The 142,131-nt window shown below is 38.1% G+C and overlaps 1 protein-coding gene across 1 annotated transcript; it reads right to left on the bottom strand.

Annotated features, from left to right (window-relative positions):
• Positions 1 to 40,344: 40,344 nt before the first annotated feature.
• LOC114646085 (metaxin-1-like) lies at positions 40,345 to 108,916 on the bottom strand. The gene is made up of 8 exons (XM_028794074.2): positions 108,790 to 108,916; positions 80,669 to 80,738; positions 80,400 to 80,479; positions 60,456 to 60,548; positions 49,358 to 49,540; positions 48,606 to 48,682; positions 44,275 to 44,432; positions 40,345 to 41,500 (listed from the first exon to the last, which is right to left on the bottom strand). Exons 1-8 carry the CDS (start codon positions 108,868 to 108,870, stop codon positions 41,268 to 41,270), a joined length of 975 nt encoding a protein of 324 aa, XP_028649907.2. The 5' UTR covers positions 108,871 to 108,916; the 3' UTR covers positions 40,345 to 41,267.
• Between the last annotated feature and the right edge of the window lie 33,215 nt (positions 108,917 to 142,131).

Here is a 142,131-nt window from a genome sequence, read left to right as displayed (position 1 = left end):
TAAGACTCTGCCACACAGTTATACAACCTATAATGCTGCAAGTCTGGTCAGGCTGTATAAGTCATCTTTCATTTGAAAATTCATTTGTATGAGAATCACTCTCAGTTTTATTAATCATTTAAAACTAGTAAAGCTTTCTTCAGTTACTTCAGTAATTAACTGCTTCATTGATCTGGAACAGTGGATGAAGGATTATTATTTTTTAAGTTCACAAAAAACAGAAATTGTTTAGCAGGTGATATCTCTGTGGATAGTAATATTATACACAATATTCGTTCAGTTTTAGTTTGGCTGAATCCAGGTGAAAGATAGATTTTATTTTCAACATGAATTTACTCTTCATCATTCTCCAGCGTACATAAAAACATAACAACATCAGAAATGTGACAAACGAAAGGAGACCATTCAGTCCATCAAACTAGTTTGTTTAGCTAATAGCTAAGCTGTCCCAGTATCTCATCGAGACACTTCTTAAAGGTTGTTAAAGTTTCTTCTTCAACTTAATGTTGGATCCACATTACCACAACTCTTTGCATACAGAAGTGCTTTCTGGCTTTAACCCTAAATGGCCTTGCCCTTAATTTCCACTGGAGTCCTTCAGTATGTTATTCACTGTTTAGTTGAAAGAATTCTGCTCTGTCTGTTTTGTTGATGCCTTTGAGAATTTTGCAGACTTGTTAGGATATAGTGGGTTGGATAATGGATGGATGGATGGATTAATTCCCCATACAGTCTCCTCTGCTCGAGACTAAGCAGATTTTTTTCTGTGAGTCTGTCAGTGTAGAACATGTCCTTATCTCCTAGGATGCACCCGCTGTATTTGCTCTTCTATACATAGCTGCAAGTGCTGCCATGTCTGTTTTGTAGTGTGATGACCAGAACTGCACACAATAGTCCAGATGTCATCTCAATACTGCATTATATAGTCTTAGCATAGCATCCCTATATTTGTATTCAACATTTTTATGACATAATCTAGCTTTTTATTTGCCTTTTTAATTACTGTACTTCCGCACACTCCTTACATGGTGAAAATGTTGTGTCAACATAAAAACCTAAATCCTTTCCCTTAGGACGGTGTGGACCATCTTGTATTTATCACGGACATTCCTTTTCCCACATGTAGCACTTGGCACTTTTTTATGTTAAACTGCATTTTTCAAGTGTTCGCCCCAAACCTGAAACTTGTCCAAGTCTTTTTAAATTATTTTTACTGCCTCATCAGTATCTGCCATTCCTTCAGTTCCTCAAGTATACTAACAAAGCCGAAATCTATGTCATTAGAAAAATGTAACTGTCCCAGAAAAGACCACTGTGGAGCTTAGAAATATTGCAGGCTAGATTGGTGTAAATGTTCAGTACCCTCCAGAAATGTATTGTTTCTTCCTTGCATTTTAAATTAGCAAAGCATGTATTGTGCTGTTTATTATTGCCAGACTACACCAGTGAACATTTAATTTTCTGGGTATTCACAGCAATTTATCAATCACTTGACTTCTTTTGTATTAAAGTTACTGCTTTGAATTTCATAAATGGGCAGCTTCCAATACATTAATAAGGAATGCCTGCTTGGAAGGTTTTAAATAATAGAAACTTTGATTAATTATCTGATTGAGTGGAGCTTCTGACACACAGACAAAATTGTCTGCTTTAAATGTTAGAGAATTCATTATTTGCAAAGTGCTTATTTTAGTATAATATTATATGCAAGTCATATAAAGGCACATAACCCCATTATCATATCAGGATAGTTTTAAAACTGTTTAATACTACTACAGCATCCTGTATTCCCTGTAGGCCACTGCATCAAATGTGGCCAAAAGATTCCTAGTACTGAGTACTGCAAGTAAGTTGACTGTGACGTTTAGGGAGTTGAACTGTCACCAGGTTTTCTAAACTGGTAGGATTCTGGGCAGTGTGAGATGTGGGACCTCATCTACTTGGACCTATTGGAGCTGTAAAGGGAGACAGCAGTGGAGGGTAGAATGTCTCTATCACTGAGGGAAGAAATGTCCATGATCATTTAGAAACAGAAAGGGGAGAAAAGTGACATGACAAACCAGCATCTCATTTGTGTTTCAGATTTACCTTTCTAATGGTAACTGTTAGAGAGAAAAGAAACTGGTCCCAGCACTGATGATAAGACTTCAATGCTGTGATTTACATGGAGAGTTGCCTGAGAGCTATGGCTACATTCAATATTTGCTTCTCTTTTGTAAAGTATATGCTTGCACATTTGACATTTGTCTCAGTTGTGAATTGTTACCAAGACACATAGATTCATTATTACTATGTAGAGCCAATTTTTCTCCCTTTCCTCATCCTTTTGATTTTAATTTTGTTGGTGTATACATATAGATTCTTTAAGAATTGGGAATTCCAAATATGAAGACTGACTATTTCCCTTTAATTTTAGTTTTATTAATTGTGCCAACTGCTAAATGATGAGTCTTCTGGGGCTACTGTGGAAGGCCACTTTGTCTCAAAGCTCTTGTGCTTTATGCTATCTTAAATATTTATTTGTTGCTTAGTACATTTGGCACATTTTTAATATAAAATAATTTAATAAAAGTGTATAACAGGGCACATAGGCTTCATGATGCATTCATTTACAGTATCCGTTTTTTTTTTTTCTGGTAATTTCTTCAATCACAATTGCAATATTCCTTTTTGTGGAGTTATAGTGTAGTTGGTTTGATTTGTATAGCTCCTTCCTGTTTAACATCTGCCCAGTACATGTCCATATCTTATCTATAAATCGAAATGTGGAAAACATGCAAGTAGAAATTTTATTGTACTTTGTATACATGACCATAAATCTGAATATGAACTAAGTGATTTTGTACCTGGGTAATGTACGATTATTGGTGCCAGATGTGGTGTTTCCAGCATCTCTGAAACAGTTGCCTTCTTGTGTTGCAGTCTCCAGAGAGTGGTGTGATAAACAAATAAAATATCCAGTGAATATTAATTCTGTCGGTGAAAACATCTTTTTTAGTGAGAGGTCATAGGAAAATCACCAGACTCTTTCAAGTTAACAGAAAGGCCGCAAATACTCCAATAACAAAAATGGTGAGCACAACGGTTTCTCTCAACTCAGAATGTGTCAGGTCTTGAAACAGACAAGCTATAGTAGCACAAAGTCATGCTTGGTTCCAGTCCTTTAAGTGAAGTAGAAGAAGAGGAGAATGCAGTGGGCACATGATTACCAAAACTACTGAAGATTGGAATATTGTATAATCTGATGAATTTTGATTTCTTCTGCAAAATGCATATGGAAGAGTCAGAATTTGTAGTAAACATCTTGAATTCCATGGAGTTATTTGCTTTGTGTCAGCTAGTGGTAGAAATATAATTGCGTAGGGAATGTTCTCTTGGCACATCTTAGACAGACAGACAGACAGACAGACAGACAGACAGACAGACAGACAGACAGACAGACAGACAGACAGACAGACAGATAGATAGATAGATAGATAGATAGATAGATAGATAGATAGATAGATAGATAGATAGATAGATAGATAGATAGATAGATAGATAGATAGATAGATAATGTCATTTGAATGTTTCTAAAAATGACTTAATCCCCTATTCCTTTGAGATCACCAGAAGCATTTAAATAAGCAGGTGTCTAGTATATCTGAACCAAGTATGAGACCCCTCACATTCCCCATTTTTAGGTATGTAAGTAACAACAGGACAGAGGCTTCTGGAAAGGTACAGGAAGATTCCATACAAGAGCATCAACCATCATTGTGATCATATGGGTGACCCCAGCAAAAAAACAAATAAGAAGGCCTCTAATTCAACTAATTGTGGCATTTGCTTCTTGAAATTCTAATCATGTTTTACAGCCAGGTCCAGGGGTTATATATATATGCACCTGTACATTGTAAGCTGTAATGGGAGTAGCTAAAGTAAGTAAGAAAGTAAGTTGTCATATACAGTAAGTTTATTTAGATAAGCAGCAAGGTAATCAAAACAAATATAAAGCATACAGGGAGTCTGTGGAGCTGAGTCAATGTCAGGTTACAAAAAGTTATTGTCACAGTATAATTATATTGATTTATAATGGAACACCAGCCATATGTTGGCAGGGTGCACACAGTACTGTTTATTCATAAGACTTACAAGGAAAATCGTAAAACACAAAAAATATCAAACAATAAAGGAAACTGAGTAATAAGGTGGGAAATTTTAAATTTACAAGGCTTTTAAATTTTATTGATACTTCCTTCTTAATATCAAAATTCTGAGAGTAAACCTCCCCTTATGAATTTCCATTCCTATAACATGGGGTTGTATTTCAAAGACTTAATTGTACACTGAAAAGCCTAATATTTTCAGAAATGTGGTGTTTCTACATTAGACTCCAGACAACACGAGAAACTTTCTAAATAGTAGCTTCAACAGTACTTCATTTCTTCTGGTTAAAGTGCTCTCATGTATGGTAAATGTCGCAGTTCAGTGTGGCTAGATTAATATATAGATGATACAAATAAGGTTTGAAAGGCTTCAGTTTATTACTACTACTGAACTGCAGGAGTACACATTGGTAGACATTCATCTAAAAAGTCTCGGAGAGAAAAAAAACAAGTCATGGGTTAAGGACATCTATGGGAATACAGAAAGCATGCTATAGTGAAACATGGCTCAACTGGTGAGCATGTGATGGTGCAGTGGGAGCACCAACCTGCAGACAAAAGCAATGCCAGCTTATAAAGGTTCTGCTTTTGGTGTTCACTGCATGGTAAGTAGTGCAAGCTCTGTGGTTTGCACCCAGTGGTGTAGTAAAGGCATAGCTAGTGTTGATGCAATATTTACTCAGACTTTCATCTCCCTTCTGGTTTAACTTGGCAATATATATATATATTTTAAATTGGTTTCTGTATATTGATGAGTTGAGTCATGGGGAAAAAGACCAGTCCTCCTGTTGCATGCTTTTGCTGATGACATTGTGCTATGAAAAGAGGAAGTGGAGAGAAGTTGGAAGATAGAGGGTTGAAGATAAACAGGAAGAAGACAGAATATGTGAGGTTTAGTGATGATCAGAATTCAGAAGTTAGCCTGCAGGGAGAACAACTAAAAAGAGTGGGTACATTTAAATATCTAGGATTAATGGTAACCAAAGGTGGAAAACTAGATTCAGAGATACTATAACCAATGGAGTGCAGTGAGGATGGAACAACTGGAGAATTGTGAGAATTAAAGTGAAGGATACAGGTAAGGTTTATAAGACAGTGGTGAGGCAAATAATGATGTATGGAGGTAAGACATGGGCAATGAAGGGAGCTCAGGAGAAGAAGTTAGATGAGGTAGAAATGAGAATGTTAAGATGGATATGTGGAGTTACAAAAAAGGACAGAATAAGAAATCAGGCAATCAGAGGTACAACAAAATCTGATGAGGAGAGACAATGAATATGTGAGCAAAACAGTGAAGGAAATGGAAGTACAGAGGAAGAGAAAATCAAAGTAGAGGTAGGTGGATAAAGTAAAAGACGATATAAAGGAAAAGGGCTTGACTGGTGAGGAGGTGCAGAACTGAGCTATATGGTGAAGGTTGATTGTGCAAATCGAGCCCACATAGCAGTGGGAAGAGATGAAGAGGAAGAAGAAGGTTCCATATACAGTACTGTTTATTCACCTTTGTTTATATAAGAAAATGTTGTGAAATTTGTGTAATTTCTAGTAGTCATTACATTGCCACTCAACACATTGTAGAGTCCCTGTCAAAATTGTCTTTGTTATCCCTTCCACCAAGTCTTTGCTTTATCATTCAGGCAGGAAAAAAAGAAAAACCTGAGCAGGCAAAAATATCAGAGACTAGGGAGCCAGATCAGACACAGGTTTTTTCATTTACATAGCTGTCCTCCTCTGCAATATTCTTTCTTCAATTATTTCACTTGGAACAGTCAAAACTCTCATTTGGACTTATAACTACAGTGCATCCGGAAAGTATTCACAGTGCATCACTTTTTCCACATTTGTTATGTTACAGCCTTATTCCAAAATGGATTAAATTCATTTTTTTCCTCAGAATTCTACACACAACACCCCATAATGACAACATGAAAAAAAGTTTACTTGAGGTTTTTGCAAATTTATTAAAAATAAAAAAATTGAGAAAGCACATGTACATAAGTATTCACAGCCTTTGCCGTGAAGCTCGAAATTGAGCTCAGGTGCATCCCGTTTCCCCTGATCATCCTTGAGATGTTTCTGCAACTTAATTGGAGTCCACCTGTGGTAAATTCAGTTGACTGGACATGATTTGGAAAGGCACACACCTGTCTATATAAGGTCCCACAGTTAACAGTTCATGTCAGAGCACAAACCAAGCATGAAGTCAAAGGAATTGTCTGTAGACCTCCGAGACAGGATTGTCTCGAGGCACAAATCTGGGGAAGGTTACAGAAAAATTTCTGCTGCTTTGAAGGTCCCAATGAGCACAGTGGCCTCCATCATCCGTAAGTGGAAGAAGTTTGAAACCACCAGGACTCTTCCTAGAACTAGCCGGCCATCTAAACTGAGCTATCGGGGGAGAAGGGCCTTAGTCAGGGAGGTGACCAAGAACCCGATGGTCACTCTGTCAGAGCTCCAGAGGTCCTCTGTGGAGAGAGGAGAACCTTCCAGAAGGACAACCATCTCTGCAGCAATCTACCAATCAGGCCTGTATGGTAGAGTAGCCTGACAGAAGCCACTCCTTAGTAAAAGACACATGGCAGCCCGCCTGGAGTTTGCCAAAAGGCACCTGAAGGACTCTCAGACCATGAGAAAGAAAATTCTCTGGTCTGATGAGACAAAGATTGAACTCTTTGGTGTGAATGCCAGGGGTCACGTTTGGAGGAAAACTGGCACCATCCCTACAGTGAAGCATGGTGGTGGCAATCATGCTGTGGGGATGTTTTTCAGCGGCAGGAACTGGGAGACTAGTCAGCATAAAGGAAAAGATGACTGCAGCAATGTACAGAGACATCCTGGAATGAAAACCTGCTCCAGAGCGCTCTTGACCTCAGACTGGGGCGACAGTTCATCTTTCAGCAGGACAACGACCCTAAGCACACAGCCAAGATATCAAAGGAGTGGCTTCAGGACAACTCTGTGAATGTCCTTGAGTGGCCCAGCCATAGCCCAGACTTGAATCCGATTAAACATCTCTGGAGAGATCTTAAAATGGCTGTACACTGACGCTTCCCATCCAGCCTGATGGAGTTTGAGAGGTGCCGCAAAGAGGAATGGGCGAAACTGGCCAAGGATAGGTGTTGCCAAGCTTGTGGCATCATATTCAACAAGACTTGAGGCTGTAATTGCTGCCAAAGGTGCATCGGCAAAGTATTGAGCAAAGGCTGTGAATACTTATGTACATGTGATTTTCTCCGTTTTTTTATTTTTAATAAATTTGCAAAAACCTCAAGTAAACTTTTTTCACGTTGTCATTATGGGGTGTTGTATGTATAATTCTGAGGAAAAAAATGAATTTATTCCATTTTGGAATAAGGCTGTAAAATAACAAAAGGTGGAAAAAGTTTATCAAGTCAAAATTTATTAAAACCAAGTTACTCGCAATCCAATGTTCCACTGTATATAAAATCCAACGTCTGTCTGTCTGTATGTCTGTCTGCTTTTCACGAGAACTACTTAACGGATTTAGATTGAGTTTTTTCTATAATTTGCTTGAACATTCTGGTTGATTTTGCGACTTCTCTCATCTCGCTTAGTATCATAGTTCGCTTGTGGTACCGAGAGAGTGGCTGCAGGCCAAGGGGGGTGGGGGGGAGCATGGCCCTCGTCACTCACGCACTGGCCTCTGTTCGAGTCGGTTGACCAGTGGTATCATAGTTTGCTTGTGGTAAACAACTGATTTGTGTGAATCCGAGAGAGCAGCTGAGGGCCAAGGGGATGAGGACAGGGTCCTCCTCACTCACGCGCCTTCCTCTGTTTGAGTCGGTCTACCTCTCACCACATGTTGGAACGTACCTTGCCTCCACTTAGCTAGTGATACCTGTTTGTTCAACAGACATTATCATGTACAGATTGTTAAGGAGTAGCGTTTGACATTTTTGAGAGAGAGATCAGAGCTATGCTTGTTTTAGAGGGTAGCTGCTGATTGCCAGAGATATCATGGCCACGTGCTCTCCAGTCAGAGCTGAACATGATCAGATACAGTGCCAATGTCTGACGTTGGACCATACCTACCTTCCACTTGGCCAGAGATACATTGCCAACTTTTTACATTTTTGGGAAAGAGATCACAGCTACATTCTCACCCCTGATAGCAAAACCAAAAATATTGTTTATCAAGAGGCCCTCAGATATGAAAGCTAATCACTTGGCAAGAATTACATTTTTAATTTTTTTTTTATGTGGGCGGAACCGTGGAGGACAGCTAGTTTAAAATAGAATGGAGTGATGGACCAGTGGTCAGTGCAGCTGTTGCACAGAGGCAGAAGACTGGGGTTCAAACTCAGGCTTGGCAATTATCTATGTTGGGGTTTCCACATTCACCCTGGACTTCCCTCGCACATCCCAAAGAAAAGAAATATGGCTTAGAGCTTCTGAGAATTTTAAATATACCAAATGTGGATATATGCAAGAGTATGCTCAATGCTACCAAGATTTAGTTTGGCCCCTCTGATCATGAATTGGATTATTTTTATTAGAATGTATAATTGTCACACTTTTTATCCTAACCACCCTTAAGCATGACTTGTGATGATTGTTGAGTATGAATAACTGTGCAGTGGTACTTCTAGTCAATGAAGTGATGTCCATTCAGCTTCACTCAGGCCGTATGGCTCTAAGGTGACCAAGAGAGCAGATAAAATGGCCTAGCAACACAACTGCTTCAGGAGCTAATTATGGACTCATACTAGGGAACTTTTGAAATATTCTGCATGATACAAATGATAAATAATTGAGTTCTGTTCTTTATGTGAAAAGACATCACATTTTGATACCCCATCCATTTTTTCTGGGATCCAGTAGTACTTGTATTTGGTCTTATTGAAGCCTGAAATAGTACGCACTGGAAAGTTTTCCACATCTGAAGAGCACATTTGTTCTTTGTGCAGTATCCAGGCTGACATAAAAATATTCAAGCTGGTTTAATAAAACAGGGATTCCTTTTTTAGCGAGCTGTTGAGTCTGTCACTAGCTTCACTGAATGGTTTAGGCCAGATTTTTTCTAAGAGAGCTATGTCAATATGCAGTATCCAGTTTTTAATTCCTGCGTTTCAATGTCAGCAAGAGATGTTTTTATTAATCATGTACCTCCTTGGTACTCCAGCATGTCCAGAAATTAAACATGTTACAGTTGTTTTCTATTGACCCATAGGAAGATCTGCAAAATAGCTGAGAATGTAGATCTTTGTTGCCTTTTTTCATTTCACTTTATTTTCTGTCTACTTTTCCAGGTGGGGGTCATGGTGGTAACATGCTGACTTGGAGAAACCAGTTTACCTACCCACCATAACCACCTCCAGCTCCTCCAGTGAGATTCCAGGATGCTCCCAGGCCAATCCCTCTAGACCAGGGCTGTTCAATTCCGGTACTTGGGGTGGGGGAGGCTGCGCAGTGGCTACAGGTTTTTAATTCTAACCCCTTTTCCTAATCAGTGAGCAGTTTACACTGCTAATTAACTCCTTTTCCCATCATTTTAATAGCCCTGTTCTTAATGATTCAGTCCTCTGAATTAAATCATTTCTTCATTAAATGGCAGTCAACAGAAATGAGATGTGACAACGAGCCAACAGATGACCAGCTAAATTGGAACGTCAACTTCTAGCCAATTTCACTCCAACCAAGTTCCTTAATGAGAAGCCAATTCTTGCTGTTAATTAAAGCCGTTATTGAATATCATGACTTGTTGCTGCTCTCATTCTCCCACAGCAGACTGTTGATTTTCTGATTTTTTTAAGACCACCGTCAAGATGTTTTGGTGATCTGAGCAAACCAACATGACCGAGACCATTGCCTTTCTTTATTTTCAGATTAGCTGGTCATGTGGTGGCTTGTTTTGTGTCTCATTATTGTTTGGCTGCTCATTAAGGAAAAAGAAACCACTAAGGGGTCTGAGTCACATCAATGAAAACTAAGGCAAAACAAGTTATTCAGCAGCAGAAATGGCTCACAAATTAAGAAGAGGGTTAGAATGAAAACCTGTAGCCACTGCGGCCCACCAGGACTGGAGTTAGACACTGCTCTAGACTCCCCTGGGCCTGACCTGGTTCTTCTGTTTGGGAACTGTGTCTGCTTCTCCCCTTACTCATCCTGGAGATCCTTAAAAAAGAAAAGTTTGCTAATGTGTAGATGTGTTTTAAATGTAGAGTCTGTAATACGTCTGTGTACAGTCATGAAATTGCATCCTCAAAACTATCACACATGGGCTATTATGTAAACATGAACGCATTTACAGTTTCTAGTTTCTTAACCTGTTCATCTTAATTCCAGTTTGTAAGGACCAATGGACATCTAGTAGAGGTGCTTCTTTTGAATTTTGATCTGTGTCCCATCATATTTCTCATACTGTCTTGTACTTTCTGTTATACCAGCACATGTCAAAGAGGTGCACACAGATGATGGTAACTTCAGCTAATCTTCTAACAAAGATTTGTGGTGTCCTTTGGGTTTGCTCTCGTGGTACTTTTTGCTTGTTCTAATGACTTCATTTTTGGTAGTATTTTCCATTAATTGTTGCCTGCCTGACTACGCTGATTTAATCATTTTTGATTCTGATCCTTAACTGCATCAGGAACTATATACACTTGCTAATTTGTTTCCATTCTCATAAGTCCGGGGACAATTTGTGGATGGCCAAATATGACCCTAAGTCTTCTTAATGAGCACCATGACTTTCTGTATAAGTGGGAGGCAAACTATGCAGCTTTAAAAAGCATGGGAGACGTGTTCTTGTTTCCATTAAGAAAAAAAAGATGATTATACATTAATATCAGTTTTGATTTTTAGTTTAGCACAAATCAAGTGCCTTACATAACAAATTTAATCTAACATGTTAGATAGATAGATAGATAGATAGATAGATAGATAGATAGATAGATAGATAGATAGATAGATAGATAGATAGATAGATAGATAGATAGATAGATAGATAGATAGATAGATAGATAGATAGATAGATAGATTTGACCCTAGAGGGAAATTTGGCTTTTTACTGAAGCTCAATAAATAAATATTTTTTATATTACCTGTCATTTGAGTGAAGGTGTTCAAAAACACAGGTATTGATCTGCATAATATGTACTACAATGCTGAAAAGTATTCTGATCTATGTCTCATTTACAAATTCAATGAGACACATACCGTATAAATCTATCATGGAATGGAAACCAGTCAGTGTTATTTGCTTTCTTGCTATTTGACTGACATCTTTTTTTTTCTTTTTCCTAAGGTGACTTATAACATTTGGGAGACAACTGATTGCAGTTCTTTTGCGTTTCCAGTTACGCACAGGCAGGTGAAGTGACTTGCAGACAATCCCACAGTATCAGTAGTGGGATTTGAACCCACAACCTCGTAGTTTGAAGTCCTGCATCTTAAACACTACACAACAACTGGGCTTGTGTCTGATTGCATTTGGTTCAGGACAAACGTGGTGGTCTGTAAAGTGTCTGAATAAATGCTACAGTGATGACAGGCAGTTGCTTTTACATATCAATGCAGCTGGCACCACCTGTGAATGGTTATTGAGTGGAAGGGCAATGAGGGACCACCACTAATAGTGCAGAAGTCCCCCAAAGCAATAAATGGCCCAGGGAAGCTCATTATATATTTTTTGACACCCGTGACCCATGAGAAAGGACATTTGACTTGTAGTCTACCTGGTAGAATTGGGTCCACGTTACAAGAGTACCCGAGGCCACTAGGGGGAGCTGTAGGGGTCCCTCCCTGGGAGTTTCCAAGGCCATGCTGACTTTGGAATTGATTCACTTGGCTTTCCGTTGAAGAGTTCTATCAGCATGCATGCCATTGGAGATATTGGAGTAAATTAATATATATATAAAAAACATAGAAATCAAACCTTCACATTATCCAGATAAAAAGTGTGCTATTCGTATTGTTATTACTACAATTATTGTCCATCTGTCCAATTTCTTAACCTGATTTCTCATTGCATGGAGACATAAAATGAAGCAGATCCCAACATTATCAGGTATAATGTAGGAATCACAGGATGATGATGATGATGAATGTAGAAACACCTTTAATGCTGGTAATGGTGATGTCTGTACTGTATTATGGCTGTGAAATCCTGATAGCTTCGCTGTTTCCATTTTAGTTCTTTTTTTTTTGCTGGCATCCTAAGCCTTTTGGCAGTAGAGCACAACATTTGCTGCTGCTGATGATGTAGAATTAAATAATCCATCTTGCTCACAGATAACGGCCAAGCTGACGAAAAGAAAAAAATACCCTTTAGTTTTTAAACATTTCAGATCCAGGCTGGTCCAAGAAACATGGGGGCACCACATGCAGCAGATTTAAGCCACTGTTGTTAACCTGTCAGCTCTTAATATTGTCCATAGAAGGTTACAATTGTTGATGTAGATGAAATTCATTTTTCTTTTATTTACATATGCCTAATTTTTATGACATATCTGTTTGTTGTTTGGGTGAAGTTTGCATTTTGAGTTAACTGACAACTCTAAATTGGCTTCAGTATGTACAAGAGTAGGGTTGGGGTGGTGTTCATGAGTGGGCCCTAAAACAGACTGTTGCCTTGTCCAGAATTGTTTCTTACCTTGTGCAGGCTTTGAAACTTGTGACCTTAAACTGGATCAAGCAGGTTTAGGAACGTATTGTATACTGCGTATCGTGTTTTGATGGTACGGTGGTGCATTGCTGCCTCATTGGGATTAATAAAGTATCTATCTATCTATCTATCTATCTATCTATCTATCTATCTATCTATCTATCTATCTATCTATCTATCTATCTATCTATCTATCTATCTATCTATCTATCTATCTATCTATCTATCTATCTATCTATCTATCTATCTATCTATCTATCTATCTATCTATCCCATCCTGGTCACTGTCTGTCTGTGTTGTCTGCATGCTGTCCAAGTTCACATATACAGTATGTTGCCCTTCCTTGCATGTTAGCTTATTTGATAAGTAGAAATTGGCCCCAGTGTGTAAGTGTGAGCCCAGTGATGGACTAGTGCTCTCTCTGGAATTGTTTCCTGCTTTGTGTCCAGTGCTGCCAGGGTAGCCTCCAGCTCTCCTCCAATTAGAACTGGATTAAGCAGATTTGGAAATGTATGTGTAATGTGTATGGTTTAGTATTTTGATGGTGAGGTGGTACACTGCTGCCTGACAGTCCCATCCTCAGTCCCCTCACTCCATAGACGTTTTGTGATGGACTTGCACCTTTTTCAAGGTTTGCTGACCTTGGAACCAGCACTTCCGAGATAATCTCAGATTCCCTTTGCCACGATAATTGGGACAAGTGAGTTCAGAAAATGGAACTGTTTACCATATTTTATTTCTTCTAGATTCACTAGATTTATGATTTATCATCTAGTGGTGACGGTTTAGAAAGAGATAAAACTGTATGTCCAATGTTTTCTGTATTAATTTCAAATTTTCTTTGTATCCAGAGTGATTGGGATTTGAGATAGCATATTTGGGAAGGGAGAATGTTTTTGCATTGTTTCCTGTATTTATTTTTTCTTTTTCCATATCAGGGAATGCCATTTAAGAACATAATAAAATATAAAAATCATTGTGTGTTTTTTTTACCCTGTTAAGAGGTCATACCTTTGCTCACACCACCCACCACGTAAGGTCTCTATCTCAGTCCATGTCTACCAGTAGCAGTTGCACTTCCGTCATCATTCTGTCATTGAGTCTTCTGTGTCTTTCTCGTGTTTGAAATTTCATGTTTATGACCTTTGTTGATGACTTCTGACAATCTTTTGCTTTGTATTGTGCCTGTGTTTTCACCCATTTGGTTTTTTGTCTGACTGCTTACTCACCTGTCAATATCAATCAGTTTTACCAATCAGCTGCCGGCCCCTTTCACTTGGACTGTTGCTCTTCATTTTCTATCTGTCAGTCCAGTTAAGATACACTGTAAATCAATTTCTTACCAATACTTCAAGCTGCTTATGTCACCTCTTGAATGAGGTTAGAAGTTACTACCTAATGTTCCATCTTGGATCCATCCAGTCTTAGCATGCAGTGATCACACAGTCATGGTCAACTTGTCTCTTGCAACTTATTCCATCCTCCTTCTTCTTTGCCAGAATTTTCTGTAAACTTCTTCATCTTACTACCAGCATTTGGTGTAAGGCAGTATGCAACCAGGAATACTGTAGCGGACCACTGCAGGGCCTACTCACGTGCACCACCACACAGAGCCAGATTGAGATTGCCAGTTAAACTCACACTTGTGTATTATGGGATGTAATAAGAGGGATGTTCAAAATGTTTCAGCACTTTTATATTTTCATTGGAAACGGTGAAGGTGGGAGGAGTAGTAATTGAGCATTAAAAAGCTGGTACAACGCTGGGAGAATTGCATCGCAAACTAAGGTTTGTATTTGAAATTCTTAATAAATGGAGTTAAAAAAAGTTTGGAAACTTTCTGAATGTCTCTCATAGTAGTATCATTCTGATTATTGTTATTATTAGTAGTAGTGGCATAAAAATAATAATAATATTACTAGTGGTAATAGTAGTGGTGGTGGTAACAAAAATAATAATTAGTAGTAGAAGCAGTGGTATAATAATAATTAATATTGTTAGTAGTAGTAGTACAAGGAGGAGGAATGGGATTATTATTATTAGTGGTAGTAATAGTAATAGAAGTAGTAGAATTATTATTAGTAGTTAAAGGATTATTATTTTTTATTAGTGGTACTAAGAGTAGAAGAATTGGTATCATTATTATTTTTGTTAGTACTAGCAGTTAAAGGAGTATTATTATTGGTAGTAATACTAATAGTATAAATATTATTAGTAGTAATGGTATTATTATTGTTATTATTTTTATTAGTAATAATAGTAGTAGTAGTTAAAGGATTATTATTATTATTAGTGGTACTAATAGTGGTAGAAGTGGTAAAATTATTAGTAGTAGTAGAAGTGGTATTATTATTTTTATTATTAGTGGTGGTAGTAGAAGTAGCAATGGTATAATTATTAGTAGTATCATTATTATTATTATTATTATTAGTAGTAGTAGTAATAGTAGTAGTAGTAGTGGTAGTAGTAGTAGTTAAAATATTATTATTATTATTATTAGTGGTAGTAGTAGTGGTATAATTATTATTATTAGTATTAGTAGTATAGGTGGTATCATTTTTATTAGTAGTAGTTAAAGTATTATTATTATTAGTAGTAGTAGTAGTATTAGTAGTAGTAATGGTAGTAGTATAGTTGTTGTTTAAGGAAAAAGAGTTGTATTATTATTTTTATTTTTATTATTGGTGGTAGTAATAGTAATTGTAGTAGGAATAGTATTTTCATTGTTATTATTACTACTAGCAGAAGCAGTAGTCACACTATTATGTTTACAGAATGCAGTGAAATTCTTCTTATATGTCCAACCAACATGCCAGGATGTGGGAGGAGAACTCAAGTCAAGCCCATGTACCAGCTCTGCACAGACAATGCCTGGATGTGGGATTCTAATTCTGACTGTTGGTCCCATGTGACAGCAGTGCTAAGTACTGTGCCACTCTAACTCAGCCATGTCTTTTACTTTTGTGAAGTGGTGCCCATCTCATGTGACAAACATTTCATTCATTCTCTTTTCTGGAGAACGCTCAGTTAATGGAGCTCTTTAAATAAATCAGGCACTACTTCAGAATTTCAAAGGAGCCTTTTGTGTGCGTAGTTGTGCATGCAGTTTACCAAAAAAAAATCAGTTTGACAACTTTGATTTATCTCCTCTAATGGAATTTCAAGAAAACACCCTCCATGTCTGCGTAATTATAGTCAAATCAGATGGGCTTGGCTGCAGCAGGCCCGCTTAGGCAGACATTACTCCTGAGTGGAATTATTTGAATAATGCTTAGTCCTAATGTTTCCATTGCAGTTACTATGTTTAGGCTTCATTATCCTGGAAATGGTTATCTCCAGCTTGCCATTTCTTTCCCCAGAATTCAATGATTAAAGAGTGCAGGTTGTGGCGAGAAATTGCCTTCAGCAGAATAATTGATGTCACTGAATGCGTGGAATTGTAGCACAGATATACTGTACATTTGTAAAGCTAAAAAGAAGGAAAAATGATTCAATATGCCTGATTTTATTTGAGCTATAACATAAAGGTGAAGACACTGGTCCTGAACTCTACTTGTTGTGTGTAGTACAGATGTAAATGCCGATGCCATCACCACACCATTACTTATTTGGGTTTGTGTGTCGACTGTCCTTTTCCCAGCCACAGAGGAGCCTGGATTCTAGATATCTTAACCTATTGACTGATATTATAATTGTGTCTTATAATAAATGATAAGAGTACAACAGAGCTTTAAAGTATCAGTTTATAATGAGCAATTCAATTCAGTCGCCTCTTGTCCCACCATGCCTCAGACTTAAATAAATGTTCTCTATCTCTGTTAGTCTGGTGAGGTGCCTTGATCATGTCTCTAGCTCAAACGCAGTGCTTCAGTTACTAAATACACGCCTGGTATCTTCTTCACTCTTGGCAATTCTCAGCCCGTCTGTCTTTTGTGAAATACCCGTTCCACATAACCACTCACTGCTATTCTAGCAGTCTGAGGGAATCACTAAACTTTCTGCCAGTCTCACTTGATTGGGTTGTCCCTCTCTTTCTCATTTCATTAAATAAATGGGGCATGCCACCCCCTAGTGGTGGCATTGCTGAAGATAGATTCCTTTTATAGTCCCACCCATTATCACAGGATGTTCCTGGTGCATCTTGCAGTCCCTCTGCAGCCTGAAATTTGTATTGAGCGAAGGTGCTTTTGGGGATCCTGTGGAAAGAAGAGTCACAATTACAAAGAAATGGGAATCACGAGGTGTCCTTGCTAGAAGGCACAAATTGCCTTGACAGGTGCAGCGATCTGATCTGATGTACAGTAATGATGCTGTAAAAATTAAACACAAAACACCAAGGAACATATACAGTATTGGTGTCCATTACAGGGTTTAGTCCTGTTTTTTGTGACCATTCACTTCGAATAAGTGATTTAGAATATGGGTGGACAGGCATAGTGTAGGAGCATTGACCAGCTAGTAAGTGGTTGCCAGGGGCATAGATAACACCTGGGTGTCAAAAGACAGAAATAAGGTCTGTAATGGGCCAATACAGAACTGCTCAGCAAACCAGCATGGCTAAGCAGACTTAACAAGGATGTGTTATGTCTGGCCATTGTGAGAGGTGGTTACCAGAGCTAGACAGAGAGCGGAAGACCTCTGACTACAAAGCAGGGTTGTGGCATGGCCTAAACGTCAATTCACAAGGATTATAAGTCAGCCCATTCAGCCTGGGGTCAGAGAGGCAGTCGAGGCAAATGTAGAGAAGAGGTCCATGGTTTGAGGGGGGAGACAGGAGCATGCTCTGTAGTACTTGGGATGTGAGAAAGTGGGCAATCAACCCAAAATGTGTAGGGGGCAACAGGTTTGCTCAATGTGGATAGTGGATATTCCCATTGTGCAATTCCACTGTGTGTAAAATGGACAGGATATCTATCTATCTATCTATAATATATATATTACATAGTTTTACTGTCAAATAATGCAAAGAGTACACGACACGTGTTTTGCCCTTATTTGGGCTCATCAGGCGTACACACTCACTGCGCCCCTCTTGGGGATTGAACCGCGGACGTCAGCGTCAGAAGCGAAGCCTCTTTACACTGTGTCACGGCGTGTGGTTCGTTTATTTGACAGCCTGGAGATCGGAGTAATTACATTCATAGCATTCGTAGTCTGGATCTCGATCTGATTGTATGGGTGGTTACCTACCAGGTAACTCATGTGGTTGGTCTGCCAGTCTGCATATATACTGTGTATATATATATATATATATATTTTATATATATATATATATATATAGTATATATAGTATATATATATATATATATATATACACTATACAATATATATATATAATATATTGCCCAAAAAAATTAAAGGAACACTTTTTAATCAGAATATAGCATCAAGTCAATGAAACTTCTGAGATATTGATCTGGTCAGTTAAGTATCAGATGGGGTTGTTAATCAGTTTCAGCTGCTTTGGTGTTAATGAAATTAACAACAGGTGAACTAGAGGGACAACAATGAGACGACCCCCAAAACAGGAATGAATGGTTTAACAGGTGGAGGCCACTGACATTTTTCCCTCCTCATCTTTTCTGACTGTTTTTTCATTAGTTTTGCATTTGGCTGCGGTCAATGTCACTACTGGTAGTATGAGGCGATATGTGGATCCTGCAGAGGTTGCACAGGTAGTCCAACTTCTCCAGGATGGCACATCAATATGTACCATTGCCAGAAGGTTTGTTGACTCTCCAAGCACAGTCTCAGGGGCATTGGAGAGATTCCAGGAGACAGGCAGTTACTCGAGGAGAGCTGGACAGGGCTGCAGGAGGACCTTAACCCATCAGCAAGACCGGCATCTGCTTCTTTGAGGAAGTACTGTAGGGACAGGATGAGCATTGCCAAAGCCCTACAAAATGACCTCCAGCAGGCCACTGGTGTGAATGTCTCTGACCAAACAATCAGAAACAGACTTCACAAGGGTGACCTGAGGGCCCGATGTCCTCTAGTGAGCCCTGTGCTCACTGCCTGGCACCATGAAGCTCGATTGACTTTGCAATAGAATACCAGAATTGGCAGGTCCACCACTGGCACCCTGTGCTTTTCACAGAGAGAGCATGTTCACACTGAGCACATGTGACAGACGTGAAAGGGTCTGGAGAAGCCATGAAGAATGTTATGCTGCCTGTAACATCGTTCAGCATGACTGGTTTGGTGGTGGGTAAGTGATGGTCTGGGGAGGCATATCCATGGAGGGACACACAGACCTCTACAGGCTAGACAATGGCACCTTGACTGCCATTAGGTATCGGGATGAAATCCTTGGACCCATTGTCAGACTCTATGCTGGTGCATGACAATGGCCAGCCTCATGTGGCGAGAGTATGTAGGCAGTTCCTGGAGGATAAAGGAATTGATACCATTGACTGGCCCCCACTCTCACCTGAACTAAATCCAATAGAACACCTCTGAGACATTATGTTTCGGTCCATCCGACGACGCCAGGTTGCACCTCAGACTGTCCAGGATCTCAGTGATGCCCTGGTCCAGATCTGGGAGGAGATCCTTCAGCACACCATCCGCAGTCTCATTAGGACCATCCCCTGACGTTGTCAGACATGCATACAAGCGCGTAGGGGCAATACAAACTACTTAGTACAATTTTGAGTTGCTGCAATGAAATTTCGGCAAAATGGACTAGCCTGCTGCATCATTTTTTCACTTTGATTTTCAGGGTGTCTTTAAATTCAGCCCTCTGTAGGTTGATTATTTTCATTTCCAACAAATGATATGGCATCCTTTCATTCCTAACACATTACCTAGTGCATGTCAGTATAGATATTCAGATATTTTACACTGATTTCATATATGAAATAGAAATTAAGCTAGCAAGTCAGGTTTTTGAAATACACATCATTGACGTTTTCAACACGATATCTGGAGTTTGGACTATGTCACACCACAATTGTTTTAATGTGTTTATTCTGAAAACAAACCAGAAGACGATACCAGAGACACGTTAAAGCATATTTATGTCAATTTACCTCAATATAAAAGTGAGGTCAGCGTGCCCAAAAATGTTGGAGGCACTCGCTTTTGCACTTGTACTGCACATCCGTCTCTCTTTGCAAGAACGAACAGTAGTCACCCATCAAGCTCACAGTGAATTTTTCCTGATATCAGTTTTCCATCACCTTTATATCTTGATGAAATTTTTCCCCCTGCTCATCTCTGACATTGTTTAGATTTGGTGGAAAAAAGTCGAGATTAGAATGTAAAAAATGTGTCTTCAGTGACATTCTGGCTCCCGTAAGCTGATATACTTTCAGCATATTCTCCACAAGCTCAGTATAATTCTCTGCTCTGTGACTGTCAAGAAAATTCTGGACAACCTGCACGAATGAGGGTGCTGATTCAGTTGGCTTCAGTTTCCTTTTGAACTCATCGTCAAGCATCAGTTCACAGATTTCAGGGCCAAGAAAATCACCTTCCTTAATTTTGACTTCACTTTTCTCGAGACCAAACTTATTTCTTTCATGCTGAAACACATCGCCTTTACTGTCCAGTCATCCTAGTTGTCCAAGACCTGGAACATCAAAACTAAAAAATGGGACGTGCTGGACGAAAATGGTTTTCAGATTTGGAGTCAGCAAGTGAAATTTGTTAAAGTACAGATGAAAGAATCCCAGTAACAAAATGCTTGTTGACCAGTGGTATCATAGTTTGCTTGTGGTAACAACTGATTTGTGTGAATCAGAGAGAGCAGCTGAGGGCCAAGGGGATGAGGACGGGGTCCTCCTCACTCACGCACCTTCCTCTGTTTGAGTCGGTCCACCTCTCACCACATGTTGGAACGTACCTTGCCTCCACTTAGCTAGAGATAACTGTTTGTTCAACAGACATTATCATCTACAGATTGTTAAGGAATAACGTTTGATGTTTTTGAGAGAGAGATCAGAGCTATGTGTGTTTTAGAGGGTAGCTGCTGATTGACAGAGATATCACAGCCACGTGCTTTTCTCTCCACACGGGGGATGCTGTCCCGTCAGAGCTAAACACGATCAGATACAGTGCCAACAGTTGATGTTTCACTTGGCCAGAATTACATTTTTTTATATGATTTTTTTTTTAAGAGCCGCGGAGGACAGCTAGTTTTTAATAACTTTAGTGTCTTTTTGGCACCATTAGCTATGCAGCCTTAAAAAGTGAGAAGAGTGGTGGCAAGTGTTTAGTCGTCCTACCATATCCTTCATGAGACTGTCACGTCTTTGACGTTTCTCTATGGCAGTGTGGGAGGTCACCATCTTTTCACTTTTTTGTGGTGGATCCTTGTGAAATGCCCATTCTAAGTACAGGTCATTAGCTGTAGTGTGCAGTGCTCTAAAGATTAATAACAGTGGATACTTTTAACAGCCTGTGTAAATGTATTTTGCTCAATTATATACAGATGCAATCTGTGAAATGAACGTTAAAGGGGGTCTTTGAGAAAACTGACAGTCATTACATGCTGTATGTAACATATTTTGGATACTGATGAAGACGTCTGCGTTAAAGAGACAAGTTTGATTCTCCTGCTATAGCTTGAGTATTTGAGAGTTTTGCTGCAATTGTATTATTATTTTCAGTCATTTTGTGTCCCTGCTGGGAATTTAATGAGGTTCCTTAATGGGCCGCAGCTCACTGGTTGAGAACCATTGCTATAGCAGATAAATTGGCAATAATACACATTTTATCTGTTCTGTTGGACAACTTATTCATGTCTGATTCATTTGTGCAGCTGCTGGAAACAGACAGTGTGATAGGGAGCTCCAAGGTGACATGCGTTTCTAAATAAATAAGTGAATGACTCGGAGCGTGCAGACTACAGGGCTGAGTGCTCATGCTGCTCCGGGGTTATTTGGGGTGCTTGGGGTGCGCGCATTTACATGCAAACATGAGTGGATCAGTCAAGTGCTTTATTCACACTTCAGAGTAGATAATTGCAGCACCCGCGGCCAAGAGCAGATTAAAAAGAGAGCCTGTGTGAGACAAGGGGGAAAACCATGAACCAATGAAACTGAAAGACAGAGGTTAAAGTGAAAAGAAGGAGGACAGAGACAGTGGGATCGTGAGGAGCCAGCATGCGGTACAGAGTGACCGATATTCAAAGGTGCTGAAGAGGGTCACTTGGGATGAGCATGTTCAAGTCGCTGGAGTGACCACTTGCTCAAGACAGCTCCCGTGTAAGGCTGAGGATTGGCAGCAAGGGGTCAGAGGGGTGAGGCTTGGTGCAATACCCTGTGGGGAGCCTTTGATGGCAGCAGGGATCCAAGCTTGGATTTTAAAGGTTGGCTGTGCCTGTCGGGAGGATGTCTTCTCTGGCTAGAGGATCCCATCTGAGGAAAGCAAAGAAAACGTCAGTTTTTCAGAAGAGTGCACCAGGGCTTGTGATTTTCACCCAGTTTTAATGGATTATTTGTTTATTGACCAACACTAATTTTATGCAATACTTATTTATCAAAGAACTTTGGGCACTGCACTTTTAACATTTTGGGTTTTTGAGCCCTGTGACCATTTGTTGTTTGTTTTTGTTGAAAATAAAAGCCGATGAACACTTTTCACTATCTCAGGTGGTACTAAAATCTGTTGCTTAGTTCTTCCTTGGTTACGTTCTGGGTTCAAGCCAACAAAAGACATGGAGCCAACCTGGATGGTCACAGACAACTGATCATCACTTAGCTTTTTAAATATGAAGGTCTTGTGGACATTGAAGTAGTTCATAAAAAAAGTCCTTGAAGTGTTGGACCTGGACCTGACAGGCCATACTCATGGCTTGTGTTAAGGGCAGCATCAGTTAACGCTGAGCCACCCACCCATATTTTCAATCAGACATTAAAGCAAGGGTCACTCTTAAGGTTTGGAAACTAACATACTGGATGTTATTTCCTAAAGATGTGTGGCATTTCTAGCGACTAAAATAATTATAGACCATTCCCTATGTTTTCTCACTTAGCTAAGCACTTTGGACAACTGATACATTTCTAACTCTGTTTGGTCTTTGAACATACTCAGCGTAGAAATATGGAAATAACAAAGAATAGTTGTTGAGCCTCAGTCCTTAGTGGATCAATTCAAAACATAAAGAGAGTAAGGTTGGAAACTGTTAGATTCATCTTTGTGATAACTGTCTTGACTGTTTCTGCTCCAGCACATGTATGATGTGCACGTTGAATTCACTGATGTTGCCAATAAAATGAAATTCATGTTCATTTCTTTCACCCACAATATCAAACATGAGAATGTGTAAGGTTCAGACCTTAAATGGAGACTTCACTAAGTAAGTAAATTATGATATGCAACTTAGTATTCGGATAGAAGGAATTAACAAAAATGCTACAAAGTAGGTGGGTTTGAGAATGTTATGTTAAGCTAAGACATAAGATGGCTTTCTCACTAGCAGCAGGTCATGCTTTACATTGCACGATAGAAGACCACTGTTCCTGTTGCTACAACAGTTTTATGAATGTTCCTTATACATCCCTGGAATCTTTTGATGCTGTTCATTGTGGTGCACTGCAACTTCTTACAGACGCTATCAACTTTGTATTAAAGGTGGACTGGCCTTATTAAACCAAAAAGAAGGCATTATTATCTGATATTTATGGTCCTGCCTTGATGTTTTCAGCAGGGTCTTCAGTCCTATATTGAAGACTGTATACGATGTAGGATTACTGTATATTTTACTTCATATGCCTTTAACTAGTACAAATTTAGAGAGAGAAAAGTATCGGGCACACAGCAATGTACAGTACACCAATCAGCCACAACATTAAAACCACCTGCCTAATATTATTTAGGACTTTTTTATGCCACCAAAATAGCTCTGATCCATCAAGATATGGCCTCCACAAGACCTCTAAAGGTTTACTATGGTATTGGACACTGATATTAGTAGCAGATCCTTTAAGTCCTGTAAGTTGCAAGGTAGGGCGTCTATGGATCAGACTTGTTTTTCCAACACATCTCACAGATGAGATCTGGGGAATTGGGAGGCCAAGTAAACCCCTTGAACTCTTTGTCATGTACCTCAAACCACTCCTGAACAATTTTTTCCTTGTGGAATGGCGCAGCATCCCTTTGAAAGAAGCCACTGCCATTAGCAAATACTGTTATCATGAAGGGGTGTATGTGGCCTCCAACAATCTTTAGGTAGATGGTACATGTCAAAGTAACATCCACATGAATACCAGGACCCAAGGTTTCTCAGCAGAACATTGCCAAGTGCATTACACTGCCTCCTTTTCATAATGCATCCTGCTGTCATCTCTTCCCCAGCCATCTACATGATCTAAAAGAAAACGTGATTCATCAGGCAAGGCCACCTTCTTCCATTGCTCCATGATCCACTTGCTAATCACCTGCCCATTGTAGGTGCTTTCGGTGGTGGACAGGGGTCAGGATGGGCCCTCTGACCAAGCTGCAATGCACTGTATGTTCCAGCACCTTTACTGTATGGCCAGTATTAAGCTTTTCAACTACTTGTGCTTTAGAAGCTCTTCTGTGGGACTGGACCAGACAGGCTAGCCTTCACTCCTTAGGTGCACCAATGAGCCTTGGGTGCCCATGACCCTGTTTGTTGGCTGACCAGTATTATTCCTTGGACCACTTTTGGTAGGTACTAACAACTGCATTCCAGGAATAATCCACAAGACCTGCGGTTCTGGAGATGCTCTGACCCAGTCGTCTAGACTTCACAACTTGGCCCTCAAAGTCGCTCACCACCTTCAGCAACCAGCTCTTCATTCTCTACATAACGTATCCCACCCCTTGACAGGTGCTGCTGTAATGAGATAATCAATGTTATTCACTTCACCTGTCAGGGGTTTTAATGCCCTGGCTGATTGGTGTAGAACTAATTTGAAAAGTCAACACTACACAAACTGACCACTTTACATTGTCAGCCTATTTTGAAGGGTCAAGTTGGATGATAATGGAGTTCATTATTGTTAATGTTTTAAGTTGGGGAATGAAGTAAATGAGACTGTGTTCTTAACAGATTTTAGTCCACAGTTCTCACCGAATATTTCGAAAAAGAATTTGACATGGAATTCAGCCAGAAACACGGGTTTGATTTCTGACCACAAATTCTTTGTTTTATTAAGAAACAAATGTATTTGACTGATTAGGAAAGCCAAAGGAAGCCAATACATACATTCTTGGGTTAAATGACATGGAAATTCTGGTGAGTTTTGGAAAAAATCAAATCATTATACCAAAAAATGCTGTCCCTCCTTGGCCTCGCATTCTGTTTGTGCTGACAAGAGGGACAAATTTATTTATACATGCGGACTAAATGAGGTTCCACTGCAACACTAGGATGTGGAGCTCAAGAATCTTGAAGAGCTTAGCTGTACCCCTGCGTGATTGAGGTGGTCTGAAATTTAGTGAGGGTGCCTTTTCCAACATGTTTTGATAAACAAAGGCCCAAAGGGGGCCAAAGAGGAAGACCCTGGAAACGGAGAGCAGGAGTCTGATCAGATGTGGTCAGCTTTTACAAATCCAGCCCACTGGGCAGATGGAAGGAAAACAAAAAATTCATGTAAAATATTTCTTTCTGAACTTCTTCATGTTATTAGATTCTTAATGCTTCTAATGCAAGTAATGTATATGATAGCCATTCAGTTGAAAACAATTAATGGGAAAGTAGGCTAAATTATATCAGTTTAACTTAAATAACATATATATGGAAACAGAGGAAATGAAAACAAGAGGACGGAAACAAATATGACCTAGGCCTATAACTAGCCATCCAGTCCCACCCAGCATGAGACTTCTATAATATGCTACAATACAGTGTCTTGTGTATGATGTTGGTGGAATCGTAATCATGATGACCTATTGCTAGGTCTGTCTACATTGATGCGATTACTTCTTGTCCACACTGATGGGCGATTTTGTCAGTGGACAAGAAATACCACAGTGCAACAGGAAGAAGAGACAGAGAATGTTTTAACATAAAGTAATGATGATTGCCATTCAGTAATGCAGAATGAACAGAAGTGGGCAAAGGCTATGTTTCCTACAAGTTGTCTTATTCATCCCTATGATTATAAAGCAGACTTCATCTTGTGAATATAGTGTGTGCTTTAGAATAAGAAAGGTAACTGAAAGGAGACAAAGTCGTCATAAACTTATAAGATGGAAGGAGGATACTGAAATTATCAATTGACTTGACTAGAACCTATTTTAGAGAACAAAGATCTTAATGTATTTGATTTTACTTCCTATCTCTGTTGTTGATCCTTGCCACAATGGTTTGTGTTACCTGTAAAGTAGTAGTAGAATGATTTGAACACCCTGAGAATAAAGCATTACAACATTCAAATTTGCTTGAAACAAATAAAGAAACTAGCATTATGAGATCCTTCATATTACTAAATTGCCTCAATTGCGTAATCATTTCAAGGTAGATAAAAAGCACATCTTAGATGGCATCACTAAAATGGTGCTAAATGGAACACCTAAATATTGGATGGATTTCACCAATCTAAAGGTTAAGGCCATAGAATTAGGGGCCACTAGGATTGCCCTATTGTTTATATGATTCACATCCACTACAAGAATTTAATATCCAAATTAGAGAATGAATAACATTAATTTCTCAAATTTTTCACATAGTGAAAGCAGTTGAACAACAACATAACTGAAAAAATGTCATCCAGTTTAATGAATCACAATCACAAATGAAAATTATTTCCAAATGACATTTCCTAGTGGCAAATTTTAAACAGAAAAAACAGCAGACCTACAGCAGACCTTGAGGGACATTACAGTGCATCCGGAAAGTATTCACGGCACATCACTTTTTCTACCTTTTGTTATGTTACAGCCTTATTCCAAAATGGATTAAATTCATTTTTTTCCTCAGAATTCTACACACAACACCCCATAATGACAACGTGAAAAAAATTTACTTGAGAAAGCACATGTACATAAGTATTCACAGCCTTTGCCATGAAGCACAAAATTGAGCTCAGGTGCATCCTGTTTCCCCTGATCATCCTTGAGATGTTTCTGCAGCTTAATTGGAGTCCACCTGTGGTAAATTCAGTTGATTGGACATGATTTGGAAAGGCACACACCTGTCTATATAAGGTCCCACAGTTGACAGTTCATGTCAGAGCACAAACCAAGCATGAAGTCAAAGGACTTGTCTGTAGACCTCCGAGACAGGATTGTCTCGAGGCACACATCTGGAGAAGGTTGCAGAAAAATTTCTGCTGCTTTGAAGGTCCCAATGAGCACAGTGGCCTCCATCATCCGTAAGTGGAAGAAGTTCAAAACCACCAGGACTCTTCCTAGAGCTGGCCGGCCATCTAAACTGAGTGATCGGGGGAGAAGGGCCTTAGTCAGGGAGGTGACCAAGAACCCGATGGTCACTCTGTCAGAGCTCCAGAGGTCCTCTGTGGAGAGAGGAGAACCTTCCAGAAGGACAACCACATCTCTGCAGCAATCCACCAATCGGGCCTGTATGGTAGAGTGGCCAGACGGAAGCCACTCCTTAGTAAAAGGCACATGGCAGCCCACCTGGAATTTGCCAAAAGGCACCTGAAGGACTCTAAGACCATGAGAAAGAAAATTCTCTGGTCTGATGAGACAAAGATCCTGCCTCCCCAGCTCCTCAGCCCACAGCCTATCTCTCGGATTCTTACAAATAAATTGGTGTTGCAAACCGAACTATGATTCTTAGCACGATGAGAGAAGTCGCAAAATCAACCAGAATGTTCAAGCAAATTATAGAAAAAAACTCGATCTAAATCCATGAAGTAGTTCTCTTGTGAAAAGCGGGCAGACAGATATTATATGTTGTATATATAGAGATATAGTTCCTAAAGCAAATATGACTGATACATACAGTGCATCCGGAAAGTATTCACAGCGCATCACTTTTTCCACATTTTGTTATGTTACAGCCTTATTCCAAAATGGATTAAATTCATTTTTTTCCTCAGAATTCTACACACAACACCCCATAATGACAACGTGAAAAAAGTTTACTTGAGATTTTTGCAAATTTATTAAAAATAAAAAAACTGAGAAAGCACATGTACATAAGTATTCACAGCCTTTGCCATGAAGCTCAAAATTGAGCTCAGGTGCATCCTGTTTCCCCTGATCATCCTACAGTCGATCAAAAGGCACATTCACTGTCACTCAGCCATCCATCCATTTTCTGTCCTGCTTTATCCTACATGGGATTGCAGGTGTCCAGAGCCTGTCCCAGTGACATTAAAAAGAAGGCCAGAATGGACCTGAGGCAGTCATACTGATTCAATTCATGTTTGTCTTTTGGACTTGTTTAATTTTCAACAAAGTTTATGCTTTTTATTTATAGTTATATACAGTGTACTATGATGCTCTTTATAAATATCACAATAAATAATGACTACAAACTGGAATTTAATGTCAGAATAGGAACTATTCGTAGAACCTGTGTGCGTATGTAGGGTTATTCTGCTGTATGTGTTACAGTCCACCGGAGATCCTGGAGTCTCTGGGTGTGTGCAGACCTTGTGGAATGTAAAGCACTTATAGATCTAGATAAATGGCCACCCAGACCATCTTGCGCAGCTGTCGAGTTTGCCATCAGGAATAGTTTGTAATGTTCTCTTACAGTATCTGCCGGTAGTGCTTAGGTTGTTATGATACACGTTTACCCCCAAAACAAGTGCCTTCTTAAGTTGCATAGGTGACAACCATCTACTTGTAAATAAATTTAAAAATGATGGGTTTTATAGCAGTAGTTCAGAATTTAAGGCATATATATATAATTAAACCAAACCAGGAATGGGGACAGTTAAAACGTTGTGAGATAATGAATAATTTTAAACATATAATTTAGAAAAATATACAGTATGAAGTTGCAATAAGAATGAGAATGCTAGAAGTGTCAGAAGATTAGAAACTAAGACGAAAGTGTAACACAGTACAAGATGTTCCTGTAAGCCACACTAATGTTTTTATAACATTGCCTTCATTGCAATCTTTACGGTCCAGATGTTCTTTAAAATAAGATTATGAATTTGGCTTTAAGACTGACAGCTAGTGTATGGAAAATAATGGACAACTTTCAAAAGACTGCAACCTCTTTGTTTCCTTTCTTAGTATGCCAAAGAACTCTGAGTTTTGTCTTCAAGGTGGGGAGACTAAGGTTGTGGAGAGGTCTTGTGGTTCGAGATGATTTGCTGCAGATGTTGCAGTCCAGTGAACTGTCAAAATCAAACATGATTTAAATATCATTCCATTACCTCACAGAGCATGAGCACAAGATCTTTGGTACCCCCGATGAAATAATCAAGGATTAGTTCAAAATGAAAGCCCATCAAAGCAGACACAGTGTTGAAGTGCTTGACATCGCAGTCAGAGCTCATCGGCTGTTTGTATGTATAATATTATGACATATTTTCTGAAGTTAATTTGTAGTATTTTCTTACAATTTATAGGTTTATGGCATACAGAGTAAAGTAGCATTGCTAATAAAAACATGAAGGCATCTAATAACAGTGATGTCTGCGCTTAGACATACAGTGCATCCGGAAAGTATTCACAGCGCATCACTTTTTCCACATTTTGTTATGTTACAGCCTTATTCCAAAATGGATTAAATTCATTTTTTTCCTCAGAATTCTACACACAACACCCCATAATGACAACGTGAAAAACGTTTACTTGAGGTTTTTACAAATTTATTAAAAATAAAAAAATTGAGAAAGCACATGTACATAAGTATTCACAGCCTTTGCCGTGAAGCTCGAAATTGAGCTCAGGTGCATCCTGTTTCCCCTGATCATCCTTGAGATGTTTCTGCAGCTTAATTGGAGTCCACCTGTGGTAAATTCAGTTGACTGGACATGATTTGGAAAGGCACACACCAGTCTATATAAGATCCCACAGTTGACAGTTCATGTCAGAGCACAAACCAAGCATGAAGTCAAAGGACTTGTCTGTAGACCTCCGAGACAGGATTGTCTCGAGGCACACATCTGGGGAAGGTTGCAGAAAAATTTCCCAATGAGCACAGTGGCCTCCATCATCCATAAGTGGAAGAAGTTCAAAACCACCAGGACTCTTCCTAGAGCTGGCCAGCCATCTAAACTGAGCGATCGGGGGAGAAGGGCCTTACTCAGGGAGGTGACAAAGAACCCGATGGTCACTCTGTCAGAGCTCCAGAGCTCCTCTGTGGAGAGAGGAGAACCTTCCAGAAGGACAACCATCTCTGCAGCAATACACCAATCGGGCCTGTATGGTAGAGTGGCCAGACGGAAGCCACTCCTTAGTAAAAGGCACATGGCAGCCCGCCTGGAGTTTGCCAAAAGGCACCTGAAGGACTCTCAGACCATGAGAAAGAAAATTCTCTGGTCTGATGAGACAAAGACTGAATTCTTTGGTGTGAATGCCAGGTTTCACGTTTGGAGGAAACCAGGCACTGCTCATCCCCATCCCTACCACCCAATACCATCCCTACAGTGAAGCATGGTGGTGGCAGCATCATGCTGTGGGGATGTTTTTCAGCGGCAGGAACTGGGAGACTAGTCAGGATAAAGGGAAACATGACTGCAGCAATGTACAGAGACATCCTGGATGAAAACCTGCTGCAGAGCGCTCTTGACCTCAGACTGGGACGACGGTTCATCTTTCAGTAGGACAACGACCTTAAGCACACAGCCAAGAAAGATATCAAAGGTGGCTTCAGGACAACTCTGTGAATGTCCTTGAGTGGCCCAGCCAGAACCCAGACTTGAATCCGATTGAACATCTCTGGAGAGATCTTAAAATGGCTGTGCACCGACGCTTCCCATCCAACCTGATGGAGCTTGAGAGGTGCTGCAAAGAGGAATGGGCGAAACTGGCCAAGGATAGGTGTGCCAAGCTTGTGGCATCATATTCAACAAGACTTGAGGCTGGAATTGCTGCCAAAGGTGCATCGACAATGTATTGAGCAAAGGCTGTGAATACTTATGTACATGTGATTTCTCAGTTTTTTTATTTTTAATAAATTTGCAAAAATCTCAAGTAAACTTTTTCATGTTGTCATTATGGGGTGTTGTGTGTAGAATTCTGAGGAAAAAAATGAATTTAATCCATTTTGGAATAAGGCTGTAACATAACAAAATGTGGAAAAAGTGAAGCTCTGTGAATACTTTCCGGATGCACTGTATGGATCAGTTATATTTGCTTTAGGAACTATCTATACTAATTAATAAAAGGCAAAGCCCTCACTGACTGACTGACTGACTGACTGACTCATCACTAATTCTCCAACTTCCCGTGTAGGTGGAAGGCTGAAATTTGGCAGGCTCATTCCTTACAGCTTACTTACAAAAGTTAGGCAGGTTTCATTTCGAAATTCTACGTGTAATGGTCATAACTGGAACCTGTTTTTTGTCCATATACTCTAATGGAGGAGGCGGAGTCACGTATCGCGTCATCACGCCTCCTACGTAAACACTTGAACTAAAAACAAGGAAGAGATTTACAGCACGAGTCAAACGCGGGAACGAAGGTAAATGACGTTAATTTTTGAGTGTCTTTTAATACTGTGTAAGCATACATATTAACACGTGCAATTAAACGTGTGCATTTACGGGGTGATTTCTCAGGCTTAAAAGCTCGCCTTTTATTAAAATGGTAAATGCTAACTGTTTTCATTCTGAAGGGCACAGACCACGTTGGATTTTGTAATGATAGTTGATTAGTAAGATCTATTAAGGGATACTTACAGAATGATTAGTAATGCCTGTGAATGCAGATGCAAGTAAGAGAATGGGCGTGAACTAAAGAACGATTAGTAACTTGTACAGTAAATGTCTCTAAAGTCTGTCTATTAAAAAGTTATTATATCTTTCAATCCTGTGTATTGATTAAACTACGAACCTAACAAGATCACTACATGGTGTCAGAAGTGGCAGATTGGAAGAGAAATCTGAAGAAGAGGTTCAGCTTTTGAACGAGTCTCGTGTCTGTGAGTAACACGAAAACGTGATCAGAAAGCGCTAAGACGTTCTAGCAAAAGAGAAAAAAAAATATGTTAGGATTACAGCCCCCACCAAATTTCCAGTTAAAGGGAAATGTAGCTGAAAATTAGAAAAGATTTAAACAGAGATTCGAGTTGTATCTTGCTGCGATTGAAGCAGGTAGGAAAAGTGAAAAAATGAAAGCGTCTATGCTTCTACATGTAATTGGCGAAAAGGCGCTAGAGGTGTATAACAATTTTCAGTTTGAAGAAGATGGAGACAATATGAAATTGAACAAAATAGTTGAAAAATTCGAAACATATTGCAACCCAAAGCGCAATGTGATGTTTGAGCGGCACAAGTTTTTTTATATGTTTCCAGAAAAGCGGAGAAACAATAGACCAGTATGTGACGGAATTTAGTAATAGGAGCTGTTCTAAGAAGAAACCGTCAAGACATCAAAGGACCAATGACCTCTAATCAGAACACTAACACCAGCGAAACAAATATTAACGAGAAAACAAGTATAAATCAGGAAAGAACATCTCAACTGCAAACACAATTAACCAGAATATCAAAATGTCAAGTAAAACCACCAGAACGACTCATTGAGACATGTTGAGGATTAAAGGAACATTTTCAATTAAGAAATGCTGAATTCCTTTAACAGTTGTGCTTTTTATACATAGTTTGAATGCTGGATGTATGCCTGAAATGTTCTGGATAGTTCAGTTGTTTGAAGTGATAAAGAATTAAACGTGTGCATTTACGGAGTGATTTCTCAGGCTTAAAAGCTCGCTTTTTATTAAAAAAGTAAATGCAAACTGTTTTCATTCTGAAGGGCACAAACCACGTTAGATTTCAGCCGTTAAATGCACAAAAATGTCGGTACACCAGATAAAAAAACCTAAAACAGCCAAATGGGGCTATGCATACGAACTTAAAAGGTTTAAATAAAACAGAAATATATACCTTTATTTTTACTTCCTTAACTTGTGGAGGGTGTATCCTGTAGCAAAGCCCGAAGTTTTTTCATGAAAGCCCCTTTCAGTCAATAAGCCTTAAAAAGAGGTGTAAAGCTAAACTTGCAGCACCGCTATTCAATTACACTTGCCTAACGCCTCTCCTAAGGGGACATACTGTGGGATCTGGGCATCCGTCAAAGCACTAATCACAGGCCCGATTAGAAAGCGGGAAGCTGTGATTTGTCGTCTCCCTCCCATGTAACAATCACAGCCCGTGTTACAACGCACTATGTATGTATGTATATATGTATTTGTGTGTGTTTATGTATGTGTGTATATGTATGTGTATATATATGTTGATATGTGTATATATATACTGTATATATATGTGGATGTGTATATGTAGATATGTATATGTAGATATGTGTATATGTAGATATGTATATATATGTATATATGTGTATGTATATATATATGTTTACATAACCTCTTTAACACACTACTTCTCCGCTGCGAAGCGCGGGTATTTTGCTAGTATCTCTATATATACAACATATATGTCTGCCCGCTTTTCACAAGAGAACTACTTCATGGATTTAGATCCGAGTTTTTTTCTATAATTTGGTTGAACATTCCGGTTGATTTTGCGACTTCTCTCATTATGCTAAGGATCATAGTTCGGTTTGCGACATCAATTTATTTGCGAGAATCGGAGAGACAGGCTGTGGGCTGAGGAGCTGGGGAGGCAGGACCATCCTTACTCACGTGCCAGCCTCCATTCGAGTCACTCTACCTCTCACCACATGTTGGAGTGTACCTTGCCTCCGCTTAGCTAGTGATACCTGTTTGTTCAGCAGACATTATCATCTGGAGATTGTTAAGGAGTAACATTTGACATTTTTGATAGAGAGATCAGAGCTACGTGTGTTTTAGAGGGTACCTGCTGGTTGCCAGAGATATCACGGCCACATGCTCTTCTCCCCACGTAAGGGATGCTCTCCCCTCAGAACACAATCAGATACAGTGCCAACATTTGATGTTGATGCATACCTACCTTCCACTTGGACGGAGATACCTTGCCAACTTTTTACATTTTTGGCAAAGAGGTCACAGCTACATTCTTGCCCCTGATAGCAAAACCAAAAATATTGTATATGAAGAGGCCCTCGGCTAGGAAAGCTATCAATATTAATTTTTCTCAATACAAATTATTAAATTTTTTTTGATTGGTTTTTAAAGTTTGTCCTGTTTCACTGCTATGTGTGCGGAGCCACGGGGGACAGCTAATCATTAATAAAATAAACTCCCCTTTAATTCATGTAATAGACAAGACTAATCAAATAAAGGCTTAAGGTCCAGGGTTGATTTTGATTTTGACATTGTTACAAGTTAGAAAGAGCTTCATGGGTCACCATTGTTAGGCTGAAATCAAGTACTCTGGCAAACTACAAAGTAGGCCTGTCTCCCCAGTTCTAACTGACAAGCTGATGTTTCTTGAACTATCGGAGTTACCCCGCTTCGACCGGCAAATTTCTTAAGACAATGACTGTGACCATCAGGAAATCACTTCACCTGCCTGCACTCCAACAAGGGGAAAAAAATGAGAGCGATTGTATCTGAAATGTTGTAAGTCACTTTAGATAAAGGCATCAGTCAAATAATAAAATTAGGAGCTGCTTACTCTTGAATATCCTCTGTAATATGGTAAATGATTATGACTTAAAGCGGACATAATAATTCTATAGGAATAGAAGTTTGTTGCCGAAATTGTCTGATGGGCAGGCTCTTTGGCCGAAGCATGTACTTGAGGAACAGAAACATTGTAGCCATCGTCGCCACAGCAAAACATCAACAGATATTGGAGGGGATCACACAACCTGCGTATCTCGCTAATATTTTTGCTTCCCATTAGGTGAAACACTTGACCTTGTACTTTAAAATTTGGCAGGAAATTGACTAACATTATTCTTTTTGAACTAAATGATGTCATTTGAAACACACTATTTTATTTTCTTATAGCACTAAGAAAATGTTCAGAGTCTGGATGTACACCAAATACTAAACTTTTAATAGGCGCTGGTAAGTTTTTAAAAGGTGATAATTTGATTTTGTTTCCACTTTTGCTGCACATTCCAGATGGCTCATCGGTCCATTTCAATGCACAACAATATAAACATTTAACATTCATGGGCCCACAAGAATTTCTTTATTAGATTTACAATCAATGTGTCAATTATAATTAAGCCCATCATTGGAATTTTTGAGCCAAGGAAAATAACTGATTTGGAATGCATGTCAAACAGGAATTTCTCTGTTCATGTTTTGAGGTTTATTTACTAATAGCAGCTCTTGTGAACTTTTGGAAGTTTATGTGTGTGTTTAACAACTGCAAGTCTGTTCACTTTAGGATCTTTTATTTCAGGCAAACAAGTCTGTTTGTTTGGGGACTTTGTTGTCATCATTTTTTCATCATCTAATTCTTCCAAATAATGCTTGAAAACCATGAGGACTGATTTAGATCATTTATGTTAGGTAGAATACCTAGTGGGGGGTTAGGTGGTCTCGTGTCCTCTGAACTCCTGCAGATTTTGTTTTTTCCCCAGCCCTCTGGAGTTTTGTTTTGTTTTTTTCTGTCCTTCTGGCCATCGGACCTTACCTTATTCTTTGTTACTTAGTATCGCCTAATCTTATTTTTATATTTTTCTTTTTTCTTTCTTCATCTTGTAAAGCACTTTGAGCTGCATCATTTGTATGAAAACATGCTATAAAAATAAATGTTCTTTTTCTTCTTTTTTAATTTTATTGTAATCATTCATACAAATCGATCAATTTTTACAAAAAAATAGGATTGAAAAGCAAGTCGACCCCCACTCCTGAGAGAGAGAGCATGGCCAACGGGGTAAAACTTAAATTGATGAGTTTAATAGGCCAGTAGAGATGAATGGAGAGGAAAAAGAAATGCGGAGGAGATGATTACTTCCTCGGTGCTTTAAGAGCTTATTCTAAAATTTTATTGATTATATCCTGCCAGGTTTTAAAAAAAATCTGTACAGATCCTCTAACAGAATATTTGATTTTTTCCAATTTCAAATAGTATAAAACATCGGTTACCCACTGACTTAAAAGAGGAGAGTTAGGATTCTTCCAGTTTATATATAAATAAATGTTGTTGTTGTTTTTGTGTATAAGTAGCAACCACAAGTCTGATATTGTCTGTGTAGCTAGTATGACGCTTATGTTTTGCTGTTTTATTAGAATAGTTTTGAGAAAATTAGGTCATATCAGATAAGCAAGAGAATGTACTTGATTATAATGTTTGGTGTAACCAATTTTGAGTTTCAGAAGATAAAGTAGTAATTGGTTCATAAACATCAAAGTGCCCGATGCATAAAGCTCCCATGTAGCACAATCTTTCAACTGTCTGATTGTTTACCCTAAATTTAACAAATAATACACCATTTCTATAAACTTTGAGTACACTTGTAAAAAAATTCAGATGCAGCTTACAGTTTACATAACTGGTATTGAGAAATTTTGTTTATCAGTTATATCCATTACATCATCATACCTGTCGCCACTTGTGTTATACTGTATGAGAAAACTCGGTATCGCTCCCACTGTCTCACTACAAATTGGACAATTTGATGCTTAATTTCCAAACCTAAAACATCCATACCGTATTCACACAAAGACAGACAGTAAAATGAACACATTTCCATGTGCCTGTACACCTATTATGCGATGTGGATTTGGTGTGTTATCAATCAAAAGGGATTGCAGGCGTTGAGCATCGACACCTTCCTCCTTCTGCCCACTGCACATTACGACACAAGAAAGGGTATACATAATAGATTTTTTTCACTGTGTTTTAAAAATGATGTCTTCACGGTAGTTGCCATCATTAGCGATACACTCTTCAAGATGCTTTCTGAATGCTTGCTTAACTCGTTCAACCATTCCAAGAAGAATAGCGGCGATTTCGTGGTGAATGGCATCCTTGAGGGCTTCACGATTTTGAGGTTGGTGTGTGTATACCTTCGATTTGAGATAGCCCCACAAGAAGAAATCACACAGAGTGAGATCAGGCAAACGTGAAGGTCACCCGACATCACCACGCAGGATATCAGCTTCTCTGGAAACATCTCCCGCAAAACTCTCCGTGTCGTATGAGCTGTTGCTCCATCCTGTTGAAACCAGGTATCCACCATATCCATTTCTTCCGGTTGGGGCTGCAAAAAGTTCTGTAGCATGTCAATGTAACAGTCTGAAGTGACGGTGATGTTGCTCTCCCCTCCTCAAAAAAAGTAAGGGCCTACAATGCCAAATTCTGCAACAGCACACCAAACTGTAACACGCTCACTGTGCAGGAGTCTCTGATGAAGTGCACAAGAAGAATGTTTGCGTGCTGAATGTCTAGGAGACTGCAAAAATTGACTCCCTTACAGGTTGGATGTTTTCAGGCATTTGTACACTCCGAGGATGGCCTGGATATTTTCTGTTCAATGTTGTACTCGTCTGTCTAAATTTAGCCACCCACTGAAGAATTGTTTTCCAATTTGGGACATCACTGTTAGGAGGAATGCTGAAGTGTGTTTAGAAGGCTCATTGCGTAGTGATGATGGATTTGTTGTTTTTGTAGAATGCTTTGACACCGAAAGCGCGGTGCGCACCAGACCAAGGCATATTGCAAACTGAAAACTACAAGGGATCACCTTGATATACTGTATATGAATGAATGAAAATGTAATTAGAATACTACATAAATCTACATAACAATAAACACAGTGGGGTCTTGTATTCTATAATAATCTATTTGAATCATCAAAAATAAAGTTTCTAGAGACTATATTCAACTGACCTGCTGACTTGCAGGTAAATACAGACAGAGGCTGTTTATCTGTTCTCATCCTCTTAGATCTGAGTGCCGCATTTTATATCATTGACCACAATATTCTTAGAAGTCACCTTAGTCAATGGGTGGGCTTCTCTGGCAGTGTCTTAAATTTGTTTGAGTCTTACTTGGCAGGTAGAAAATTCTTTGTTAGATGAAGTAATTATACTTCAAAGACACATGATATTCTATCCTGGGTCTGCTGCTCTTTTTGATTTACATGCTTCCATTAAGTCAGATTATCTCAGGGGATAACACAAACTACCACAGCTATGCTGATGACACACAACTGTATTTATCAGTAGCGCCTGATGACCCCGACTCTCTTGATTCACTGATACAATGTCTTGCTTGTGTTTCTGAATGGATGAGTAGTAATTTTCCCAAACTAAATAAGGAGAAAACAAATTTTAGTGATTGGCAAAAATCGATATAATGAAATAGAAATAAACTTGATGCATTAGGCTTAAAAGTCAAGACGGAGGTCAAGAATTTAGGGGTAACTATTGACTCTGACCGGAATTTTAAATCACATATTAATCAGATTACTAGGACAGCATTTTTCCACTTAAGAAATATAGCAAAAGTTAGACCCCTTATAACATTGCAAGATGCTGAGAAACTAATCCATGCCTTTGTTTTCAGTTGACTAGATTACTGTAACGCACTCCTCTCAGGACTACCAAAAAAAGACATCACTCGATTGCAACGAGTGCAGAATGCAGCTGCTAGAATCTTAACTAGAAAAAGAAAATCCGAGCACATCTCTCCAGTTTTGATGTCACTACATTGGTAATAATCTCGCTCCATCTTATATTTCAGAATGTCTTACACCTTACACTCCAAATCGTAACCTTAGATCATCAAATGAGTGTCTGCTTATAATTCCAAGAGCTAAACTTAAAAGAAGTGGCAAGGCGGCATTCTGCTGTTATGCACCTAAAATCTGGAATAGCTTGCCCAGAGGAATTTGCCAGGCTAATACAGTGGAGTACTTTAAAACACTGCTGAAAACTCATTACTTTAACATGGCTTTCTCTTAGCTTCATCTTAGTTTAATCCTGACGCTCTGTATATTCAATTAATTATCATTATTATTCATGGTGGCTCCAAAATCCGTACAAACCCCTACTCTCTCTTCTGTTCTTTTTCCGGTTTTCGGTGGTGGCAATCTGCACCACCACCACCTAATCAAAGCACCGTGATGTCCCTACATTGATGGATTAAATGCCAGAAGTCCACATGACCGTCATCATCAAATTCTTCCATGAGAACCCTGAAAACAATGAGGACTGATTGAGGTCATTTATGTTAGGAAGCATGCGTAGAGGGGGCTGGGTGATCTCGTGGCCTGGAACCCCTGCAGAGTTCATTTTTTTTCTACAGCCGTCTGGAGTTTTTTTGTTTTTTCTGTCCTCCTTGGCCATCGGACCTTACATTTGTTCTATGTTAGTGTTCCCTTATTTTAATTCTTATTTATGTTGTCTTTTTTCTCTTTCTTCATCATGTAAAGCACTTTGAGCTGCATTATTTGTATGAAAATGTGCTATATAAATAAATGTTGTTGTTTTTTCTGGCTCCAAAATGTCACAACAGTAGAATGTGTGCCAAAATGTATCAGTCTTACTATTTAAGATCTTTCTGGCCACAATTTAAGAAAATCCCAAAAAATGCATTATTCTCAAAGCCTAGGGCACTAAGATAATTACTAGCTCCCAATAAAGTGACATACCAGTACACTAAATTTTGATATACAGTGATCCCCTGCCTATCGTGGAAGTTACGTTCCAGACCCATCAGCGATAGGTGAAAATCTGCGATATAGAAAGACCATATAAACAAACATCTTTTTATAGTTTAAGCCTTAAAATACCCCTCCCACATGTTTTAAACTCATGTAAACTTGTAATAGCGAGCGACGTCCGCGTAACGCTTTTCTTCCCGAAGCATATCCAGGAGTTTTACCTTCTTCCTCTGGCGCTTAGGCTCACTACTGCCAGTAGGCTTAGAAGATGCAGGATGCTTGGGAGCCATCGTAGGGCTTAAAAGAAAATGAAAAGTTCACAAAAAGTTTGCTCACAACAATCGGACCACAAGCCAAGTATGCGATACGCAGAGAACTGAGATGCGTCGGGGATCCACGCTCGCTGTTCTTGCAACATTACACCACATTAGCAGTAGCCAATCATAGCCCAAGAGAATGAAAATCCCGCTCTGATTGGTTGAGTCTCCTCTTTCAGCCAATAACGGGCCTTGTAAGAAATCATCTGGGTACTGTAACACAAAACTCTGTCTACCGTAGTGACTGCTGAAAACCGTATGCTTTGTTATAAATTGGCTGCAAAGTACACTACAGGTAGGATGTACTTATTGAATTTTTCCGTGATATAGCAGGGGTACGATAGCTGAACCGCGATATAGCGGGGGAGCACTTTACGAATCCAGAAAAGTGCATCATTGACAGGTATAAGATGAACAGAAAATAATTGTTAAACATCCAGTATACACATTAAATAAATGACACTGGGATTTTTTTTTTTTTAAATGTTGTTATACGTGAATGGAAAGTAGGTGACAGACCAATGACTTGAGGATTTCTCTGTATACATTACCACAGAAATGTCATCAACACTATCGGCGGACACAACTTGTATTCTTATTTTTTTTAGATCCATCATTGTAATCTTTGCCTATCAGAATGCAGCTTCCAACTTGGGTAGACCACACACAGTAGAGTATACTGATTCTGGGTTTATTCATATCTCAACATAAGTATACAGGATGTATTTGCTCAATATTTATTGTTACAGTAACACGGCCATATACCAGTTTTATGATGATGAACATTTTAATGTCAGAACCTGCTGACAGCATGAAAAATCTGATTCCCATCACATTATCATTTTTTTTATATTTGTTTTGTAAAAGCACTTATTAAAGAAAAATTACAGCAAATTTGTAAGGGTGAAACATTTTATACAGATATTTTAAAGACACATTAACAAGGGTCCCTTTTTAATACATTTGGTAAAAAATTATGCCTTACAGTTTATACCTGTACCATACGAAGGAGTTCAGAGAAAATGGCATGGAATTGTTATTTCGGCAAAAGAAAGAAATTTATATTTAATGTTGCCACTAACAGACCAGCAGAGGAAGGCCTAGCTGAAGACCTCACCACCTAAACAGAACTGGAAGACCCCTTTTGCTCTTCATCAGATCACAGAAAGACATTATGCACATGTCAATGCACATATAAGAAAAAAACATTTACATACCCTTCTGAGGATTAATGAAAGCTCTTTGTGATCATGTAGTATCTTATTTTCGAACATATTGTATATAACAAGAACACTTATCATCGTTCTTCTTAGAATACAGGACACAGATAACTGCTTGTTCTTCTTCTTGTAGTATACAGATTCTGCTTCTTTACAAAACATGCATTGTTGTTGTTCCCTTCATGATTAAACTAGCATACAGTATTATGTGCATCTGTATTTCAAAAATAGCACCCTGTTCCTAAATCAGCCTTACAAAAATAAAGATGGCACATACATTGGTGTTACTTTGTATGAAAACAAACAGAGCTGTACTGACTCTCCAGTTTACAATGAACCCCTTATATATGATCTCCAAGTCAAGCCCCAGCACTTTCACTAATCCTCGCCATTTATTTCATCCTCCCCAATACGTACTGCTTCTGTTTTTTGCACGGCGTGGTGTGAATCTACTCGATGCACTGATACAATTCCAGTTAAAAAGGCATAGCTCAGCATGGCACCCAATGCCACGAACACAGAAAGGATTTGGTTACGACGTTTATGTGGTTCATTGTCAAATTCGGAGTTGTCACCACCGTGAGGGCTTGATGCTTTTCTTGATGGACCATCTGGATAAATGAAAAAGAAATTAATTTTAAATTCATTAGAGGACAATTGGTGAACAAGAAAAATATGTTCATATTGCCAGCATTTACTCTATTCATGACTACTGATTTTCTAAACCATGAAACAAAAAGAAATGCATTTCTAATTAAGTTTAAAAATCCCTTTTTAATGTTGAAACCAAAGCACAAACCTTGAAAACTTGGGCATCTCATCTTTCCTTTACATTTCTTTAGCCACAGCTCTGCATAGAACATTGTATTACATTTATACCTGGTGTAACTGAAAGTAGTCTTAATTTTTTTTAACAAAGCAGTTATTCACTAAAATACTATATATTGTTTAATGCAAACATTTCTTGCAATAAAAAAGGCAAAAACATTTAATTAATTTTCGACAGTGAGTGAACCTTTAAATTGAAATGTGAAATCACATTCTTTATTAGCTATAAACGCAATCACATCCTATTGCTGCTAATCACTTTCTCTTATCTGCTTTGAGAATGTTCCCCATTTTTTCCCCATACTGCTTGGATAGGTCAGACTTCTTTGGCAATGCAGCATTAACAGCCCACTCTAAGTCTGGCCAAGGGATTCCTATTAGTGTTTTTTTCAAATTTCATTTGGCCATTCCAGAACATTAAATTTCTTCTTTGTAATCAATCCATGGGTGGAGTTGCCTGGAATGATTAGGCTGATCTTCAAAATGAAAGATTACTTTTGGTTAAGCTTTACCTTCGAGACAGAGGGACTGACAGTGTCCTTCAGCAAATTAAACTGTGGAATGACTCTAAATTGAGGTTTTCCTCACTGATGAGTCATCCAAGTATATACTGTACTTAGACCCCAAAAATATGACGACACCACCACCACAATTCTCATTAATGTGGACAGTGTTATTTTGGTCATAGAAAGAGTTATATCAAATGTGACATTTTTTGTTGGATTCAGAAAGTTTCATTTTGGACTCATCCAACCAGACAACATTCTTCAGTAAATCCATACGATCATACAAATGTCCTTTTGCAAACTACCAATGATATGATGAGATCAAAAGATTTTACATTTATATCAAACCATGAATACCACTGCTATTCAGATTATATTGCACTGTTTATGAATGAACGTGGACATCTTGACAAATTATCTTAAAAAGCAGCAAGACGACTCATGGAAGATATAAAGACCTTTCTTCAGAGTTTGACATCCTCTATGCATCTTCATACTGCTTTGAAGTATCATTTTTAAGGATGTCCACAAGTAGTTACAGTCACTGTAGTTACTCATAAAGAGTCTCCTCAACTGAATCTGGGTGATGAACTTCTCAAACTTTTTAACCTGTTTCCTCATTTTTTTGCTCCAAGTTACCTTCTATGTTTGACTGAATTTGTAAACCTTGTGATTATATTACAAGATCTAATTCTAATGACACACAGTTAATTTCCTCTAAACAAAATAAAGAAAGTTGTGGATATAACCTCACTAGTACTGATTAAGAGTATCGGAAATTACCAATGTGACATTGAAAGGGGTCAAAAAACTTTCAAGCAGCGCGCTAAACAGATATTTGTACAGGTAATGTACATACTTTGAGATAATTGAATGGTGCCTTGTTACTTGTTAAAACTAGGGAATCCATTCCCGGAAGGGTTTATCCATTCCCGGGAATGACACAGTGCACGGGCATCTCACATGTGAACGGTTTTGGAACGAGCGACACTTATTTTTAATAAAACTACTGCAATATGTTGACACCAATAAAAGAATAACTTTAACTACAAGCAGTTCATGCTGTCATATAAGTACATGTATCTAGTTAGTAGCGGTAATAAGAGTGTAGAAAGCATTACGTGTCAAGCGTGCGGTCTTCCAGGCGAGAGCGCACCTTCATGCAGACTTGAACGCCAGCCGCTGAGAAACACGCTATGCCTCCACTGAAGTAGGTGGCACAGTCATCAGATACTGATACACTTGTTCTAAACAATACCCATGCTTGCCGTTGCTCTGAAACACCGCCGTTTCAGCTTTTACTGATGCATCCAGTTTTTTGTCATCATTCTGTGATGGCAAGTTTCTTAGCACAGATAATGCGGATGCAACCGACTGACGCATTGCAATTTCAAGTTGCTGTTCAAAGCTGTCAACAGCACAGACGTCAATGAACTCTGACCCGTCCCGGCATTCGTGTACTGCAGAATACAGACTCCTCCCAGTCCACTGTGCACAGTCAGCCGGAAGATTGACTGGCTGCTGGTCTGTTGTTGACTGAATTAATTGGCAACACACTACACCGTGGGCCAAAAAAACCGTGCCACTTAATTATTTTCAACTATAACTCTGTTACTTCTTAATCGATTTTTACACTTTTACACTCTATATATGCGAGCTTGGCCATTCCTGTTTTCACGGGAATTAAAGCAGTTTCATTCCCAGGAATGTGGGAATGAAAAATGTCCGGGAATCTGGGAGCCCGGGAATGGATTCCCTAGTTAAAACTACCAGTTTACATAGGTAACAGCAATTACATAATCCATGATTCACAAAATAAAGTATCTGCCATTTTTAACATGCTGCTTACATGTACATTTCTTCCTACTTCCAGCTTGCTAGGCTCCCTTAGTAATTCAAAGACCTGATTTTTGTTTAAAAAACACCTTATTTGTTTTTCTTATAAACATCTCTCCTTATTACTTACAGAAGAAAACTGAAATAACACTCTAATGATACATTTACTATCTATGCAAACATTCCTCTTACAATACTAAATGCTAAATTCCTACCAGCTCCTTCTGGTGGAAAGTATAGAGTGAGTATGTTGGTGCAAAAGTGGCACAAGTTGTCCAGAGACTTGAGATGCTGCTGCAGTTTATTGCTCGGAAGTTTCATCTTCAAGAGGGGAGCCAGAAGTCCAAACACATGTGCATCCAAAGAGGAAGGCCTATGACAAGAAATACCAGACAATTACAACAATTTAGAGGCTTGCTTTTCTAACCTGTTAACTCAGTTTTTTGATTAAAAAATCTAGCAGTTGTGGGGCTGATCTTATTAATTCTCTACATGCACTGTGATATTGCACTAAAATGTATTTTTGATTGTTTGTGACTATGTACTCCATGAAACATATGACATCAAACAGTCGTAATTCTTCCATCTGAGCTATTTCCATGTTTGGCAAACATCAACCATATTTTATTTTTCAGAATTCAAAGGGAGTTTAAAGTAAACCCAGTCTGTCATCTGTAATACTCGAAGTATTATTAAAGAAGCAAAAATGAATACAACTAATCCAGTAGAAATTGTAAGTATATTACTTTCAGTCATTTAATTTCTTGAAGCAACTCAAACTGGAAAAAGTAAGATACTATTAAAACTTAATTGAAACCATTTTTCAGTTTTTTTTTTTTTTTAATAATAACTGTATAAAGAATTATATAAGAGATAGAAGTAAAAATAAAAGTTGCCTTAAATGCTCCTTTAAAAGGACACTGAAGAATACCTCTGTGTGCATCTTTTACTAAAAAGGTACACTGCCTCCAAACTACTGCTTCATAAAATTCATGCATGAGCTGTGCAAGCCTTTTCAAAAATCAGACCCGTCCTTCATTTTAGGAAACTTTCAGCTAGCGGCAATTTCCCCTTTTTTAGGCATACAGGTGCAAGTAATCAAGAAACAGAACATTTAATACAGTAATCAGTTATATTAATTGACTTTATACTCAAACCTATTAAAAATGATGATTTTACAATAAACCTGGTCTGGTAAAGTGATATTTTTTAAAAAGTTCCCTTGTGTTTTGAACAATCTAGAAAAAGACCTTGTTACAATTTTCAACAACTTTTTTCTAATTAGTGACAAATTACACTACATTACACTACATTAATAAATTACACTACATTAATTACATTAATTTAAGAGTAAAGCTGTTTATTTTGGAGTAAAGTACTTTACGAAAATACGGAATGGCCAATAATAAGGCTATGTATTACTCCACAGCAACAATCGTATTCACAGTAATGTTTCGCTTTTCACTCATACACTTACTTTCTAAACCCATCTATTTCAACACTGGGTTCTAGGGTCTGGTATCGGGTGCAAAGCAGAATTCCATCCCAGCTAAGCTACTCATCTATCATACAGCCTGCTCAGTCACGCGCTCTCCTACACTCACTCAATATTAGAATCACCAGCCATAATTACCTGCAACACAACCAGAAAGTGGACTATGTGGGGAAACCCACAAAGATACAAGGAAAAGGAGTGTGCAGGCCAGGATTTGAACCCAGAATCCTGCAGCTATTAGACAACAGTGTGTTGCCAAATTGCTGAGCCCTCCCCCCTCATAAAATTAAAACAGGATCCTACTATTTTCTCCTGTAAACTTAGAAAATGATTTTTACTCCAATAGATATATGAGATATAACAACTGAAATTAGGGAAATTCTTTTAAACTGTATTTTTTGCTAGTTTTGCAAATAAAAATTGCAGAATCAGAACATTTTAATAGAGTTGACAAGATGTGCAAAAATATTTTTTCATGTACTCATCTCATAAAAGCGGGAAGCATTAACTAAAATAAAAATTCTATCAAAAATTTTGTATCTTTTCAGTGCCTTCCAATATATATATATATATATATATATTAACAAATCAACCTTTAAAAAATAACCTTGTTCATTTGGACAACAAAGAGCCCATAGATTAAAAAGATGAAATTTTTTTTTTTTTTTTTTTTTAAAGACATCTATGGCTGAGGGGGAGCAAGGCACTACCTGTCTCCTCCTTCATCTACGGGTAGAAGATATAAATATTATAAGATTGTGGAAGGAATCAAAAAGAAATGGATTTAACCAGATTGGTTGAGCATGGAGAGGACATCATTCCCTAATTTAACTCTGTATCTTTCACTCTGTGCACCAGGATTAACCAGGATTATCACCAACTAAACAGAAAATCAGTGCTTCAAAAAATCACTCCCAATATGTTATGAATGCACGAGGCACTTGAAAGCCAGGATGTCACCGTCAATCACGCCCTTACAAGACATTCATATATTTCAGCCATCTCAACACATACAGAGTATTAACATATGGAAAGTACTTGGCATTGGGACTTTTAGAGAACTGCATGTTTATAAAATATTTGCATCTTTCAAACAACAGTGCTTCAAATACAACCTTTCATCAAAACATTTCTTTTACTTCATGCAAGTTACAGACTTCCTTAGAAGAAACCTGACCTATTTTTAATCATTTTTCAATAATTGCTGCCAAAATTTTACTTTAACTATGATAAAGATGTGGGGATCATCTCCAGGGCTTCACCAATTCTTTCAAAAGGGTTCAACTCTATACCATCTGAGAAAGAGTTTCAAATGGGATCATTCAATTCTATTTTCAGATAACAATAAAATCAGCCACTTAAAAAAATACACTTTTCTTCACTCTGTGTGACACTCACAATTGTACATCACACAGTTCTTTCTCAACTCCAAGTATCCAAAATCTATTGTGATAACTTACACAACACACAAATGTATCTTCTATAAATGGAACATTCCTAACCCACCCACCATAATACAGTAGGAAGAGGGCATCCTATTTAAGTTGAAATTGGGTGTGGGAATCGGATTCACCTGATAAGCAACACGCCACATGATCTTAATGCTGTCCTCATTCCATTAAGTATCCAGTACTTCTGCTACCTTTTCAATATCTTTGAATATCTTTTTCTTTTCCGATGCTCTGAAGATGTGTAGGGCAGAGGGTATTCAATTTAATATGAGTAAGATGTATGCCTTACTAATCTGCAACTAGCTCAATCTAGCACAATCCTTAAAAATCAATAAAATAAAAGGAAACAAATGAAACGTACATTTTGTGTATCAAAGTGAGGTTGATAAGTTAGTTAAAATTATATATAAAAGAGACATACAAGAATAGAGCAAATTAATATGATAAAACAATCAAATTACAATAAGAAATAGCCAAAATATAAAATCCTGTTTAAATGTGGGTCTTTAAATAATTTTTCAAAATATCAATTGAGGCAGACACTCAAATGTTAATACATATAAAGTTCCATAACTGGGGTGCAGCAGAATTGTTTGATTACCCAGTGATTAATGTGAAAGACAATACACAATTCAACAGCAGAAGACCAGATTATGGAGGAATGAAGAATAAAGTAATATGTTAGAATGACAGATGGACCACTGTCATAAAGAATTTTATGTGTAAGCAAAAGAAGGTTCTAAGATATATAACAAGCAACCAGTGCAAAGACATAAGTGAGGAAGTTATATGCACCTGAGATTTTATGCAAGTTAAAATTCTAGGTGCAGACTTCTGAACCTGCTGTAACCTCTCATAACATCATATGGTATTATAAAGACAACATCATTATAAAGAATATCTTCTACATAATAAAAGAAAGTGTGTGTGTGTGTGTCTGGTCCCTTAGGCTAATCTGATTGATTAGTTTGGCTTTTGTGACGAGACTGAAAGGGTATGTAAGAGTGGGAAACACACAAGGAAGAGTAAAGATGTATGAGGTACACTAAGAGTTGCCTTCAAAGGTGAGAAGTATAAAACTGGACAGGACGCAAGAAAGGTGCCTCGAAATGATAAGTCTGAGAAGCAGGGATTATGGAATTGAGCTCAAGAGAGGAAGCTCCAGTCAAGAGAGATTTAGACACATGAGGACAGAAAGGAAAGGTGCTGAACCTACACATAGCACAAGAGATATCAATATATTTAAATTTATTCTGTTACCTGTTTTCGACAGGAAACAGGGCTAGTAACATTACAATACCTTTTAGGGGTTCATGCACATCAACTAAGACTTGTGAGTGACTTAAATGTCAATGGCACATATTTTCAAAAATAATACTGAATAAAAATATTCTCAGGACAATTTACTAAATCAATATAAAGCCCAAACTTTAATTATTTATGAATCACCAAAGCCATACATTTTCAGCGTGGGTTGGTTCCACCCTTGCACCCACAGCTACTGTAATAGGCTCTGGTCTTCTGTGGCTGTCACTTAGACTAAACAGGTTTGAGAATTTCACGTTACATTGACTGTTTCAAAATTTAAAGCAATACATACGACTGGCCGAAGAAGAAAGTCTGATTTCCCAGCCGTTGGGATAGAAGAGTCATACATTCCAAAGCATCTTTATAAAGCTGAAAAAGGAAAAAAAGAAGTGTGAAATTATTTGTAAAATGTTGAAAGTGACTTTTTAAAAACATTTTTATGCATTAACATTTCCGTAAATATGCCTCCTTTGACAGTTACACGCTTAACAATAGCATTTTTAAGTTTCAGTTCACTACAATTTTAACATATGTACCAAGTTGAATTACTGAAAATTCACTAATAGATTCCAAATCAAATGAAAAGTATTGTGTATAAAATATAAAGCCCTGTTTTTGATAATATTTGGGAACAGTTTTAAACAAGCAAAAAAACTAGCATTGTCAGAATCTTTCTAGCACTTCCATCTTCATCGGAGACGCAACACACTTCACTGAGCAGTAGGAGGCCATTGTAAGTACACCTAGCTTTCACTGGGTGAACAACAAATGATACAATTTCCCCCATTTGAACAAGTTACACGTTTTCAGTCTAGCATTCTAGATGTCTACAGAGAAATGGAATGGCTCAAAATGACTAGATGTCAGCCTTTACAAAATCTTATGATCACTGCTGCTGCACCTGCAATGGATCAGGACAGAACACCCAGTACATTTTTGCCTAAGCAAACCAATTACATCATCATGTCTTGCTGCTGATACAAAGCCATTTACAAGATATCTGCCGTTTACTTTTCACCGAAACCTTAAACACTGCTTTCTAACCTCTTTCTCTGCCTCTTCTCCAGGTTCAAGTCCATTATCCCCTTTGATCAGTCTTAGACGATCAAGGAAAGAGCTGTGCATACGGTTAGGCAAGAAGAAATTCAATGGAAACGGTATATTTTCTGCATACCAACGACGTGTCACATCCACATAGTTCTTTGAGTCTACCCATAATGTGTAAATCTAGAGGGAGAAAAAACACAACCAATTCAATTTTTTTTTTTTATAGTTTTATGCATCCCACAAGAGAATTGTGTAATACTGTACTGAATTAATGTCTACAAAAATGCAGATATTTTAAAACTAATTTAAACAAATAATTGTGACCTTCCTAGATTTATATATTTATAATGCAGTATAAGTTTTTTTTTTTTAAAAACTACCAATATTGAAACATTAAGACTCATAAGTAAGTGTGTTTCAAAGCATCATTTACAATAGTCTTCTGGAAAGAAAATTAGTTTTTTTTCAACAGAATAATGTTATAATGCTATTATGTGATTGCTTAATATTGAAAATATCTTGTATAACAGTTCACTTATGTTTACCAAACATTTTAATCATTTATGGTACTGTAATGCAAAAAACAATACAGACCGACTCAAGAGGTTCTTAAAGCAGTCAAAACACAGAATTATAAACAGTTTGTTTTTAATACCCAAATAGTATGCACATGTATTAAGCCATTTTCTGAAAAACATGGTCATTTCTGGCTTGCATTTAGGGGAATTCAGTTTATAAAACAGACCGAATTGATTCTTTACATAGCATAGATTTACTTTCTTCTCTAATGCACACATGACAATAATGAACCTATAAACCTGTACTACTCCTATGACCCTTAGCTGTTTTCATGGAACTACAGTCACATAAAATGTAGTCAATAATTCTTAGTATGTTTAATACAAAGTAAACTAAAAAAAACAACAACGATAATGAGCTATTTTGTAGGAATATACAGTTAAAACAAAACAAGTGCGTAAAACAGTTTAAAATACAAATCGCACATAAGGATGTCTTAATTTTTAAAGGAACATCTAACAAATTAAATTCTTTTTTTTTTTTTTTTTATATTTTTATTTTATTAATTTTCATTGTAATCATTCCATACAAACAGATCAATTTATAACCCAACAAATTTGAAGACAAATCAAACCCCACCCCTGAGAAGGAGAGCTTAGCTAAAGGAAAATTGCTTTAAGCTTTTTTAATAAGGCAACATTAGACAAAAGAAGGGGAGAAGTAAATATCTATATAAATAAGAGATGGAGAAGGGAGTTAAATGCAATAATAGTTAATTCTCTTATTCTGAAATAATATTGATTAAATCCTGCCATGTTTTGAAAAAATTTTGTACAGATCCTCTAACTGAAAATTTGATTTTTTTCCAATTTCAAATAATATAAAACATCGGTTTCCCACTGACTTATAAGAGGAGAATTAGGATTTTTCCAATTTAACAAAATAAGTCTGCGTGCCAAGAGTGTAGTGAATGCAATCACCGTTTGCTTGTCCTTCTCCAATTCCAGTCCATCTGGAAGGACACCAAACACAGCTGTTAGTGGGTTAGGAGGGATTGTGATACTAAGGCTGTCTGAGAGGCACTTAAAAATTTTTGTCCAAAATGATGTTAGTTTGGTGCAGGCCCAGAACATGTGACCCAATGAGGCAGGAGCTTGGTTGCAGCGCTCGCAGGTTGGATCCTGGCCTGGAAACATTTTGAACAGTTTTAAGCGAGACAGATGAGCTCGATATATAATTTTTAGTTGAATAATTCTATGCTTTGCGCATATAGAACTCGAGTGAATTCTCTGCTTTGCTACCTTCCACTCCTTTTCTGATATATTGATTAAGAGATCTTCTTCCCAATGTCCTCTTGGATCTTTGAAAGGTAGGGACTCTAATAAGATTTTATATATTGTGGAAATAGTGTTTGTTTCCTCGGAATTGAGCAGTATTTTTTCCAGCATTGTGGAGGGTGCAAGGTGGGGGAAATCGGGCAATTTCTGTTTAACAAAATTTCTAATTTGAAGATAGTAAAAGAAATGTGTAGCTGGGAGGTTAAATTTTGAACGTAATTGTTCAAAAGATGTAAATATGTTGTCTATATAAAGATCTCTGAGCATTTTAATCCCAAAACTTTTCCAGGTATTAAAAACTGGATATACTTGCGAAGGTTGAAAGAGGTGGTTCTCTTGCAGAGGTGCCACTGATAAAAGATTTTCCATCTTAAAATGCTTCCTAATTTGGTTCCATATTCTGAGTGAGTAAAGCACAATTGGGTTATTAGTATATTTGCGATAACTTTCATTTATTGGAGAGCAGAGCAGGGAATATAAAGAAGTACTACAGGATTTTACTTCTATTGCGGACCAAGCCTGTGTATGTTCATTTATTTGTGTCCAGGTTTTTATGGCTTGTATGTTTGCTGCCCAGTAATAAAACTGAAAATTAGGTAAAGCCATGCCACCTTCTGCCTGAGGTCTTTGTAGGGTCGCTCTTCGGACACGTGGGTGTTTTGAGTTCCAAATGAATGAGGTTATTATTGAATCTAACTGTTTAAAAAACGATTTATTGATATATATTGAGATGTTTTGAAATAAAAAGAGAAGTTTAGGAAGGATATTCATCTTAACAATGTTAATTCTTCCGGCTAGAGTGAGATGAAGAGTTGACCATCTATGCAAGTCTTGCTTAATTTTTTCCATACAGACGGCAAAATTTTGTTGATAAAGAGCTTTATGTTTACTTGTGATATTTACCCCTAGGTATTTAAACTGATCTGCTATGGTAAAAGGTAGGGTGTCTAATCTAATATTACAAATTAAATTCTAATGAGAAAATTCTGCCATTCCAATTTCATCAGGGCAGAAATGTCATACAAAAGTAATGGGATAACTCAGTCATTGTTCACAACAAGAAAAAGCAAAGACCTATAATAACAAAAAGGGACAAATGGTTTTTGATCATCGCAGATCAGGTAATTGATATCATACATAAATAGGAAAAGGCAACACTAGTTAGAAAAATAATAATAAAGTTAAAAAAAAATCATTAAACCAAAAGTTGAATTATCTGAATGAAGAACAGTGAGGAAGAGGGTAAGGATGTAATTTTTTCAACTTTCTAGTTATTAACCAAATACCATATTCGTGCTAGGGAAGCTATTTGGAACGTAGAAGAAAGTAATTACCTACAACATGAGGCAAACAAGAACTGACTGGGGGTTTTACAAATGCTATTAGTACTTTGATTGAAATTAGGTGCTGTTATCAGATGAGAAGAAAATTGGGAGTAATTTGTCGATTACACCTTCAGGATTGTTAGTGATAGGCGAGGGAAGAATACAAATATGTGAATTTGTACAAACTGTGAAACACATCAGCGAATGATTAATTTTGTCAGGCTGTTTTACTGCTCCCAGTGATTATAAAGCAGGTAAAGAGAGCTCTAGAAATAAGTGAATAGACAGATGCTACTTCTGTCTCTGTTGCCCTATATTAAGATCAATTATATCATGAACTCTACTAAGTACTCGCATACGTTTTCATGTTCTGATAGAGAATGTGGATCTCTCTGCCAGAAGGTTGCAGTTTGGCCAAAACTGAATATCTTAACATGATAATGAACCTTAACACAGGTTAAAATCAACAAGGAAATGGTTTACTGAAAACAGAATTAATAGCAATCTTTGTCTCTGCCTTTTGTAAACCTGTGGTCTCCATTGATGATGCCAGTTAATTACAGCAGATTTAAAGACATCATTGATATCAAAATGCATCCCGGAACAATCCAAAGTCAATCTCTTGTTGCATCCTAAAAATAAACATTTCTTGAGATTCATTTATTTGGAAAGCATGCTTTAAAATAATGTGGTCTAAATTTAAGTGAAACATTTATTGGCATAATTATATTTATGAGAACATCAGATGCATTTTCTGTAAGGTGCAAAAATATTGTAATTATTTGAACAATTAATATTTTCATATACAAAAAAAAATTCTCTTACATGTATACATTCATACATATATACGTACATGCATGCTGTCCATACACAGTATGTACATGTATGAGTTTTTGTGTACAGTATATCATGGGGGGGAAGAGCAGTGCAGATAATAGCATAACACATATGGTATTCTACTTCAGAGAGCTGTTGACCCAAAGTCTGAGGTGCTATCTTGCAAACCAAAAAAGGCACCACATCTCGATATACAGTATCTATTGTCACTTCACTATAATAAGTAACATAGTTGCACTACAAATCCTCTTGTGATTTTGCCCTGAGATCCCGAGATGTGATCCTGCTATCATCTTCATTAGCAACATCCCACAGTCACATCTATACGGCCCACTGATGCCACAGCAGTATGTTGGGATTATTAAGAGCAAACATTTTATCCTCCATCAACCTCACCCAATTGTTTGTGTACACCCAATAAACACATACTCAAGGTATTCTTGGTGGGCTGTAGCATCATAAGTGCATCCAGAGAAACATTTTCTAAAGTAAACAACAACAAAAACGGACATCATATATTGACATATGTTGTTCTTTTATAATAATCATTAATTTAAAAATTGAAACAACTGTAGAGGTATTCTTCATTCCATTGTTCTTTAATATAGGTTAAAATTTAACGGTATGTGCTAAGCTGATTTTTAAGTAAGAAACAAACCTAAAATACCTAAATGAATTATTCTTTAAAGTACTTAGTAAAGCTGACCTGAGATTTTAGTTTTCTTGCCAAGCAGCTGTGGTAGTTTTGTGCTCATAAAATAAATGGCACTCATTGTAGACAGTATACTGTACATACTGTTTAATTAGATACTCACAAAAGTACCTTGGGGTGACAAGCAGTGCAAAGCAACTCTGATGTTGTGAAGAATAAAGGAAAAACACACCAAAAAGAGTAAATTATTGTGAAGATGAAAAATGTATAAACCATACTGCAAAACAAAAACTCATGAAAATATAAATGCTAATTCCCAGCAAAATAAGCAGACTTATTGCTTGCAGAACCACAAAAACGCATGAAAATGTAAAAGGTAATTTCCAGCAAAAGAAGTTAACTTACAGCTTGCAGAACCACTTAAAACTGTCCGTTTCAGTCTGGATCAACTCATACACTCTTTCTCATATACTACATCATACTCTGTCAGTTTAAATATTTTTCATCCCTTTCTACAGTCCTGAAAAGGTAATCATGTTTCAGCAGCCTTTACCTAAATTCTGAAGAGACATGTATGTAAGACGATCCTGCTGTAATTTACAGAGTGAAGTCATAAACATTATAAAACCAAGTAACTACTTTTACTATTGAAAGAGAACAGTCATAGCTTCACAATCCTAAATGAAACAAACCTTCTGAAGTCATCGTTGTAGTCTTAACTATTTTATCATGTTAACCCCTTTTGCTTAAATATGTATGAAATGCCATAGGAGCATTTGACTTGAATTATTACATGTTTAGACTTTTAAAAAAATGTGGAATTCAGGTTTATGCAGTAAAATGTCTTTAATAATTTATTAGTATTAGTATAAACTATAATACTGTGCTCTTACAACCACCAACAAACATCCCCCACCCGCCAAAATGTAGCACCCCAGCTCCTTGTTTTTCCAGGCACTTAGCTAGTTCTTCGGTAAAAGAGCTTCACACTTACTAGACCACACAAATACTTCCTTATCCAGGGCTGCACAGCTTGTGGTCAAGGAATTAGCGTCATAAGGATACAAAAATTTTCACTATTAGAATGAGTCCTAAATTGTTCTTAGAACTGCATATAAATGTTTAATAGTGCCATGACATTCCACTTTTCAAAGAAAAGTAAATAGAGGTACAGTATTGAAGTTAAACAGCATTGAAAACTGCCTTTAGTGAGAAATGCAAGATTGTAATTACACTGTGATGATATTTCTGCTAGATGTTAAGAAACTGAATATAAATATTACTAGAAGGAAAAAATGTATTGTACATGTAATACATTTAAGATGATTTACTGCTGATTGTAAGACAGGGAACTTGTGTTCACTTTCTGGAGCACTGCAGTACATACAGTTTTCTTAATTAAACACCATGTGATCTAATGTAGTATTTAAAGGTTGCATGTTAGGTTAGTTGGCAACTCTAGTCTGGTCCAGTATGAATGAGTGTGGTGTTTAAATGAGGCCCAGGACTGGTTTCTACATCAGACACAGTGCTGATGGTACAGGCACAGAAGGCCTGGTTTGAACATAGTAGACGGGTTAGAAAATGGATGGCTAAAGTGGTTGCTCTTTCCTTCTTACTTTGCAAGACAAATGTTTAACTATGTGCATTTAATTTGCCTAAGAATATTATGGAGTGAGATGAAACAATAGCCCTCTTTCCCACAACTCTGTTTTATTTCATTTGTAAATGTTTTATTCATGTAGATAAGCACACAGGTGTAAATGAGATTTTGTTAGCTAGTCCTTTGTTATTTAGGTTTTTTTTGCACAATTTATCAGCAGGCCAATAAATAATCTTCTTCTTCTTCTGGCTGCTCCCATTAGGGGTTATCATCTTGTTCCATATATTCCTGTCCTCTGCATCTTGATCTGTTACACCCATCCCCTGCATGTCCTCTCTCATCACATCCATAAACCTCCTCTTGGGCCTTCCTCTGTTCCTCTTGCCTGGCAGCTATATGCTTAGCATCCTTTTCCCAATAAATCCAGCATCTCTCCTCTGCAAATGTCCAAACCAACGCAATCTCTTCTCTCTGACTTTGTCTCCAAACCGTCCAACTTGATCTGACCCCCTAATGTACTCATTTCTAATCCTGTCCATCCTCATCACACTCAATGCAAATCTTAACATCTTTAACTCTGCCACCTCCAGCTCTGTCTCCTGTTTTTTGGTCAATGCTCCAATAAAGAATAAAAATGTGAACGCTAAACTGCTGCATTAAGTGACATTTTCTATTAATAGCAAGAGCTGGCAGTTAATGAGCAAACATTTCCAGAAACAAAATTTAAAACTGATGCAAGTTACCAAGAATTGAGCTCTAGACCACTGCTTTGTAAGTTATGGCCCCAAACTTAAGTGTGACACATAGCATGGTGGGATTGATGTAAAGACTAACCTGGCATGTCTATAATGTAGTAATTTAATTGTGTTCTATTTTACATAGTATGACATAAACATTTCCAAGGAATTAGGAACATGTAAATCTACAATACCTTGCAAATTTTCACTGTAACCAAACTGTTAATGAGAAGCACATTCGCGGATAAGTTCTCCTGCGGATAAGTTGGGACTTGATTTTACCGTATAATTTCTGGTGGATAAGTTCTCCTGCGGATAAGTTGGGACTTGATTTTACCGTATAATTTCTGGTATTTTATAATGTCGATCATATAAGTCGAATGCGTAAAACTCACGCTATTGGTCCAAGAGATTATGATATGCTAACGCCCACCTGAGAGAGTAACCACGGACACATTGCCTTTTTTTTCTTCTATGTATCGTGCCTACGTGACCACACGGTAATAACCTGAACTACTCCGAAGCAACGTTTGCACTGATTTGTGTTTTTTGTATCTCACACCCTCATACCCCTTTATCGTAAGAGCATCCCTTATCTGCGATGGAGTATTCGATCAGAAGAAAATATGAAGTTGGTTTTAAATTAAATGTAGTTGAAGTAGCGAAAGAAATTGGTAACTGCGCTGCTGCAATAAAATTCGGTTTGTCTAAGAGACTGATGCGGGACTGGAGGAGGCAAGAAGATGTAAAAAAAAAATTAATAAAATAGAATTAAGTGTCACATTTTTGAAAGGGTGTATAAGTTGGAGTCTGATTTTATGATCGATTTTTCGGGTTTCAAGATCTGACTTCTACATGAGTATATATGGTACTTTGCAATCAAGATATAATTCCTTTAGTAGAGACTGCACTATGTGGTTTTTACATATTGCAAATTACCAATCAAGGGTCTGGATGCTGAACATTGTTTAGTGATGCATAACACCACAATAATATAAAATTATAACCCTTACTCTTACCTGAGGTTTGCAAACATGTATCCTACCTAGCTCAAAATTGTGATGGGTAACCTTAAATGTTGATTTTAATATTTACTTAGATGCCTACACACACATGTTTACCAAAGATTTTTTAAAATTGCTTAACACAGTACGACTCTGGCAAATTGTAATAGGTAGGCTCTCGCGGTCATATATTAATTACTCAATGCACTGGCATTCACACAATTATTTCAGCTCAAAAAGGAAAATGTTCACATCACTGCTACAAGACATTCGACATGCTTCTTTCTTTACCAATACAAGTATAGCATAAAAAACAAACCATTTAAAACTGTTCTGCAAAATTTCTTTTTTTTTTATTTATTTGTACATTCATTAATTTTGAGAATCCCAGAATAAGGATGTGCAGGGCTGTTTTATAGTAATATAAGAAAATTCACTGAAATTCAGATGAAGTTCATCCACATCCTTAAGACCAATAAAGATTCATTCACTCAATGCAAGTGCTTATATGTACCACCTTACTAATTTTGACTTTACAGCAGAGGAGGAAATTCTGTCATTGATTTATAAATTCAAACCAATCCCTTGCTCATTAGACTAAGTTACGCTCACATTTTACAAAGGCTCAATTTTCAGCAGCCATACTGATTATCATCATTTCTGGCACAATTTCCAAACCAGTATTGAAGAAATCTAAATGTACTGATAAATATAGATAATTTCACATCAAGATATACTTAAAAATTGACAGATAATAGCATTACTGTCAATTTTAAATCAGTGAAAAAATAACAGCCTTGCAAATTTTGAAAACACTCAAATTAAATCTGTGTGTTTTTCTCCATTTACAACACAGAAACAGTCTTGGCTCAAGCTATGACATTCTAATGTGTCCCAAAGTATATGACTGTCATTATGTTTTTAGATTTAAGTGCAACCTATGACACTATCAACTAAAGCAGGTCTGCCCTGACCGTGACCCACAGTTTACTGGGACCTTTCTTTTGACACCCAAGACATCATTTAATATTTAGACTTGTTGTATTTCTTCTTGGTGTTATACTGAAGTCACTGTGTCTGCAATACTCTTAATGTTCACTAAAGCCCTGTATTCATCATCTGCTCCTCCAAACTTATTTCTTATGAATGTCATAAATACAGAGCTGTAAATAATAAAAAGTGTGGATGAAAAAAAAAATGCTAGAGTAAACACATTTATACAAAGGTGAAAGGAAAGGAAGTGCATGTTATGTACAAATAAAGTGTGGTGGTCTTCAAAGAGTAAAACATTAGGAGGCACTTTGGCACATGACGTGGTATCTCACATCTTTCAGGTGATTTATGAAAGAAAAACACTAATGAACTAAAAGTTGGATAATCGTGAGTTCTGTGTACTAGCTCCAATTAAGGCATTCCAACTTATGTGACAGATGAAGATTTTTGAAGAATGTTTTAGACTTGAATCATTTCTCACTATAGAAAACTCTGTATTGTACATGTTTTTGTACAGACAGCCTTGCTAGCTGGACAGTGGTACAATTTATTAATCAATAATTGTCACAGTACTACTCAAAATAGACAAAGTATATAATCAGTTGATTTTCTGTGATTGGGAAACTCATGTCTAAGCCAACATGTTGACTATCTAGACAGCTTGCTATAGCACTTTGCACAAGATTGCTACAGGTTGAAATATCCAGGTTTTGTACAGATGAGGAAAAATAAAAGAATGCTCTCAAACTGAGGATGGGAGGAAATTACTGATGCCACTTACAGCTTAGCTGACTAAATTTAAGTTCAATTTTGTGGTTAGAGGTTGGTCTCTTTTTTGGTTTGATGTGCATAAAGTATTGTCTACTGTGTATTAACAACATATTAAATATAATTTGAGTGTCTGAGAAGGACTGTCTTCTAGTTCTTGGAGATGTTGCATTGACAAGCAGCAGTAATGTGGATGAAAGAACAATATAATAAATATGAAAAAGAAAGTATAAAAAAATGAAATTGCACATTAAAAGTCATAAAACCAGAGTAACCCTCCCCAGTTAAAAGATAATCTGAAAGTCACTAGTGTTTGATCTAGGCCGCACAACTGCCCCTTTTAAATTCCAAGATGTTTTACTAAACATGAACATGTGCATCCAATTGGCCTCTTGGGAAGCTGAAGCAAAAATATAAGGAATTATTCACACAATATTATTTTGAATTGCATATTATTATTACTAAAGAAAGGAAAATTTCTGACTAAGCCTACATGGCGTAATTAACAGCCAAGTGCAAAAAGTCTTACATGATTACTTGGTCGTTCAGCTCTTGTTGTACTGGGTAAAGTCATGCAACAATGACTTGCCTTGTCAGCTTGAAAAAATACTCCCCTCTGTAATACAGCTGTGTGATGCACCGATGACCTGGCACAAGACATTAAATGTCAGTTGACTGATCGAGTCTTGTAAAGTGAAAATTGATGCAAGTAGGTCTGCTCAGCTACTTGTATTTGTGAAATACCGAAATACCTTATTGTTACAAGCAGGTGCAGGAGAAAAGAAGTTTAAGAATGGCTGATCTATCTAGTCAATTTACAAAAATGAGTTATACTGTATTGCCATCTACAGCAAGTTGTTCATGTTTCTCCTCCTTTAAGTACTGTGACATATGTAAGTTTGTAAAGTGCAATATATTCTGTTCCATTTATGTTTGAGCTCAACAGTTTTGTTTTCTTTTGCAATATCACCATTATGAACTTATTTGTTTTTCATCCCATTATGTTATCGCTAAGTTTCAGTTTGTTTTACCAAACTAAGGTGGGGTGTAGGGAGCAAAGAAGGCCAGTGCTCAGGAGCACCTTATTGGGTTAATCCACCCTACGTGCAGAATGTTGATGTGGATAGAGTAAATTTAGATATCAGCAATAAAGCAGACCTACAGAAAGCAAGGACGTGAAATGTTTAGTGCAGGCACAGCAGGGACAGTGACAGCCAGAGAAGTGAGGTACATGGATGGATTTCCAGAAATCGCCCCCATTACCATTCATTCAGTGTCAGATATTCACTCTTTAATTCATAAATGTACTGCATTTCTTACCAGTGCAGGAAGGAACTTCTCCTCCATGAGACAAATGAAAGCCAGTGTATCAGCACCCTCTTTAGCAGAGAGATCATAATCGGCATTGTATTTCTGAAAAAAAAGTATCTTTCTTAGAAACAAACAAAAATCCTGAGAGAGGAAAAAATCTTATTATAACAATGAACGCAGTACAGTTAGTTCAGCCAACATCGGCAATAAGTTTTTTTGCAATGTAATAACAATTTAAGCAAAAGTCTAAAAATAAACACTTTGACAGTGAACAAGCAGCTTGAAAAAAAGACAAAAAATAAAATATTTAAAGTATAAAATCATTCATGTAAATGAAAATTTTTGCTTTTTTATTTTTATAAATGAAAAATGACTCTTACAATCAAATTTGGATTTCTTAATTAAAATAATCCTTAATTACTGAAAATCTGAAGTTTGTATTGTAATCTATATTATGCAAATTATTACATTTTCCTAAAAATGACAATATCTCAGACTTAGACATTAAGAACAGACTGTTTGGTTACTGCATCTATTTAAAATTGAAACTTATTATTTCTTTAACATCTATTAAATTATTAATATTTTTTTCTTATCCACCATGCATGTTGCTTTAATATGAAGCAGATATACACTCAACAGATTAAACGAGTTGAACATGAACAGTTAAAATCATCTGTTTATGTCTTCTGAAAAGCATAAAATGGTAGCAGAAGCTCTCAAAACACACTGAAGTAACAACACATTTTCTACTAAGATATCATTCCTCTGCACTGGAATTATAACTAGCATCCATCTGTAATGAGTTTCTTGGAGTGTTTTAAGTGAATAAAGTACAGTTAAAGTTCTGAATAAATTATAATAACAGGAAATAAAAGCCAGGCTTAAAGATGAGATAAATGTCTTGGGGGAAATTATCCTGCACCACATCACAGAGCTGAAATATATCATCAGGTTATGGGAATAAAATATCTGCTCTGGAAAACATATGCACCAAACTACCCAAACAAACAAAAACACTTCTGCAAAAACTGGCAGAACATGAGTGCCTGTGGACCTGTACTTGAGTGTGCTTTGACAGTGCTCACTACTGCCTGGATAGGTATCAGGTTTCCATAATCCTAAACTGAGCAATACATTTTAAAATGAAGATATTTTCACAGATGGAGCACAGACAGATTAAGTGAATTGTTCAGTATACTACGGTGAGTCATAGTCAGGAGCTGAACCAACAACTTTGAGGTTGAAAGTTCAGTGTCTTAGCCACTACATCACATCACCTACACACATAGATACATACATTTCTCAACCCCATTGTGCTCAACTTTATTTATTTTGTGTACTAATTATTTCTGTTATTTTAAACAATTTATAGTGTTTACACCTCCAATTGGTCCAAAAGGTATGATTTAACGATGACTGTCAATATATGTTACTTTGTTTATTAGATGGTAGGTAGGCAAATGCGCTTGGTGGTGCCAGTGCTGCAACTCTGAGAGTGTGAATGTGATTTGAATATAACATACATTTTAGAGGTCTGTAATATTAAAAGATGAAAATATTAAACGGACATCAGATGACAATGAAAAATGGGATGTGCAAAGCAGATCATGTCCCCGAGTTTTTACAGAAGTATTTATGGATATTTGCCACATTCTGACATCTTGGTGAGAAGCTATTCCTAATAAATGGCACAGTGTGGCTTACTTCAGCTTCCAACATATTTTATATTGGTATATCTATTTACAATACCTTTTAACATAGATGGGTACTTAGTGAACTGGTCTTTTCAAGCTTTTTTTAATATGGTGCTTTAAATACTGTGTAGGTGGTGTTACTGTTCTAATATTATTAATTCTATATTTACCATAACCATATAGTCCCATAATATCTCTATGGTCTTTCCAATTAACATTACTAGGATCCTGAAAAGACAGAAAGTAAAGTTTATGGTATTAAATGGGGTATTTTCATTATAAATTAAACAATGATGATCTCTAATCCCATTCCTGTTAAAATTAGGGAGGTCTGTAGCATAAAAACCAAATAGGTGTGGATTTTTTTTTTAAATATAAAGTGGGGTTTCACTGTAGTTTTGAGAATCACTCTACTTCAAACAAATCAATTCTCTTATGTTTTACCTCTGTTGCTTGCAGATTCTGGCAGCCACTATGTAACTGCAGTTTCTGAGGGTTCCTTGTTACACCACAAAGATGTGGATTTTAAGTGGAGAGCCTAAACTAGTCCAGCATGAATGATGATGCAATGTGATGGCGCTCTGTCCAGGGATGACTCCTAATATGTCCCCCAGCCAGTATAGGCATTGGGTTATCACAGCCTTGAACAAAATGAGCAGGTTACAAAATAGCTGGAATGATTATGCAACAATGTATGTGCCAGAAATTGTGAGTAATCAAACTTTAAAGTATGATTTTCATGAGGAACATAACATTCCAACGGTTGAAGAACTACTGAAAAACATCACATCAGGTCAAACACCAATGCAATCTCCAGAAACTTATCTGAATTTAATGAACAACTGTTTATCTAAATCACTAGTGCAATCAATGTTTCAGTAAGCACTGAAAAATTTGGCTTAATATGGATTCAAGGAAGAGAAAATACTTTCTTGAGAAACAATTTCTTTAAAAATTCAAGATAATAACTTCAAACTTAGTTGATACCTTCTGGTAAAAGTGAAAGATTTGCATATTTAGTGTACCAGTCCAGCCTATTCCCTATATCTGATTTTTCTAACTCTCTTTACTAAACCAACACTTCAGTACATCAGCCTACATTTTTCATGGCTTCTCAAAAATTCTACAAACATAATTAAGCATGGTAGAGACTAAAAGAAAAAAAAAATAACGTCTCTTCATCCTAACATGCTGAAATATGAAATTTTGCTGGATTTTATAATTTTAAAAGTCTGCTACACTTTTAATTCATTTAGAAGATGTCCTCATTACTTCCAATTTTTATTACTCACTTTTTATAACATTGAATAAAAATACGCAAAAGAGGAAAAAAATGCAAAAAACACATTTTTTAGCCATTCATTTACTTGCAATTGGAAAAATTTAACTAAGACTTCACCTACTAGCACAATGATTAACAACGCTTTGTAAGAACACAATAAAGTAGGGTTAGGCCAATATTCAATATTATGTAATCATTAGATGTTTTATTCTCATTTAGACGGTTTTGTTCTATATAAACTTAATTGGAACTTACATTTGAAACAACTGAACAATGACCATTAAAATGACTTAAATCAGATTAAAAATAAAATATGGTGTCCCGAGTCTGCAAGGAACCCTAAGAAACAATCTTGCATATACACAAAAAAATTGCAACATTGTAACCTGTTTGCCATTGCTTTACTTTTAAACCAAAAAAACACAGTATTGAGAAAAAGCAATGCCACAAATCTGTTAATGCATCTGAGGACTACACATCCTATCAGGTCAGGTCATGTTGGGGAGCATGCAGTGGTACAGCACACTGCCGACCCCACCACACAAAGAAACATCTATGGATCCCAGTTGGCAACCCCCTAGCCAGACACTTGGTCCAATCCCACCCTCTGGAAATGACCATCTATCTGCCACAACCAGGTGTTACGTAGGCATACCCTTGGCAATGAGGATCCTGTCAGCTGGATCAAGCCCGGGAAATTGCACTACACAGCCGCAGTGCTATAACCAATGCTTCCTCACAATGAAGGTAATGTGCCTCATTCGCGACTCCATGAGCAACTCTTCATTTGACACAAGGTCAAACCAGCAGAATACTAACCTGAACATCTAAGTAGTAAAGTTTTCCATGTAGAGGGGAACCTTCTACCTCGCAGGGTCTGCCAGATACAATTTTCATTTGCAGAAGTGGCAAAATATAAACGAGATCAGACGGAAGGGTTGCACTGATGCTATTACCCATTTTTGACCAAAGGTATGCCCCCTGTTTCACACATTAGAAAACCCTCATTCAAAGAGATGATCCATGCACTGAACCCCAGTATGAACTGCCTTTAGTAAAACAGCAGTCCCTGAAATGCACAGCAAAGTTAAGGGAGAGGTGCAGCTTTCCCTGCAGAGCTCAGCTTTTTATGCACTTAACCACAGTTATCACTATTTCAATTTGACTCTACTATTGGTTTGCCAATTCAATATTTACTTATTTGAAGTATATTTTAATAATCCAGTTACAATGTAAATCTCTAAAACTGAGCGTTTTATATTTAGATGTTTCATTAAATACCTTATACGCACTGTAATTATGGCCAGTTATTATTTAAAGATGGATGGCACTCTTGAGACCTGCTCTTTTGAAAAGCAGTTCATGCTCAAAAAATAAAAGACGAAAAGTGTATTTTGTGCCTTGAATAATTGCAGCCTATGTCACACGGTGTAAAAAAGATGAAAATGTATACAGCTTTCTCCCATGTCTGTGGGCTTATGCTCTATGGCTAAGCAACCATTATATAGAATGCAACCTATTCTCAACAAACTCTCCATGTTGAAAGCACAGAAAAAAAAATCAAACTACCTTTTGAAAATATTTCTTTTCCTATTTTAAAAATCTCTTACTGTACATGCCCAGGCTTTTTCTAACTATAAAAGAGCTTGCAGAGATGCACTAACCGCAGCCCAGAATACATACATACAGGACAATAACAGAGAATGGCCATGATAACCCGAGGGTTTTCATCTCTGTAGTTAATAAACTACTTTAATCACCTCCTCCTCTTAAGTCTGTGAAAAATTCCTTCATTTTTTGTAAACCTAAATAATTCAACTAGTACAAATCCATCCTCCTTTATATTTCTCTTCTGTCTTCCCACTCCATCCAGCTCCGTTTCCAAATTTTCACCAGTTTAATCTACATTTATTAATGGCCTGGTCTGTAAGATAAGTCCTACTACTTGTTTACAGGATCTTATCCCTACCATACTTCTCAAATCCTGCCTTCACACCATAATCCCAACTGTTACAACAATAACACTTGGTTAAGTGCCAGCTACTTTAAAAATTGCTGCTGTATACCCAACGTTAAAAAAGTCTGGTTTTGATGCAGACAATCTAGACAATTTTTGGTCCATGTTTCACTTTCCTTTTATGCCTAAAGTTTTTGAGTGTATTGTGTTCTCCAAACTCACCAGGTACTTACCTTGTAAAAAGCTGACAGAACCCTTTCATTCTAGTTTCATAAAACAGCACAGCAGTGAAATTGCTCCAATTTTTTTATGGCAGCAGACTAAAGACAAATCAGTACATTCATTCTCTTAAACCTTAGTGCAGAACTTTATACTGTCAAGCCTTATACTGTCCAGAATGGAGAACATTCAGGGTATCTCTGAACCTGCGCGCCAGTGACTGACTGATAGGCAAGAGCTTGTTTTTCTTGATAATGGCTGGTCCAGCTCAGCACCAGTCACTAAAAAAGTTCCACAAGACCATGTCCTTGGCCCTCTGCTCTTCTGTATCTACACGCTTTCCTTGGCCATATTATCGTAGCTTTGGACCTGGTTATCATTTATATACAGAGGATACTCAGATCTATTGCGGTCTTAAAAGTGAAAGTTCATTACAACTTTCAGTTCACAATTTGTATCAGTTAAATTAAAATCTGGATGGAATATAACTCTTTAAAATTAACCTATAACAAAACTGAAGTCATGCTAATTGGCACTAAAGCTCAGCTTAAGAACATGAGCTCCTTTTCAATCGTCCTTAATGATGATATCATCAGACCTTCTTCTGCTGGGAATTTTGGGGGTCATTTTTGATTTCTCCCTGTGTCTTATTGAATTGAAATTAAAATGCTACTAATAGCTTTAAATGGCCTTGTATCAGAAAAACATCAGTAAGCTCCTCCATCACTATGCTGTTATCCACCCACTTAGGTCCACTGTTTTGGCAATTTCATCGTGCCCCAAACTAACCTGCGCTCTATGGGTGATAGAGCCTTCAGCTTTATAACACCCAGACTTTGGAATGAACTCCCTAAATTAATGAGATCAGAGGACTCAATTCATTCTTTCAAAAAACAACTTAACCCCTTATGTACTAAGGAGTTTTTGGCATTATTGCGCCTAAATTACACACTCAAAAATAAATGTCTATCACCCTGATTATGCAATAAAGGAGCTGCAAATGTCTACGCAGTAGTGAGAACAGCACTCCAAATTTTTTTTAAAAAGTATTTCAATGAATAAAAACCTGTTTACACCAATTTAAACTAAATAAAAAACCAAAAAACTGGATTTTCTAATACAAAACAAAGACATTTTATGGTGTACAACCCTGGAATCCATTTTCTTTTGTGCCAAAATCTGTCAGTTATCAAGTTTAGATTTCATATCCCACAACACTGCAAAGTTATACTATTTGGCAACAAGTTGTTTCATTTTTAGGAAACACTGTTGGAAGCATGTAGTCTCTTGCACCTAAATAATTTCTCAAAACAAGTATTGCAGTTATTTATTTTTTAGGGAAAAAATATATATACTGTATTTACACACACATTATATATATATATATATATATATATATATATATATATATATATATCACTCTGAAGTAAACAATTTATAACTATGTATGTATAATTATGTACTCATCCAAACCTTTACTTTTAAAATTAATTTTACATGCCAGTCCTTAAAACATTTTCTGTTAACCACAAGGCATACTGAAACCTTGCATTTTGCACACTAGATGTTTAGTGTGTTTTCATTGATTTATTTAGTTTGTTATTGCCGCTTCTTTCTTGCATTTCACATCTGGAACAACCTAAGTACATAACATACATTTTTATACCAGCTTCTTTCCGTGCTGAATTCCGGGTATGGGGTCAATGCCTTTGTTGAATTCCCTGGGTGCAAGGCAGGAAACAAATGAAGACAGGACTCCAGAGCTAGTCACACATACCCCAAACATGCCTAAACCAGTATTTCTCAGGAACTTTTCGGTTGCAAGTGGCCATTATCAACAGCACGAGACTTGCTGACAGTAATGCCACCGATTCTAAATGTGGTTAAATTCTGCAAAAAGGGCACGCTTCAATTTTATTTCCTGTTTGTAACTGTGCTCATTTCTCCCTGGGGTGGGAGTTGAAGCAAACATGACAGAAATAGAAAAAAAAATCCCTTCGATGGATACAGATTATACCATGAAAAACATAGTAGCTGTTACCCCCCATGTGCTCATGACATAGTAATGTGAGTGGCTTTTTACAGTGACATTCAAAATAAGGGGGCAGCAGTGGGCAATTCCCCCCATATGAAACTGCGAGTGATTCAGTGACATTGCATTGAAGACAGGTTCCTCTTGAAAGTTTGTGCTATGTGATTCAGCGACATTCTTGGAGAGGTATCCACCAATGAAACTGCAAGGAGCAGCATGATGTGGTGCAATACAAATACATTGATTGAAGAGTGGTCCCGAGTTATGCGAAACTTCACATGGGTACACAAAGGAGCTGAATTTGGAAAAGCACTGCTCAGAAAACTGACATAGGGAGATTATGCAGCAGACAGTGTCTGGATATGGTAATTGAACTGTAAAAGTGCACACTGCAATACTTCAAAGTTATGAAGGCAATACTTACAAAACAAGCACAGCATCAAGTCCTTCAGCAATTGTGTTGTTTTTAAAAGAGTCAAAACAGTGACTCTAGGTATTCATATTCTGCATCACCTGCATTGTGCAACTTTTGTAGAACCTCCTCAACTGTATGTTTTCTTTTTTGAAGAACACATTTCCCTACTACAAACTTCAAGTCTTACTGCACATCAACCAAACAGTCTACATGCAGTTGCACAGAAGCTTGTGTGTAACAATACATACAGATTAGCTGTCACACAGGCAATATATTTCCTGTCTTTTACACATGGCTGTGACAAGTAGTACAAGTGACCAATCATAGACAACTATACATCATTGAAAAGGTATGAAACTCCACTATCCAATGGTATTGTATGTGGCTTGAAGTAGATGAAATTTGTGATAAAATCAGATTCACTCAGCTGTAATGTGCTGCTGCCTCATCATTCACTATCAGTCAAAAGTTCAGTTTTTCTTCATATTTAATCAGTTGAAATGCAATGTTTGACCAAAAATGGTGAAAAGGTAAGCAGTAAATTGCCAGAAGTTTAAATTTAATGTTTAGGTTAACAAAAACTGAAAAAAAAGGAAATCAGAAAATTACAAGTGGGTCTTCTTGAGGAAACAACCAATAGATTACAATCTACAAATGTTCTGCAGCAATTAAAGTAAATTAAGCCTTGCAAGTTCAAGTAAACAATTTGGACAGGTGTCCCAGCTTCTTTTTGATTACTTCAAAACGCTCGGTCTGGAGTTGGAACAGACACCCTCTGTAGTACTACTTGGATAACATTGCAGTGATAATGGCAAGAAAGCAGTAATTAACAAATTAAATGAAACAGAGCATTATTACCCTTAGAAGTGTAGGCCTTTCACTTAAAGAAATTGCAAAAAAAAAAAAAAAAAAAATCAAAGTGTCAGTGAGTACGGGTATCCTACACAATTCAAAGGCAACTGGAAACTAGAAGAAACTCTGCTAGGAAGAGATCTGGCAGACCCAAAGTCACAACCCAATCAGAAGACAAGTTTCTGAAGGTCACCAGCCTGCGTGATAGGCGCCTCACAGCACGACAGCTTCAAGCACAGCTTAACTCTGGTCAAAAAAAGCAAGTCTTAGTTTCTACTCTGAAGACGAGACTTTGTGCTGCAGGTTTAACAGGGCAAGTTGTAGTAAGGAAGCCATTCCTTAAAGGAGAAAACAGGACCTTGAAATGCTGGCTCTGGACTACTGCGAACTGGAAAAGGTCTTCCTATTGCTTTTGATTGAGTTGTGGGCTTATTGCAACATACACAAACAATATGGCACTGTCCTGCAGGCAGGACACCTCGTACATAAGTGGATACAACTCATTTGTTTAACTTACTGATTTTCTGACCTTTCTTTCAGTTTATCCTCTCTCTCCAGATGCCCAGGGAGATTTTTGTTTGTATCACAAATATTATTTGTTCAGGGTTTTCTTGTAGTATTTGTATTTTATTCCAGTTTATTTTCCCGAATTCTGTTTTAAAGTTTTGTATATCCTGTATTTATCTTTATTTAGTGTTTTATGCAGATACAGTGCATCCAGAAAATATTCACAGAGCATCACTTTTTCCACATTTTGTTATGTTACAGCCTTATTCCAAAATGGATTAAATTCATTTTTTTCCTCAGAATTCTGCACACAACACCCCATAATGACAATGTGAAAAAAGTTTACTTGAGGTTTTTGCAAATTTATTAAAAATAAAAAAACTGAGAAATCGCATGTACGTAAGTATTCATAGCCTTTGCTCAATACTTTGTCGATGCACCTTTGGCAGCAATTACAGCCTCAAGTCTTTTTAAATATGATGCCACAAGCTTGGCACACCTATCCTTGGCCAGTTTCGCCCATTCCTCTTTGCAGCACCTCTCAAGCTCCATCAGGTTGGATGAGAAGCGTCGGTGCACAGCCATTTTAAGATCTCTCCAGAGATGTTCAATCGGATTCAAGTCTGGGCCACTCACGGACATTCACAGAGTTGTCCTGAAGCCACTCCTTTGATATCTTGGCTGTGTGCTTAGCGTCGTTGTCCTGCTGAAAGATGAACCGTTGCCCCAGTCAGAGGTCAAGAGCGCTCTGGACCAGGTTTTCATCCAGGATGTCTCTGTACATTGCTGCAGTCATCTTTCCCTTTATCCTGACTAGTCTTCCAGTTCCTGCCGCTGAAAAACATCCCCACAGCATGATGCTGCCACCACCATGCTTCACTGTAGGGATGGTACCAGTGTAGGGATGGAGTGACTTCCATCTGGCCACTCTACCATACAGGCCTGATTGGTGGATTGCTGCAGAGATGGTTGTCCTTCTGGAAGGTTCTCCTCTCTCCACAGAGGACCTCAGGAGCTCTGACAGAGTGACCATCGGGTTCTTGGTCACCTCCCTGACTAAGGCCCTTCTCCCCTGATCGCTCAGTTTAGATGGCCGGCCAGCTCTAGGAAGAGTCCTGGTGGTTTCGAACTTCTTCCACTTACGGATGATGGAGGCCACTGTGCTCACTGGGACCTTCAAAGCAGCAGAAATTTTTCTGTAACCTTCCCCAGATTTGTGCCTCGAGACAATCCTGTCTCGGAGGTCTACAGACAATTCTTTTGACTTCATGCTTGGTTTGTGCTCTGACATGAACTGTCAACTGTGGGACCTTATATAGACAGGTGTGTGCCTTTCTAAATCATGTCCAATCAACTGAATTTACCACAGGTGGACTCCAATTAAGCTGCAGAAAAATCTCAAGGATGATCAGGGGAAACAGGATGCACCTGAGCTCAATTTTGAGCTTCACGGCAAAGGCTGTGAATACTTATGTACATGTGCTTTCTCAAGGTTTTTATTTTTAATAAATTTGCAAAAACCTCAAGTAACCTTTTTTCACATTGTCATTATGGGGTGTTGTGTGCAGAATTCTGAGGAAAAAAATGATTTTAATCCATTTTGGAATAAAGCTGTAAAATAACAAAATGTGGAAAAAGTGATGCGCTGTGAATACTTTCCGGATGCACTGTATTATTTGTATCCAATGATGTATACACAAAGTTGTTTTTTCTGTATTTCTGTGAAGCGTTTTGCGCATGGGAAAGGTGCTACATACAGTTGTCCCCAAAAGTTTGCACACCCTGGCTGAATTTGTGAAATACTGGCCATTGTTTGTTTAGTGTTTATTTATAGGTCCTGTAGAAGAATACGAAAATCAACCTCAGAATAGAAAAATGAAGTGGTCTGAAGAGAGACAGTTAAGCAGAGACTGGGCCATTTAGACAGAACAGAAAACAAGCAATGTCTGGAAGGTTTTTCATTACTAATGAACTGTTTTTTTTACTCTAACAGGTACAAGGCTTTGCAATCACGACATAAAACAGAACTCCATGGATCTAGTGTAGTTTTTATATATACAGTTTTAAATTAATCACATTTATTTATTGTTGGAGCAGTTGTCAAGAACTTGATGCATTTTTGTGGCTAATTTAAAAACCATTACTTTTGGCCAAACATCCATTTGTCTATTCTGACGACACATGAGAGTCAGGTCAGCAGTTCACAATGGTATTAGTCCTGCAGCAACAAAATAATTCACAAGATACTTTTGAGGTGAAGCACTGGCATGGGGAGGGAACTACTTGTTAGGACAGTACACTAACTGCTTTTGACTTGAAGCCAACAGAAAAGTAGGGTACTAAGGAAAGTGTATATTTTACAAATTAATTGCAATCTTTAAACTAGACATATTTAGGCAAATGTTTAAACATAAATGATTTAAAACTTCAAACGGTAATGCTGCCCAGGGTTATATATAAAAAAAATCACTAAAACACTTTATTAGAAGTATTATAAGAACACTTTGTTGATTATTTAGAAAAGTGGAACGTACTGAAATACAAAATATGGTTTTGCTTAAAAATGTAATTACACTCACTTACCAGGCTTCAAAGAAGCACATTTTTACATTGAGAAACCTAATACCTCTTTAAATGAAAATTTCAAATATTGTCTCTGTGAATTTCTATATGGGGGGATTGCTGTTTTTGCTTTAGAAATCTTCCTGAGACCACAGCAAATTTAAACAAAGAACCTGTCATTCTTCTTTTCTATAAAGCCTGAATTGACAATATACCAAAAACTACTGCACTACACAAGTGAAGTATAGTGTTACAACTAGACCAAAATGACTGGAAGATGTGTCCCTCAGAAACCACAAACTATGGAAAGATAATAATTACCTTTATCTAGTGGTTTTATGGTAAGCAAATCAAAATATACAGCAAACTTAAGTTAAACGATGAAAATTAAAAACTGCAGTTTTTTTTCTTCTTCGGTTTCTTGTTCCTCCACCCAGTTTCCATTCATGTTTCCTTGTCTCCAGTAACATGTTTTCCACGATAAAATACTTGTAAAAGTGGGTAGTACTTCTATTTTTTTAAATTACCCTATATTTAAAGATAAGGCATATAATTAGTCTTGTGTTGTCTAGTACATCTCAATCTTGCAAAGGAAAAGTGGCATACAGTAACCACAGGTCATAATGTTTTCAGGAGCCTATTGATTAACTCATTATTTGTGTTAACTAACCTATTAATGGATAAGTTCAGTATTTTTCAAGTTAAAGTTATTTCTTCACAATCTTGGTATATTTTAATTTCCCACATAAAACTGTCTTCTAAAGTGAAGCTTACTTTAGGGCTCTATGGAACCCCATGTCCACATTTGATAGAAAAGCCTCAAAACTTACCAAATACATTCTTTTTCAAGCCAAAAATGTTATTGAGTATTGATACACAACTTTATCATACACAAATATTTCAAAAAGTCATATCAATGCCATTTTTAGAAGGAAAAATGCAAAAAGCATGCCATTGTTATGGGATTCAGCTATTTTAAAAAGAGACCGGCTGTGAGCCTCATGTCTTTGCCAACTTTCCTGTTTGTCTTACTCCACTCTCCCCCTGCTCTGTAAACTGCTAGACAATAATGGCTGAATTCACACTTATGATGGGATAATATTCTTTCACTATAGGAAAGATACTGTCTGCTCCCACTTGATTGATAAAACGTGTGTGCTTCAATGAGAGAGAATGCTGAGATCGTGTACAGGCAATGAAGTATCAATAACTGATCAGATATTATATGCATACATCTGGTGTTTGAACAGGAGAAAGCTGGTGTGGCATATCAGTGCATACTGCCCCACTTCAAGCCCTACGCATATCCATCGACTCACAATAACCCGCTTATTCAGGACAGGGGTGTGGTCCACATAGAGCCTATCCCAGAAAGCATCAGATGCAAAGCTGGAACAATCCTCAGGAAGGGCACCAGGCCATTACAAAGCAACGCACATATGTGCACGCACACTATAGGCCCAGTTTTGTAACATCAATTCACTTAAATTTAATCAGGCTGAAGTTTATGTATACCAAGTACAATGAAACCACTTTGTGCTCGTCTCATTTCGCTTTCCATCAGCATGTATCTTGCTTCATGACCAATATAAAATAACTACACAGATTGTAAAAGGTGGTGGGGGTTGGCATTTTTTCATGATTTCACTAGCGGCCACCTCACCGAAACCCCTCTTAAAACGGTGATACAATAGGAAACAATTACATTATAATTTTTTTTTTTTTTAAACAGTAATACAACGGGAAACAAATACATTTTTTTTTAAATACAGTAATCCCTCCTCCATCGCGGGGGTTGCGTTCCAGAGCCACCCGCGAAATAAGAAAATCCGCGAAGTAGAAACCATATGTTTATATGGTTATTTTTATATTGTCATGCTTGGGTCACAGATTTGCGCAGAAACACAGGAGGTTGTAGAGAGACAGGAACGTTATTCAAACACTGCAAACAAACATTTGTCTCTTTTTCAAAAGTTTAAACTGTGCTCCATGACAAGACAGAGATGACAGTTCCGTCTCACAATTAAAAGAATGCAAAGATATCTTCCTCTTCAAAGGAGTGCGCGTCAGGAGCAGATGTCAGAGAGATAGAGAAAAGCAAACAAATCAATAGGGCTGTTTGGCTTTTAAGTATGCGAAGCACCGCGGCACAAAGCTGTTGAAGGCGGCAGCTCACACCCCCTCCGTCAGGAGCAGGGAGAGAGAGAGAGAGAGAGAGACAGAGAAAAACAAACTGAAAAATCAATACGTGCCCTTTGAGCTTTTAAGTATGCGAAGCACCGTGCAGCATGTCGCTTCACGAAGCAGCTGCACACAGAAGGTAGCAACGTGAAGATAATCTTTCAGCATTTTTAGACGAGCGTCCGTATCGTCTAGGTGTGCGAACAGCCCCCCTGCTCACACCCCCTACGTCAGGATCAGAGAAAGTCAGCGCAAGAGAGAGAGAGAGAGAAAAGTAAATTGGGTAGCTTCTCAGCCATCTGCCAATAGCGTCCCTTGTATGAAATCAACTGGGCAAACCAACTGAGGAAGCATGTACCAGAAATTAAAAGACCCATTGTCCGCAGAAATCCGCAAACCAGCAAAAAATCCACGATACATATTTAAATATGCTTACATATAAAATCCGCGATGGAGTGAAGCCGCGAAAGGCGAAGCGCGATATAGCGAGGGATTACTGTACAGTACTTCTTGCTCGAGCAGCTTTTGCCGTGCTGCTGCTGCCCTCACGCATGTTCTGCAATTCGTTTGCATTAACCCCCTTCCCCACACAGCAGCGGTAGGCACCGTTGTGAAGAAGGGGGGCGGGGCGCACCCCAAGGAGACGCGGCTTCTCCTCCGAAACCCCTCTTAAACAGTGATATATTGGGAAACAAGTAACAGGTATTTTTTTTCACCTCCTCTTTGCTCGAGAAGCTGTTGGCTTGCTGCTGCTGCTGCAGTGCCACTTGATCTGCATTTCGTGCAGAGCTGCAATTGTTTAAAAGCCTGTACAGCACCTGAATATCCAATCTCTTTGTCGCTGTTCCGTTATTTCCCCAAGTAATATTTTCAGATTGTTTGCGCTAATGCAATCTTTAGTCTCATTTTTGGAGACTTTTGAATTTTCCTACTTCCATTATCTCTAACCTGCTCAGCATGTGTATCACAAGACTTGCATCTGATGATTGTAATAATGACATGACTTGTCCGTCTCGTGGGAAGTGAAAGTGTCTCTGACACTGTCTCTCTTCAAAAGATCATGTCTCGTCCCTGGGAAAAAGTCTCGTCGCAAGCTTTTTTTTTTATAATAGAGTGATGGCTTTTGTAAGCACACAAACAAGCAAGTAAAATATCCTTACCTCAAAAAAACAAGACCAAGAACCTGTGACATAATGATTATTTCTAGTTTTCTTCCATTATCACAAGGATACCTCATAAACACGGAATGAATTTCTTAAATCGAAACCTTGCCACTTCAAAGATGGATATATTCGGTGAATTTTAAGGTTTTTTTGTTTAATCAGGTATGGACACAGAGCTGCACTGTAATCAGCTAGAACAGACCAAGTATTTTTAAAATTATTTAAAAATGCTTTATTTTAGAACACAAGGTTATGGGGCAAATTACTATATACTATGATTGTAAAGAAATAACTTTGAATTGAAAGAAACCCCAGGTGATGCTTATTGCAAATCTGTATAAATTTTCTGACTCCTCAAACCTTGTCCCAACAATCAGCAGCCATAGGCTCCTCTAAGCAACTCCCTAGCACTCAGAAAAATAACATAATTGATGCTCACAAAGCAGGGAAAGGTTAAAAAAAAAAATAGCAAAGCGTTTTTTCAGGTAGCTGTTTCATCAATTTGTAATGTTAAGAAATGTCAGTTAACAGGACTGGTGGATATCAAGTTCATGGAAGACCAAGAAGCCTTCCTGAAAGAACTACTTCTTGATTTGCTAGAAAGGCACATAAATACTCCCGTTTGACTAAAAGAGACCTTCAGGAAGATTTAGCGGACTCTGGAGTGGTGATGCACCTGAAGAAATATGACTTTCATTGTAGAGTCAGCACCTGAAGTATGCAAATGAACATCTAAACAACCTTGAGTGCATTTTGGAAACAAGTCCAGTGGTCTGAAGCACTTTAGAACTTTTCGGCCACAATGTACAAAGGTTTTTTTGGTTTAAAAAAAAAAAAGAACACCTTTCCGACTATTATGCATGGAATACCTTAACAGGCGCAAGCTAACATTTTTGCCATGGTCCTCACAGTGTGTATATGCGTATGCATATATCTATGTTGATTATTTGTTTATTTTTTATAAGTTGTGTTCTGTTTCTAGGGTCTCTCTTTCTTTTTGGGGCACCTTTCTGGGTTTTGTTTCTCTTTATGTCTGATTGGCAAAGTATTTTCAATAAATAAAAAACTGACCAAAATCACTGTGTGTATGAATTCCAGAACTAGATATTCTTAAAACAAGAAAGCAAGTAAAAACCAAACTGCTAAACTATCAACTGGTAATAAAACCAAGTCTAAGCATGTTAAAGTATCTTTGCAGAAGTTCCACTGTGTGAGATTACTGCTACGTCATTGGAGTGCTGTTACATTAGCTAATAATCCAGACTGTTATAAAGAATATGTATTCAAATTTACTTACTAAATTTGGTGATACATGTTGTAGATGCCACATGGGCTGGATGGGCATCCCGCCCAGAAGAGGGGATGGTTCCTAACATGCAGATAGGCATCCTGGCCGGGGAGGAGAAGGGGATCAGACCCGAAAGGAAAGACCAGAAGAGATGGATGGGCAGCCCACTGAAAAGGGAAGATGTCACTGGGGGCTTTTTATTCTCCCAGCATGCTAGATTGCAGCAGCCCTGGATATCAGTGCCCAGTAGGAAGCCAGCAGGGCAGGCCAGGAGATGTAGTCCGGCTGAATAGCCCTGCTGGGGTCACTGAGTGCCACAAGAGAGCGCTGCAGAACGACAAGCTCCCTGCTATAATGGACTTTCACATGACCAGGAAGTGCTTCCATCGGGCAGTGGTCCTGGCACCGGAAGTACTCCTGGATCCTTAATAAAAGGGGCTGCACTCCCTTACCCAGGCAAGTCGGAGCTGGGAGAGGGCAGTGTGGTGGTAAATAGAATTGTGGAGAAGAATTTGATTGTGGAGAGAAAACCTGTGCTTTTTGTTAACTTGAAGAAGTATTGTGTATTTTGGATGAATAAACCATTCGTTATTTGAGCCCAGGACTCTGTGTGTGTTCGTGTTGGGGGGTTTGGGGCTCACTGAGGACCTGATTTACTTCACAATGCACATTCCCAAATGAGGCAGTGTATATTATACTAATAGCATGCCATTAATAGGGTGTTTTTATTTGAACTGTTTTTACCATCAATAGATCATCAGGACATGTATGTATGGTTGATTGTTTTAGTAATTGTGGCATCACGATACCCCAGATGCATGATGCAAAGCTGCAGTATTTTAAAGATCTGTTTTTGCACTTCACTTCCAAGATCAGCCATTTCGTAATTTTGAATGGTTATCTTTTTTAGTAAAACATACTGCTAGATCCTTTCACAACAGACTATTTTTTTTCAGTCCCTCAAGTGTACTTGTAGAAGCTTTTCTATAAGCTTTTCAGGTGCTCTGAAATTATCATTTTGCATCTGATTCTGTCTCATTCACTGATACACCGGGGATCCCTGACTGTTAATACTAAGACCTTCTAATTAAAGAAAATAGAAAATAATGGTGATAATTCTGATTTTCCTTTTATTATAACGCTTTAAAAATCCCGCTTTAAAGAGTCACCATGCTATGTCCTCTGTCTTACATGGCTACTGGCTTGACAAATAATGCCTAAAACAATGAGGTGTAATTACAGATATACAGGCCACTGGTATTAAAATATTGCTGCATCTGTAAAAGAGAAAAAAAAAGTTGACATTATGCAGATCCTGACTTGATACCGTGACAATCTCGTAAGTCAAGCCGGAGTGGCTTTTCTGGGTGAGTCCACAGGTGGCAACAGGTTTTTTTTTTTTTGAATGCCATTATATTGATTGTACATTATCAATGGACCTTGGACACTTGTCACTTCTTTTTGTGGGGGTTGATCCATGCCAAAATTAAGACTTGCAATGCAGATCACCTACCCCAAAATATATGTACTTTGCTTGCTGTTCTCACCTTGCTGTGGTCTTAACTTACACAGAAGCATAAAAGCAACCATGAAAAGGAACTAGCACCACACTGTACTATTATTATTATTATTATTATTTTACTTTTTGTCACTCTTGGTGCCTGTACAATTCAAGAAGTGCTTATGACAATGTTGCATGGGTCTTGTAGCATACAGCTAGTGTGTCTGTGCTGCAAACACATTGTGACTTGTATTTAAATATCATTTGTCCAGGTACCATTAGGATTTTGTTGTTTTTTAGCTGCTGGTGTTTGTTCTTCCTATGCAGCCATTACTATAATATTAGTATGTATAACATCCACAATCATTAATCTATGTTTGATTATATTCGATTATTTAAACTTGTTAATTGGAATGTTTGAGCCTTATTTTTTGGCTCTATAAATAAATATACAGTGCTGAAAAAATTAAAGGAACACTTAAATCATACAACGGATCAAAATGAACAAAATATTCAAGTGGAAAATCTTTACTGACGAATACTGTGTAATTTGTTGAGAACAAAATGATGTAACAACGGTCAATGAAAAACAAAATCACCAACCCATTGAGGGCTGGATTCAACATCACACCAAAAATCAAAAACTGAAATCACAGGCTTATCGAACTTGGCATGGCAACTCATAATGTGACACATAACATCTGGGAATGCTCCTGATGAGACAGCAGATTGTGTCTCAGGGAAACTTCTCCCAGACCTGGATCAGGGCATCAGTGAGATCCTGGACAGTCAGTAGTATCAGATGCATCAATACATAATGTCTCAGAGGTTCTCAATTGGATTCAGGTCTGGGGAAACATACTGGCCCATCAATGGCATCAAACCTTCATCATCCAGGAACCGCCTATACACTCTGATCACAAAAGGCCGTGCATTGTCCTGCACCAGGAGCAACCGAGGGTCCACTGCACCAGCATAAGGTCTAACAACAGCTCTGAGGATTTCGTCCTGGTGTCTAAGAGCAGTCAGGGTACTATTGCCTAGTACGTGGAGGTCTGTGCCACCCTCCAAGGATATGCCTCCCCAGACCATCATTGGCCCACTGCCAAACCGGTCATGCTGGATAACGTCGCAGGCTGCTTAACCTGGAAAATGACAATTTAACCAGCGATGACTAGTGTTTTTTTTTTGTTTTACATTATCATCACGTCTGTCAGTCGGTCTATCCACATGAAATAATGCAGATACCATTGGACTGATTTTATTGAAGATAGACTTATTCTTCAAATATATTTGTCAGAAAATGTTAATTTTTTGTTGAGTTATAAAGCGAGTTGTACACATTTTTTAAATTTCAAACACTATCATTTAAAAACCACTGGCACATTCCCAATTACTGAATAATTTATGTTCCAAATTTATCTTGAGAAAATATTCACTGATATGTATTCATGTTTGTCTTTTTGATAAAGCAAATATCCATCCATCCATCCATTTTCCAACCCGCTGAATCCGAACACAGGGTCACGGGGGTCTGCTGGAGCCAAACCCAGCCAACACAGGGCACAAGGCAGGGAACCAATCCTGGGCAGGGTGCCAACCCACCGCAGGACACACACAAACACACCCACACACCAAGCACACACTAGGGCCAATTTAGAATCGCCAATCCACCTAACCTGCATGTCTTTGGACTGTGGGAGGAAACCGGAGTGCCCGGAGGAAACCCACGCAGACACGGGGAGAACATGCAAACTCCACGCAGGGAGGACCTGGGAAGCGAACCCAGGTCCCCAGATCTCCCAACTGCGAGGCAGCAGCGCTACCCACTGCGCCACCGTGCCGCCCTAAAGCAAATATACAAAGACTAAAAATGCTTCAAGTCTGAAAAAACAGTTAACTGTTACATCCCCAAATACACCCAAAGTGTTGCGACATATGTACATTTTTCAACTTGTTTTCTTTGTTCTTGGCAAGCTTATAAAACATGAACTGCTTATGACTCATGCAAAAAGTACAGATTTCAGGTGAATTTACCATGTGCCATTGCAAAAACACACACACCCTCCAAAAAAAAAAAAAGCGTCTTATAGTCCCTCATGCACAAAGTTATGTAATGAAAGGAAAAGCTGAAAACTAAAACAATAAGATGTGCTTAATCTAAATTTTTATGAACACCTGCAAAGTTCAGTGTGCAGTTACTGTTGATCTTTGAATTTGAGGTAATAAAACTGATACATGGAGCACCAGCCTGCATTACAGATTAATTAAAAGTCGAAAGAAAATCTAATGGGAACCTGTTTCCTGAAGTGAATAATCATTTTATGAGGTTGTGATATACAGCCGTCATCTTTTGTCTTCAAGGCTGGTAAACTTCCTGTCCAAACAAAAAACAATTATTTAATACATTGCATATACTATGTAAAATGAAGAAAAAAAAAAAAAGAAAAATACTCAGACAGAAAGTTAACCGGACAATGCTAACTTCATCCCTGAAACAATTGAATATGAAAATGCATTTTCTTTACTTGTTACACATGAAACAGATATAATAACTTATTCTTACCTGTGGGACTCTTCCAAGGATTAGTGATCTTGTGCACTTTAAGAGGAGCTCCTGAGAATCTAGCATACGCCTGTCATAGAAAACAACAAAAGTCAAATAGCTTTGGAGAAATAATAATTAATAATTCATTACATTTATATAGCGTTTTTCTCAGTGAAATTGGTACATGACACAAAAAAGATGCACAAAGAAAAAGTTCAATCTCAAACTCGGGTCTTCAAAAATTTTGAGCATACAGACTTCCAAAATCAAAAATTAAAAAATAAAAAAAGTGTAATAAGATGTTTCCCTGCTATTGAAAAGACCTCACTTTATCTAATGAAGAGATTCCTTAATAAGTTTAGATTGCTTAAAGTGATGAAAACAGTAGATATGCAGCAAACAATACTTATATGGCTACATATACTAAAATTAATACAGCTATTAATCCCACTACAATGAAGTCAGGCGTAAAGTGTCCTAAAACTGGCTGTGTGGCTTAAACAAGAACCTAAATGTCCAATATTTCCCAGTATGATGAACTGTTCCAATGGACTTCTGACTGGTTAAAACTAGATAAACATTCTATGTTGAAAACTCAAAAAGCTCAATTTATTAATAAATATTTAATATATTAAGTAACATGGTGTTCTGATTATTCAAATTCCATTCCAGGTTTACTAATACAACATTGAGAAGAAATCTTCTTTGAATTTTTGCCTTGAATTTCCATAGCAATAAACTTTGAAATTTAAATATGTACCCACAGATTTTTCCAAACTAGAGATAGCCTATTAATCTAAATAACTAGTACACCCATTCAAGCTTTATTTTCAAGAATTCAGTGGAAATTACTAACTCTGGCATTCTTCTAGTATTATGTGGCAACACATTACATTCAGTATGTTTATCAATTTTTCCTAAGCCTCACACTTTTTTTCATTGTAACTTCTTGAAGTAGAAGTAAACTCTGCCTTTTTTGTGTCCTGGTTTTATTTTCCTGCGTTCATTCTACTTTCTTTTTAAATGCTTGCACATGTCATGATTTAGACATTTTTATGGATCCACATTCTTCAGCCAACATAATACCCTTTAATAACAACATGTGCCAAAGTGACTTGCTGATCCAGTATCATATGCAGAAAACAACATTGCAAAAGCACTAACACACACAGAAGGCAGTAAGATGTGGTGATCATGTATCTGAACTCTAAATAACTAAAGTTCAAAGGGTCCGATAACCATCAAGAAACACAGCACTCAAAAAAAAATAACACTTGTGGATTACAATAGGGATTTAGAATGATTTTACATCTAAGCAGACATGGTATTTTTGAAGAAAAAAAAAATACTTGACACAGCAGATCTAAAAGTTGAAGTTAATTTTGTGACAAAAAGGGAAAAAAAGCAGGGCTGGCTGCTCCTACATAAATGCTTCATTTAGGATTTACTGTGGGGGATTGCAGAATGAATGAGTCACTGGCTGGCTTTACATAATCAGAGACAAGGCCATGGCTGGAATGTCCAACTGATTTGAATTTTGGCCTCTTTACATATGTTTTTTTTTTTCTAATATAACCTAGAAGTGTCAACTATCATTAATCCAACTTTACATCCTACATAAAAGAAAGCAATAAAACAAAATTGTTGCTTTGTCCACAAGTGTGATATTTTACAAAAGATGCTGCAGAAGTTGTGCCAGCTGGCATAAAGCACTCCCTGTGGGTATGACAGCCCCAGTGGTCCTGCTAAAACAAACCAAAAGGGAGTCAATCTATGCCAGCAGGAATGTTCCACTGACAGAATGCATGCAAGTCCAGTCTCGATTTACAGCCAAACGTTTTTAAAAGAAACATAAGAGCTCTTATACTCCATGTAGGACCATTAGTAAAATCAACATATTAACTGAAAGCAAGATACTGTGGTGACTAAACATTACATTTTTTACTGTGCAGAAATCAACTACTAGACAAACAATAGAAACATTAGTTTAAAAACATTTTAAAGATAATTTGCTACAGCTGATATATGACATTTTACACATTTTTAAAGTCTACAATAGCATTTTGTTGTTTTTAAAATTTGTCTAGGATATTTCCTGTACTACATTTTAGCATGTAAAAATGTAAAATTTACAGGGACTGGAGCATGCATACATACATGGATTTGAACTGGCATTTTCTTAACAGAACAGTTAATCTTGTAAAATAACCGAGCTTAGCTTATATCTTACTTCTTTCTCCATACATACATGTTTCACCAGTGGCAAATGAGGTCACCGGAATGACGGTTAAAGGCAGAGAAACATTTAATGGAAAAAATGGGCTTAGCACTGCCAAACATAGCCTCCCACTCACTCTCGCCTTCCCATTTTGCTAGAGGGAAATCTGAACATTCCTTAAGGAAATTCTGAATGGAGAAGAGGATAAGAGAGATTTGATGTGGATGTCATTTTTGAACAGCCTACAAAAAGCAAAAAAAAAAAAAAAAAGATACAATTATATACCCATAAAACATATTTTCTTTTATTTGGCTCCTGTTATTTTGTCTCCAAGTGCACGACTTGAATTAAAGACTTTGTTAGTTTGCCACATGCTAGATGAGCAAAATAAAATACAATTTTCTTAAAGTGTTTTTGTTTAAAGGATAGGATTGTAGAAGGAAAACAAGCCATATTATTACAAACATCTGCTGAAAGACCACACAGTTCAAATGAGGTAGACACCACTGTCCATAACCCTACTCGATTCCTGAAAAATGATAAACTTTCAAACAAGTATTTTGGTGATATGTCTTATTAATTTGCAATAACAGAAAAACACTACACTTCTTAAGTTACCTTCTGCTATAAACCTTGGAATAATGCTAAGGATGACATGTTAACTTAAAACAGTCACCAAAATGCATTTCACTTGAAACAATAAAAAGTCTGTATTAAAGTAAACCCTTAACTCTGGAAGTTCATAAAAAATGAATGATTTACTTCATGAGGTAGACGTACATAATAAACAAAATCAGTTATGTCAAATATTTCAAATATTAAAATGCATGCTTCAATTTAACTGTTTAAAGTCTAAATGTTCTTGATTGTAATAGAACTCTGTCCAATTTTTCACCGCAACAGAGGTCCAATGAGGTCCACATCCCTAGTAAAGGATCAAAAAATAACATCAAATTTGTAATCACTGACATCAAAATACTTGATACCTCACATGGTTATGCTTGAACATTGCCATTTTTAATCTTCTGGGAGTGGCTTTCTGAGGGCTAGGACCGTCAATAAAGAATCAAGTATCAAGAATATTGTCATTGTTGTGATCATTAACCTTGAAATACCATGAAATGACAGATGCTTATATTACTGATCCCTGTTTTTCCAAAGTTCTGTGAAAAGGAGTAACTCTGACCCCTCGTACCCAATGCTCCCTCTAAGGAGTGGCTAAGCATGTGCAATTTGTTTTCATGTGAGTAAGAAGTTCTAAAAAAACAAGCATTTTTGAGTGTCAGTATTAGCAATGCATTTCTGTGTTTGGCACAAAAAAAAAAAATCACACGTTTATTTACTCTATTGCATATTTAATGTTGACCCCCGTGACCCTGTGTTCGGATTCAGCGGGTTGGAAAATGGATGGATGGATGGATGGATATTTAATGTTAATTATTGAAACATTAACTGATAGAACAGGTTTTTTTTTTTTATAAAAGAAATTTATTTCTACTCAAAATTTCACTACTTCTTCTGAACTTTTCTGTTTTCCATAAGTTATAAATTCTATGAACATTATCAAACTATGCAGAATTAAAAAAGTCTTCCAAATGCTCATCACCGAAGAGATTTCTAGACTTTGTTTTCATTTTTTGGTTCATTAGACTAAATCCTCTCTCACAGTCCGCACTTTAGGCCTGAAATGTGCCACAAATGCGCAAAAGTGAAAACAACTCCTTGCAGTGATCCTGTTGTCTAGTAAATGTAACCATTATCTGAAAATGTTTTTACAATTCTAGCTCCTAATTTTTCCGTAACCATCCAAAGACTGATTTGTGTATTTTACTACAGGGATCCCAGAAACACACCCAGCCTGACTGGGCACACACAAACTCACACACATACAAACACGGATAAAGAGGCTCAATGAACTGATAATTAGAATAAAGTAGATGTATTCAACAAATAAAGACGGCAAAAAACAATTATTAAACAAACAACATATACGCAAAAGCCCTCCCCAGTTCCCCGCCGGTAATAAATCTTTACAAACACTACATACATGAAACACCAGACGCTACTCAGTAAACAATCAATACTAATGATAAAGTCCAAACACAGTCCAGTACAGCAGGTGCAGATGACGACGGTGTGAAGAATGAAAACGCCTGTGAACAGCTCTCTGAATGTAATGTAAAGATTTGTCCTACCAAGTTCCAGTTGCAGCGTGAAGATTTGTCATGATTGGGAAGGCTCCCCAGATGAAGACATAACCAACCAAGATGAATTCAAATGAACAAGCATGCATAGGACAAAACATACATCCAGACAGAAACTATAATCCATGGCGGATATAGTTGTAATCCAACAGTATGTGATGCGTAAAAACACCTATAGATGATAGTGATCCCCTCTGTGTTATTTTGCTCCTTTGTAAACAGAGAGATTAATTATCCTTCTTCCTAGCAACCCCTGTATCTGCTCAATGACATAATGATGCCAGGGCTGCTGGGAGTTGTAGGCAATTTAAGTAGCGCTGCTACAAGTATCTTGAACCTCATTTAGTGGTTTAAACACAATCATATCTGGTGCTGCAGCTTTGAGAAGTCCTACAAACCTTTCCTTCTTAACAGATGATCTGCAGCAAAGTCTCAATGTCACTCAGAGGAATGTCTTTCTAAGCTTCATCTACACCTAGGTGCTCATGATGTGCCACACAACTTACTCTGATAAGTGTGGCATGGACTGCCGCAAGAGAGCAACTAGTCCATTTCGTTTGCCCTGAATGACTGACGCACAGTCTGAGGTAAACATTACCATCTGGTTTAAATGTAGCTTGTTTTCCATATAAAACTGTTGAACAGCCCCAAGAATAGATGAACCGTCACATGCTGTTAATGTTATTCTGCCAGCGAACATAGTCTTACAAATGAATTCACTTTCTTTCATACATTTAATACATAAAATTAACAATTTTGAGACGGTTATGTCAATTGATTCATACTATGACTCATGACTATGAAAGCATGGTAGGCTGATTTTCTAATTTCATTTAACACATCGGATTTGATTGTTGAATTGATGCATGTATATCCTGGATCACCAACATAGAACAATATTTTTTCACAGCAAAATGTTATCTATTAAATCTTTTACCTCATTAGATGTTGCTTGTTTTTAGTGCATAACTCCTTTTCTGTTTCTATGTTCTTGCTTAAATTCCGTTAGTCTTTAATTTCAAACTTTTCAATTGATTTTTGGTTTAAACACGACTGGTCAACTTTCCAGTTATTCCATGCTTTTACTAAGATTCAATTATTTAAAGACCCTGCTTTCAAGCATATTTTGCAAATCCTGCACAATGTGGTTAAATCCATTTTAACAAAACATTACACTGTCTGCCGTTCTGCTTTAAACCCCAGCCACAGGTTCTTTGATGTATTAATTGAACTCTCTTCAACTTTTTACTTAGGTGACAAAGAAATAACAGCATAATCTGTTTCATATAGAACGATTCAGTTTGAAATTTGTTTTAATTGGTTGGTTATTGTCAGTTTTTATTTCATTTTTGAGTAGCTGAATTGATTGGAATTCAGCTCTTTTTCAGAGCGACGCTCATAAAATATATGAGCGATCTCTCACGCAGTAATCTTAGAGGGAATATTGCTTGTATTTCATTTGGATGCAAACCTCTGGGGTTGGTTGATGTGGTATGCACAAATTAAAGTCTTTGTGATCGTTTTTGTTGCAGACACCTTTTGGTTTACTCTTTATGATAACGGTGAAATTTATGATCCAAAAACGGCCTAAAAATGAGGGTTTTTCAGATAACAGATGAGATGTGCTGAACAGCATATTATATGGGGAGGTTTTCTTCTACTAGTGAGTCAGGAGGCTTCAGACAAAAAAGAAAACTGAAGTATGTTTAAAGTGTTCATAAACAATTCTTATGATCACAATTGAGATTTGAATGTCTCGTACAAAATATTTAAATATTGGGTTAAGAATTAGGAATAGACTTTGTGTTTATTCCTGTGTGAGCTAAATATTACTAACAATGGGGTTGCTAATGTGCCATTTCACACAAATTACTTATTGTAAAAGTTCTGTTTTGATTAGCCACGAAAAAGTCAGTTTTTATCTGAAAATAACTTTATTTTAATCTTTTTCATTAGCACAGGACTTTATTGCCACCCATACTTAAATGTATACCTTTTGTAGGAACAAACATAATATCATCAAAAAGTTTAGTGCTTATAATTTGAACATTCTTGCTTAAAAGATAAACATGAACACCGAGCCTCTTGGATGAATGTGTCAAATGGCTCATAAAAAAAAAAAACATACCCTTTTCGCAAAATACATACTATATATGTACTATATACATGTATAAATTATTTCAGTACTGACCATATCAACCATCAGTCAGATGATGTTCTGTTAGTTTTGCACTTTCAATCTTGCTTTAAGAGTAACTGTAGTAACCTTCGTTTTATTTTAAAAGGTTATAAAATTTCTCTACGTTGTTTTATATATAATATAGTAGTTAGTGCTTCTTCCGCCACACAACTCAAGAATCCTGAGCTTGAATCCCAGCCTAAACACTGCCTGTATGGAGTCTGCATGTTTCCTCAATGTTTGTGTGGCTTTTCCTCACATAACCCAAAGTTGTGCATGTGAGTTGATTGGCGACTGTATTTTGGCCCTGTATGACTGAATATGGGTGTGTGCTTGGGAGCATTCCCGTGATGAACTGGCCCAGTTGTGCTCCAGCTCCCCATGGACCCTGAACTGGATAAGCAGCTTACTAAACTGATGGATGAATTTTTTTTTATTAGTCTATTTATATATGGGAGACTTAACTATTAATTTTGATAATAATTAACAATGATACATCCTTTCAAATATAGTATGTAAAGACTAACTACTGTACTCCTAATTGACTGGAACTGTTGGCTCCTGCACCCTGTGCCCTTGACTTGAATGCAGCTGGTTCAAATGGATGAGCAGACGTACAGTGGTATTACTTGCATGCAAACTGCATGGGAAGAACAGACATAGATTTACTGTTTGCAGAGAATTTCAACAAATTGATTAGAAAAACTGTAAAACAAACTGACTTTTACTCATAGTTGTATCAGAAAAATTGGCTACAAGCTATAACATTTATTTAAAATGGATAGCTAAGATCTTACTCCTGCATTCCTTCATCACCATTACAGTGTGATGAAGTAATGCTCTCCTTTAGGTTTCCCCAACATATTTCTTGATGATGGGAATTGAATGCATGCGAACACACATATAAACACATATACACAAACTTCAGATAAGCTTAATTTATGTTTTGCTCACCAGTAAAATAACCATTTTCAACTGACAACTGCTGTTGAAGTTCCAAGAATTTTCGCTAGCCTTGTTACATTTATAAAACTTCAGATATTGTGGGATTTTTAAGGTCTTAAACTGTTTCCAAAATTACCTTGAACTGGAGTCCATTTTATATTTAAATTTCACATACATATTGAAATCAAATGAATAATGTCTAGATTTTTTTGTCTACTTTAAAAGCCCCCTATATACGTTTGTAAAATCATCTTAAGGATGCATTACTAGTTGTTTATAATGAACTTTGAATTTTGTTTCTCTCACACAGTTAGAAAACACGAAAGTAATCATTTCAGTAAAGTGCAACATAGACAATACTACTAAAGCTGGTTGAAAAATTCAACCATGCAACCTGGTGCAACATTAGCTAGAGTCTGTTTGCTCAAGTATTTCATTTGCCTCCACCACCATCCCCCCCAAAAACACATTTCCAGTTCAAGAACACTGCTTCCTGTCTGCAAATGACACTGTGTATGTTTCCCCTATGAGGAAAGTAGTACTATGCCCATAGTCAACACATCCTGTTTGTGCAGCTGCAGACAATAACAAAGTTATAAATTGCATTACCTATAGAATACTGACTGGTAATTACAGGAGGTTAGCACAATTAATACACAATCTGGAGAATATGCTTGCTACCATAGAAACAAGTAAACAAACACTAATAACAGCCATATGTTAATGTACTCTAAAAGAGTAAATATTACTTTAACTATTTTTTTACTTGTATTTTTTCATTTTAACAGTGAACCACTAATTACTATTAGATTCATATTAAATGTTGACAAAACTGGATTTGAATTTACAAAGTATTCCATTTTATATTTTTACTTTGAAGCTACTTCAGAAAACTGAACAAGACAAAATATGTGCCATTTCAGAAACTAAAATCAAGTTCAAAGAGGATACAAAGATGTTATATGAGACAGCAAAAACAGAGTCCTGATGGATCCAATAGATTTTGCTTATTTATATAAATATGACCTGAGAAAAACTATTCCACTAGTGGCTGTTAAAAGGTTTTTATCCTCATATGCATTAAATCTATATATACGACATCCCTGGAATAAAAACAGCTGTATCAAATACAGCATTTCACATTGTTCATGAGAATTGCATTTAAAAAAATCTAAAAATATTTTTAATCTAGAGTTAAATTTCATGAAATTAAATTTTCTCTATGCATGTGTCATCATTAGGTGCGAATATATAAAGACACAATTTTTCACCTGCATGATTATGCTTTTTGTAAAACTATAACTACAACCCTGTCCTGAATAAGCAGCTTAGGAAGATAGATGGACAGATGGAGGACTATTAAATCTTGAGTCATTAGCTTCAAGAAGCTTCAAGAAAATTAAGAGAATTAGTGAAAAGTAGGAGAAATTCTTCTCACTGTAATACAATTTGGTCAAATATAAATTCAAAAGGGATCAAAATTAAACTGTACTGGTAATTAAGTTTTTTTGATTATAATTGTTCTGTAACCATTTTTCATCCCTTTTGTAATATACCAACTGCATAATGCCTCACTGTGCCTCCCACTGAAAGTCAGACATTTTCTTCCTTTTTAAATTTTCTTTATTTTTAGTCATTCTGGTGTGTGTATTAATATATATATATAATTTTTGTTATTATTTATTTAATTTAAAGAGCTTCTGTACAAAGTCAAAATTCTCCCTGGGGAAAATAAAGTTCTCCCTTATATCCAAAAACTAAGGTTATTTCTTACAGTGCTGCATTCTAATTATGCAAGAATGGCATTATCATTCTTTATTTTCAGTTGGTTCAAACTGCTTTCTCACTACTTTACTATAGTACCCCAAAATGCAGCAAAAAGAATCATTACAAGAAGCAGGAAGCACAATTGCATCATTTCAGTTTTCAGTGTTTAATGCCAGTTGCACTTTTTAATGTTTATACAGCTGCTCAAATCTTACATATGTGCTACCATATTCCAAAACAAATTACTGAAGTTTTTGTAGTATATAGATGCCTCCAAAAACCATAAACTCAATTAACAGCCGATGATGGAAAGATGGATGGATATATTTTCGATTAAGCAGCTGGAAAACTTTAGGAATGCTCTAGAGACTTCTGCATTTAAAGAATGATTTCAGTTTATATATATATATATATATATATATATATATATATATATATATATACACTCACACACACACACACACACAAAATAGCATGCAAAAGTCTGGGCACCCTTGCTTAAAATGTCTGTTACTGTGAATAGTTAAGTGAGCAGAGGATGAACTGATCAGCAAAAGGCATAAAGTTAAAGATGACATTTATTTTCAGCATTTTTAAAAATGCAAAATTACATTTTTATTTCCATCATTCACAGGTGCAAAATACCAAAAACATTAAAAGGACCTCAAGCAAAAGCAGCCAACATGGTAAGTACTTAGTAACACCCCATTTAGCAAGTTTCACAGCCCGTTAATGCTCTTTGTAGCCAGCTAAGAGTCATTACTTGCGGTATTTTTGCCCATTCATCCTTGCAAAAGGCTTCAAATTCTGCAAGATTCTTTGGCCGTCTTGCATGCACTGCTCTTTTGAGATCTATCCACAGATTTTCAATGATATTTAGATTGGAGGGACTGCGAGGGATATGGCAAAACAGTTAGCTTGCGTCTCTTGAGCTATTCCATTGTAGATTTTAAGGTGTATTTCGAATCATTATCTCGTTGTAGGACCCCATCCTCTTTTTAACTTCAACTTTTTTTACAGATGGTGTGATGTTTGCATCCAGAATTTGCTGGTATTTATTCAAATCCATTCTTCCCCCTGCCAATGACATGTTCCCTGTGCCATCGGCTGCAACACATGCCCGAAGCAAGATCGATCCACCACCACCACCACCATGCTTAATTGCTGGACAGGTGTTCTTTTCCTGGAACTCAACACATTTTTTTCTCCAGACATTTGTACATTGTGGCCAAAATGTTCCATCATCAGTCCACAAGACGTGTTTTCAAAATACATCAGGCTTGTTCAGATGTTCATTTGCAAACTTCAGGGTTAGGCTTAGGTTAGGGATTACAGAGATTGTTTACCCCGAAGGGTAAGAGTGCACGGGTACACTTCCTGCGTGAATACAATTGTACTTTCCTTAACTGTAACTGACAAAATTCTAGGTTCCTATCACCACTTTATCTTTACCATCTACAATTACCTGAAAAATAGTTTGCCTCAAGACCTTATACGTTTTCCTAATAAAATCATAGAACACATTTGACCCAAAAGCGCATCTAAAAAAGATTTCAAATATGCACTAAGGGTCAAATACCTGTAATTAATCTATAGGAACTATTCCTGTGGTCTAAAACAGCAAAATCAAAATTTGGCCAATTTCAGGTATACCAAAGTCATAGATGCCAAAAATTTTTTTTTATTATTAGGGTTATTCTGCAAACTTATAATTTAAGTAAATTAGGGTTCTATAGAAAGGACACAAACTTAAAATTAGACGCCCTTATTGTTTAAGATAAGCGTATAATCTATGTTTAAATGTAAGGGAACTAAAAGGGACAAACTTAAGATTAGACACCCTTATGCTTAAAATAAGTGTATACTCTATGTTTTGATTTAGGCTTAGGGTTAGGCTTAGGATTTAGTGAATTTTGTGGCTAGGATGCAGGTTTTCATCTGCTGACTCTGCCATGAAGATCATATTTGCTCAGGTGTCGCAGCATAGCAGAACAGTGCACCACCACTTCAGAGTCTGCTAAATCTTCCTAAAGGTCTACTGCAGTTAAACAGGGAGTTTTATTTGCTTTTCTAGGTATCTAATGGGCAGTTCTTTCAGAAAGATTCCTCAGTCTTCAAGCCCTCAACTTCACCTCCACAGTTCCTGTTAACTGTCATTTCTTAAAAACGTTTCGAACTGAGGAAACAGCTACCGTATGTACTCACATATAAGTCAGGTCTTGAAACTCGAAAAATTGATAATAAAAATCAGACCCGACTTAAATGCCTGTTCAAAAATGCAACCCTTAAATTTTTTTTTTTTTACATCTTCTTGTCTCCTCCGATCTCACATCACTTTCTCAGACGCTCCATCGTAGATAAGGGATGCTCTTACAATAAAGGTGTATGAGGGTGTGAGATACAAAAAACACAAAACAGTGCAAACGTCGCTTCGGAATAGTTCTGGTATTACCCTGTGGTCACGTAAGCACGAGAGAGAGAGGTTAGGAACATGTGTTGATACAGTGCATTGTCGCACATAGAAAAAAAAGGCAGTGTGCTCTGTGGTTACTCTCTCAGGTGGGCGTTAGCATATCATAATCTCTGGGACCAATAGCGCGAGTTTTCCGCTTTCGACTTAAACGACTGACATTATAAAATACTAGAAATTATACAGTAAAATCAAGTCCTGACTTATCCGCGAGTATATATGGTAACTGAAAAAACTTTGCTATCTCCTTGTGGCCTTCTTACTGCTTTGAAAAGCATTATTTTATTTTTCAGAGTGCTTAGCAGCTGCTTAGAGGAGCCCATGGCTGCTGATTGTTGGGACAAGGTTTGAGGAGTCAAAGAATTATATAGCTTTGCAATTTGCATCACCTGGGGTTTCCTAACGATGACTGAACAAGCCACAGCCCTCATGAGCTAATTAAGGTCTGAGATCTTAATAAAAGTTCTCCAAAACCTCAAATATCTTGGGGAGACCAAACTTTTTATAATATTGGCAATTATCTTGAAATATACTCTGCTCGAAAACAATTAGGGAACACTTAAATCACACATTGGATCTTGATGAATAAAATATTCAATCAGAAAATCTTTACTGAGTAATACTTTGTAATTCGTTGAGAACAAAATAATGTAACATCACACCAAAAATCAAAGTCAAAAATTGAAATCAATTAAAAATTGATCCAACTTACGTAAATTTTATCATGGCAACTCATAATGCGACTCAGTAGTGTGTATGGCCCCCACATGCCTGTATGCACTCTTGATAAGACGGTGAATGGTATGCTGGGGAATCACCTCCCAAACATAGATCAGCGTATCAGTGAGATCCTGGACACTCTGTAGCGCTACTTAGCAACATTGATACATAACGTCCCTGAGGTTCTCAGGGGGATTCAGGTCTGGGAAACATGCTGGCCATTCAATGGCATCAATGCCTTCATCATCCAGGAACTGTCTACACAATTTGGCCACGAGGCCAGGCATTATCCTGTATCAGGAGGAAGCCAGGGCTCACTGTACCAGCATAAGATCTAACATCATCCTAGTACCTAACAGCAGTCAGGGTACCATAGCCTAGTGTGTGGAGGTCTGTGTGACCCTCCAAGGATATACCTCCCTAGACCATCACTGACCCACTGTCAAACCAGTCATGCTGAACAATGTTGCAGGTTGCATAATGTTTACCATGGCGTCTCCATTACAAGACTCTTTCACATGTGCTCAGGATGAACCTGCTCTCATGTGTGGTGAGAATGCGGCACCAATGACAGAGCTGCCAATTGTGTATGCTCTGGCAAATGCCAATTGAGCTGCATGGTAATGGGCTGTGTGCAAAGGTCCCACTAGAGGACTTCGGGTCCTCATGCCACCCTCATGGAGTCTGTTTCTGATAGCGCGGTCAGAAATTTGCACACCAATAGCCAGCTGGAGGTCATTTTGTAGAGCTCTGGCAGTGTTCCTCCTGTTCCTTCTTGCACAAAGGAGCAGATAGCAGTCCTGCTGCTGGACTGATGCCCTTCTATGGCCCTATCCATGTTAACGGCACATCTCCTGGAATATCCTCCATACTCTTGAGACTATGCTGGGAGACACAGCAGACCTTCTGATGGGATGTGCCATTCTGGAGGAGCTGGACTATCTGCGCAACCTGAATCTGCTGCAGGAATCGCCCCCTGCTACCAGCAGTGACGAGGACATTAGCATAACGCAAAACTACAGAAGAATCTGAGAAATTGTCTGTGGCCACAAGCAAAACCATTCCCTTTTTGGGGGTTGTCCAGCTGTTGCCTCTCCAGTGCACCTGTTATAACTTTCTTTTGCACCAAAGCAGGTGAAGTTGATTAACAATCACTTATGCTTCCTAACTGGACAGATTGATTTCCCTGAAGCTTCATTGACTTGGTGTTAGTCTGTCATGATTAAGCATTCCCTTCATTTTTTTGAGCAGTATATTATTAGTTTATTTAGTTTTGGTTTAAATAACATTTTTAGAAAATGTATTACTGTGTGTTAGAAAAATGCAACTGTATTTTCTAATAGATCACAGTGGCAGTAACTTAACACAAGTTTATTTTTACAGCATGTATATGCATAGTCTTATGATACATAATAAAAAAAGGTAATGCATTTTAGTAATTGACATACAATGAAAATAACTATTGCAATGAATAAAAAAGCAGAAATGTATTACCTAAATGTAATAAAAACATATAGTTACATCAAAATTATAATACACTAATTAATCACATACTGAAAACAAAAACGTGTTTCATTTGACAGTAAACATTAAGCTCTCCTTATACAATACTCAATTTAATGAAGAACTACTAGTCTACAATATTCTACCAGCAAACTGCAGTTTGAACCAAGTCTACCTTGCCTTTTTTTTATTACAGATGATGTAATTCTGGTTCACCAATGTGCAATGCTAGAATGAACCAGGATTCCGTGACTGAGAATTTTTAGTCTTATGGTGGAGACTAGAGTGTTTAGATATTAAAACATTTATTTATTAAGAGTTACCAACTAGTCGCTTCTTGCTCATTGAAATTTTTCCCTTAGGGCCTAAAAACTTAGAACCTATGCCAGCAGCACTGTGTACAAGGTGTGAAGCAACCCTTCAGGGAAATAATTTTGCGATTACAGATAACAGACAGATACTTTATTGGTCACAAAGAGAAAAATACAGATGGGTCAGTGTATAACATCAGACTTCAGAGCTTAATGTATTCTAAAACATAAAAAACACAATGTTTTCTCATTGTGACAGAAGCATTATGATAATATTGTAATATGGTGCCCCTGATATTTCCCATCCCTAGTGATCAATGCATATTTAAAAAATAACATCACACATATTTATTAACCATGAAGTCCATCTCTTACTGGTACAAATATGTTAAGGGTACACTGTTTTTTCTTTAGCAAGAACACTAGGAAGCTCATTTTAGTCTGAAAAATGAAAACAGCAGGAAAGTTGCAAGTCGCTGATTCAAAAACCAATATTTCGAATTACTAGATAGTATACATAGATCGATTTATAAATATGTGGATGCCTCTGGTTTACACAGATTTCTATGATTAACTTTCCCAAAAGTTGAAGCACCCTCTCAAATCTATCTTTTCCTTTCTCCTACAGTTAACAGATAAATAATACAGTCAGGTCCACAGGTATCTGGATAGTAACACAATTTTCATAATTTTGGCACTGTGTGCCACCACGATGGATTTGGAATAAAGCAATCATTATATAATTGAAGTGTGGACTTTCAGCTTTAATTTAAGGAGTTTACAAAAAATATCACAATGAACCAAAACATACGGCGAAAGTAATTCAAGTGCTTTCCAAAGCAAAGAAGTGGAATATTCTTCAATGGCCAAGTCAAGCAACTGATGTCAACCTAATTGGACATGCATTTCACATGCTGAAGACAAAACTGATGACAGAATGTGCAACAAACAGAAACTTAAGACAGCTGTGTAAAGGACTGGCATAACTGGTGTGGAAACCCACCACTTGGAGATGGCCATGGATTCTAAACTTCAGGCACTCATTGACTGTAAAGGATTTTCAACCAAATACCGAAAATGACCATGATATTTATGATTATGTTAGTCTGTCCAAATATTTAAGAGCCCCTGAAAATAGGGGGACCATGTATAAAAATGCCTGTCTTTTCTAAAGAGCTCATTCAATATTTTTGTTAAACCACTTAAATTAAGTAAGTAGACAGAATGGCAGAGCATCGCATGGGGGTCTTGAGGTCGCTGGAAAGTCTTTAGAGTCCTGGTGCTTCCTGTCTTGCTATAAGGCTGCGAGATATGGATGCTATCCAGTAACCTGAGACAAAGACTGGACTCATTTTGTACTGTGTCTCTTTGGAGAATCCTTGGGTACCTCTGGTTTAACTTTGTGTTGAACGAAAGGTTGCTCACAAAGTCCTGAATGTGGCACATTTCCTGCATTGTAAGGGAGTGTCAGTTACGGCACAATGGCCATGTGGCACAATTCCCCGAGGGTGATCCAGCTGTCAGGATTCTCATTGTTGAACACCTGAGCGGCTAGACCAGGCCAAGGGGACACCCATGTAACATCTGGCTGCTGCACATAGATGATCATTTCAGGAGGGTGAGACTGGACTGCATGTCTACCTGCAGGGGTTGTGTGGAAGAATAATTTTTGGGTAACACAGCATTCATCTTAAAGAAATAGAATAAAGGGTTAATAAATGTCGGAAATCAGATCAAGTGAACAACAAAATGTACTGAAAGATGACGAAGAGATGACCAAGAAGTCAGCAGATGTCCTGTAAACAACCAGAATGGACAGTTTTTATATGCACAGAAATTTCAAGGGTGGTTGCTCAACTCAAGGGTATAAAGAACCACCAGAATATAATACATTTATGTTATATGAGTCATTTGGGTGTAAACCAACCAGAGTAAAATATATGGATTGATTGACACTGTATGTAAATTCAACAGTTTATAAAATTAACCTCTGTTCTTTGTTTCTCTAATCATTCTGACCAGGTTGTAACAGACTGCTTTTGAAGAATGCTCCCTCTAAGGCATTTTGCCAAGGAGTAATTAAAAGACACAATGAACAGCTTTACTCCTGCCTGATAACTGATTTGTCCTGTTAGAGGATGTTTCTTTTTTTAATAAGATGTTACATTTCTACCACAGTTGCCAACCAGGTTCACAAGCTTTTTTGGTTTGTGGTGGGTGCATTAATGCACTGCACCAGTGCATGCTCCCCAACTTGACCTGACCTTGAATTAAAGCTGAAAGTCTATACTTTAATCACATAATGACTACTGTTTCAAATCCATTGTGGTGGTGTACAAAGCCAAAATTATGAAAATGACGTCCCTGTCCAAATACTTAAGGACCGGACTATATAAACAGGCACATCAGTGAGTCACTGGCTGAAATTCTGAGGTAAGATATTGTCTTTCAGTTAGATGCTTACTAAGGCACACATGAATGCTTATACTGCATGGTGTAAAAATCAAAATAGTTTCAATAGTGGTAACGTAAAATAAATTTTTATAAGTGACTACTTTGTTTTGAATAACTGTATCAATAATGGAAAGTACCTTATAGGTCAAAGTAAATGCTCACAGTTGTGGTGCTTTTTTTTTTTTTTTTAATTTATTACACTTTAGGAGTACTACTTCCTTATTATCAACAGTAAAACAAAACACTATGCTTATATTTTTCTTTGGTGCAAGAAAACATGCGAGGATATAAATCTTAATTTTTGTGGTGTTTAATTTCAAAGTAAATAGCCAATTTAGTACGGCAAGGAGTGAATATCAACTTAGCAATAAACTAAGCTGAACACCCACAGACAAAACACAGTCGTTCATCAATCTATTATTTAACCCAGTCAATACAAGTCAGAGTCACCAGGGACAAGAGTCAACACCAGCAGTGTCAGATAGAAGTCAAGAAAGAACGCATCACAGGGCTTCAGTCAGGGAGGAAAAGAAAAAGAAATGTTGAGAAAAAAAAAAAAGATGCTGAGAAAACATGCAATTCCCATACCAAGAGTGTCCGGACCTGCAGTTTAACTCAGAGCTAACTACTGTAACACCATTTTGCCTCTATTAAATATACATAAAATGTGTCTTACACATAACCAGTATAACAGCAGGAGGTGATTAAATCAAACGTAATATTTATCATTTTTTGTAACATAACATTCTCAATCCTGATTAATCCAATGGAGGATCAAGGGGAGTTAGCCTATTCCTGCAGTATCATGGTCAAGATAGGAAACAGCCCTGAATGTGTTGCCAGTCCTTACACACATTGTGCACTTCTTTTGGAATGTGAGAGGATACACATACTCCACAAAGTATAATCAAGTATGGGGTTTGAACTCAGCTTCATAGCTAACCACTGCATTACTGTGTAACCCTTAAAGATTATTTCATTTATGCTAAAAAATATCCAACATAAAGATCTGAAAGACTTGTTTAATCATTTGGCTCTAACAGCATTCCTCTGTATTGAAATTCAAAGGTTCTCATCTTTTTAATTTCATTACCAAATAGGACAGTATGAACATTGCCTGAAATGTATCTTATGGTATCTTATTAACCTCCTTAGTGTTAGTCCTACGTGTTACTCAGGCTCCAAAAACCATGCTGAAAGCATTACTCCCGAGTGTCACGCTGGCAACTGTACAGATGCATCTTGCGTAAACATTAGAACAGACAATCACTCAGGCTGTAAAAGTACTGTCAGCATAAGTCAGCAACATTATCTATCTATTTATCTATAGGTGCGCAAGCATAACATCCAAGCATCACATAGGCAAAGGTGTTGTTGCGTCTTGTTCTCTCAGCTGTAAGTGTGATCAGTAACTCCCTCTGTAATAATGGAGTCTCATAAGAAACATTTTTCAGCAGCCCAGGTGTACACACTCTTGCTAGTGATACAAGCAGTGATGTTGAGGAGCTTCTCATCAGCAGTGATGAGGAGATGAATCTTTCCTCAGGTGGTGAAACTGAAAAGGACAGCAAGCCCGAAAGTGATTCTGATGAATCAAATAGTGTCCCTCGCTTCTGGCTGTCTGTTGACCCTGCTTCAAATAAACCAGCACCACCTTGTTTTGATTTTGTGGGGCAGCCAGGAACTAAAGTGGATTGACAGAATTGTTGCTGAGATGAATTGTTACGCTGAACAGTGTTGGGCAGATAACCGTACACTTAAACAGTTTTTCCATTCAAAAAGGTGGGAACCAGCAACTGCTGATAATATCTGGGCCTTTTTAGGCTTTTTGATATTGCGAGGACTTGTGATGAAACCTGAGCAGCGATGGTACTGGTCCAAAAAACAAAATTTCGGCAACACTGTTCATTGGTGAAATTATGTCCGAGTGTACGTTTTCACTAATTATGAAATATCTGCTCTTTACAGTTTGACATCCGTGGCAGAGTGACGGGCACTGAGCAGGCTCCTATCAATCATGGAGAATCCACTGCATCCACTAAACAGTATCATCTCCAGACAGGGGAGCAGCTTCAGCGACAGACTGCTGTCACTTTCCTGCTCCACTGACAGACTGAGGAGATCGTTCCTCCCCCACACTATGCGACTCTTCAATTCCATCCGGGGGGGTAAACGTTAACATTATTCAAAGTTAATGACTGTCTGTACACCTGTATTGTTATCAGTCTTTAATTTAATATTTTCTTTATCAGTCTGTAAGATAGTCCACGATCCATGCCACCAGGTATGAATCTACTCCCATCTCTGTCAGCTTGTCCCTAACAAGCAGAGGTTGGATGGTGTTGAAGGCGCTAGAGAAGTCCAGAAACATAATTCTTACAGCACCACTGCCTCTGCCCAAGTGGCAGAGGGATCGGTGTAGCATGTAGATGATGGCATCCTCCGCTCCCACCTTCTCCTGGTATGCGAACTGCAGAGAGTTGAGGGCGTGACGGACCTGTGGCCTCAGGTGGTGAAGCAGCAGCCGCTTCATGGTCTTCATCACATGTTACGTCAGGGCGACAGGCCTGAAATCATTCAGCTCACTAGGACATGATACCTTTGGGACTGGGGTGATACAAGATGTTTTCCAAATCCTCGGGACTCTCCCCTGTTTCAGGCTCAGGTTGAAGATGCGCTGTAGAGGACTCCCCAGCTCCAACGCACAGGCCTTTAGCAGTCGTGGCAATACTCCATCTGGATCCGCTGCTTTGCTGGCACAAAGTCTCCTCAGCTCTCTGCTTACCTGGGCTGCTGTAATTGTGGGTTGGGGTAAACTCTCTCCTATGCTGGTATCAGCATAAGGATGGGTGGAGGGTGCAGTACTCCGAGGTGAGAGTGGGTTAAGGTGGTCAAACGTGTTCATCTGGTTTGATCTCTCCACATCTCTCTCGATGGTGGCACCCCGCTTCAAGCTGCAGCCAGTGATGATCTTTATCCCATCCCATACTTCCTTCATGCTGTTATTCTGCAACTTCTGCTCCAGCTTTCTCCTGTACTGCTCCTTCGCCGCCCTGAGTGGACTCGGGAGTTCCTTCTGCACGCACTTGAGCTCATGCTGATCACCGCCTTTAAAAGCCCTTTTCTTCTGGTTCAAAAGGCCCTTGATGTCACTTGTAATCCATGGCTTGTTTTTAGCATAGCAGTGTACTGTTCTTACTGGAACTACAATGTCCATACAGAAGTTGATGTAGTCAGTAGTGCATTTTTTTTTTTTTTTTGTTCTTTTCTTTTTTTTGTTCGCCTTATACAATTTCTTGTATTAGGAATTTGGTAGTTTTCGCATACCCCTTGGGGTCAGAACGCAGGGTCAGCCATTGTACAGCGCCCCTGGAGCAATTACAGGTTAAGTGCCTTGCTCAAGGGCCCAGCAGAGCAGGATCTCTTTTGGCAGTGATGGGGATTTGAACCGGCAACCTTCGGGATACCAGCGCAGATCCTTAGCCTCAGAGCCACCACTCCGCATTCAACAACTTCCTCAGTGTTCTCACTATAAGATCCCTGCAGGATATCCCAGTCCGTAGTTCCAAAGCCTCAGAGCCTGTTCTGCCTCAGTGGACCACTTCCTGAATGAGCGTGTGGTTGTAGGTAGCTCCCTCACTCTTGGTTTGTAGTAAGGCTGAAGCAGAACCAAGTTATGATCTGCTTTCCCAAGCGCAGGCAGCGGGGTGGCGCTGTATGCATCTTTAACGTTTGCATACAGTAGGTCAATAGTCCTATTTCCCCAGGTGTTACAATCCACATACTGGGAGAAGGCAGGTAATGTTTTGTCCAGTGTTACATGGTTGAAGTCTCCAGCGATTAGCACAAGTGCCTCGGGGTATAGAACATATCATTGCCGCATATTCACCGTCCATAGTACTAAAGAGACGCAGTCGACTCAGCACATCGAGGATCAATCAGAGTGTCTTATTGGCAGACATTTTATTGCTTATATAACACCATGAGAAAAAAAAAGAATCAAACTTATCCGTGTGCAGTGTTCTATTCAAAAACTGATAAATCTGAGAAAAAAATCTGAAAAGAAACACGCTATTATTGTCCCGACTGTGATGTTGGATTGTGTCTTTCACTGTGCTTTAAAATTTACCACATAAGGACTCATTCTAAGATTATATATTGTTTTGGCATAATTAGTAGTATTATTATTGTTATTATTGTTCATTTCATATTATTATTTTTATTCATCATTACTATTATTATTTGTATTATTATTATACTTTTGAGATTTAATAAATGTGTAATTTTATGCCAAAAAAAGATGCAACGCTATTTACATGTTTTTTTGGAATAAAACGCAATGCTAAGAAGGTTAAGCCACATGTTAAGTTTCTCATGGTGCATTAGCAGCTGTTGGTAATGACTAGTCAGTAAATGCTTTCTCTAGGCACCAAAAGGGAATATGGCATAACGCCCTCTTAGACCAGAACTACAAAATTTTTTAAGAAAAAATTACCATCTTAAATTTTCCAAGTTCAAATAGATCACAAGAAGCCAGTCAATCAAACATCAAACAATTAGCTGCATCGTATTCTAAAATCAAATATAAATTTTCAGAATTCAATTTAATTCAATTCAGTTGCAGTGTTCAGTAATTGAACAATGCAATTAAATGAGTATCAGAGAATGTTGCTAAAACAACTTATTTCAGGAGTCATCCAAAAGTGTGCATTGGCTCATATCGCAATGTAAGTAATGTTGCGCTGACCAGAAAGGGCATTTGTGCTACTGGTTCTATTTAAGGAAACATTTAGAACAGTTAGAAATACCAACATTCTTAGAAGGTTTTGATTTCTACTTATAGTTTAATCTTAAACCCTGTTCAGACTGGAATAATGTTACAGTAGGAGGTGGGCTAAAGTTATAAGTTTTCCCAAGTTAAACTAATCCTATGCAAATTGAAATATGAGTAAAATTGTGTTATTTCAGTGATTCAAATGGGACTAAAATTACAGAGGCGCTCCAGTAATAATCACTTTGCACAGTGCCTGAAGTAGAAAAAAAAGAACTGTCAGTGTACTCCTTGTTGAGCATGTAGATGAGGGGGAGGTGATGCGATATGTTCCCTCAGGGATCTGAAGGCACACTGATAATAGTCAAATTACAGTGGTGTGAAAAACTATTTGCCCCCTTCCTGATTTCTTATTCTTTTGCATGTTTGTCACACAAAATGTTTCTGATCATCAAACACATTTAACCATTAGTCAAATATAACACAAGTAAACACAAAATGCAGTTTTTAAATGATGGTTTTTATTATTTAGGGAGAAAAAAAAATCCAAACCTACATGGCCCTGTGTGAAAAAGGAATTGCCCCCTTGTTAAAAAATAACCTAACTGTGGTGTATGACACCTGAGTTCAATTTCCGTAGCCACCCCCAGGCCTGATTACTGCCACACCTGTTTCAATCAAGAAATCACTTAAATAGGAGCTGCCTGACACAGAGAAGTAGACCAAAAGCACCTCAAAAGCTAGACATCATGCCAAGATCCAAAGAAATTCAGGAACAAATGAGAACAGAAGTAACTGAGATCTATCAGTCTGGTAAAGGTTATAAAGCCATTTCTAAAGCTTTGGGACTCCAGCGAACCACAGTGAGAGCCATTATCCACAAATGGCAAAAACATGGAACAGTGGTGAACCTTCCCAGGAGTGGCCGGCCGACCAAAATTACCCCAAGAGCGCAGAGACGACTCATCCGAGAGGTCACAAAAGACCCCAGGACAACGTCTAAAGAACTGCAGGCCTCACTTGCCTCAATTAAGGTCAGTGTTCACGACTCCACCATAAGAAAGAGACTGGGCAAAAACGGCCTGCATGGCAGATTTCCAAGACGCAAACCACTGTTAAGCAAAAAGAACATTAGGGCTCATCTCAATTTTGCTAAGAAACATCTCAATGATTGCCAAGACTTTTGGGAAAATACCTTGTGGACTGATGAGACAAAAGTTGAACTTTTTGGAAGGCAAATGTCCCGTTACATCTGGCGTAAAAGGAACACAGCATTTCAGAAAAAGAACATCATACCAACAGTAAAATATGGTGGTGGTAGTGTGATGGTCTGGGGTTGCTTTGCTGCTTCAGGACCTGGAAGGCTTGCTGTGATAGATGGAACCATGAATTCTACTGTCTACCAAAAAATCCTGAAGGAGAATGTCCGGCCATCTGTTCGTCAACTCAAGCTGAAGCGATCTTGGGTGCTGCAACAGGACAATGACCCAAAACACACCAGCAAATCCACCTCTGAATGGCTGAAGAAAAACAAAATGAAGACTTTGGAGTGGCCTAGTCAAAGTCCTGACCTGAATCCAATTGAGATGCTATGGCATGACCTTAAAAATGGCGGTTCATGCTAGAAAACCCTCAAATAAAGCTGAATTACAACAATTTTGCAAAGATGAGTGGGCCAAAATTCCTCCAGAGCGCTGTAAAAGACTCATTGCAAGTTATCGCAAACGCTTGATTGCAGTTATTGCTGCTAAGGGTGACCCAACCAGTTATTAGGTTCAGGGGGCAATTACTTTTTCACACAGGGCCATGTAGGTTTGGATTTTTTTTTCTCCCTAAATAATAAACACCATCATTTACAAACTGCATTTTGTGTTTACTTGTGTTATATTTGACTAATGGTTAAATGTGTTTGATGATCAGAAACATTTTGTGTGACAAACATGCAAAAGAATAAGAAATCAGGAAGGGGGCAAATAGTTTTTCACACCACTGTATATAGAAAACCATGTGAATGTGGGGTGTTCCCCATGGAGGTGCAAACGGACAGGGTTGCTAATGTAGTTCAAACTGATAGTAGGCATACAATAACAAGTATACAAGTATGGAGTACCACTGTGTCACTACCCCGTTTTAAGCACTGACTTTATACCAGTTCCTTGTGTAACTAAAAACTAATCCCATCCGAATACATCTTAAAAATTACATGAGCATGAGTAAATCCAGCAGTACCATAAACCTTGCTACAAACAGTGGGGTAAAGTAGAAGTCAAGTCTTTGGACAAACCGTTCATCTCTCTACATTTCAACACTCATGTCACCAATGATCGTTGTGGTTCCAATGATCATTGTGGTTGGAAGAATGAGACTGTGGGTACAGCTTCCTCAATACCTGTTCTCTTGAAGGTGGTACAGTTTACTCTTCACAGTTGGGATAAGAGCTCAGGAAGGTGCAAAGGTCTTGGAATATCACTAGTGCTGCTCCAGAATGAGACCATCCACATCATGTGGTTAAGATATATATTGAAAATGTCTCTTAGCCATCTCCCAAAGGTAATGTTACAGACATCACTTAGTGGAACGAGGTTGATCTGGCATGTGATGATGAGTGATAAAATATGTCTTAAAGAAATAATAACGGAATTCTCTGTAAGGACCACGGACTGCATATATAAAACTTGTTTATGCTCAGAAATGAATGTAAGCCATAAATTAGGATTTATAAAACACAATACTGGCATCAAAATTTTTTTAATGTTATGGGAACGTGTTGGCATTTTACTGACTCCAGGTGACAGGACAATGAAGTGAACAGAAAATCTTGTTTCACTGCACATTTCAAAGACACATCGCTCACATTCTGATGGTCTTGAACCAATTCTATAACCAGTAACTCTCAACACAGCTGTCAATGTTGGTAATAACATTAAGTGTGTGCATCAGGTGTATTTTATCTATAAAGAGTGTGCTATACACACAGCATGACCCTGAGGTCTGCTTCCCACACTGCTATTTGATAAAATAAAGGAATTGTGGGTTCAGCTGGGCCAGATCACAACATTATTAGTCAGACACATTGGAGTAGCACATTTTAGTTGTATTTAATTAAAGTGCTTTCTGTCTACTAAAGCTAATTAATTCTGTGATGGTATCTTTACTACAACACATGTGCAGTTAATTGTGATAATACTAGTAAAATCAGCAATTGATGCAACTTGCCTTTTGATCTTGGCCTCCTCACTTGACCATAAGGAATGCATCAGGGTAGCACCTTAATTATACCCAGGGTTTGAAATGCTGACACTTCCCTGCTTGTGTCAGATCACACAGCACAGCTGAAGTAACTCCTGCTCTCCAGAGTAACCATATGTGAATTTTAAGAAGTATTAAGTAACAGAAATAAAAGGGAGTACAGTGGCAGTTACTTAGTTCAACTTAAAGCACTAATTACACTATCCCATACAGATGGCATGCTTCAGCTCAGCGATGACTGCGAGGTTCCTGACCAGTCAGCCAGTTCACACTGGAAAGTGCCAGTCACCAGATACCCCATGGTTGTTAAAACCTGTAACGGAACAGATGATTGCATGATTTCTACATGATGGTCCCTGTAATGTAGGTTCCAATTTGACACTCAAGTCCAAGAGGACAGCTCTAGGAAGTCTAGTTTAGTTTACATACAAGTCATCATCATCAGCCAAAGAAAACAAAAAAATCAACTCATTCCTTGCATGGCTAGCCATACTACTGTTCTGCCCCACAAAGGTCTGCCACATTGTGATGGCCTGTGCAGTACTGCACAACATAGCACAGAAATATAGACTACCTGTGCCCTTGAGACAGGCCACATATGTACAGAAATGTCCCAGACCCTGTCCCTCGGGATATCAACGCAATGGTAATTCAAAGATGTTTGGACATTGTACATCCCATTTAAAGAGATTTGCATGTAGTGCATGTGGTATTGGCCAGACTGTTTACTGTGGACTAAAAGGGCAAGTCAGCTGTGCAAAGCCTCTTATCACCCCAAATCCTATCAGCAAAAGCAGACTGAACAGGAGATGATTCTTTTCAAGAAGTCTCTTTACAAAGACTGAATATCTATATTCATTTTCTGTGCTATGTCAGTGTATTAATTTAATCTTAACAACTGTAATAGTTAAAAAGGTTAGTATATACTTTACTTGAAATATCTCTGTACATTTAACAGCCAAAACCCATTACTAACATAGCACTATAGGTTTATAGGGTCATTATTGTCCCATGTACAGAGAACAGTAAAATCCTCACTTGCATGATCTAGTCAACAAGCAGTGTCACAGTCAATTAATTGGAATACTTAACTCTGAAATGGCTGTAAATGAGTCATTAAAAGCAACTGCAAAACATGTCTCTCAATTGAGTTCAAGGAAAATCATATCAATCTAATGAAAAGCTTAAGCTATTAATACCCCTATATCTAAAAGGTTTCATTGATCATCCACAGAGGCTGACTTAGTTGTCTTTGTCAACGTCCACTTTGACACTAATCTAAGTAAAGCTTGTATAGATCAAGATCAAGTCTCTATGTCTGCTTCATCACTTGCTCACAGTCCACTCATTTTTGAAAATGTATCATCAACCTATCATTTCTTAGAACTAACTCTGGTTTGGTCTTAGTAAAGTCTCTCCTCACAAAACTTCCATTTTATCATAGGCACAAAATGATTGGCAGCTGATTCTTCCTCTTTTTGATACAGTTTTAATCTGTGACTGACTAAGCTGAGCATTAAACTTTAAATAACTCATGCAACTGACTAGAAGACACAAAGCTCCATTAAGAGAAATTGCATGTTAGTTCAGGCTATAGTGTCAAAACTGCAACTTTTAAAATACCATGTTATTTATTCAGGCTTTTTTTTTTTTTTAAATCGTGTTCCATAAACATTTTTCTTTGTCCAGACATGGTCTGCTAATTGGCGGCCATGGATAATCATTGTAAATCAAGAAACTGAACAAAATAATGGGAATATTATGCACATATTAGTGTGTCTAAATCACACATTACTGAAGTATTTCATGCCCTTATTCTGAAAGAGTAAAAAAGTAGATAACTATAGCATTTAAAAGAAAGAAAAAAGGCTAGATAACACCCATCCAGGTGTCTCTGTTTATACTGTCAGACAAATATTACATTCATAAGTTTACTGCATGTACTGAAGTCCCTTTATCCAATCTATCAATCTCTGACCCTTACCTCAGCATGTGGGAAGGGGAACTGCATGATCAAGTAGGAGATGGCCTACTAGGCCTGTGCCATCAGTGGTGAAGATGCCTACCTCACAGTACTTAAAGTGGCAGGACTTTTAAGAATTTGTCAATTAATGTGGACACAACTGACAACTACATTGGTGTTCTTGGCTGGTGCTCTTCACAAGTGTTGTGAAACATATGCTGTAGTGATAACTACCAAGAATCAAACTTTGACAAATTTGCTCCTGCTGCAGACTCCAGGGTGCAGGTCTGGGTATCAGTACGAAAAATGAGATTTCATCATTACATTCACCTCTTAGTGCACACAAAAATATGAACTAATTAAAAAATCATTCATGTTCTCACCCAGCTTTCCAATGCAGGATTGCAGGACGCTAATGGGTTCAAGGTAGGAACCAACCCTGAATGTTGTGCCAGTTCATTAAAGTGCACACTAACTCTCACCGTACCCACAGGCCAATTTAGAGTTGCCAACTAACATGGAATGCACACTTTTGAGATGTGGGAAGAAAACTGGAGTACTCAGAGGAGGTAGTTCTAAAGGTTTTACAAACTTTTTCTTTCACCTTTACTTAAAGTTCTGCACATTTAAGAAGCAGAACTGCACTTCACCGTGGGTGGGAGCACAAAATTATTTAATGTCTGTTACATGTCATTTAATGATTACATATAAAGCATAAAGGAAGTAAGAAATAATTAACTATTCTAAAAGTGGTTTAAGAAGGTTCAGCAGACGGGTCAATGTTTTATTCTGGAAACTCGGCCCATATTGTGTAAACCATAGTAAAACTGGTATACAGGCATACACTACAACTATTTCAGTTTAAAGAATCACTCGTGTACAACTGCCTCATACTTTGCTTTTCTATAGTTAATTGGACTATCTGTTCTACAGTTAAAATGCATAACAAAAACAAAAATCCAAACACTGATGTGTAACTACTGTATAAGCACATGTCTAACTTTTTTTGCAGTAGTTAAATCATCTTCATTCCTACAAAAACTTTGCAAACATCCAAATTTACCTTAATGAGCCGACAATATTTGGCAGTTTAACTTTTGGTATTATAACTAGCTTATACTAATAAGATATCATTTGGCTTTCTTTAAGCAAGTTCTGGGTGTGTTTATTTTCATTTGGATAACTAATGTCACATCCAAAGACAAAAAAATAACGAGGGTCGCCAATGACAGAAGGCGAGTAAATAAAAGTTTTCAATGTGACTTTCGCAGAGTAGTATGGCCGCAACTACCCAGCCAAGCAACCGCGTCGCTTTAAGTTCCGAAACAAATCAAACTATCTAGACGGAAACATTCTTTCGACTGTCCACGCTTGGACCAGCTTACCAGGACAGTGAGGCAGTCGGGATCCACTGAAGGTAAATCCCAGTCTCCTTTCCAGCAATACAGTTCCATGGCAGCCGCCATGTTGTTTTTGCGTCAATCGTGACCCGGAAGCACTTCTTGGGACAGAACTTCAGCATAGTAACAAGATGCGATCGTTGGTAACCATGTCCGTGTCATCGGGTGGTCAGGATTGTCACATAAACTGAGCGAAGTTTTCTTAAGTGTTCTTATGGAAATGAGTTGGGATTAGATGTATTTTTTCGAAACTGCTTCTTTTGCCTAATATACATTTTTTTAAATGTATTTTTTTCGAAACTGCTTCTTTTGCCTAATATACAATTTTATAAATGCGTAGATAGAATAAACTAACGACTATCTAAACTTAGATCGTGTTGTTAAATGAACTATTCATTGCTTTTATTTAGTAGGAAAGAATGACACTTAACACTAATAAAACAATTGATGAAGTGAGAGAGATTGATGAAGTGCTAGAGTTTGAAAGCGAGTGTGAGTGCGAGAATCATTAAATAAAAGCCTGTTATACGGCGACCTCAACTCAGCACCGAGCATGGTTTTGACGGGAATCTGAGTTATTATGTTGAAACCTGGCAACACTGAATCATCTCTTTTCATCTGAGACGTCTTTTGACAGTGCACATTGAATGTAAGGAGATGTTGATATTGCCCAGACACTACTCCAAAGACAAGTATTGAGTATTTGTTTATAGTGAGATTGTATTTTCTAACCTGCTGATTCATTTAGAGTTTTGCTGAACCGGTACATCTCCTAGCCACTTCATCACAAGGCTGCGCTCCCACACTTGCATTGGGGCCGTTTATAATCTACAATTAAAACAGCATGGTTGCCAGCTAATATATCGTAACCAGGGACTTTCAAGTGAGAGCACGGTACTGTTTTCAATGTTGTGAATAAACGTTTTAAAGCAACTGCATTCAAAGACATTTTTTGATTAATTCATCAATGTAAACTGGCTTTGTGTGAATAAGTGTGCTTGTGCCCTGCAATGTATTGGGATCCTGTTCAGGGCTGGCTCCTGCCTTGTGCTCATGGCTGCTGGGACAGGCTTTGAAGTGCTGACCTCCCACAACCAACAATTTGGTAAGTAAGTCCTTCACCATTCCTTGTGTGTAATAGTACTTTTATAAAATATAAAAAAATATTAGAAGTAGATGTTTTTTGTGTCCACAAAAATTTGTACAATTGTTTCAAGAAAAGGTACACAAAATTGACAGATTTTATTTCCATTACTTAAAAAATTTCACAATGAAAATGAGTAGATGATCATCCAAAACCTAATATTAAATTAAAAGAACTCTAAAGAAAAACATAAAAGATTTCTATACTTATTAAATTCATCCTTTAAAGAAAATTGTGACAGAAATAAGTTGATTGTAAATAAAAAAATAATTGGAGGCCTTATCTTGTTACATTACCTTTACTGGCACTAATTGCGACTAGTCATTTTCTAGTAGTTACTGATCAATCACTCATAACACTGCAGATACATTTTTGCCCATGCCCTTTTTTTTAACCAACTTTCTTCAACTATGTGGCATCTGACAGTCTCCAAGAGGGTCCTACGCATTTCTGGTGGTATCACAACATCTTAATGAGATTCAGCTATGGACTTTGACTAGTTTTTTAACCTTTCTAATCTACACTGACTTATATGTTTCAGTTAATTGTTTTCTCATATGACTCAGCTTAGATTCATTTCCAAGTTATGGATGGATGGTCTGACATTCCCCTGAAGAATTGTTTGATATGGAGCAGAATTAATAATTTCTTTCCTTTATGGCAAGTCATCCAGATACTATACAGCAAGACATTATAGTAGAAATGTGATGTTACCACTTTAATGGTACCTACCCTCTCCACTGTATCGTCTCCGATAAAGATGGCAGTGTGGTCTGTTGTCTTCTTCCTGATGTCAATAACCTGCTCTTAATTCTGATGACATTATTGGTGAGATTAAAGAGGAAAGATTATTTCCACACTGACAAGATAAGTAGGTTAAAGAAACAACATTTTGGCTGTATAGCCTTAATCAGGAGAGAGTGGTATCATGGCACCTGTCATAGATACGCAGGGACATGTCCCTGCCGGGACGCCGAAAGAAGCAGGGGACTGTAAATGGGACAATATTCTCCCTGGAGCGCAGATGGGCGTCCTCCCTGGAATGCATGGGGGTCACGGAGCTGCGAAGCTCAACCCTCTGCGAAGACGGAGTCACCGCCAGGGGGCGCCCGGACGTGGTTTGAACCCTGGATGGCAGCACTTCCGCTACACCAGGAAGTGCTACCGGAAGAAATTCCAAGGACACCCGTAGTGCTACCAGTTGCCCTCCTGACACTTCCGCCACACCAGGAAGTGATGTCAGAACGAGCACCTGGAGCCCATCCGGGTCGTTATAAAAGGGGCCGGATCTGGATGGGATTAAGTAGGCTTGAGAATGTTATGCTATATTTAATTAAGCAAAATGCAGTGTCCTTCCCAGGTATTCAATTTTGCACTCATTAGTGTGCATTAAACCGACAAAAGTTTGTTTTTATTTTTTTATAGCATTTTTCACATCATTATATAACTTGGAACTCTAGCCTAGCACCAGATGTAGAACTACCAATCAATATTAATAGTCAAATAAACACAATAGTACAAATATACAACATGTGCATTCAATTTATCAAATACTATCAACTTTTAAACTTTACTTCCTGGCCTTTACCTTAATTAACCCTCCCTGCCCATAGTTTTTTTTTCCAAATAAAAAACTAACAAGTTTATTGTAAAGATGTTTACCAAAAGTGGTTGAAAATATTCCTGAAGAACAAGGAATATGACATAATGATTAAATTAAATTTTAATTTGAACCCTGTCATTCAGAACTATAAACTGTGAAGTTGTATAAAAAGGTACAGTAAAAATAAAGAGAATAGTTAGCTGTATCATCGTAGCTGCCATGGTCTGCTATAGTTTGTTAGTAGTTTCACGTGTTTGAGTGATTTTTTTCTGTTTATGTTTTGCATTCTTTTCTGTTGCATTCATGTTGATGTCATTCTCATTAGCCTCAGCGTGATGCTTTCCTGTTTGTGGCAATGTAACTGTGCATATGCTGATTTCTAATGTGGCAGTCTCTAACTGAATTTTTAAAGAGGCTAACATAGAGAAGACTCTTCACATTTTCTACAGGAAATACACCTATGTAATTCGGAATTCATTGACTTTCCAGTTCTTGACTTTGAATTTTGTTTTCACTTTTCTTTAAAGGTTGCCTGATCGTTATGTCTGACATTTCTGATTCCCCAGGCCTTTGACACTCAGCTCTGAAGATGAGGAAGATTTTTTTTTTTCTAAGGTTCTCAGGCCTCAAGAGGCAACAGAATAATAGAATAATGATTTTGTTATTTTTGTCATGACTAGTAATTCTGATTAAAATCTTTATGATTATAACTGGAGGCTCTGAGGTTAGTACAACTGCTTTACAATTCAACAATCCTAGTTTTGAGTCCTGCTTCCAGGTATTGTGTGTGTGGAGTGAACACATTCACCACATGTTCCTCCTACATCCCAAATACTTGCTTGCTCAGTTACTTATCAGCTCTGAATGAGCCCAGTGTAGCTATTGATTTGGATGTGTGTGCCCTGTGATGGACTAAAGCCCTGCTCAGGGTTTGATTTCTGCCTTGTCCCCATTTCTTCCAGAATAGGCACCAACTCCTTACAACCCTGAAACATACAGAGTTGAACAATTAATGAATGCCAGTGTTGTGTTCATTTTAAATACCATCCACCAGTTCTTTGTACCCATTTAATCCTGTTCATGGTCACAGGGTCTAGAGTATTTCGCAGCAGCATTGTGAGTAAGAATAAATAAATACACAATTGAATAAATAACTTTCATATGAAGTACAGTTTTACATCAAAAGAAGATACAAAAAGAGCTTTATTTTTTGAAAATATATCACATTTCCATAGAAACAGTGGCTGGGACAGAAATCAAATCCAGGTATCTGGAGCAGTGAAATGCCAGAGGTAGCAATAATTCCACCATGCTGCAATAGTTTAATTTGAGATGTATCACAGTGTACAAGAACAAATATGCAGCATCTGTAAAACGGAAATTATTGAGATGCAATGACGCAGTCACTTTTTCGAGAAAATACACAGTATGTAGGTGTTAAACAAACCACCACTATTTCTATGCATGTACATCGTGCATGTCAACATATATAAAGTTGCTAATGCAGGATCTACTTTAATACAGTGCGTTCTATTGAACAACTTTCAAAATAGAGCACATAATATACAACAAGGAGCTTGCAAATATATCTTCCATCCAAGAGGGAGAAAGCATATGTCAAACATACTGACTAATGTTTTGGGTACTGACCAATTTCCCGATAAATTTTCCTCTTTCTTCCATTTTGATAAAATTTTGTTTTTGTTAACACATCTGCAGTGAACATCTGCCAAATGGTTCTATTATTATAGGACTGAAATAAATAATATGGTATGCTTCATCTTTTTTCACCATTTACTTATAGATGAGAATCATCAACACATTTTTACCACAATCTAGTTTTAAGGGTTTCATTTTTAAAGTGGTATTCAATATATGTCGTTAACTGTATTGTGTTTTTCCTGTTGTTTTTAGAATTGAATCATGGTAAAGCACTTGCACTGACCTCTTTCAGACTTGGTAATTAATTAGAGCTGGTGGCAGACTATTAATGCTATGTAAATCATTCACCTCAGTCGGCAAATTTGCTTTCTTTTCCCCTCCTAATCCACCATATTAGCCTGTGGAATGAACAGCTGGTGTTTTTCTTTTAGCCGTTTCTAAAATTTGGGCTGCACTTTCCATGAAATTGGTCATGTGGGAAATAATACACTCGAGCTGACATTTGAAAAGAAACAGATCCTCGATAGAGAGGGAGCAGAAGATATTAGTCTTTCATCAACTTACATGTATCATTGCAAAATAGATATGCAAAGGGGTTTATGTATATATAGTGAAGTTAATCTGGGTAGCGGTACCCATATTGACCAACAGAGGATGCTGCCTTCACAGTAAGAGCTCTTTCAGGACTCTGTAGGTCACAATAAAAACCATACTACAGGATTTGAGGTTGCTCAGACAGCTAGGGGAAGATGTGTTGTGGTCTTACAGGTGTACTGGGAGAACAACCGATCTGGCCCTCTCCAGTACACCTCCATAGAGAGGCCAACATGTAAGAATCTCTGGCACCACTAGGAGGAGTCCTACCATACAACACCAGAGGGTGATATCTGCCAAGCCCCCAAAAGTGCTTACAGCAGGTTGCCCAGAAGGTGGTTGTGGCATATTGCTTAGGGAGCTTAGAGTTTGGAGGCAGCTGGTGACAAAAGCTCAGCTGGACAGAGGAAAGAAGGAGACTCAAGTAGTGAAAGGTAAGTATGGGTAATATGTTAATACAGTAGCAAAGGGTTACTAATAGTTAGGGGGCAGAGGTGTTTATTATTTTCTGTTTTGATTGTACTTTATTGTTCCTCTTGTGAGGGACAGCCCAGGTCCTTATCTGGTCTGGACACCCTTGGAATAGAAAGACCGGGGGAGAGAATGTGCATGAGGCATAATCTTCACTGGAGCGCTAGATGGCAGCAAACTCAGGCTCAGATCCCTGCATGGGTGCCCACAAGGCATGCCAGATACTGTAGTCCCGGGGAACAACCTTGCTGAGTCCTGGGTCCACAAGGGGGTACTTTGGGTTTTGGGAGTCCCTATTGAGCAGGGCTCCAACCTCACCCAGGAGTGCTTGAAGGCTGCAGGATCACATCACCAGAAGCACTCCTGTTGGATTAGATAAAAGGAGCTGCCTGTCTCACATTGATGAGCTAGCATCAGGTGGAAGAGTGAAGGAGGCAGCGAGTGACCGAGAGAAGACAAAGAGTGATTTATTGTGCTTTATTGTACTTGTGCCTGTGATTACGGTAGGAATCACTTATAGGGAAGAGTTTGCCACAAATATAGACTCTTTGTGTGCTTTGAACTTGTGTTCTGATCCTGCTTGTGTTGGGTGTTTGAGGAGCTGGAGCACCCCCTACTTGCCAGACTCTGTATCTCTGTATCACTGTGCCTAAATTTTAAACCACCTTAGAACACTCCGAAGTTGGCCTTCATTAATTGACAAGACGCTTTCAATATGAACTGATTCCGAAAACACACCGCAAACTAACTACATACAAATCTGAAATAACGAGGCAACGATCCAGGTTTCTTGCAACATGAGGACAGATGGTTATAGATAAATGGGCCAAGCACATCCAGGACACAGCTTATCTAAACGGAATACACTTAACAAAAAATGGAATAAACTCACCGGGAATATGTATACTAATGAACCACAATCCGGAGGTTTAAAATTTAATCACAAAGACACATCTGACATGAACTTCTTAGGCTCCCTAGAACATATTATACAAACCGAAAGATACCGGCAGACAATGCGCAAGAAATAAGGAGCACCATGGCCAACCAGCTACATGTAAGACATCTAAAGGTGCATGTTTCTTTACAAGAACAGAAGGCTTTAAGATCGCTACAAAATGATAACAGCATTGTTATTGCATCAGCCGGCAAAGAAGGTGCGATATTTGTATTACTGTAGTTAAAGAACAATATGTTACAGCAATAGAAGAAATGCTCTAAAACACCACCACTTACGAACAACTAACCAGCGACGCAACTAAAACCACCTTTAACACAGTCAACGGCACAATTAAACTCCGGAATACCAACCATCTAAACTCACAGGAATACTACAGAATGAAATCCAACGATGCAAGTTGTCCTCAGTTCTATGGCCTCCCCAAAATATATTATAACCCTCTAAAATTCAGGCCAATTGTCAGCCTAAAAGGTGGTCCAATTTATCTAGAAGAGTTATTCAAATGCTCAAACATTTAAAATATCATTCAGAATATTCTGTTAATAGCATTGAGATGGCCATGCAGTGCCTGAAAAATGTATCCATTGCTGAGGATGAGATCATGGTCTCATTTGATATTGTGTCACTGTACACCATGATTCCAGTTCATCTGGCCACAGAAACTCTACAAACAATGCTAAAGAATGACCCCACCATAACAACACGAATGAAGCTAGCATGGAATGATATAATGCATCTAGTTTCACTTTGACAGAAAACTCACTTTCATTTTAATGGGAAATTCTACAATGGGATCTCCATTATCAGGAGTGTTAGTGGAACTGGTAATGCAGCGATTTGAAAGTGTGACTCTAACTCAGTACACATCAAAACTTTGGATACCCTACATTGACGGTGCATTGGTCATATTAAAGAATGACAAGCTGAATGATTTCCATAACCACATCAACGTAAAATTCCCTGCGATCCAGTTTACTATGGAAAAAGAAACACATCAATTTCCTGGACATATCCATTGAAAGGGGGTAACAACGCCACCCTGATTACAGGTGTTTATCATCAGAAATGTTATACAGACAAAATATTATACTTTGCTAGCAATCACCCATCATCGCATAAACTGAGGCATGTTAAGACTCTGTTCAGAAGAGTTCACATTGTAATATCAAGGAGACTAAAAAGATTGAAAGGCGTTATCTTTTCCAATTTTTCACATCAAACGGCTACCCAAAAACATTCATCAGACAATGCTTACATAGGAGACGCCTGAGACCCCAGCAAACAATCAACTCCAACCTGACCCCCCATCCTACCTGGCACACACTTTCTTATCATCACAGGGTATCAGAAGGTACAGCATGTGTATCCTGTCCAGATCAGGCATCAAAATAGTGCACAAGCCTAAAAACACACTGCTCACAGACCTTTATATTGCTAAAAGCCAGAAATCAGCAACGGAGACAGAGAACGCGGTTCACAGCATACCATGCGATTCATGTCTAGCTGTATACGTGGAACAAACATCAAAAATACTCGCCACACGTATACTGTACAGGAACATCGCAATGCAGTCAGAAGAAAGGACCCACGATCTCTGATTAACACACATACAAGTTTGACTAGACCCACATTTAAATGAGACTCCGTTTAAGTAAACTTCAAGGTTAATACTAAAAGTGCCAGAGAGCTGGCTGAATTGTGTCTATCTAATGAAAACACCATTAACAGACATTTGGACATGAACCCAGCATATGCAGACTTGAACAGAAGAACACATATATAATAAATAAGACTTTATTCATAACACCCTCCAAACCCCTCCCCATAGATAAGCACATCCACCTACCCTTTCCTCCTTATTTGCTATATATTGCCTAGGTATTGAAAGTTTAGGAATAAAAACTGCTTTAAGAAATGTGATTCATTTTCTCCTTTTGTGGATTTCCAGCCACAAATATGCAAACCATATCACAAACTTTGGTCTATATATATATATATATATATATATATATATATATATATATATATATATATATATATATATATATATATATCTATCTATATATATATATATATATTGTCACACACGCGTGTTTTGGAGACAACTAAAGGGCTTGAGTACATGTGATTCCACGCTGGACCAGAGGTTTGCAAGGTGCACTAATTCTCCCTCTCGATCTTTTGTAGACCATTCTAGGGAAATCTCGCCCGGCTCTGGGGCAGCCAATGACGTCACTTCCGGTTCTGGTCCTGATGACATCACTTCCTCCACTGGCCTTTAAAGCTGCCATCTTGTGTATAGAGAATCAGTTCTGTTTTGGACTCTGTTGTGTGAACATGTCTGTTATAAGAAATCAGTTTTGCAGCCGGGAACAATTATACGGGTGGCTGCCCCAAACCTTCTCAGAGTCTTATGGTCGTTTTTGTGACAATATATATATATATACTAGGCGTCTTTACCCCCTGCTCGCTTCGGTCACACTTTGCACGAGCCAATTTGCGTCTCTGCTGCTCGCATATGTGGATTTCACTATCACCATACAACAAAACTTTTAATTCTCGTGGCTAGGCCTCTTCATTGGGAAGAAACACCACTTTTCCCTGATGGCAACACAAATAAGATGATATACAAGTCTCCAACTTAAATTTTAAAGCCAAACAATATCTACATACTTCTGTCATATCACCTATGTCCATATACTCAATCTCTTTTTGTTTTTACCTTTTCGTCAATATCGCATTGAATTTTGATTCCGTGTTTGGAATTACATTGTGACAATGCAACGTATAACTGCCCGTGAGTGAATATCGTTTCTTTCTCTCTACAAGAAATGTGTCTGACAATAGCATTCACACAAATGATAAATGATTGAAGCATGTGCATAGTTATGTGGGCAGGACTTTTTCAAATCTCTTTGCATAAGCTCTTGTCTCGTGGTGCTTGAAATTTTCTCTCGTGGGATTTCACTTTCACCAAACAACAAATCTTTTAATTCTCATGGATATTCCTCTTCATTGGGAAGAAACACTACTTTTTTTTCCCTGATGGCAACACAAATTAGACGATCTACAAGTCTCCGACTTAATGTTTAAATCCGAATAATATATTCGATCTCTTTTAGCTGTTCCGTTATTTCACAGAGTAATAATTTCCGTTTGTTTGCGCTAATGCGATCTTTACTATCCATTTTTTGAGACATTCGAATTTTCATACTTCTATTATCTCTAACCTGCTCTGCATGTGTACCGTGCCAACGTTTTCGGACTCTTTACGACGTTCTGCTTTGTCATCTACTTTGTCTTTTATTTCTGATCCTGGGGATGGTTAAATCTCTTGGCACAAAGACTCGTCTCGCGGGACATGTAAGTGTCTCTTCGAGAAAATCACGTCTCGTCTCCTTCCAAGATTTTTTTTAATAATATATTGTGAAGAGGGGGGCTAAACGCACCCCTAGAAGACGCGGTCGCTCGTCTGAAACCCTCTCTTAAACAGTGATACAATGGGAAACAAATACAGTTTTTTACCTCCTCTTTGCTTGATTAGCTGCTGGCTTGCTGCTGCTGCTGTGCCGCATGATCTGCATCTCGCGTGATGCTTCAAACATTTAAAAACCTATACAGCACCTGTCCTTTTGTCTTATTGCCTTGTCTCTCTTATCCCCCAGACATCCTCTGCTTTATTCTTTATGCTTAATTATGCTGTTTACGAATAAATTTTATGTTTCTTGAAAACCCTGAATGAATCTGTGCAACTGTGTGACCCAAGCCTAAGCCTAACAATATATATATATATATATATATATATATATATATTATATATATATATATATATATATATATATATATATACACACAAACAGACTGCCACTTGTCATCCAGTAAGTGAATAACCCAACCCAGAAAAAATGTTGGAACACCAACTAGTTCATCCCATTTAATTCTTTGAAGACTTAAAGCATAAAAAGTTCTTTTTGGCATGAAAAACAAAAGACTTTGAACAGGAAAAAAACTGAACATAGCCCTTGGACTCCTGTTAATCGTCTCTCTTTTGAGCTGGTCTGTTTGCATTGGAACTCTGGCCTGTTGTGCATTTAGACCACGAGTAGATGCCTCCTTCTAGACACACTTGGGCTTTACAGTATAGTGTTTGGACCAGAAGGGGTGGAATCAGTTGGCCTCCTCTGCACTGTAGAGGTAAAGGGAGACAACACAGTTAGCGACAGCACCCCCGCTCATTCTGGTTAGTGTTACATACTTCATGATGAGCCCAGAAGGTGATACTCTGATGTGTTCATGTAACACACCCTAAATTTATAGTCTGCTTATAAACAGAGTAGGTGGTAGACCTGGAGTTGTTAAGTGTGTGTGCTAAAAATAAATAATAAAAATCCAGACCAGTTCAGAACAAAAATGCCCTCAAAAAATATACCTAGAGTAAAAGTCTCAATGCATTATGAAATGATGTAGAGCAATTGTACTTACTGAGCTAAATAGCATTTAAGAACAATTAGTCTCTTCTCGAGAGACCTTTCAAGGACACAGCTCATAATATAAAGCAGAATTGTTGCCAAGAGAGAATATTGCTTGAAAATAATTTTTAAAAACTCAATTAGAAAAATGGGAAAGTAGCATTGAAGATTCATTGCACTATGATAAAGAATTCATTCAAATTGCCTGAAGAAGGGGTCTGAGTTGCCTCGAATGCTTGCATATTGTAATCTTTCTAGTTAGCCAATAAAAGGTGTCATTTTGCTTGAATTCTTACTAAAAAGATCAATAAAATTGATTTAACTTAACACGAAAGATATGGTAGTATTTAGATTCACCCATGAACTTGTATGTTGGCGGTGGTATGGGGCGGGGGGGGGGGGGGGGGGGGGGTGCTTATATTAGATTATTACTGTCTATATAAGCACATCATTTTATAATTCTTAGGAAAGTTTTTTAAAAGGTCAGGAATAGGACACCCACCAATATCTTACATCTTATATCTTATGTTAACACTGTTCACATACTACAAGTCTGAAAATAAAGGAAAGTAGCAGTGTGCAGTACATAGCTACTCAGCTCTTATAGGAGCACCATAGAGAATGCACTTATCACATCAAACCAACAATGACAACAAAAATAAAGAAGGAAAGTACTTACACAACACACACATACCACTAACCACTCAAAAACTCAAAAATTTCATATAAAGTCTGCCAACAATGCTAGTAACAGTCCTCTGGACAGCTGCAGTGTAATTTACAAATGCAAAATTTCAAAATATTCTTTCTTAGCTGGATTTATCATTTTCTGTCACTTGAGCCGATCTTGCCACATTTTATCTCTGAAAAATTAATTTTATTGTTTCCTTTCATGGGGGTTGTCGCTGCCTTGATGATATCATGTTGTGTTTTCCAGCCAAGCTGTTACTTTAAAATGAGATCTTCAGCAGAAGCATAGAAATACAGACAGAGACTTATTTGGGACAAATTTCACACAAATGTTGGAAAATTTTTCTCCACACAGAGAACTATAGACACAAAGAATTTAACAGGTATGCTCTTAATAATACATTTGCCAAAGTGGTTCTTCAGAGTGATGCCACAGAGGAAACACTTTTGGTTCCCTAAAGAACCATCCACATGAAGGTTCCATAAAGACCCTCAGTTTATTTAGATCCATTCCAGGTTCCCTATTTAACGATGAATAGATTATAAGAGATTTATGAAACACCAGTGGGTTCCTTTTTTTACAAGTACTCTTGCAGAAAACAATAACACAGGTTAAGTTCAGGTCTTCTTGATCTGTTAGAATCCTACTAGATGGCATTAAAGATTTTTGTTTTGACTGCATATTAGGAACCTTCTAAAAAAACGAATTTCTTATGTAAATAGCCCTTCCTAGAATTAAATGGCTCTACGAGGAGTCACACAACCCATTAAAGTGCCATTTTAGATCCATTATTTTTAAGAATGTAGTGTGGATGACAATTGTGCAAAAATAAACAAATGACTGTCTCACAATACAAGTGAATAATGATGATTTTCTTGGCTCAGAAAAAAGTAAAACTAATTCCCCTATTGAAAAAAAGAAAAGAATATTCAGCTTTGTATAGTGTAGAGATGACAGACGCACCCCAGAGTTCTCTGTCTATCAGGTCATTAGGTGATGAATGCTGGGAAAGGGGACCTTTTCATATTGTTAGTCAGATGGAAGTGATAACCCAGCCACAGGGGATGCACAAACCAGTGTGTTTCTTTGTGCCAGTCCAAAGCCCGGAAAAATGGGGAGGGTTACGTCAGGAAGGGCATCAGTGTAAAATTTTGGCAAATCAATATGCAGACAACAATACAAATTTCCATACCGGATCGGTCGAGCCCTGGGTTAACAACGACCGCCACCAGTACTGTTAGCCAACAGGGTGCTGGCGGAAATTGGGCTACTTTTGGCCGAAGAAGAAGAAGGAGAAGAAGAGGGGGAGACTTGTCCGGAGGCAGGAGGAGAGGAGGAAAGTAAAAAGAGTGAAACTCTGTTGGCAGTATGACTGGTAAGGGGAGAGAGTTAGCAGATATGATGGAGAGAAGGAAGGTTGATATATTGTGCGTGCAAGAGACTAAAGGGAAGGGGAGTAAGGCCAGGTGGATCGGAGGTGGATTCAAATTGTTGTATCATGGTGTGGATGGGATGAGAAATGAGGTAGGGGTTATTCTGAAGGAACAGTATGTTAAGTGTTTTGGAGGCGAAAACAGTGTCAGACAGAGTAATGATTATGAAGCTGGAAATTGGAGGTGTAATGATGAATGTTGTTAGTACATATACCCCACAAGTTGGTTGTGCGATGGAGGAGAAAGAAGATTTTTGGAGTAAGTTGGATGAAGTGATGAACAGTGTACCCAAGGGACAGAAAGTGGTGATTGGAGAGGATTTCAATGGACATGTTGGTGAAGGGAACAGTGGAGATGAGGAGGTGATGGGTAGGTATGGTGTGAAGGAGAGGAATGAAGAAGGTCAGATGATAGTGGATTTTGCCAAAAGGATGGACATGGCTGTGGTGAATACATATTTTAAGAAGAGGGAGGAACATAGGGTTACATACAAGAGTGGAGGAAGATGCACACAGGGAGATTACATCCTATGCAGAAGAATCAATCTGAAGGAGATTGAAGACTGCAAAGTGGTAGCAGAGGAAAGTGTAGTTAAGCATTATAAGATGGTGGTCTGTAGGATGACATTGGAGATCAAGAAGAGGAAGAGAGTGAGCACAGAGCCAAGGATCAAAAGGTGGAATTTGAAAAAGGAAGACTCCAAGGTTGAGTTTAGGGAGAAGGTGAGACAGGCACTGGGTGATAGTGAAAAGTTACCAGACAGTTGGGAAACTACAGCAGAAGTAGTAAGGGTGACAGCAAGAAGAATACTTGGCGTGACGTCTGGACAGAGGAAGGAGGAAAAGGAAACCTGGTGGTGGAATGGAGAAGTACAGGGGAGTATACAGAGGAAGAGGATGGAAAAGAAGAAGTGGGATAGTCAGAAAGATGCAGAAAGTAGACAAGAGTACAAGGAGATAAGCCGCAAGGTGAAGAGAGAGTTGGGGAAGGCTAAAGAAAAGGCATATGATGAGTTGTATGAAAGGTTGAACACTAAGGAGGGAGAAAAGGACCTGTACCGATTGGCTAGACAGAGGGACCAAGCTGGGAAAGATGTGCAGCAGGTTAGGATGATAAAGGATAAAGATGGAAACATGCTCACAAGTGAGGAGCGTGTGTTGAGCAGAAGGAAAGAGTACTTTGAGAGGCTGATGAATGAAGAGAACGAGAGAGAGAAGAGGTTTGATGATGTGGAGAATAGTGAATCGGGAAGTGCAACGGATTAGCAAGGAGGAAGTAAGGACAGCTATGAAGAGGATGAGAAATGGAAAGGCCATTGGTCCAGATGACATACCCGTGGAAGCATGGAGGTGTTTAGGAGAGATGGCAGTGGAGTTTTTAACCGGATTGTTTAATGAAATCTTGGAAAGTGAGAGGATGCCTGAGGAGTGGAGAAGAAGTGTAGTGGTGCCGATATTTAAGAATAAGGGGGATGTGCAGGACTGTAATAACTACAGGGGGATAAAGTTGATGAGCCACAGCATGAAGTTATGGGAAAGAGTAGTGGAAGCTAGGTTAAGAAGTGAGGTGATGATTAGTGAGCAGCAGTATGGTTTCATGCCAAGAAAGAGCACCACAGATGCAATGTTTGCTCTGAGGGTGTTGATGGAGATGTATAGAGAAAGCCAGAAGGAGTTGCATTGCGTCTTTGCGAACCTGGAGAAAGCATATGACAGGGTGCCTCGAGAGGAGCTGTGGTATTGTATGAAGAAGTCAGGAGTGGCAGAGAAGTACGTAAGAGTTGTACAGGATATGTACAAGGGAGGTGTGACCATGGTGAGGTCTGCAGTAGGAGTGACGGATGCATTCAAGGTGGAGGTGGAATTACATCAGGGATCGGATCTAAGCCCTTTCTTATTTGCAATGGTGATGGACAGGCTGACAGACGAGATTAGACAGGAGTCCCTGTGGACTATGATGTTTAGTAATGACATTGTGATCTGTAGTGATAGTAGAGAGCAGGTTGAGGAGACCCTGGAGAGGTGGAGATATGCTCTGGAAAGGAGAGGAAATAAGGTCAGTAGGAACAAGACAGAATACACGTGTTGTAAATGAGAGAGAAGTCAGTGGAATGGTGAGGATAACCATTGGTGAGTAGAGTTGGCAAATGTGGATGAGTTTAAATACTTGGGATCAACAGTACAGAGTAATGGGCATTGTGGAAAAGAGGTGAAAAAGAGAGTGCAGGCAGGGTGGAATGGGTGGAGAAGAGTGTCAGGAGTAATTTGTGACAGACGGGTATCAGCAAGAGTGAAAGGGAAGGTCTACAGGACGATAGTGAGACCAGCTATGTTATGGGTTGGAGACGGTGGTACTGACCAGAAAGCAGGAGACAGAGCTGGAGGTAGCAGAGTTAAAGATGCTAAGATTTGTACTGGGGATGATGAGGATGGATAGGATTAGAAATGAGTATATTAGAGGGTCGTTGGACGGCTGGGAGACAAAGTCAGAGAGGCGAGAATGCGTTACTTTGGACATGTGCAGAGAAGAGATGCTGAGTATATTGGGAGAAGAATGCTAAGGATAGAGCTGCCAGGGAAGAGGAAAAGAGGAAGGCCTAAGAGAAGGTTTATGGATGTGGTAAGAGAGGACATGCAGGTGATGGGTGTAATAGAACAAGATGCAGAGGACAGAAAGATATGGAAGAAGATGATCCACTGTGGCAACCCCTAACGGGAGCAGCCGAAAAAAGAAGAAGTCAGGTGGAAGTGATAGACAATAGAGAGGTAGGTAGATTCAGAGTGAGGTCACTGTTTTTCTTCTACGTCAGTGACTTGTGATCTGTGAAGCAAACAGATGGACATCACACTTCCCTGGTCTTGTCTTCCTTAGTTCTCTTTAATTTAGTCTGCACAGACTCAGCCAAATGGTTACACTCCTGACACCCAACTCAAGAAAGTTTACCCAATTGGTTGACTTTTGTCTGTCTTTTGCTTCCAGTTTGCATTTTTTCCTCTGCCTCCCATGAAATAATTAAAATAATGCCATTAGCTAGCTATTACGTTTGTTCAAAAAAGACATTCCAGCTAGCCCTGCTCCCAGTCTGCAAGGATTACCACAGGAAATCTAACAGGACAAGCAGTTGTTTGACCGAGACTAGAACATTTTCAAGAATTTCTGCCTCTTGCAATCATTGTAAAAAATTCCCAAACACAAATTACAAGTATTTGAACAAGAGTGGGGGAGAAAAGAGGACAATGCAGGAGGGACTAAGGTGACTTGCAGGGGGGAGTTTACTTTTCTCCCTAATGTCTAAATATTGACCAGTCAGCTTACCAAACCTTTTCTATACATTCATATGCCAGTCTCTTTTGTGTTTCATAACTGCAAATTGTACTCTGAACAAAGTCTCTAATGACTGTTGTCTTTCTTCACTTCCAAAGTCTTCATTTACCCTCAAACATTAATGCTGAAGAGAAGGATATTCACATTGACTGAGGGCATATATAATTGGGGTGCAGGCGCATGATGAAAGAGTGCATAGACACAATCCATTATTCCTCTGTACCATGGCACACTCTGTATTATATCTAAGGTCACACAAAAAGCTTGATGGATGACATTCCCATTTTCAGTGATTGCTGATGATGGAGAAAAACAGAATACTGAACTGCCTACTTTCCCAATAATTATCCTGCCCTGGAGAATTAGAGGTAACAAAGAGAGGCCTGGTACTCATACAGAAAGATAAAGGAACAGATAAATAAGCAAATGGGTAAATGGAACCAAAGTAACAAATATACAAAACTGTACTAACGTCTGCAGAAAATTATCAAATATGAAGAGTTTTGAGTGTGTCGCTTGTTTTGACTACAGGTGAATTCAATTTTAATGTATTTAATAAAAAATTTATGTGAAAAAGAAAACAAATAGTATAATTAAGGAAAGCTAAGAGCAAATGACTAACATTTAACCAGAAGAAATGAAAAGCTCTGGAACATTTGAATGAATATACTAAACAAGCCAAGAAATCAGGAGCTGGAAAAGTCTTCATAGTGTAAATTCTTCAAAGGGATCCCGTAAAGCTTGTTGAAAATTTAAAGGTCTTAACTGACAGTTATGATTTACAAAATTATAAAGAGGTACTAAAAGAAGGTGCAGGTTTGCTGAATAAAAGTATAGATGATTTCATCAGTTGTGAAGGAGCATCTCTTCAATACCAGGATTTGCTCTATGTGTAGAAAATGTTAATTGATTACATATCAAGCATTTATCTAACATTGGATAGTAGGTGATGTTCACTGAACAAAGAATGTGACGTGGGCCCTGTCTCTGGAACGTCACGGCTTTGCTTTGTTATCTCCAGCAACATGCAGCCACACCTTCAACATTAATGCTGCTCCTTGTGCACTTAACTCAGCGAAACTAACAGAAAAAACCTGGATCCTGGCCCTAATTTTCCAAACAATTATACTTTCAAATATAGTGTAATTTCAAATTCCTGAGCAGTGATCTGTGCCCAACAAACTGTCTTTTAAATGGCGTAGATTGTGCAGTGTGATTGGTTAGCTGAATTGAAGTGAAGAATTCTTTGTTAAAATGCAGTGTGGTGGTGGGTTACTGCACTTTACAATCCAGATCAAACAGAGCCAGGACATAACATAGCAATATTTAGCAAGAAATGTATGAAAATGTAATTCATCAAATGTCAGTCAGTCATTCTCCAACCCGCTATATCCTAACACAGGGTCACGGGGGTCTGCTGTTGTCAATCCCAGACATCACAGGGCGCAAGGCAGGAACCAATCTCGGGTAGGGTGCCTGCCCACCGCAGTCAACAAATGTCTTTACACTTAATTTTTACTTTAACCCTGTTTGTCCTGGATATTGTGGCAATAAGCCGTGTCGAACAAACCAATCCAACTTATCCTTTGCAACTTTTTCCCAGCCAGAAAAGAAATAGAATCCCTCAAGTATGTCCTCGGTCTGCATCTCATGGGGCATGCCAATTACATTGCCATACCACCCCAATTTGCACTTTTGAATCTAGAGAAACAGCAGAGGTTCTCCTGTTTTACTGTGACCTGAGCCCTGTAACCCTGTATAGGAGCCAAAAACTGTGTCTGCTTGCACTCATGATCTTGTTGTTTATGTCACCTCCCAAGAACTTTGTTATAGATGAGGATGGAGGTATTGACTAAACAGTAAACAGAGAAGTTCATCTGGGGACTTAGCTCCAGTTTAATTGTACTCACTTTATCCAATTCAGGGATACAGGGAGTTTATTGCAGTGTAATTGAATGAAAAGAAGACAGGACACACTTATTCACACCATGCTGAGCCACCAATTAACCAAACATGCATAACTTTAGCATGTGGGAAGAAGACTGGAGAAACACCCACTGACAGTGACTTGGTGCAGGACTAAAATCCAGCATTTTGGACCCATGAGTCAGTAGCAGCAGCAGAGCTACCACTGTGCCACCATGCTGCATAATTTGAAACACTCCTTTCATTAATGCTATCATTTAATCCTGTGTCCAATTTAAGTTTTATATCACTTCCTTCTTAATCTGTGGTACTTGAATTTAAAAGTGGAATTTCTAAGTCTTGTTAAGTCAACCTAGAGTGTGGTGGTGACGACATGTGGTGGTTATCTCAGTGGTAATGTTTATGCAAGTGGAAAGAATAATTACAACCAAAGACCTTGAAGCTTGTGGAAAATGTTCATTCCCTACTGCTTAGCTCATTTTAAAATTCCCGACAAAGCTGTCATCAGTCTGTCAGCACATCTTTGGCCCCTGTGTAATCAATACTAGTGACTTGATAGCCTGGAGACATTAGATGAATGGGTGTAGTTTTTCCATTTTTGTCTTTTTTTGCTGAGTTTAGCATTTCTTCTTTTTACCATACCCTGGAATTCAGTGTTATTGGCGTGTCTTTCTTCCTAGCCAAATTCTTAAATGGTATCTGTCTAAAACAGCATGACAGCTGTTTAGAGGGGTAATGACCAATGGACTGGATGAACATGTGAGAATTGCTTACTATGCAGTGTCCTGGACAAGAGCCAGACATTTCCTATACATTTCTACTTACCTCATCTTCAAACCTGCAAACTGATTTAGCAGTCTGTTTCAACCAATTTGATAATCATCTTGGGAAATGAAATTTATTAAAGTAAAAAACAACCGTATTTACTAGTAGTGCATTTAAGTTAATACATTAGTGCATAGTAGGTTAATACACGAAAGCTTGAGTAGAAAAGCTTTTTGAAAATCGCCACAACAAAACACACAATCATGTGAGAAGAAACCAAGGAATGCTGTGCCTTACTGCAGTGCTGTACACACAGAGATGCAAAAACAGGGATGGAACTTAACACCTCAATGACTCCATTTTATCATTAGGTACCACACAAAATACAAAACACAAAAATATAAAAAAACAAACATTTGCAACACATTTACCAACATGCTGTTTGTATAATCTAGTAGTATACTAGATATTTTTTTTTTTTTACAAATAAATTGGTTTGAAGCAAGAAAGCACCCATTATGAGATAGATTAGAAATTCTTACTTGTTAAGCTTTTGTGCAGCTTCCCCAGTTTCTTCCTGCTTCTCAAGCAACAAGTTAGGTTTACTGGTGATGCTAAACTGGTCTACTGTGGGTGTGTGTGAGGTTGTAAATGAGAGTGCTTTGTAGTGGACTGTCACAATCTAGATATTCTTAAGGTTCCTTTTGTTTTGTTCCTTTTTAAATTGTTTGATCAGTTATGTTTATTATTCCATGTTTTTTTTTTTCATATTTTGGGGACACATCGACATCAGACAGGCTATAGTTGTTGTTTGGTTTTCTGGCCCACACCCTGTTTCCATTGCCATTGCTGTGTTATCTAAGGACAGGGCTGTGTTTGCCATCTTGTCTGCACTTTCAATATAAAAGACAACTCACAAAAAATCTGATCCAAATAAAAAGCTTAATGTTTGGCCTTCAGGAAACATCTCCTCCACTTGCCTATCTTGCCTTGGTTTTGTATTTTAGATGCCATTACAATTGTCCATCTTTCCACTATAATTTTGCCTTGTGTTTCATTTGTGCCTCTGTCCTTAAAAACATCTTGAAGAATCAAGTGCAAATATGAGGTAAAACAAAAAAAAATATGTTTACTGCTACTTGTTTGGCACATGGACGTAGACTTTGGCCCAGGAACTTACTTTTGGTAGGTTAGTGTTTGGCAACCACTCATTTCGTGTGTTCAGGAAAGGCCAGGATATGGAGAACATGTTTGTTATTGTTTAGAGGAAGGTGAGGAGTAATTGGGGGTATGTGGACCAGCTATCCCACTCCATCGTAGGCGGGAACACCTTATGGGGTATTAGGTTTTTTAACAGTTTTCTTTTTTCATACTATTTGCTTTCTTCTCTGTTGTCCTTCCTTTATGATAGCACGTCTCTTGTGTTTTTGATTTACATTTGATCTTCTTTGGCATTTGTGGGGCTCAAGACCAGCTGTTGATCACCTTTACACCCTATAGTACATATGAAGATTCACAACTAATTCTTGAGCGGCACAAGGCTTCATAATTCTTTAGGTAAAGTGAAGCACAAAGCATCCTAGTTGTTGTAAATGAAACCTGACTTATTCAATAAAACATCAAAACATCTTAAATGAAGATATAGAAGATACATATGAAATACATCAAGAAGGCCAGACTGTTGTGTTTCTAAAATTTCTTTTTATTATTCAGGGTCAAATTATTTATTTTTTCACCCAGTGATTATTCCTTTTGCACTATAACCTGAGCCTCTTGGCCCAGTTTACAGACTATAGAAGAAGTATGACCTAGTGGATTGTTCTTTATCACCACGTAAGAGTGTTCAATATGGAAGCATATTATGGAGCAGTGGCAATTCCACCACCTTCAATAACAGTTTTAGTAGTTACCCATTGTGGACAAATGCAGTTGTCCAGCATGAATAGTCTTCAAAGAGATCAAGGTATTTAAAAAAAATTGTTATAAAAAATACAGTAGTACAAGGGGAAGATACATTGTATAAAATTAATAAAACCCTCATGCCTCTCTGGCCCTACCAATATGGGGAATGAACATGAACACCAGCATGCATGGGTTTTTGACTGGCCTGCCTCAAATTATATGGCGGCGCCCGTGCGGGCTGTGGCTTACAGTGCTCCCAAGTCTGCGGTGTGTAGTGTTAATCTTTATTCGTCTTTGTCAACTAGTATAGGAAAAGAAGTAGATTTAAGTGATAGTAGTACGCAGATATACATTTACGAAGGGCAAATCCTGCTCGATTTCCGAAGAAACTGTGCCGAAATATCTAGTGAGGTGATAGAGATGCTCCACAGCCTTTGCTTACTTCGGTAGCAAGAAGCTGAGCTGGCGAAAACTCCAGCGCAGCGATCGGAAGCAGAAATGCGGGAAAAGTGGTGGTGTTAGCACAAGGCTAAAAACTAACCCCACCAGACCTGTGATACCGTCCATTCTGCTCGTGAACGTCTGATCGCTGGACAACAAGCTGGATTATATAAAGCTGCAGCAGGCCAAGCAGTGGGAAATGAGAGACTGTTGCATCTTTATTTTCACTGAGACGGACTGACCATCTTCCGAGTGGACAGAGACGCCTCTTTGTCCAGTAAGACCCACAGGGGACACTGTGTGTTTATATGAACAGAGAGTGGTGTACGAACGCTGCCTCAGTTGCGCGACACTGTTCCCTGCTGATAGACGTTTTATCGGTGAGGTGTCTGCCTTTCTACCTGCCAAGGGAATACAGCTGTGTGTTGGTGGTTGCCGTCTACCTTCCGCCTAGCGCAAATGCTAACCAGGCGCTAGCAGTACTAACTGCAAACGACGCATCCTGAGGCATTTTTCATTATTGCTGGAGACTTCAATCATGCCAACTTGAAGTCAGTTCTCCCAGAATTCTTCCAGAATGTGAACGTTGCTACTAGAGGGGAACACTGTCTGGACAATGTTTACAGGAGTGCTCCTAACGCCTACAAGGCCCTACCCCGCCCCCACCTCGGCTGTTCAGACCATATCAGTGTTTTTATGGTTCCTGCATACAAGTCCCTGCTAAAGTGCACTAAACCAGCCTGCAAGAACATCAGAGTGTGGCAGGTGGCTGCTGCTTCAGCTCTCCAAGACTGCTTCGAATTGTCAGACTGGGACATTTTCAGGGAGGCTGCTATGGATGGTGACTCCATCAATCTGGAGGAGTACACAGACTCTGTGACTGGCTACATCTCCAAATGCATAGAGGATGTTACTGTTACCAAGGATGTTACCACAAGAGCCAACCAAAAGCCCTGGATGACAAGAGAAGTGCACAAGCTGCTCATGCTCAGAAATGCACCCTTCAGATCTGGAGACAAGGCCGCCCTCAGGGTGACCAGAGCCAACCTGTCTCGCGCTATAAGGAGAGCTAAGTGGGCATACGCGCAGAGGATTAACAAGCAATTCAGCAGGACCAGAGACACACGTCATATGTGGCAGGGCGTTCAGACAATTACAAACTACAAGCCCAACCCACACAGCAGCGATGGTGATGCCTCCCTTTCGGATGAGCTGAACAATTACTTTGCACAGTTTGAGGCGCAGAACAAAGAGCCTACGAGAAAAGCAACACCTCCCTCCACTGACCAGGCACTCTGTCTCTCCATAAATGACGTGAAGAGGACACTATCCAGAGTCATTCCATGCAAGGCTGCAGGACCTGACAACATACCTGGTCGTGTGCTCAAAAATGCGCCAATCAACTGGCTGATGTCCTCACAGACATCTTCAACACATCTCTAAGCCAGTCGTCAGTCCCAGCATGCTTCAAGTCGACCACCATCATACCAGTGCTGAAGAAGTCATCAGTGACATGCCTGAATGGCTACCGACCAGTTGCACTCACGCCAATCATAATGAAGTGCTTCGAAAGGTTAGTCATGTCACACATAAAGACTAATCTCCCTGCCTCCCTTGACCCTCTTCAGTTTGAATACTGCTCAAACAGGTCAACTGAGGATGCCATATTCTCTACCCTTCACCTCTCCCTGACACATCTGGATAAAAAAGACACATATGTCAGGATGCTATTCATAGACTTTAGCTCTGCCTTCAACACAATCATCCCTCAAAAGCTGGTTGTAAAACTGAACAAGTTGGGCCTGAACACCACCCTCTGCATTTGGATCCTGGAGTTCTTGATAGAGAGGCCCCAGTCAGTTCGGATGAGCTGCAACACTTCCAGCAACATCACACTGAGCACTGGAGTGCCGCAGGGCTGCGTGCTTAGTCCACTACTGTTCACCCTGCTGACTCACGACTGCACAGCCACGCACAACACTAACCACATCATCAAGTTTGCGGATGATACAACGGTGCTGGGACTGATAAGCAGGGATGATGAGACAGCATACAGAGATGAGGTGGAACGGTTGTTTGCATGATGTGAAGACAACAATCTATCTCTCAATGTTGACAAGACAAAAGAGATAATCATGGACTTCAGAAAATCACATCCTGCCCACATCCCACTCAGCATCAACGGTTTAGATGTGGAGAAATAATATCATATGCTCCACTTTGATCATATCATTTTGTTGCTTACTCATAGAATTCCAGCATGTTAGTAAAACATGACCTCCCTCTTCTGAACCCATGCTGACTGTTCCGAAAAACTGCTGTGCTTGCTATGTGCAGCTCAATCCTATAATTAATAATTCCTCACATTTCCTAAGCTTCTCTTTTTATTTCAAAACATTCCAATATACATCAATAACTTGTTTTTTAAGAAATTAGATTCAACCATAACCTCATTTATTTGGAATTCACGACATCCACGTATCCAAAGAGCAACCCTACAAAGACCTATGGCAGAAGGCAGCATGGCTCTACCTAACTTTCAGTTTTATTACTGGGCAGCAAACATACAAGCTATAAAAACCTGGACACAAATAGATGAACAGACAGAGGCTTGGTTCGCAATAGAAATAAAATCCTGCTGTACTTCTTTATATTCTTTGCTTTGTACCCCAATAAATGCAAGTTATCGCCAATATACTAACAACCCAATTGTGCTTCACTCACTCAGAATATGGAACTAATGTAGGAAGCATTTTAAGATAAAGAAGCTTTTATCTGTAGCACCTCTGCACGGGAACCACCTTTTTCCACCCTCCCAAACATATGCAGTTTTTAATGTCTGGAAAACATTTGTGATTAAATCACTTAGAGATCTGTACGTAGACAACGTCTTCGCATCCTACGAACAGTTACATTCCAAATTTAACTTTCCAGCAACACATTCCTTTCACTACCTTCAAATAAGAAACTTTGTTAAACAGAACCTGCCCGATTTTCCTCACCTCCCACCTTCCTCTATGCTGGAAAAAATATTGCTCAGTCTCGAGGACTCAGACAGCATTCCTGCAATATATACAGTAAAACCATTTTACAGTCCCTCCCTTTCAAAGATCCAAGAAGACAGTGGGAAAAGGATCTCTCACTCAATATCTCAGAAAAGGAGTGGAAGGTAGCAATGCAGAGAATTCACTTGAGCTCCAAATGCGCAAAGCATACAATTACTCAACTCAAAATTATATATCAAGCACATCAGTCTCGCTTAAAATTGTACAAAATGTTTCCAGGACTAGATCCAACCTGTGAACATTGTAATCAAGTTCCAGCCTCACTGGGCCACATGTTCTGGACTTGCACCAAATTAGTGTCACAATCCCTCCTAACCCATTAAGTGCTGTGTTTGGTGTTCTTCCAGGTGGGCTTAAAGTGGAGAAGAACAAACAAACTGTGATTACCTTTACTACACTATTGGCACGTAGACTTATCTTGCTCAACTGGAAGAATCCTAACTCTCCTATTCTAAGTCAGTGGGTAACTGATGTTATGTACTATTTGAAACTGGAAAAAATCTAATTCTATTTATTTATTTTTACTAGCATTAAGTTTTACTCTGCTGGCTTAGCTCTCTTTCTCAGGGATGGGGGTTGATTTGTTTTCGATCTTATTTTGTAAAAATTGATCTATTTGTATTGAGTGTTGTGTGATTTCAATAAAATCAATAAAATAAAATTTAAAAAAATAATAATAATTCCTTCCATTAATTGTACTGTGATGCACGTTAAGCTTACTGGCCTATAGTTGTTTAAATCTCTCCAGTCACCCTTTTTATATAATAGGATAACACTTGCCATTTTCCAGTCCTTTAGAATTTCCCCAGTGCACAAAGCCAATGCCATTTTTCTAAAAATATGCATCAAGGGTTTATATAAGTACTTGCTAACCTCCTTAGGAACTTGAGGTTTAATATTATCTGGTTCTGGAGATTTATTTGTGTGCCATATTTTTGACTTAATCGGAGTGTTCCTTGAACTGAAAAACTTTGAGAAGCACTAGCCTCTCTTCCTCCTGTCAGTCAATCTGTTCACAATTTCTGTATTCCTAATTCCAAACTTGTCTCACTTCTGCCTCCTTCCTGTGGTCACATAAGGCCATGTCCTAAATTCACATTCAGGGACAGAGGTGGTACAATATTTGCTGCAATGTCTCCAGGCTAGATGTTCTTCTAGTAATGTTGGTGTCTCACATGTGTGTCTGGTGCAGGAGTGTCTTCTCTCTAGCACCCTGGGGGAGGAAGACATATTTTCTTCCAAAACCTACTTTCTTTCCTCCTGTTATGGTGCCCATCAGGTTCACACCACATGGTCTAAAGACCTCCCATACCCAACAGTGCCAATACTATTTAATTTACAATGTAACTTGTGTCACTAGGGCTTTATATAGCCCTATCCGTATCTCATTCAATTTTAAGCTGCCTTTATCCAAGTTTTGATCAGGTTCGCTATAAAGGCAAGCAAAAGATGATCTTCCTTAATTCAGCTCCCATGTCTACAGTGCTGCACAATTTTGTGGTGGATCAATCTGCAAGTAGGCACAAACAGCAATGGGTGTTAAGAATTAATCTAATTTTGGTTAGAGCTGCTCAAGTGTATTATACCAACAGGAAGAGTCAGATAGGCTGTGGTGTGCTGTACAATAAAATTTATCAGAATGGTGAATTGACAGATTCCACGAACAGACTAGTATAAGTAGCAGATCTGAAACTAGTAAATATCAAAAGTCACTATATAAATAAGCTCAGTTACAGTAAAATAAAAACGAGCTTTCTAAGATAATATAACATAAAGTTTGGGAGTGACAGCTCAGTGACTAGTTAGGACATTGAAAACCCCCATTAAATGAACATGCTTTACTTTCTATACCATTTATTATTTGAAGCAGGATGTCAGTCTAACACACGGGTGAGTATTGCTGCCTCGTACTGCTAGTCTGTAAGGTTCCCACACCGGAATGCCTGTTGTGTTAAGTGTCTGAGATACTCTACAGTGCTGCGGGGATGAGTGTGTGCATTTGTGTACAAACCCAGTGGTGTCTTACACAGCAAAACCCTCCCCTTGTCCCTGCTGCTTCCATAAGGGACTCCAGGCCCTGCCACAAACCACAACTGGAAGACAATCAAGACTGAAAAAGGAGGAATAGAATATCAGAACGTTTTTGCACCTCTTACTAATAAATTCATCTGGACCATATCACGTTGAAAAGTTTATAGTCTGAGTTTAACAAAACAGAAACGATAGATGTAAATTCCTACAGTATACAATCTGTTATTAACAATTAGTGTGTCAAAAATTTCCCTTGCTCCAGTACAATTGTTTTACAGTTGTGCTAAATATTGTTATTTTTTTGTAAGTGGAAGGAGTGTGAGGTTAAATTCACAGAACATGAGGTAATTTTTACTGTTTTTACCACTGAAATTCTTTCTTACCCTCACAGCATCTACTATTGGTTACAATTCGGAAAATACTGAGCAATGCTGTATTTTTACTAACTAATTGGAGGTTTAATAAATAAAATATCCATAAAACAAACTAATATCTTCCAGGCAAGATCTGCCTTTTGATTTTGTTTTCACTAATAAAACAAATTTTCAGCATTGGAAAACTCTTTACCATATGTCTGCATTTATTCTCTGAACATCTCTTCGCAGCATTGTAAGATTGTGGTACAAAAGCTTGAATGCTGATCAGTTTAAATTATGGAATACTCCAGTTTCAGCATTATGGTTTTGTTGTGATGAATGTACATACACTATTTGTGTATTAATTCAGTGGTGATTTATATTCAGTGCAATACTCTTTAGAAACTGTACTTAGTTTAATGTTAGCAAAAAAAAAGACAGGAATTCAGAAAATGATGCACTATTGTCTTCTTTACCGTAAGGGATATCAATATTTTAGGCATAAGCAAATAGCAAAGCACTTTTTAACATCATCCATCCATCCAGTTCAGAGCAATGTCGGTTTGGAGCCTATCCTGGCAGCATTAGGTGTAAGGCAGAAACCAACCCTGGCTGGGGCCCACTTACTCACACAGGGGCACAAGTTTGAAGTTAGAACCGCAGCACCTGGAGAAAAACCCCACACAGATATGGCGAGGATGTGCAAGGTCCAAACAGAGAGGGTGATTGTCTGAAGATCTGAACTAAAGACTCTGTGAGACAGCAACGGTTCTAACCACAGTATCACCCTGTAATAGAAAGCCTGTAGTAATTTTTAAATAAGTAAATAGACCTAAACTCAATACAGGCCAGCCTGTACATGAAAATGGAAAGGCTTTTGAAATAGTGGACCAATTTTAAAGGTTTGAATAGCCTGATTGCTGTATGCACTATTTAGCTATTAGAATTTGCCAGGACTTATTTTAATTTCTCAGGACTCAATAAGTCAATTGCTCTCTGTGTAGCATATGAAAAATTATAATACATGCGTTGGCTTCTTAACCCACTAAATCCAAATCTAAGGCCTCTGGAAGCTGGAGTACACCCAGGCAGCACAGGGCCAGCAGAAGGAATCAACCCTGGACAAGGTAAAAGAGCAGGGCAATGAACCAAACCTGCATGTCTTTGGAAATTGAATGGAGGACTGGAGTATTTCAAGGAAACCTTCATCAACATGAAAAGAACATGGAAACTCCTCACAGATGGTTACCAGGCCACGATTTAAACGCAGCCTTCTGGAGCAGTGAGGCTGTAGCGCTTTGCCTCTTACTATGACAAATTTCAAATGAAAGCATCACACATCAAAGATTATTTTTCATTATTAAAAGAATATTTTGTTTTCAGTATTGATACTTATTCCTGTTATTCAAGCTAATTTTTATGATGGCTACTGATTACGTTAAGGCTTATTGTGTAAAACATACTGTGACAAAAAAGAAAATTATTTGCACTGATGAAGTTTGTTAGAATCCTGGAATGTGATCAGGAACACAGAGAGCTGTACATTGGGATAGTGATAAAAAGATAACCAGGCACGACTCTAACATGGTGACCATAGGATACTTGTACTGCAGCTCTAGAAAGGCACACATGATACATTCATCAATGGTTTTTCTAACCAATCAAAATTAAATGAATAAAAAAGAGTGTATCACTGGTTTATTTTTCAAATTCACAGAGGTTGAATATACACTTCACAAATGGAAACCTTAAGACCAGCAGAAGGGTTTGATCAACTGGGTGAACTTTTGTAATAAGGCAAAAAAGGAATCATAATCAAACAAAAATTATAATTCTGATGTGAAAGAGAGCGTCTCTCCTTTGTCTTTTGGCTACATTACAGAACGTTAGCTCCACTCTCCATTTTTAAGTAATATACCGTCAGCAAATTCAACAATGATCTTCAGCAGCCTTGGTCAGAGGAAGCATCAATAGTAACCAGTGCTACATCAAGACTGTATTTTGTCATCACGGATGTAAAGAGAAGTGTCCATTATGACATCTACCTTTGCTGTTTGTCATAACCAAATGCTTCTTGCCTTCTGTTGGGCTTGATATGGTCTGGCATTGAGCCATCTTCAGTGATGAATCCAACTTCTCCACTGTGGCTTACAACCTCAAAATTTACACCTGAAAATTACATGGAAAACCAGAGCACATTCTCATTTGGCACTACATGTTTCAAAATGTGAGGTGTACAATAAGTTTTTGCAATAAAGCACTTCCATAAAAGGAAAAGGTTTGGGGTCCGTCCCTGTATAATGTCCGTTGGACAAAAGAAAACACAAAAAGACTCTGAATTTAATCAAATAGCATGTCTAGCAATTGACAACTGTAACAGACAAAAATGGTGTTTATATACAAGGACAAAATGTAGGACAGAATTGAGTTGGCAGGAGATGACATCGAAACTGTTGGACGGATATGGATACTGTGGGACTGAAAGTAAGGTAATGAAGGAAGTGATGGCATCAGATGGAGCCAGAAGTATTGTCATCGCAAGGAGCTGGAAATATCAGCATCGGGTGGTGCCGGAAGTGACATCTCAGCGGCCATCTTGGAACCCGGAAGTAAGGTTTGTTTAATTTTTCTTCTTTTGGTCGGTCTGACAAGAAAGAGAGAGAGAGGCATTATTACCACACATCAATCCCTTGTCTCGCGATGTTTCACTCACCTTTGGGCTTGTTGACTGCCTCCTAAGTGCACGTGTATGACAGGTGCTATATGACCCGCGGTAGCCAGTACCCACTGCTGTTTCTTAGAGGCACATTGGCTGCATTACAATGTGTCCAACAGATCCTGTCATCCATTTTATGACTTCTGGGAAAATATTTCCTATGTTATGTCAACCACTCTTCCTGTGGGACATTCTGAAACAGCAACTGTGGTCTGCTCCACACCCTCAGCATCACCTTGCTCTCCTGGAAGGTAAATTTGACAACATTTGGTTAGTGCCACATTTAATACCTAAATGACTACATGTTTTGAAATATACTACTTGTATTGCCAGTTGTGAGGATTTTACCCTGTGTAACAACATCCTAAAACATTTAAAACCAACTTTTAAAATCATTCCTAATCATGTATCTCATTGTCAATATGTTGCTTTGTAGATCCCTGCTTCTGAGTATACATATTTTCTACACAGTATTCATTAAAAACATACTGAAATACTATGTGCTGCTTGCCTAATGATTTATTTACATTAATATTTAGTGCAGACACCTTCCATGACACACCAATTTAATGTCTTTTTCTGTCATGTTTTGTAGACATTGCTTGTATGTGATTAATTTAATGTTGAACCACAACATCTGATGAGGTAAGAACATTAAATGAGCTACACAAATATCTACGTTTGTACTCTTGAGGCAGTCTAACTCATATATTCCACTAAAACAGATTTTTTGCAGCTGCATGTACTTTTCTTTGTTTATTTTTCCTCTGTTCTGACACATTACCATCCCTGGTAAAGTGAAGCATCCACATAGCATTATAGTTTACCCTGGAAATAGTTTTTCATGGACCACAGGCAGCACAGGGTTTGCCACTTAAAAAACCCTTTGTATTTTGGCCAGAAAAATGCAATTTAGCTTGATCTCACTGCAAAACCTCTTCCCACATCTTAACTCTGTCAGACAGGCAATGAAACGTTAAACACAGTAGTGGCTTCTTTCTTGTCACTCTGCCAGTGAAGCCGGTGTTATGCTGTTGCTTTGTTCACTGATGAATTTTCTCTCCACTTTCAACCATTGAAATCTGCAGTCCTTTCGATATTTTTTGGTTTTACCTAACCTCCCCCCACATGACTTCATGTTACTTGGTCACTGAAGCAACAGAATATATAAGCTTTTACTTAGCTTCCATTTTCTAAATATGAATCCAGCAGGGCTAACTGGCATATCAAAACTTTAGATGTTCTGTGCAGACTGATGATTTGTGATGCTAAAATTCATTCATTGAATTTTTATAAAAAGATTTTCTTTAAATTCTCCACTTGACCAATTACCTTTACTTAAAAAGGTCTTTTGTATTGTGAAGCATTGTTTTTGTTTGACAATATATGGAGTAGTAGTATGATACGTTTCTAAAGAACTGTTAATATTTTAAATGAAAAAAACAAAACAAAATTGTAGCCTTTGTCTCCCTCTGCTGGACAACTTTAACACAAACAACGGTTACAAATTCTATCTATCTATCTATCTATCTATCTATCTATCTATCTATCTATCTATCTATCTATCTATCTATCTATCTATCTATCTATCTATCTATCTATCTATCTATCTATCTATCTATCTATCATACTCCTATACTTCCCCAACACATTGATTCCCCTTTGCTTCAAATATAACCCATCACAGCAGAAGAGGTCACACCTGTTCTGAAAGGCATCCCAATGCCCCATAAACCTATGGTCCTCTATCCTACACCCATATTTCAGCCTCTCAGTAAGCCATCTAGCTTTAGTCTTACTTAGACTGGTACATGGCAAATGCAGAACTTCAGAGAAGACCAACTTGTCAGTTCTGTGCTTCAGCATCACACCTAACTCTTTAAATTTGTATTGCAGACCGGATAACATGTCCTTACAGTATGCATGTTATGTTCCAACATGAACAATGACAACTGGATTCTATTTAGGCTCCTTATCCTTACCTATCACCTCAGAGTTATCAGAATACTGTCCTTCTGTAGCACCTTTTGTTTCTGCTGATCCCTCCTATATATTGCATTTCACATCTCTCCTTCCATCTATCTCTCTTCAGTGTTAAGTAGTGCATTTCTTTATTTTTTTACCTTTATGGGTCTTTCTGTCCATCTGTTTCTCTTAATATTAACCTTTTAATTACCTTCAAATTCTTTCACATGAAATTTCTACCAGGATTCATCCATTTGAACCTGAATGAGAAAGGGTCTGCATCTCATGTTGAAGGTCAGGATCAATTTCAGAAAGTTTTAGATTAAGCAGCTGGCAAGTATAATAATGGGGCAATGATCAGAACCCAGCTCTGCTGCCTCACAGTTGGGGGACCTGGGTTCGCTTCCCTGGTCCTCCCTGCATGGAGTTTGCATGTTCTCCCCGTGTCTGCGTGGGTTTCCTCTGGGTGCTCCGGTTTCCTCCCACAGTCCAAAGACATGCAGGTTAGGTGTGTCCGAACACAGGGTCACGGGGGTCTGCTGGAGCCAATCCTAGCCAACACAGGGCACAAGGCAGGAACCAATCCCGGGCAGGGTGCCAACCCACCGCAGGACACACACAAACACACCCAGCACACACTAGGGCCAATTTAGAATCACCAGTCCACCTAACCTGCATGTCTTTGGACTGTGGGAGGAAACCGGAGCGCCCGGAGAAAACCCACGCAGACACGGGGAGAACATGCAAACTCCACACAGGGAGGACCTGGGAAGCGAACCCAGGTCCCCAGGTCTCCCAACAGCAGCGCTACCCATTGCGCCACCGTGCCGCCAAGATGTTATCTCACTTTCATTTAAAGAAATTCAAGTTTCAGGAAGATTTATGATTCTGTTTAGTGTAACAGTATTAATGTTCTGCTATACAGTTAGTTCCATAAATATTTGGACAGAGTCAACTTTTTTCTAATTTTGGTTCTGTACATTACCACAATGAATTTTAAATGAAACAACTCCGATGCAGTTGAAGTGCAGACTTTCAGCTTTAATTCAGTGGGGTGAACAAAACGATTGCATAAAAATGTGAGGCAACTAAAGCATTTTTTTAACACAATCCCTTTATTTCAGTATATTACACCAAATGCAACATTCTGACCAAGCATGTACACTTTGATATTGTGGACAATTTTATGAAACAATCACCGAATGACTCTACCTTGTTGAAACCTATCTTATTGCTCTTAAAAGTGCTTTTGTTAGTCTTTGCCTTTTAATAGAACAAGAAGACTTAATAGAAGTATAGATAAAAGGAAAGTATGCATCTTTACAAATTAACGCTTACCTACAGCTCAAATCCTCCACAGCCATGTTTTCTGGGTCTTCTAATCTGATTGGATGAAAACAGTTAAAGACAGTATATTCTGTATCTCTTTTGCAAATATCAATTAGCTTTATCGTCTTAATATGCAAATATTGAAACAAGACAATTATATATAATGCTAAAATCAGAAGCAAAACAAAAAAAAAGTCTAAATAAGTAGAGTTTCCTACAGAAACAACTTGTTTCAGGAAAAGCTGAAACTAAATAAATACTTTGATATTTTTTTAGATAAGACTTTTCTAGGAAAAAAACTAAAATACACCCAACAGTCCATATCAAATCTGATACAGTATGGTAGTGCATGCAATATATGCAAGATACTCTCCAACAATTGCAGTAAACAATACACAAAGGTCAGCTCCATTTTAGTGCCTCCAACACTGTAGTGTAGTGGGTCCACAGCTCATGTTAAAAATGCCATTTTTTAAAAA

The sequence above is a fragment of the Erpetoichthys calabaricus genome, chromosome 2, assembly GCF_900747795.2.
Source record: "Erpetoichthys calabaricus chromosome 2, fErpCal1.3, whole genome shotgun sequence".
Classification (NCBI taxonomy): domain Eukaryota; kingdom Metazoa; phylum Chordata; class Cladistia; order Polypteriformes; family Polypteridae; genus Erpetoichthys; species Erpetoichthys calabaricus.
Note: the sequence above shows the minus strand (reverse complement) of the source record. Positions and strands in the feature narration are given on the sequence as shown.

Coding starts and splice junctions, on each gene's coding strand:
- LOC114646085 (XM_028794074.2), bottom strand. CDS start 108,870: ATGGCGGCTGCCATGGAACTGTATTGCTGGAAAGGAGACTGGGATTTA. Junction 49,541..60,455: donor AGAAGTTCCTTCCTGCACTG/GTAAGAAATGCA, acceptor TTCTCCCTCTAG/ATTTACACATTATGGGTAGA. Junction 41,501..44,274: donor CTTTCCACCAGAAGGAGCTG/GTAGGAATTTAG, acceptor TCATTTATCCAG/ATGGTCCATCAAGAAAAGCA.